The sequence below is a fragment of the Notothenia rossii genome (assembly GCF_949606895.1).
Source record: "Notothenia rossii genome assembly, chromosome: 5".
In the NCBI taxonomy this organism is placed as follows: Eukaryota; Metazoa; Chordata; class Actinopteri; order Perciformes; family Nototheniidae; genus Notothenia; species Notothenia rossii.
The window spans coordinates 31456055-31600233 of NC_136903.1; the positions used below are offsets into that span (position 1 = coordinate 31456055).

Genomic DNA, 144179 nt, shown 5'->3' on the forward strand with positions numbered 1-144179 from the left:
GGACTGAGAAAAAAATGTATAGAATAATGTAGTTTATATGTACCAAAAGGGTCAAACTAATTTAAAAACATTATACCGTTTTATCTAAAAATATTTATATTCCACATTATGCCAAAACACACACAATGAAAGGGATCTGTTGGGGATCACAAAAATGTTACATCAATTCTCTGTCGTAACAAATATTGGATTGAATGAGTAAGATTTATACTATGTTTTCTCTTATATAACGGCATAAATAATCTCAACGCATTTCCTCCTTCTGTCATGATGTATTGGGGGAAAGTCTTGGGATTTATGCGACACTGACCATTTTTGGTAGGACGTCTGGGTAAACCTAAAGCTGCATCACCTTCATGATTTTGGATTTGTATTGTTTCTCTCTGGAACGTTTGGTATTCTTGCGACTATGACTTACCAAAACCATCCTGGGAATCAGAATGGGGCAGGAAGCATGGAAAGTTGGAACTCAAGTTGGGCTGAAACCAGATCTGGACATCCTGTAGGCTCCTGGAAACACACAAATTCACTCAGTTCAGTCCTAGTCCTCATATACATGCATGGGCACATTCATACCCAGGGTTGTATCCTGCTTTCTCAAAACAAAATCTAAACAAGTATTGACTTGGGACGGTTGGGAAAAACGTACTTGGTGTGAACACAGTAAAGTTTAATTTGGATCCCAGACTTGGACTCTGTTGATCCTTGAATTCCCTCTGGAAGAAAAAACATACCCACACAAAGCATTTGCAGAGTTAGTAAGGATCAATGCTGCTACATATTTACCACGCCTTTCAGTTGAATAAAAGGCAATATAGATTGTGTGGTAACCTCTTTGACCTCTAAAATGACAACAAACAATGTGTTTATGGCAAAAAAACTAAGGTAAGAGGAATGACCAGGATTGCAGGTTAGGTGGTTTTGTGGTGCAAGGGTACGTATTTGTTTTAACATGATTGTGTTTGAGTCAAGCCCCCGGGAAGTTAGCTGGGCGTTAAAGCACATTTTCATAGTGGCCTAATGTTGGTACTACAACTGCAGTGGCATAAACACACCTGTTGTGAGACTCTCGCTCTCCTCCTCAGCAGGGAGGACCTCAGTGTGTCGCAGTCGGCTGTGTGCGACGTCCCGGACCCCGAAGCTGAGCACAGGGTGGGTCAGGAGGAACTCTGACACAGCTGTGAAGGTGGCCATGCCTTTGTCCAGATCCTGCCGCAGCTCCATCACATACAGAACCTGGTAAAGAGCGACAACAACAAAGATGAGGCCATATGTATGTCGTGGTAAATGGTAATGCAATGTCAGCTTTTTAGTGTTTCTCAAAAGGGACACCAACACGCTTGAATTGTAAATCTCCACTAAGTCATTAAAAGTTGATATATCGTATTTGTAAACATCATTTTGCTGACCTTCCTCTGGACGTCAGTAAGGATGAGAAACTCTGAGGAGAGGTCCAGGCTCGCCTTCAGACTTGGCAGAACTGATGAGTTAAACATATCTGGAGAAAACCTTTAAACAAAGGAAAACCACCAGCATTAGCATCTTTCAACATGCTGCTTTCATACAACAGTACTAATAGGACGAGCTTCAGATTAGAGGAATAATTATCAACAAGTCTTTTGAACAGTGAATCAAATTCAGACTAGTCTTAATCACCAACAGTATGTGATGGGGCACTACCAGACAAACATATTTAACTACATCATTGCACTTTAATGAGTCATGCATGCAAGCCTTGCACTTCTTTGAACTATATTCTGCGGCCGATCGATCGGAGCATCCCTACAGAATACAGTTCAAAGAAGGATTTGAACTTTAAATGATGGAGTAAAGCATTAACCTGATGGTCTGTAAACAGGTCCAGGACACAGTGCACCACAGCTTCAACTCCTGGTTCTGATCCGCTCCAGTTATAAGGAACCGCCAGAAAGGAACCCTACAAAGAGTGAACGTTAAGAGAACAGCAACAGCCTCAGATGAATATATGAATTCTGTGACAATCCTCCCTGAAAGCTGCGTGCACCGGTGTCTACTAACTCGGGGTCCTGTCTTTTGTGGTTGTCGCAGAAAAGAAGGCAGGAAAGGGGGCGTCCTCCATGAGGCCGCAATTCATGAAGACATCTGGATACAAATCAAAAGTGGGAAGAATTTGGTTACAATAAACCCAAAGCCAGAGAGTAGGTGAGAGCTAAAACAAATATTTATATATTTCATTAAAAAATATAAATGTGCATTTTAAAACTCCCTTTGCTTACCTGGGCTGGTCCTGCCCCCCCTCTATGTAAATCTGCCAGAACTTGATGTATCCATCATGGCTGGCTGTGGCTAACACGGTTCCATCTGGAGACAGGGCCCCTTCACTGACCCGCTGGAGAGGCAGACGTAAAACAACAAACACATTCAGAACTGCACGGGATATGTGTTCAACTAATCCAAAATTGTGCAGTACACCACTATAGTACACTGATGCAAACACAGGTATGGTGAAAAAAGAGAGAACTATTCGAAGCAGAAAAAAAACAGCGTAATATACCATCTGACAATGGCCTGTGCTATAATGCTTCAATTAACTGGCTGTTCTTTATAATTTACTCAGATCAATAGGAGACAGAGATGTTAAGTTATAAATCAAGGGTTTTTATTATTATTTACAGCAGGGGTGGGGAACCTTTTTCCTTTCAATTTGTACAACATCCTCCGAGGGCCGTACAAATTATTGAACTCAACCTCTGCTTAAAAATACTAAAATCACAGCCCATTCATTTGGCCTTTCTTTCATGCTGTGCAAAGAAAAAGCAACCTCTTAATCCAGATATCTCACCATGAATCATGTTTGACGCATGCATGCATTCACGTGCACGGTTGTGGCATGACTACCAAAACAGAAAGATAAGGACACAAGATGTGTGCAAATGTATTTACGGTAGTATCCTATCCTTGTGAACATGATTTAAGTGGGGGGGACCTAACCCCCTCTTGGGGTGTCCGGGGGCATGCTCCCCCGGGAAGATTTTTTTTTTAATATTGAAGTTAAAAGTATAAATCTGGTGCACTTTGAGAGCAACATGAGGAGATTTTTGGATACATCTTTCAACACCCATATGAAACAGAACTGTAAGTAGATTTTTCTTTTTGGATATTTTACAAATCGCTCCCCTTTCAAACTCTATTCTTGTTATTTTTAACAACTTTTTGTTACTGTCATATAGTATTTTATACCTAATAATCTAGTCTCTAATGTCTCATTAATAATTATAATGATCATATCAAGGTGTGCCTTAACCTCACTGAGCTGAGGTTATTTGAGCCTCTCAGGAGAGCTCTCTTCCACCTGGTTGTAGAAAAGCTCTTTAAATTCGTTAGCTAGCTAGCTAACCAGATGCTAATAACAACAGATCGCCACTGTGCTTACAACTAAAGACACAGCCTCGCAAACACTGCGGCATGTGTACGGCTCCTTATGGGTACTGCAATATTTGAAGAGCTGGAGGGGCATTCCAATGCTCTCCGTTACTCCTTTCAGACGAGACATAACCACGTGAAGACACGTTACGCTCGTGTTGTGTTCAATGAACCTGTCCTTGGCCAGGAAAAACAGGCCCCCTCTTGTTTAATTATTTTGCGATCTAGATTTCTTCTTCTTTTTTGAAGTGAGAAGTTGCAACTAATTTGCATCACTGATAGTACTTCTCTGTCTTTGTTTGTAGTTGAAATGTACTGCATTTGATACATTTTTTACTTAAGCCCTGTGTATGCTAAAAAAGATGCTGGTGCTCAGAAAAAGGCGCCATTTGAAGGCCCTTAGTTGAGCAATATTCAACATTATACAATCATTCTTTACACTACTGGTTTATCCTGACTGGTACCTGTGTGTGTCCCTTGACTGTGATGAGGCCATCTTTCACGTCGGCAGCATCGACGGGCCAACTGCTGTAGGTGGCCCTCAAGACCTCCAGGTCCCACACCTCAGCCTAGACAAAGAGGGGGATACAATAATGGATGCAAAGCCTACTTTTTTTTCCCTCTAGTGATCTGATTCTGAAACTCAAACATCATGTTACCAAGTCTTCGTGCAAAAGAGCTAAAGTCTGGCTGGGGTCGTCCTGGTTCTCCTCGTTGTCTTCCTGGATGAACGGGCACCATATGAGGCGGCGGTGGGAGTTCAGCGGGGAGTCTTCTGGCCGTCGGATATGAACCACCACCTGATCACTGCAGGGAGCGAGGGTTAGGGAAAATGGAACCAAAGGCGTGTGATGGGTACGGCACTCTTTTAACACTAGACCGCCAAGAGAATCATTTCTACCCCCTGATCTCTGTTAAATACTTTTTCTAAGGTAGGTTTTTTTTAATATTTTTTAAATGATTTAGTGAATTAAAGGGGATATGGGATGAAAAGGAAAAAGATAGGACTATTAAACCAAGAACCACCAAAGGGGTCATTTTTACCTCTAATGCATTAACTTTACTGAATATAAATATGTATATTATTTACTGTCATGTCAATCAGGAAGAGCGAGTGCACATTTTATTATTTATGAAAATGTTAATGACCTTTTTGGTCTGTTAAAAAAATGAAGCAATTTTAAAATCCATCAACACTAAAAACAGTTTTAAATCGTTTTTTTGTTAAAGAGGACATATTCTGTTCATTTGCAAATTTGTATGTATTTCTGGGACATGTCTCCATGCTTTAATGTTCAAAAAGCTCTTTATTTTTCTCATACTGCCTGTGCTGCAGCACCTCTTTTCACCCTCGGTCTGAAACCAGAGCACAGTCTGCTCTGATTGGTTAGTTGGCCAGCGCTAAGAGATTTCACGCCCCTTTCGGCACAAGTCACACCTGCACATCCTGCTACACACTTCTTTTCTATTCCTCCCACATGTCAAGATACAGTATCTTGCTTGCTGTGCAGGTGAGCTGCCAGACCATCAGGTTGCCCGCCTCGTCCACACAGCCCAACAGGGACGAGTCGAGGTGAGCGAAAGCCAGATCTGTGACGGCTCCGGTGAAGCCCTTCAGGAGGGAGCGCTCCGTCGAGCCAACGCTCAGGACACGGATCATAGCGTGGTTGTTGGCTCCTGAGGGAAGAGATTTTTCGATTAAAGAAAGAGATCAAAAAGGTATCCACAGCACTGAAGCCTATGCAACCACATACTCAGAGAATACAGAAAATTGCAGCTGTAATTCAAATACTGGAAAAAAAACTTGAAGGCAACATAAAACAAAATCAAAGCATTGTACAATTACCGCCACATACAATATCATTGCCCTAATTCTCTGAAGAATGGTTTTAGTTTCAGATCTCTGCATGTGATGACTGCAGGACTCACCTCTGATGGCGTAGGCAACGAAGGAGTTGGACACCGCGATCAGTCTGCCGTAATAATACTTGTGTTCCCAGTCGTACTTGGCAACGGGTTGAATCTTCACCTGAATGAAAAACAAATTCAAATTTCAAAATTCATTAATTTGATCAGGATTTTTATTTTTAACCATTAGGCAGTTGCCTCCAAGAGCGAAAGCTCGGCCATTTCAAGACAGAGGGGATTGACACACGCCAGCATATGGGCTCCCAGCTCTACTAGACGAGCTATATGGAACACCTACGATTCACAAGTTGGTATCATGGTGAAGAAAGTTGGCAAGCTTTTTATCACACCACAGATGACAAGAATTAGCTAGCTAGGGCAGTCACCTCGCAGCTCCATAGAGGACCATCATTAGTGGCCGTGGCAACACCAATTCCACAAGGGTACACTGACATACCTGAGGTCACAGCAGCCTCTGTATAACTTATGTTACATAAGCAATAGAAATGTTGGAAATCAGACAAAGAATCTGACTTTCTGAGGTTCTGACCTCCAGCAATGGGTCTTGCACTGGCCTAATAGGAGATTATACAGCTGCTACTGCCCATATTACAGAAACAGAGCATGTGAGGACTCTGTGTTGTGCTAGGTGCCAGACGTTTGTTGCCTTTAGCAGGGTCCATTTAAAGCTACGCTTTAGCTAGTATTGAACATTGTTGGCACTAAAAAAAGGCAAGGAGTTAGCTAGGGAGCATGAATTACAACTCATCCTTTGATTTTAGAGGAAAAACCAGCACGAGTCATTTACATAGAAACACTGCTGTTTTTCCCATTCAAAAGTTGATGAATGTCAAATAAGACATGTCAAATGTTCCACACAGAATGTTGAATGGACAGTGATACTACGTTTCTGACAATTTTGGCTTATTACCTTGTTGCTGCCCCGAGCCTTGCTGTTGATGCTGGAATCTTGACTCGCCACAATCTCCACGTTATTGGAGGTGATGGGGAGAGAAGTGGAACCATTATCCCCAGAAAGGCAGCTGAAATTGACGCACAAACATTCAAGTTCAGCATGTTTTTTTAAATAAACATTAAGCAATGATCAAACTCAATTGGAAGAGAGACCTCTCATGTGACAGACAACAAGCCTTCAAAGGTGTCCAAGTGCTTAACTCTAAGAATAAACTCACATTATCTGACACTCCTGAGTGCTGCAGAGGTCTGTGGAGATTGGTCTGGTAGAATCTGACATGGTGGACCGATCAGTGTTTCCCAAAAGGCCTGCTGCTCCCAATAAACCGTTCAGCTCTCCATTAAAAGACGGCATTCTCGGACCATCACTCGATGGTGCATCTGAGGACAGACATTAAATGCAGTGGTTAGGTTAGGATACATCGTAAAAATATGTTAGTTGTGAATTCAAAGCATGCAATGAGGTAATGTTTATTCTGGAGGTGTCTTATTGTATCACTGCTCACATCACAGTGAGGCTAGGTAGCCGGCTAATTACTAGCTTAGGTAACGGCTGGATATGGTTAGAATGCCCCTGCTTTGCATTGCTCTTGGCTAGGTAGTATAACAAAATCATAAGTTTAATACCCTTGCACTATTAATGATTGACATTTATTTGAATTCAAAATTCAACAACATTTATCATAATACACAAGTTGGTATCATGGTGAAGTATTTCAGCAAGCTTTTTACTAACAAAAACCTCTCTACCTCCATTTTAAATAATCAAATTAAAATGAGACACATCTGTGATTATGCTTCACGTGACAGTCAGTATTAAAGTTGACCAAGTGGACGATAATAACAAATAAACTCACCTTAAACGGATTCATAAAACGTTATTCAAGTAATTTTAAAAGCAATAAAATTGAACTTTTGGAGTTTAAAGAAATGTGCATTTGGACTATACTGTAGTTGTGCTCGTTAAAAAGTCAGAATTTTAAACTTCATTTTATTTGTAAAGTATGATACAGATTATATAAATATTCCAGGGAAATGTACTTAATAAAAAATGTGCCCATGTCATCTGTATCATAATTACATAACTTCATAATGTGTGTTTAGCACATTTTTATTGAATATATTTACACGTACGAGGTAAGTTTGAGAAACCGGCTCGAGATACACTTTTTGTTGTATTCCATGGAATGCTCTTAACATCCCGATAGAATCTGAATATCTTAAGTGCTTTGACAAAAAATCCATTAAAAAATGTCATCTTTGGAAGCTGTATACTGTAAAAAGCACGACCAATCATTTTAACCGGCCCGGCTAAAATAACTGGATGGCCTACCTGCCTGTCAGCCTTCCATCTGTGCACAAGTTTATCTCGTGCTTCATTGGTCATGTGCGCGTTCGTGTGTGTTGGAGGAGGGGCTCTGTAAGGAAGTGGCAGATTTGTTCCGGCTGTGTATTTTCAAATTCTAGCGCACTCGAGCGGATTTTTCCAAAATTACCTACCCCACCTTTAATGGCATGGTGCATACATAACATTTAAAACAAAAATGTAAAAAAGTACACAAATACCGAACTATATTAAGAGCACCTTAGCCGTCTTTATGTAGCACAATTATTTTTTCATACATATTTTAAAACTTTAGATCAGGAAAACTGCAGGGGGATTTTACCATTAATATAATAATAAGCCCTGCTAATGTAATGCATGCTGGCTCACAGCCATTACTTTCTGGGCTACAATGCAGTTAAACAGCCATGATTACTGTAATCAATTTCAACTGTAATGACAAATCAAAGTGTCTGCTGTGAAACAGATATATAGGCATCCAGAAATAGACATTTGCTGTCTGACTAAAACATCTGCATAACAGCCAAACAGGTATAACGTTAGTAGACCCGCAGAATACTGTTTACACCTTAGCAAACCTGTTTATTTGCTATTCACCCTCCAAAAATCAAGTAGTGTCTTCAGACAGGAGTGAGCTTCTAAACAACCAAATATTACTGGGCCGCGGGTACCACAAACAAACCTTAAATCAACGAGTGTATTACAATTGGCCAAATAAACCGACCTTCTACGCAGTTGAAGCTTAAGCTAATTCTTGATTACGTTAGCAGTGAAATAATTCTGGCTAAACAGTGCGTTCTTAAATATAACGTTACACCTCCGTTTACGGCTTTTCAGTCACAAATTGATAAAGTTCAACACATATATTTTCGATTAAATAAAGATATTTTACTTTTTCGTCACTTGGAAAGCAAAGGAGACAGCTCCTACACCAGAAAATAGAAAGAGACATAAGCTAGCTCGGTACAAAGCTAATACTTGGGAGGATAAAATACTTGGGACATTTCCGCCGCAGTTAGCGCTCTAACATTACGCAGAAAGCCTCGGCATATTATTTTCTCTGCGGAAATTTAATAATACAATGCATGTGTTATTTTATTTACACCAAAATGCAGATTTCACATGATGGGGTTGCTTTCGTTACCGGGTAGTGAAACTGCTGCTTGGCTAACTTTACTCCATAGTAGCGCGCTAAACTCAACTCACGCTAGCTAAGTGCCAATTTAGCTCTTAGCTAGCTAGCTAGCTAGCTAGCTAGCTGTTTAGCATTCCATTAGCTTCTGCGGCCTAAACCAGCGCAGCCGCTTTTCATTCCCGGTGCCACTTACCGGTGCTGTTCCCCGGACGGTCGAGCTTTAGAATGTCCCGGAGATGCTGGGTTGCACCCTCAATATCTATATTAGAATTGGACGCCATGTGTAAGGGAAAGGGGAAACTGTGTTAATTTAGGGAGAGATGATAATTTCGTTTTTGATACGATGCTGTCAGTGTTCCTTTCGTTCACCCAGAGCAACCGTCTAAACTTCCGTTATGTCCGCGCCTTACGCTCCGACTCGGGTCTGCGTCAGGTCATTGGTTCCTACCTCAACTTCTTTATGTTTATTGTTCACAAGAGGGCACTGGCTTTCTTCCAAAAATCTGTCACACTCTGACTCTTTCGACGTGAATTTTGTATTCATTCATTTTTAACTATATGAGAGACTGATTGGATGTGGTTTGACTTACCAGAATGACCAACCATATAGCAGACAGGGGTCCTCAAAGTCAATGCATAATAGATAACCATCCCTCCCAAAGAAACTAATACCTCTTAAAAAAATAAACACTGTATGGTTTTCTGTTCATTGGAAAACCAGCAAACGTAAAAGCAACCAATGCAGAAAAACGTAATAATATTAAGTTGAACGTAATATTTTGTATTCAAATGTAATAGTATTACTTTAAACTAACCTAATAGTTCAAGGAAATCTGTTGACATAATACATAATTAAAGTCTTCTCCACTGGATGATGCTTCAGATCAACAGACAGCAACACAACAAGCCACCATTCCTAAACTGTGACATACTCTTAGATTTCTTCAAAGATCTAGACATTCTCTTCAACTTTGATAGCTTCTTCTCTTGACCTGTTCAGGAGAGTTATGCATTGTTATTTAATACATTTATTATATGGTGTTTCATACATTTGTATATAATGGTCAGGGTTGAGAAGGAGACTTTAAAATTGATATATGTCACAATTACTAGTTACGCGTAATCCAAAACATTTAACAGCAATCTGATTACATTATTTAATGTAACTGTAAGGGAATACAGTTACCTTTTTTTGGTGTCCTGATTACATTATACAGTGGAGGAAATAAGTATTGATCCCTTGCAGATTTAGTACATTTGCCCACTTTTAAATGAACAGTCTATAATTGTAATGGTAGGTTTATTTTAACAGTGAGAATAAAAAATCCAGAAATAGACATGATATAAAAGATAAAAATTGATTTGCATTTAACTGTGGGAAATTTGATCCCCTTGCAAAGCATGTCATGTGTTAGTACTTGGTGGAGAAACCCTTGTTGGACAGCACAGTGGTCAGACGCTGAACATTTCAGGAGGGATTGTGGTCCACTCCTCTGAAGATCCTCTCCAAATCCTGAAGGTTTTGAGGCAGCTAATAAAACACTGGCTTTTCTCCCTTTTAAAGGTTCCAGTTAATAAGATATTGTGTGCTTTGATTGCTGGTATTAACAGTATTTTAATTTATATTCGGAGTTCCTTCTTGGAAAATAGTTGTACGCCGTTTAGTTGTTACAAAATTGTACGTCAAATGTCGAGCAGTTTTGACCTGAATCAGTTGTCAACTCAACACAGCACGTAGACCCATTTCTAACATTACTGTTCACAGAGCTACACCTTGGCGGCCACGTGTAATTCTCCTATTGACTAGTTTGGATATTAAGCTGATTACATAAGACTGTGAAACATGAGAGGATACAGTGAGGACACTTGTGCCCAACCCTATTGTCTTCTTATGTGCTGGTTTCGCAATGGGCTGGCACCAAATATATATCAGGTCAAGCTGTCACTATGGCAACAGTTGAGATACATGCTTCTCTTCCTGGAACATCTGCAATCCTATCTTGACACCAGAGGTGGGAAGTACATTTACTTTACTGTACTTAACATGTTGAGTTACTTGTACTTTACTTGAGTATTTCCATGCTCATCATTGCTTGACGCTTTCTTCACATATCAAATGAATTTGCTTTCGTATTGGCTGTACGGTATCAACCGCTGTAGGGGATAAACCCTAGTAGCACCTTTTAGAATATTGGGTTACAGCTACCCTTGACTGGGATTAACCATCCAGTGTTTTTTCTAGGTCTGCGATTTCACAGATGCCGCAATATGGGCTAGTGCAATATCATAATTGCAGGAAGCGCAATATTGGTTAAAGCAAGATATACCATTTCTGTATTATTCTGAGTATTGAAGTGGTGCATCTCATTCTGTAAACTTAGTTTTATTCTTGAGACTTTCGCAAGGAAAATTAGAATAATGGTACAATAATGATCATTTCCTCAAACTTTATGTATCGCATATGCAATATCAGTCAGAATGATCGCAATTAGATCTTTTTAACAAATCATGCAGCCAGTTATTTTTGCCTGAAACGGTGACTCATGGCATCTTATGATACTGAGCACAGATCTATAATTAAAGCTATTTTATTCTCAAGTTTAAAATCTGTGTACTTCACTCTATGAAACTCATTTGTTTCATTTCCATGTAAGGCAACACGGAGTCATGACTATGAATGCAACTCATGCATGGGTAATAGAGTGACTTTTATAACAGCGTTGACAAATTGTAGTTAGGTGGCCTGGTCACATCTGTCCGACACACGGTCCACTTAATAAGGTCAGTATCTACATAATTACGATTTGGCATTTATTTGAACATTTCAGTCAATTGGATCAAAATAGATATAAATGAGAAATTGTCAATTGTCCAGCTGATCCTCTGGAGTAAGGTGACTCATTTGCAAAAAGCCAAAATCAGATGCACTCAAAGCTGGGGGAGGCAGTTTATTTGTGATTCTTTGATTGGCTAAATTCTCTTGTTACGATTTGCTAAAGTCTCCTTTTCTCTCTGGCAAACTACTCAATACTTGAATTACAATATTCCAAAAGGTCATTTTGCAATTCTTGCCCAGTGAGGCATAAATATACTGCCTTCTCCAGCTTTAAATACTTTCAATAAGACTTGCTGTGGAGGGGTAAGTGAACAATTTGGAAATCAATCAGCTGTAGAGAATGATATGAAGAGACACCGTTAAGAAAAAAGTCCAGGTTTTATTGTCTATGGCGGCTGTTGTCCATGTTAAATGCCAGACGTGTGAGAGACAGAGAGAGCAAGAGGGATGGAGAAAAAGAGGGAAAATGCAGGAGCCAATCACACAGCATGGTGAGACTTTATGTCCTCCATGTTTCTTTGGTTTGCAAGAGCAAAACCTGGCATGTCAGCGACTCATGGCAAAGTTAATAATTGGAAGTTAAACACAATGAGGCAACATACAAGTAGGATCTAAAAACAACTTAAAACACAAGAACTGATGAACCTGAACACGGATTTCCAACCCGGTCAATGACAGTGCTAACAGAACTGAGTGCAGTCAACAGTAGAGTTGGGAAGGATTTAGTAAAGAAGGGTGGAGAGCAGGGCATGAATGGAGGTCATCTGTGGATGTGTGGATATTGTAATGGGGGGAGAGGGGGGGGGGGGGGTGGGGGGTGCTCCCAGGGCCATGCAGATCAGCGGAGTGGCAGACAGGGGCATCTGATTGGTTCGCCGGCTCTGAGCAAAGAAACGCGTCGCAGTTCTACTGGCTGTGGTGGTCTGAAAAAGAAACCACCTGGATGAGGTTCAGTGATTGACATCTAGAATCCGGTGTTTGCTTGTTTTGTCAAGCAGGCGTAAATGAGAGAGCAGGAGGGAGGGACGAGTGTTCCCTCTTCCTCTCTCCCTTCCCCTCCCTCCGTACTTCATCACGTGATGCCCTTCACTATGGCCGCCCCTGCCCACCAGAGTGGAGAAGGGGGAGTTATCCAAAGTTGTGAATGGCCAGCCTGAACATGTCATTGGTGCACACCCACGCGTCGTTAATGTTCTTCAGGATGAAACTCTGGTGGAAACCCATGATGGGGTCGTCATCTGCCTGCAAACACACACACAAACAGAAATAGTCGGGGTTCAGAACAAAGTCAGCAATACAGTGATTGTATTTAGCAGCAGATCGTGTTAAAGGGGCCCTATAATGCTCATTTTCAGGTTCATATTTGTATTTTGTGCCTCTACTGTCTACTGCTGCAGCACCTCTTTTCACCCTCTGTCTGAAACCAGAGCCCAGTCTGGCTCGTTAGCAGCCCGGCTCTGTTGTGATTGGTCAACCACTTAGAGATAAACAAAAAGTTATTTCTAAATACAAGATGTTTACAAAGTCAATGAGTCATTATGGTAAATATTGTCAATTATCATAATTAGGATTTTTGCAACGATTGAGCAGCCCTAATGGTTATCCTGTGCATTCGTCTTGTAGGCAAACACATTGTGAGCATCCTTGAGGACAAGCATGTTATCGCATCAGCTTTCGAGTCTTTCCATTACGAAGAGGATTTTTAGTAACTTGAGTGTGTATTTTTGTGTGTGTGTGTGTATTTTTGTGTGTGTGTGTGTGTGTGTGTGTGTGTGTGTGTGTGTGTGTGTGTGTGTGTGTGTGTGTGTGTGTGTGTGTGTGTGTGTGTGTGTGTATTTTCACACACACAAAACACACATCGCCTGTTATAATGACTCTGCCTCTAAGGCCCTGTCCACATGAGGACGATAACGGTCGTATCTGCTACATTTCGCTATCATATAGACGGTTCGGCCACACGAAGCCGACATGGAAACGCAGAAAACGATAACGATAACGATAACAGGTCCCAAGGTGGGTAGATCTATAAACGAACTGCTCTGGGGGGGGGCAAACGGCTCCGTGTTTACGCCAGGGTTTCCGTTAGCCGGTAATTACCGGTTTTTGGCTGGTAAAATTGAATAAAAACCGGTAAATTCAAAACCTGCCGGTCAAAATGTCCGATTCTCCGATCGATTGGCCGCCAATCATTATCGGCCGATATTCACTCTTAATAGTTTGATCTGTGTTCTCTATAAAGGCCGATCAGGAGAGCTGGATCGGATCGATATGCACATAAACGCGAGTGAAGTGTAACCGGACGCGAGACAGAGATCGGATCAGCTGCTGCATGATCACCTGCGCACTGTATGAGAAACTGACGGGCTATCAGGAGAGAGAGGGAGGGAGAGGGGAAAAGAGAGGATCCGTTTCTCCCGTATTATTATTCAAAGTGAATGTAAACTTTTGAATAATGTACTTCATCTACTACAAGTAGTTTCTTTGAATGTAATAATTATGTTGTTTGTTGTTTGTGGAATCATTTATTGAAAAATGAATCTGAAAGCACTTAAGATATTTATTGCTATCGGGATGTTAAGAGCATTCCATGGAATATAACAAAAAGTGTATCTCGAGCCGGTTTCTGAAACGTACCTACCCCCACCTTTAACTGAGTTTTAAACATCAGCATATCCGGTCATAGTCCGGTAATTACCTGCTAACGGAAACTCTGCTACACAATTATTATTATTATTATTGAAACATGAACGGTAAGTTTCAAATTTGTCCGTTAAAATAAATTCTGTTCGGACATTTGACCGGCGAGAAAAAATCCTAGCAGAAACCCTGGTTTACGTCTATACGATCATGTCCTGATAACGTTGAAGCAATCAGCAAGCCTCTCCCCACCTCTCCTGCTCAGAGATCAGCTGCTGGGCTGTCAGAAGAGGGGGAGGAAAAGAGAGGCTCCGTTTTTTATTATTATATACAGTCGTTATTCATTTGTTTTAAAGCTCAATAAATAACAAAGAAGACCTCTGACCGGCACTTTTTTAATTTTGTCCGGAAGATTTAAACTTTAACGGACATGTTGACCGGCGAAAAAAATTCTAGCTGAAACTGCCGCACGGCCCCCTCGTCCCTTGGAAGAGGCGGAGAGGTGGTTGTTTGTCATCTGCTGGTGGACTACCGGAGAGAATTACAGCAGGAGCAAACGCTTGCCTCGGGGAGGGTGAAAAAGAGCCAGAGCGTCCACAGCGGAGAATAAACAGAAGGGCAACCATGGCAACCATTCGTGGGAAACCTTCTTCGCTGCTTTTGTGGCAGGAATACAGCGCCACTTTCAGGCGTGGCATATGTATTACAGCGTCTCCAGCGTTTTCGAGCAGTCTCGTGTGAACGGACACGTTTCTGGTGCCTGTTGCGTGTGGACGGAAGACTTTTTTACAACGATTTCGGTCCGTTTGCGTTATCGTCCTCGTGTGGCTCCAGCCTAAGATGCCCCGTTCAGCGCTCGTTATTGTATCTTCACAAGCTTCAACTCATTTTTTATATTCTTAAGGCCAATAGCCACTGTCCTGGGCCCTGTCGTGTTACTATCAGCCTGTCCTTCCTTACTTCAGGGTGACGTAGGGGGAAGAGGTAGAGAGGGAGGGAAGCGGTGCTGATCAGACTGAGAGGAGATGTGATCCTTGACAAGTTGACAAATCTTAACAAGCCTCAAAACTATATATTTATTTTTATGAATATTACAATACAAATGTGATATTCTGAAAGCCAAGACTTTGTTTGTTTAGAATCAACCACATCCTAAACTGATCAAAATGAGTTTTTCTCATAAATCTCGAAGGATTTCAATAGCACGGGTCACATATTCAAATTGTGCAAAGGGGTTGGGGAGTACTACCCAATATGTGGACAAAGGTGGGTATTCTCTTAAAGGAACCTTCATAGTTTGTCTGTTTGATAGTATGGTAACAGAAATAATTGGAACACAGGTACAAAAATGAAACATACATTCCCTAGCATTCAATGTGTGATTATTAAATTGCGAAACAAATGACATGCTTAACATGCTTTAAAATAAGGTACAAAGGATAGTGCTACTTACTTTTAGCTGTCCTACAACCATACTCAAGATGCAGCAGTCTGGAGTTGGCTGGTGGTCCTGCGCTGTTATACTATGCGCTATTTTTGTGAAGGGTAGACCCTGGCACACACAGGAAAAGCACACAAAAATATAGGAGTCAAAACATTTACTTAAGATCTTTGGCTATTTTCACCTAAATGTATTTATAAAATATAAGAAAAACAAGTATTATCCTCAATAAAATTGTACTTAGGGGTTTTACAACCCTAAATAGGTTGGGGAGGAATCGGTTTGCCATTACTTGGCTCCTGTATGTTTACATGGTAATTATAATAATAATAATAGGTTTATTTATTATAGCACCTTTCACAGGTACTTACAGTAATCAGGTTACAACAGTGCATGTAAATCAACACACTCACTCCATAATCGTCCAGGAGCGACGTTTGGTCAGGGTCCCGTGGCGTGCAGTTGTGACGCTCCTAGGATCTTTCAGCTTCATAAAGGGACGCAAATAGCTTTCAACTGATTGCAATGTATTCCCATCTGCGGCGGGATTTGACGCTCATGGAAGCACGGTATTTGTTTGTGTCGGCTGCCCTTAAAGGCCATGTGAGCGTCCATTCCCATTGGATAACGGAGAATTGTACACCCGGAAGTAAGTATTCCCCTTACTGTCGATTGATTTTACAGTGATATCTGCACTACTCATCGACTAAAAAACACCAGATTATCCTTGTTAATTACACAACATTGATTGGTTTAAATTGTGTGCAATGCTTTTGTATTTTTCCCCTTCGATTCGGAGAAACAAATGTTTTTTCGGAGTAAAGGTTGGCAGAAGACACTACACTACCCAGAATCCCCAGCTATCGTTTAGGACTACACCATGTGCTCTGTTTGACAAACCCCGTGATTAGTTCTCAAGCTCTGTGACTGGTTGACCTCCAACTTCATTCCATATGAAAAAAAACGTTTCGTAAAAGATAAAATCATACTTTATTCAGCAGTGCTTGCTTTACTCTTTGAAAGTCATCACATGAATGCATTGTAATAAATGGTTCGGCTGCATTAAATATATTACACATCTGTCGTAGTTCTTTATTTTTATTTATCTAAAGAGATCGGGCTCAGAATAGACCGGAAGCTATTCTTTTACCGTTCAGTTTGAATTTCACAATAAAGTTAGTAGTAATATTTTGTTTTGATATTATTGTTTTTTATTAACTACTAGATCCCTGGGTCATGTTAAGACCATCTTTTCTGTGTTGCTGTGGGTTTTTTCCATCGCTTTTGTGTTACAAATATCAAAACAATAACTAAATATATCCGTCGTAAACTAAACCAGAAAAAGCAGTATATTTTATTTTGTTAACACTGTAAACTTGACAGCTTTTTAACCCAAACCACCTACTGGTTAAAGCACGTTATTACACGTTTAGAGTAATGCAATGCAGGTAGATTGCGTTGCTTTTTAATGACTGTTTAAAATGCCTTTTTCTTAATGTCTTTTATTATTATTAACTACTTGTTGCTAGGGACGCTGCTATCGATATTATTTCTGTTATGTTGTGTAACTGTTTAATGGTGTTATCTTTATTGCTACCCCCTTCCCCGTCAATGTATAGTGTTGGTCCACAGCGCAAACGTATTAGTTTAACAAAATCCGCATCTAAAATCTTGGCATAGATCGCCTACATTATTTTCCCCTGTGCAATTCTCCATTTACTAAAAAATAACACATAATTATCCTTGTGTTTATTTATTTGTTTGATTAATAAACACAAGTTGGAGTCCGTCAGGACCGAGGGTCGGAGCAGCTCATTTGCTTTAGAGAATATTACACCCGGAAGTAAGTATTCTCTCTGCTTCGCTTGACAAACCCATGGATGTATAATAAGAACTGGATACAGCGTGGGAGGCGGGGCCTCATTCATTCCTATTAGAGTTGCTCATTGGCGCATGATGATAAAATGGCCCAACTTTTGAGAGAGCGAAACGTCACAGATTACCCGGCATGCCTGAGAAGTACCCGTATGTGCGCTCATAGCGCACGCGCAACTTTAACCAAAATGCTCGTTCACATCAAGCACGTCAATTTGCGTACACGTAACAGCACCGCGCGTTCATGACAGCATGGTAATGGCTTGTTATTATGATGGATTTGATATGAACGAGGCGGCAGTTAGCAGCTAGCGGCTAGCTAGTAATTATGCTAATGTACACATCAATTGTTATGTACTTATATTACGCTGTAACAGGATCTAGTGATATCCAAGCAACAGAGCTTCATTTAGCATGAAATAATGATTGCACTCTATGTGTATGTATATATATATATATATATATATATATATATATATATATATATATATATATATATATATATATATATATATATATATATATATATATAGTGCAATACGCTTCTTAGTGCAATAAGAAGCTACAGGGACGTTAATCTAACGTCGGTAATATTAACTTTATTTAATACAACATTTACGGTACAAGATTTAATCATACAGCCCATGTAGTATGATAATGAATTACAGCAAACATGTGCAATATATCCATTATTACAGCTCCGTGGAATGGCAGTAAGACGATATGGGTCCGTTCTTATTGTGCATCCATGGGTAAAGATAAACGCAACTCAAATTGGTTTCTCAAACAGCATCTCTGTAAACTACGTGTATTCACTGAATTTCACTCTCTGCCTTTAACGACTCGTTGTAGCTCCAATAGCTCCAGCCCCCACCCTCCCTGTGAGCACAGGGTGCTCTGATTGGTCGGGACACGTAACATGAACGTGCCGGGCGGCGCGGTCCCGTGGGTTAGATGCGCGTTCATAATGCAGAGGGAAATAACTCTCAGAATAACGTTATTAGCAGATTATTACAACTTGAGGAACTAATGTTTTTAATAAGGGCTATACAAGTGTTCATACTGGGTAGTTTATTTAGTTTAAAAAAAATTATCCAATGATTTACAGACCACTCTTTCCTCATGTAAGTCAATGGGAAAAAGTGTTTCCGGGCCTGGCAACCAAACGGAAGTGTAGTACAGCCGTTTGGCCAGCACAAATATTTTCATCTGAGTCCGGCGCACTTCCTGGGGGCTTGGACAAACCCCGTGATAGTCCTCAAGCTCTGTGATTGGAGTGTGCTCCGAGGGTTACGCCGAGCGTCAAACAGCACTTGAAATGGGATGGAACCACGGCAGACTGTCCAAAACTGGATTTGAACGGGTCCCCCCCCTCCCCCACCCCGTCCTCAGAACTAAACATGCTGGCTATTGTGTTTCGCGACATGTTCTATGGCACGTCTCTACTGGGAGTTGTAGTTTTAAAATGACGTTTTCGTATTTCCCATAATAAGAAGTTGCCAGTATTAAACTGTGTACATCCCTGGAGGTTTAGGGGATAGGAAACCTCACAATATAATCACACAAATTCTGTGTTTTATATTTAATAATTCTGTGTTCTTTATTTATTTATTGATTGTTCAATACCTGACAAGGCCGGAGATGAAATATCTACATACATCTTATAAGAGTATAATATGTATAATATGAGTTAAAATAAGTGCTTCAACATAGTTAACAAGGCTGGAGGTATGCACAAATATTGATATATGTCTTGTAATGCACTATTGAGGAACCTGGGACCCAAGTTTTTCATTCATTGCATAACTACACCGTTTGTGAATATGATATGTCAATAAACCTTAGAAAATCTTGAAATCTTGAAAGGGATGTGCAAAATAGTCATTATATACAGTCTTTAATTAACTATTAGTAGAGAATAACGAGTAATGAATATACTTTATAGGGATCCTATTCATATCTAATAATAAAAATAATGAAATTCAATAACATACTTTAACCACTAGGTGTCCCTTTATATCAGCTGTGCACTTTTATGGTGTAAATACAGCCTATCTACCAATTGGATCAAATATAAAAGTCAGCCGAATTAGTGTTGATACTGCAAGGAGACGTATTGTGTAAATAGAGAACTAAGGCAGATATGTAATATTTAATGCAGCCGAACCGTGTATTACAATGCCGTTATGTGATGACTTTCAAAGAGAAAAGCAAGCACACTCGGAATAAAGTATTATTTTATTTTTTTTAAATGTTTTCGGTCTGTTTCCAGTATTTGTTAATGAGGATGTGATGTGAGATGTGAGACTGGAATTGCACAGGGGAAAATAACGTATCTATGCCACCATTTTAGATGCGGATTTTGTTAAACTAATACGTTTGCGCTGTGGACCAACACTATACATTGACGGGGAAGGGGGTAGCAATAAAGATAACACCATTAAACAGTTACACAACATAACAGAAATAATATCGATAGCAGCGTCCCTAGCAACCACCTTGGTAACAATGAAAACGTTCTATGGACACAATTTCCTGAAGTAATCTTCGTAATAACTAGCAAACTAAAGATCATGTACGTCCACTGCACACATAATCTGAAATAACAACTCATATTTCTCGCATCAAATGACATCAAAACGTATTTTAATGCGCAAACTAACTTTAAAATATGCATTTTCCACCGAGAATAAAACGAAGTTCGGCCATGTTTTTTTTTTCTGCAGGGAGAAATTTGAAGATCACGTGACATAGACGCCAGCCATTGGAATGAATGGTGAAAAAAAATGGGGTTTGTCAAACAGAACACATGGTGTAGTCCTAAACGATAGCTGGGGATTCTGTGTAGTGTCGTGTCTTCTGCCATCCTTTACTCCGAAAAAATATTTGTTTCTCCGAATCGAAGGGGAAAAATACAAAAGCATTGCACACAATTTAAACCAATCAATGTTGTGTAATTAACAAGAATAATCTGGTGTTTTTTAGTTGATGAGTAGAGCAAATATCACTGTAAAATCAATCGACAGTAAAGGGAATACTTACTTCCGGGTGTACAATTCTCCTTATCCAATGGGAATGGACGCTCACATTGCCTTTAAGGGCAGCCGACACAAACGAATACCGTGCTTCCATGAGCGTCAAATCCCGCCGCAGATGGGAATACATTGCCATCAGTTGAAAGCTATTTGCGTCCCTTTATGAAGCTGAAGGAGCCTACGAGCGTCACAACTGCAGGCCACGGGAACCTGACCAAACGTCGCTCCTGGACGATTATGGAGTGAGAGTGTGTTGTGTAAATAGGTTCCGGTTACCTACAACCAGCTTTCTGTGTGCATGTAAAGTTAGCGGCTGACCAGGGGTGGATCTACGGGGGGGAAAGGGGGGGCAGCTCCCCACTGTAGACCATTGCCCCCCCAGCTGCCCCCCTAACTTTTGTGTCCCTAGAACTGTACTTGTAGAAACAAACCTACACTATGTCCACAAGCTTCTCAAGCAACAAAACAATCAGTACATTCATTAAAAGTTAATTATTTTAAATATCATCTTAGGCCCGTTAAAAACGCAGCTACAGCCCTGCATTAAACTGCGGAGCGGCATTCAAAGACCGCTGCTCACACAGCTGCGGAGAGACCGAGCTTTCCCAGCACCTGAAGGTGGATCAGCTTCCCCTTGGAGCATTTCCCCGTCCACTGGTTTTGTTTTTACTAAGGACGAGAGCTTGAAACAAAATATTAATAAAACGCTGGCGTTTGAATCGATAGCGTTTAACAGACGGTCGCTGTTTGGGACGTTACGTTACAAAATACTACGCAGACAACGCTAGCTGGGAGATCGATCACTTTATTTGCTAAACTATGCGTACTATTAAATCCACGTATATTACACATCACAGCAATGAGGCTGATAAATGAAACCAGGATACATCCGTTACCGTCAAACTGGGTCTAAATACAGCTGCCTGTGTGCGTTTGATAAATACTTTCTGATTTTATATTTATCATATGCTACTTATTAGCTACTTGGCCCTAACGTGTAAAGTTATACAAGCATTTGTACCAGTGCTTTTCACAAGTAGACTCTTGCAGGCCAGAGAAGCTGGAGTGAGTCAACAACAACACAAAGACATATCTGAGAAGTGATCAGGATGAACAGAAAGAGGAAAAGGAAATTAGAGTACACTGAAGAGACCAGGAGGGTCTGAACAGGAGAAAGCCAGGAGGAGATGAAGACAATAGTGAAGAAGAAGATGGGTGATGTCATTTGTGTACTTAACCTCTTAACCCCGAGGGTCCCCCAATTGGACCCCCCCCCACCGTTTTTTTTACGAGACTATGTCTCAGGGCTTCTTAACATTTATGAAACTATTAATGTTCCATACCCTTTTAACGATAAGAAACTCAGCTAACTAACAATATGAACCATTTTTAGCTAAAAGAAACACAAGAGTAATACCAAGCCTTTGAATTAGCATGGAGCGAAAAAATGCTAACTAATGCTAACGGACTTTTGCACAGCACTCACGGTAGCAATGCGCTTATTACTTATCGTCACTGCATAAACAAGATATCCGATTAAAGCTGAGACTCCACAGATTCCACACATGTAATGTCATCACTGTAGGACCCCAAATTGCGGAGCTATCAGCCAGAAAAGAGAAAGTAAACATCCGGTTTCAAAAATATTACAATAATTACGTCTTACCTTTTTTTTAAATTTGTGATCAAAAGTTGTGTTCACTGGAATAAAAACGTCACTCAAAGTTAATCCAATGTCTTTGTGTCACGTAGAATTTTTTACTGATAATCCACCATCATATTTATGGCAATATACTGGGTATAAAGTTTTGCCGTCCAGGCTTGTACTTTCAGATGTGCTTTGTTTGCTTCTCTATTATATGGTTCTATGGTAATGTTTACGTGGATTTGGGAACTGCCCCTCGATTCTATTGGATATTTTGGTTAGGAAAAAGGTGTAAATCACCCAAATCGACCAATGGGTTCCAGAGATATGGTCCTGCGTAAAGTATGAAGAATGCCAGCCAGCGTAAGAACATTACGCAGCTGACTTCATTTATTGTTTACTACCGTAAGGAAGCAGGAATTGCAGGACCCAGAGTGCACGGAGCACAGAGCGGACAGCAGATAACGGAATTGCAGTTTTATTGCTTATAGATTATCAGAACATTTCAAAGGGGACACAGCCACATTGGATATTAACCCTATGGATTAACTACATCATCGTTGTTATCGTTTTAATGCCATTGAAGACCAGTTTAGACCAGACAAAGACAAAGGTAAGCCATGTTAGCATTGTGTAGCTATCTAGCGCCACTTCTTTTGATTTACGTTTTTGTTGATAACGTTGCAAGTTTGTATCTTTCAGTGTTGAGGTGGGCACCGTTAGATTCTGTGTCTTTAAGATCATAAACTATGTGTTGGATGTGCAGTTGGGATAAGTAATAAGGGAGCTAGGAGTGACTTCCGGTGCAGTAATAGGTTAGCATTTTTCGCTCGGGGCTAATCCAGAGGCTCACTGTTAGCATTGTGGGGCCTAAGAGGATAACAGAGTATGTTTTTTTTATTTTTACACAACGGTTGTATTTGGATGGAATGAATACCTATAGTGATAATTCAAAGTAATACAATTATTTTTACAGTGAAAAAGGTCAAATGGAACCGATGGTTCCCAAATTACCCAGAGGTGAGTCCGCCTGGATTTTATTTTTCTAAACCTCTCTAAAAAGATCAAATTTCACTTGTTTTGCACCAATCTTGATACAGGGTACTTATTATATGTTATTGTTTGGATTCCTAAAGCTTTTAGTCTACTAACCCATCATTCAAGGGTGGTTTTCATTATAAGTAATGTTTTTTTTTTAGGCGGACATTATAATTTACATGTTTTTACTATGTTCCATCTGAATTGACTTTAAAATAAAAACATCTATATTGATTCTGACACTTCTACATCCAACTCACAGATGTAACCTTGCTTTGAGAGAAAAGATGATTAATTTACCCCTTTTAGAAGTGAAGATATAGTCTTTGCTTTGTTAGTGGCATTTTGGAGCCTGAAACCTGGAAAAACAGGCTCAGGGCTTAAGAGGTTAAGGGGACGGGTAATAACCAGAAAAGCATGACATGGGACCTTTAACACCTATTGTATACATGTTGGAAGCTTAAAAGTAGAAGTAAAAAGCTAGGCTATATAGGAACTGCATCACAGTCATATGGCTTTGCATCACCGACGCTAAGCTAAAGGCGGCTAATGTTTAGCGTGATGACGTTTAGTTGTGTCATTTGTTAGCAGCCTCTGTTTTAATGACACATACTCTAGAAGCTTCGGACATTCACAAGTAGTGTATTTACTGACAGATTGTATGTCGTAGAACAAAATTGAAAATCCCTTATGCTTTTGTTAACCACAGATCTTATTTCCGGGGTCAAACTAAAAATAGTTTTGGCTTTGAGACGAGGAAAGCAGAAGTGGTAAAATGCTAACCCTTTTCCAGCTTTAAGGACTCATTCGTGCACCACTCATTCACCAGTGTGTTTCGTACGTAGGCCAAACACCACCCGTTACACATCAACTCTGTATATAGCCTAAGTTATAGACTCACAGTGAGCTTTTCAACAATCGCTCTTTTTCCTTGGAACTGCTGTCCTTCCCATGTAAGGCATGATGCATCAATCTGTGTGAAGAGACAAAGATAAATAGATCAAGAAAGAAATGGGTAAAATATGAGTTGCACACAATTCTATTTACAGATGAAAGGGCCTCCAAAAAAGTCACATAACACAACTCTAATGATATTAGCTTAGCTCAAAGTTCCATCTGTTTGAAATTAAGTTGTCGTTTTGGGAGTCAGAAGGATTTTTTGATGGGACTTATGACACTCAATGACTACATTGTGTCATTTTCCTTAGTTACACTGTAGCTAACATATCTAATTGATTATGATGATTATTTGATGCGTAAAACTGAGTTAAAATACAGAAAGTATAGTTTCCTGGTGTAACCTACAACCTACTTATACACAAGTAAAGCTAAAAAAACATTGTTCTAAAATGGATTCAATACTAACTGTATGCTGAAGGCAACAGGTGTTAAGGTTAGCACAGAAAGCTGTCTGGGCTGTGAGTAAATTACACTAGTGTACACAATTCGTGGTCAGCAAGAACAACGACGCAGAGAGAGTTGTGTTCAAGTCAAGTTTTAGTTTGTATTTTCCGTGTCATAGCATAAGAGATGTTTTTCAGTGTCCTAGTCCAGTGTGACCTGTGGCCTTCTGCTGAAGTGTTTATTCACTGTTCGCACAGAGTAATAAAGAAGTGTTTTAAATGTTCCTTATTTTTATAATTTAAAACATTTCTCTTTTACCAAAGTTGTCGGTCGTCAAAATGCAGACTCAGTCCCCAGAAAGAGAATTGTTTCTGTATGTGATACATGCATTACAGTCTGTTTTTTTAGTAAATGAAAATAAACATATCCTTACAAATGTGTGTTTTTGCCCGGTTTGCAAAACCGTGAGTCCTTAACCGGACCGTGACTTACAGTGGGGCAAAAAAGTATTTAGTCAGCCACCAATTGTGCAAGTTCTCCCACTTAAAAAGATGAAAGAGGCCTGTAATTTTCATCCCAGGTATACCTCAACTATGAGAGACAAAATGAGAAAAAAATAATCCAGAAAATCACATTGTCTGATTTTTAAAGACTTTGTTTGCAAATTATGGTGGAAAATAAGTATTTGGTCAAAAACAAAAGTTCATCTCAATACTTTGTTTTATAAAACGGACAAGTCAAATCAAGCAATCTGATTGGTTCTTAGCCGTGATATACTGAGCGTATACCACGGGTAGAATTGTAAGTTACTTTTCGCAACAAGTCAGTATCCCTCCGCATCTGAGAAAAACAGTATACAGTTGGGCTGAAAAGCAAACTGCCTGAAGTTTGCTTTTCAAACTGGAACAAGAAAATAGCGGAGAAGTAACGGGGCAGAAACCCTCCTTTTTACGCAGCGGTCCAGACATAGACATCAAACTGCAAAACATATTCAGTGTGCAATTCCTTTGGCATTAGGGCAGGGGTATCTAGATACTTTCCAAGGTTTGACATAATGAATTGTGCTACTTTTAAAAGCAAACAACGATGTTTTCAAATCTGTAATCAAAGTGGTCCGCGAAAACGCTATCGACCAATCAGATTGCTTGATTTGACTTGTCAGTTTTATAAATATATTTACATTTCTTCCGTTACAAAACAAACTTACAAAGCATAAGATGGAAACATTTAAGATTAACTTCGACTTCAGCGGGGTCATACTATGGAGGAGTGGATTGAGGAGTGCCTATCTCCAGAAAAAAAAAGCACCTAAACGACGACATGCAGAGCTACGTGAAGAGCAGGTAGACCAACTGGAAAAGTACCACCATTCAAAAGCTTTCTTATGCGGGTCTTGAAACAAAGCAGAGAAATTATGACCGTTAGTGGCCACAGGTGCGAAAGCTCTCTCCAGAGCTACTGGAAGCCCAATCTCGGGAACCGGAGAAAATGGAGCAATATACTGGAGACTTGCTAGGCCACTCCAGGACCTTGAAATGCTTCTTATGAAGCCACTCCTTCGTTGCCCGGGCGAGGTGTTTGGGATCATTGTCATGCTGAAAGACCCAGCCACGTTTCATCTTCAATGCCCTTGCTGATGGAAGGAGGTTGTCACTCAAAATCTCACGATACATGGCCCCATTCATTCTTTCCTTTACACGGATCAGTCGTCCTGGTCCCTTTGCAGAAAAACAGCCCCAAAGCATGATGTTTCCACCCCCATGTTTCACAGTAGGTATGGTGTTCTTTGGATGCAACTCAGCATTCTTTCTCCTCCAAACACATCTCGTTGAGTTTTTACCAAAAAGTTCTATTTTGGTTTCATCTGACCATATGACATTCCCCCAATCCTCTTCTGGATCATCTAAATGCTCTCTAGCAAACTTCAGACGGGCCAGGACATGTACTGGCTTAAGCAGGGGGACACGTATGGCACTGCAGGATTTGAGTCCCTGGCGGCGTAGTGTGTTACTGATGGTAGCCTTTGTTACTTTGGTCCCAGCTCTCTGCAGGTCATTGACTAGGTCCCCCCGTGTGGTTCTGGGATTTTTGCTCACCGTTCTTGTGATCATTTTGACCCCACGGGGTGAGATCTTGCGTGGAGCCCCAGATCGAGGGAGATTATCAGTGGTCTTGTATGTCTTCCATTTTCCAATAATTGCTCCCATAGTTGATTTCTTCACACCAAACTGCTTATCTATTGCAGATTCAGTCTTCCCAGCCTGGTGCAGGTCTACAATTTTGTTTCTGGTGTCCTTTGACAGCTTTGGTCTTGAACATAGTGGAGTTTGGAGTGTGACTGTTTGAGGTTGTGGTGAGGTGTCTTTTATACTGATAACAAGTTCAAACAGGTTCCATTAATACAGTTAACAAGTGGAGGACAGAGGAGGCTCTTAAAGAATAAGTTACAGGTCTGTGAGAGCCAGAAATCTTGTTTGTTTGTAGGTGACCAAATACTTATTTTACACCATAATTTGCAAATAAATTCTTTAAAAATCAGACAATGTGATTTTCTGGATTTTCTTTTCTCATTTTGTCTCTCATAGTTGAGGTATACCTAGGATGAAAATTACAGGCCTCTCTCCTTTTTAAGTGGGAGAACTTGCACAATTGGTGGCTGACTAAATACTTTTTTTCCCCCACTGTATGTGTACCGTTACACCCCTGTGACTAATTCATTGCCTTTAAATGGTTTTATTTGTACATGACTTGTGCTCCTGCCCAAACTAACTCCTCTAAAGTAGTAGGTCTATGTATTTATTTAGGCATCAGCCAAATAAAGAAAAAAAGTCAATAAGTAGACACAATTTAATGTATGCATAAATCATACGAGAGCATGATTCCAAATGTGTTCCCTTTAGGGCCAACAATCTAACAATTACCATCATAAACAAAAGATTGGAAGTTTCAATTATAAGGTCTAAAATCAGTGTTTTTTTACGTTATAATAATCCAATAATTTCAAATGCCCATTACAATGATCCAGGCTAGACCGCTGAGATTAAGTTTACTTTACAGATTAAAAGACCTGCCATTATGTATCTGTGATTGTACAATATGATACACAACACTGATTAATCCAATGAAAGTAGCAATACTGTGGGAACACACAGCAACCCACCCCCAAGAAAACAATTGAAAACAAAATAACATTCTTAGATTTTGTGTCAGATATATTGTTAATGATGATTCATTATTGATCAAGCGAGTCCAAACAGACCACACTCCCATGTAAGCAGACGCTGCCTTCAACTAGATATGTGCAACTAGTAAAGGAGGGAGATACCAGCAATCTTATCAAGGTATTTGTTGAATTTAGAAATCGAAAAAGTTGAATCATGAGACGTCTTGTAACTGAATGAAAGCAAGGTTCTGTGACACTCACATATATGGATCCGAGTTGTGATCTGTCAGAGTCAAACATCTGGTAGTAGTGCTGCACAAAGCTGGATCCTATCTGCTCCCAAAGAGGCTGGTCCACCATCCTGAATCACCCTGCAACACACACTGGGAACATGGAGAGGCAGCTGGTCAGAGAGCCTCCTTATTCTTTCAAGACAGTATTCAAAATGATTTGGTTCATGCGCTACAGCTAATTTCCTTGAATCTTGTGTTTTCTTTTATCCCTCTATGCATGTTTGTGGTATGTTTGTATGAAATGTATTCATGTAAGTCTATTTGAGTAATTAAAAAGGCACAATGCAAAATACATATATTTTGATTACAACTTTTATTGTTATTCAAAGCTAGTGGAAGTGTGACAGTTTATTTTAATTTTATATTTTGTCTACCCCAATTATAAAAAATAAAGATTCTATTAAAGGGACAGTTTGAAGGATTTGGAAGCATCTAGCGTAATGGCTGCTGATTTCAACCAACTGAATACCATTCTGCTCACGCCCTGCTCGATCCATTCTTACTATAACACTACTTTAGGAGGAAAGAAATACAGCGACGACTGGCTTCGCCTCGGCGTGTCAGAGAACTACATTGGGCTTAATGTGAAATATAAAGAAGATGAACTACCATACTATGACTTTTTTTCCCAACTTACTATACTTAGATTTTTTCTTTACGAAGACATTTTTAGATATACTAAACCATTACTTTTTTGAAGTACTAAGATGACTATTTTTCCACACACTCAACTAACAATTTTTTGTATTATGCATACCATTATATGACTTTTTCAGATGATTATACACAAGATAGCTATGGATTGTAGATTCAATTTCTGCAATAGATACCTCTTAATATCATAGCCTTCTATGATTAGAAACACTTATAGAAACCTTTTTTACTTAAATACGATGTTAATAGAGTTACATGACAACACATTAAATTCAAAGCAAGTCATTTACATGAAGCCATGTTGATATTAATGCAGACTGAAATCACATACATTTATCTCAGCTTGAAAGAAAACTTGATTTAGTTGTTTTCTGTAAGAAGTCACTGCTTCCTTCATGCCACAGTTTAAAACAAGAAACAAACAAACAACAAAACACGTTCACAATCAAATTCTCCACACCACACTGCAAAACATAAACCTGTAAACTACATTAACCAGCGGAGTTTTGCCAGACAAGCCGCACTGGTTTGTGGGCTTGGGTGACACTGACAGCAGTCATATGCTTCAACATAACGATACACTGTTGTCAGGAACACTCTGAGAGCTCTGAAAATTAGTCAAAACAACATACCATGCATACCAACGGGTCATACATCCTTATAGGTATGCTTAAAAATACCCAAGGCTAGTGTAAATCAGCCTATTTAAAATGTTTACTAATGGAAAAGCTCTTGTAGCGTTATGGCTAGTTAAGCTAACTAGCTTCAACTGGCTTGTGGGCAGTTTTGTTTCCTAACATTGACTAAGCCTGTGCTAGCGAGGACAGTTCATATCCTTAGCATGTCCGCTAATGTTTGACGTCAGATACATTATATATCCAGGCGTTAGATTATTGGTTGGCTGTCTTTGGCCTCTTCCCCTGGTGCTAAAAATACCCGTCTCCTTCACTGCTCCGGGCCCGCGCACACAACTCTGGAACCCCGAAGCAGCTACCCTACATAGGCGTGCCCGACGCTAGCCCTTAACCGGGTAGCACCAGCCAATTGAACAACTTATACCTCCTCATATTTGTTCAAATGTCAGACTTAACTAGCGCGTTTTGTTTGCGCACATGTTTCCATTCACTATACCACAAGACTGTTTATTAAAATTAAGTAATAAAAACTTACCTCTAACCAACACCGAGGCCGGCTTCTCGATAGCACAGTGCAGTGTCTGCTCCCCTACGAGGGCACGCACGTAGAGCCGTAACCAGCCCGTTGGTTTCTGGGTATCGTAGTCTAAACATCACTTTTTGGCATTTGATTGAGGGCTAGTACATTTAAAAAAAAGAAAGGAACAAAAAAGTGGTCGTAGCTTTTGTAAATAAAGCATGACAGAGAAACGATCATTGTATTCAACCTATGATTGGTTACGGTTCATTCTGCATATTAGCATATTTAAGTTACTCAAATCATGTTTGAAGGTGATGATCCTCAAATGTTGCCATGACAACATGTTTCTGCTGCCCCTAAATGGCCACAAAAGTCAGTTACTATAGGTATGCAAAATTAGAAGTTGAATAAATAACCAATAAAGCAAAAACAATTGTATTATACTGAACAATTAGGTAGGCAACAATAAACCTTTATTTTTTTTTAAGAGCAACATGACTTGTTAAAATCTTTTCATATTCAGATAATAGCATGTATATGATGAGTTTGTAGTGTAAGCAGGTTTTAAAATAATGTACTCCGGACGACCATAACTCCTTTAGTTTGCATTACTTTTTCAGTTAAGTCCGTCTAATACAATTATGTTTCTGATCAAACCCTATAATATAAAGTTATACATGAAACATTTTCATTGTGTACACATTAAAATGTTGAAATCTTCTCAATGTCTTTTACATTGTGGCCATTAAGACAAAAATGTTCAGTAAATGTGATTCGTCTCTGGCAAATTGACAGAACATTTCGGTAAATTGAAGGGAGGACATTTTTTCAAAAATGATGTCAACACGAACACTATATAACTGGCATTCACAGATTACTGTCCATGAAAGGAGTTTATCTGGGGCGTCCACTTAATCATTCACAGCACATGTATTAATCTCTGTCTCCAGACCATATACTACAAGTGCTTTTGAGGTTGGCTGGTTCCTTCCCTTCCTTTATCCAGATGCAGTCCTATTTACCATCTGCATTGCTATTTGCTGTCAAGCTGTAAGAATGTTTACAAAACACAATTATTTTTCACATGCAACAGAAGGAATAGTGTGGCCTGTTAGCTTTCACATGCATGCTCTGGATTAGGATTGACATAAAAGGGACCTGTATTCCTTTACAGTTAGATTGAAAAGAAGGCGTAATGTCATTACTGGTACATTTTTGGAAAAATGGGGATTGCTATAGCAGGATGTCAATGTGACAATGTATTTTAAAAGCACATGCATACAAACACATTAATAGTATTCTTTTGTCCAATACTTGGCATAGGCTGGCATATTGCCTACGTTTCTTTATATCTTCTTATATGCACCTGATTTATTAAACAAAAAAACTGTGTTTGCTTATAATTCATGCCCTAAACTAAAACAGCATTTGTAAAAGATGCATTGGCATTGCATTTGATATTGAGGTGATCCAAAAGTAACAGAAAGTTATTAGGTAACATTACTTTTTTATAGTTACATTTGTATTAGATTACTATAATATAAGTAATTAGAATAACATACATTTTTAAAGTCACCCGCCTCCCATCCCTGTCCACATTTTCTTGGAAAGGTAGGTAAGCATGTAAACAAGAATATACACATTGTGAATTTTATAAAGTATATCTAAAACCAAATGCTATATTTGTAGAATTCTGTTGGGCTGTGCTTTGTCTGAAACTCCGGCCTCCATTGACTTGTTTCTTGATCCCTTGTTCCATTACAGAGACCAGGCAAACAGTGCATCCATGAGCCATTATCTAATTCAGATAAATTGGGGTGAGGCTCTAAGAGTGGTTTCTGCCATATTCAGGAAATCAGGTTTTTCTTTTTAAGTTTGCTTTTTTTTGTTAACTGGGACAGGCATTTAAGACTGCACCAGGTAAAGAGTAATGAAAAGTTGGCTTTCTTGAGTATTAGCAAACACAGGGGAGTAGAAGATAGTTAGCAAACGTAAGCTGGTGATAACACTACAACAGCTCAAGCAAGTTTACAGTAGTTTAAAATACATTCTATTTTTCTTAACCAATAATATAAAGTTCAACAATGATTGTTGGCAACTTGACGATTTGTTGATCAACAAGTCAAGTTCATGCAAGTTTGGCAACAAATGCAAATTTCCGCCTCTCAAATAAGGAGATTCCCTGCTTTTTGTGTTTTATATCATATACAAAAATATATATGTTGAGGTTATTTGTATATTCGCTGATATTAAAAAGACTTAACATTGAATGTTATCAATTTATCGACAGAAAAGTTGTAATCAATCAAATTAGGGAGCAGGAAATAAATTGAATAACAAGCTAAATAAAGAATCCTTATACATTTATATTTGGTTTTATTTATATTTAGATAAATTGCATTTGGCAGAATATTAACCCATTCTACACACATGGTAATAATAACAAAATATTTAAATCACAACATTTCTTGTAACATAATATTTCTAGATTTTGAGATCTCTACAATGGCAACAATTTCATTGTTTTCTTAAGTCAGTATATTTATTTAGAAATCAGGAATTGTAGAAAAAAGGGTTTTGGGGAAAATCAATAATCTGTGAAAATGATCTAATGTCCTAAATCAGGCAAGCCGGGACACTTTCTTGAATACCAAAAAATCAAATTAATAATTCTATAAAACTTGAAATCAGTCGGTGGCTTGAACGGGATTTTCTGCAGCTTGTCCTTCTGATTCTTCGAGAGCTGGAGGTCCGCCTTCCACACTTTCTGCTAGCTGTTGGAGCAATAAAGTAAAGAGAGCAATACCTTAGAAAGTGAGAAGCTTTTATGTGACCTTAAAAAGACATGTGAGGGTCAAAGATAGATGGGTGGCACCTGAGCTAAATATAAGCTTCATAGCAAATGGTAGAAATACCTACAGTATGTCAATGTGACATTTAAAAAAAAGTATGAATTTTAGATCAAATAAAAAATAATCCTACATTTTCTTTTTTCGAACAACCAACCGATTCCTCTCATTGCGTTTATATATGCACTATTTTACACCAAAGGAAATTATTTGGTAAATGATATGATTCTGAAAACTTGATTCTGATGTTTTTGCCAAATACGGGCACAAAGGTGTTATAATGGCGGCAGATTCAATCCAATCCAATCCACTTTATTTCTATAGCACATTTTAAAAACAGAGGGTTTGCCAAAGTGCTTTACAACGAACATAATATCATAACAAAATACAATATTACAAGAATAGATAAAAGGCACACATAAGAATAGATATAAGGCACACATAAAGGCTATGGACAGACAATAAAAGCCTAAATATAGGTATAGAGCATAGCTCAGACTGACTCGAAAGCGAGGGAAAAGAAGTGGGTCTTTAGGCGGGACTTAAAAGTTTGAAGAGTGGGCGACAATTTGACTTGGGGGGGCAGTTTCGTTCCAGAACCTGGGGGCTACCGCTGAGAAGGCTCGGTCTCCCCTAGTCTTTTTCTTTGTTTTAGGGACTACCAGCAGCAGCTGATCAGCCGAGCTCAAAGCCCTTGAGGGGGTGTAAACTTGTAGGAGGTCGGAGATGTACTGAGGGGCCAGCCCATTAAGCGATTTTAAAACAAACAATAGAATCTTAAAATGAGCTCTAAAATGGACAGGAAGCCAGTGGAGGGAAGCCAGAATTGGTATAATGTGCTCGTGCTTGCGGGTTCCTGTAAGCAGCCGAGTAGCAGCGTTTTGTACAAGCTGCAGGCGTGCCAGCGAGGTCTGATTTAGGCCGGCATAAAGTGCATTACAGTAATCTAAACGAGTCGAAACAAAGGCTTGAATTACACGCTCAAAGTCTAAAAAGGATAAAACCGTTTAATTTAATTTTGGACAGGAGCCTCAAGTGATAAAAACTCAACCACAGAGTTTATCTGTTTATCTAATTTAAAAGCACTGTCGATTTTGACGCCAAAATGTGTGACCATGGGTTTTGCATACGGTTGCAGGGAACCCAGGTCAATTGAAGGGACATCACGATTTGGTCCAAACACAATGACCTCTGTTTTGCTCTCATTTATATTTAAAAAGTTAAGCGCCATCCAGGCCTTTATTTCGTTAAGACAGTGAACCAGGGGCATCAGAGAGCTGGTGTTTGTTTTTAAGGGTAGATATATTTGGGAGTCGTCCGCATAAAGGTGGTAGGAGACGCCATGTTTTCTTAAAATTAGTCCAAGGGGGAGAAGGTATAAAGAAAAGAAAATGGGCACCAAAATAGAACCTTGGGGAACTCCACAGGATAAGGGGACAGAAGACGATGCAAAGTAACCAGGCCTAACAGAGAAGGATCTCTGGGACAAATAGGAACTGAACCACTCTAAGGCAGTGCCCCTGATGCCTACACAGTGCTCTAGTCTAGACGAGAGATGAGAATGGAGTGGTCAATCGTATCGAAGGCAGCTTTGAGGCCTAAGAGCTTAAGAATTGCAGAGTCACCAGAGTCTGTAGTGACCAGGAGGTCATTGAATACTCTTAGAAGGGCAGACTCAGTACTGTGAAGCGCTTTAAAACCGGACTGAAAAATATCAAAAATATTGTGTGCATGTATAAAAGACTGCAGCTTTAAGAGTACGGTTTTCTCCAAGATTTTTGAAATAAAAGGAAGCTTCGAGATGGGTCTGTAATTAGAGAAGACAGAAGTGTCCAGATTAGGTTTTTTCAGGGGCGCCACAACCGCTTGTTTAAAATAAACTGGCACAGAACCGGGGTGGTGAGATACAGGCTCTAATAGTGGAGATCTTGTCTATAAAATAGCGGAGAAATGTTTCACACACTTCAGTTGAAGCTTCAATACAAGTGGATAAAGGATAGTTTAACATAGCATCAATGGTTTTAAAAAAAACATGAGGTTTGTTTAAATTACTAAAAATAATATCAGAAAAATAACTAATCTTTTCAGCTTTTACAATGCTCTGACACTTTCTCCGACTCTCCTTTAAAATGTCATGAGTTACATGAAGCTTGTCCTTCTTCCACCTGCGCTCAGCCTGCCGGCACTCACGCCTGGCAGCACGAGTGACGTCATTGAGCCAGGGTTCAGATTTAGCTCTGAGGTGCATGAATTTCAGGGGAGCAACAATGTCAAGAGCTCCAATGCCGGTAGAGAGAAAGGCTGAGGTTAATTGCTCAGATTCAAGATATGGAACACATTCTTTGAATAAACTCAAATGATTGTGAAAAAACAGTGAGCCCTCTGCTGGCACGTACCAGGCTATGGAGTCTCTGAGAGGAGATGGAGTCATCGCTGCTATCTGGATCGCTCTGAGCCGAGGTCACAAGTCCATTTATTTCCTCATCTGACTTCAGAGGGAACGCTGTCCTCAGGGCCATCCTTGTTGTTATGGGATATTTTATCATTCTTAGTGAGCATCGAAAGTTTACCATGTGTTCTTCTTGTCAAGATATTTCTAATAAAATGGCTTAAAGGTAACAGTACATATGTCCTAACCTACATGAGTCGTAAATAATGTTTGCTCTATTTATTATTGTCAGGTTGGTGGCCTTCTCCTTTTAGGGAATGTTGACATGATGTCTCTCCTGTTGCTAGCAGATGTGGTAAAAAAAAGACTGGTATGTTTTCTTGTTTTTCTTAACAATCTATTCTTTGTCTGAAAATGTGAATATAAGACCCTTTGCAGACCTCCTTATTTTTGTACTGCTCAACATTCTGTAACATTTTTACCATCTTGCAAGAATAAACTCCTTAAAAGACTGTTGTATTTGAAGAATCTTCATTTCAGTATAACAGGAAGGTTTCCTCACCATTTTAAAATTACGTGTTAGTTTCTATTGGTTAAATTCCACCACACTGTACATACATGCATATAAACAAACATTCTCTTTTATCAGAGAAAAAATGAATTCTGCTAAAGAGTTGATTTTGCAACGTTTTTTGTTTTTTTTAATCGCAATTGTGGCTGGCATACATTGTACAGAGTAATGCCCTTTAGGCTCTATATTGTAAATGAAAATGATTGAATTATATTTGCATGTGCTTCAGTGTGCATCTATTTATTTTACCTAAACTCCTGGACAGTGAGCGTGCTCTTCTCAGGGGACTCAGAGTCGATCAGGTCGCTCAGGTGGTCGGACTCAACCTGGTTTTGCTCTTGAGATACACTCTCATCCTTCTGAAAAACAAAAAATAGCAACTCGTCAACATTTTGGGATTATTTTTGAGAACATCAATACTCGTGCCTGTTTGTCGGTTCAACATGAAACTGGAGCCAGGTTATGGTTAGCTTAGTTTAGCTTAGCCTAAGTTGTGATACAGAAGAGGTTTCTCAATACTCAAATTTCCCTCCTCGACTCCTCTCCTCGAGACTTGGTGCCGCCCACAGGAGATGCGAGCGGAGGACTGACAAGGGGAACCGAGGAGAGAGGAGTGGAAGCAGCAGGCGGTTAGAGAAATGAGAACTCCTCTCCTCTGAGCAGTCATTTTAAAGAGACGTCCATTAATGATGACAGGAGGCAAAGCAGCCCTCTGATGGACAGATGTGTTCATGACGACTTATATATATTTACTTTAAATTCATTGACAGTGCGGTATAATGAGACAATAACAGGCTACAGATGTTGACATATACACACACGTAACACAATCAGAGACTGGATATATCCCCCTCCCCCCCCCTTCTCTCTGGTCGCTGAAATGGGGAATTGAAATTACGGGCCAAAAGTTGTACAAGTATTAAAAGTAAGCATAGGACACCAAACCAACTGAGACCCGTCTGTCCGCCGCATCTACGCACTGTACAACACATACCTACACACTGTACCACACACACACACCTACACACTGTACCACACACACCTACTGCTCCTAAAGCATAATCAGGCTACAGCCGTTGTGTATTTTATTATGTGAAGCACTAAATGGTCTTAGAAAAATGTTGACTCTTTGTTTGTAGATATCTACTAAACTACAGCATACAAATACAGAAAGTAATGTAGGCCTGTTATACTGAGTGATATATATTGTACACACTACTCTGCTTTCTGCACAGACCTCACAGCTGTTCTCACTGTAAACATCGCGTCGCGATGAAAGCAGTTACTAAAATAATATCCAGGGGATGCATGCAGAGCTGTCATTGGCTAAGATAAGTCCGGCCGTGCGTCACGCCTTCACCGTTCCCGGAAATGCATCCGTGGAGGAGCCGTAGAGGATGCATCAGTGTCTCCTCGGTTAGAGCTCCTCCAGAGAGCCTCCTCGATGCTCGGTCCTCGAAGTGCATTTAGAGAAATTAGATGTCCTTCAAAATGGCGCGCTGAAATTCATTTCCGGGTCACTACCCGAGGACCGAGGAGTCGAGGAGTCGAGGAGTCGAGGAGGGGAAATTTGAGTATTGAGAAACCTCTAGGGAGACACAGCTTGGCTCCATCCAAAGTTTTATAAATGAAATAAATATTTTTCAAAAACAGTTTAAAAATACAAGAACACTGAAAAAACTGAAACGTTGACTTTAATTATATGTATTATGACAAACAAACTTCACATAGCTGTATTAGGTTAGTTGAAAGCAATAATATTAAGTTGAACCTGATATTTTGTATTTGTAATTCATAGTATTGCTTTCAACTAACCTGATACAGTTATGGGACATCTGTTAACATAATATATTTAATTAAAGTCAATGATTCCGTTTTTTCAGTGTACAAAGACATAATAATAATAATTCAAAACGGAGTTATGTAAAATGGGACCTTGATAAATCTGAAGCTTTAGATTAGGGGCCAAGTATTTGCGTTATAAATTATGTACAAATCTAAAATATGAGAGTTTATATATTATACAGCTATGTTACAAGCTAAAAAAACAAAACACCTACCAATAATCTAAAATTAATCAAACCCTAACTACTAATTGGTTCCAAAAAATTGCTTTCATCAGTCCAAAGTTATATATGTTTAAAAATAAATCTTTGGTTCCCCTTTGGACAGAATCAGGCTGGAGTTGTTCCTTAAAGCTAACTGTCTCCGTTCATTAAGTGTAAACAAATGTTTTGGCTCTTTTGGGGTCTTTAGGGATTGCCAACTATTCTTTTGTTTTGTTTATCTATTTATTTATCCGTACAACTTGATAACAACGTTATGTGCTCTATTTTGATCTAACAGGTATTAGACTGTAGTCCGGGGAAAAAAACAGTAAAGGAACAAAAAAAAGAAGAAACACTTCTTGAATGCAATTTACCATATATCCCTCAACAAAACAAGACAACACAATTGGTTCCAGTATCCTAATTATAAAGTTCTGTATGTGAATGTGGTCAACAGAAAATATCACTCCCAGGCTCACCCCCCCTCTCTGTAATGGCCAAAAAGTGATAACTGGTGAAAGCAATCGGCTATTTCAACTACCATCACCACCCCAGCTCCAGTGAACACAAATAATAAGTGCAAAATATTCAATGAAAACATAAAATACATAAACCTTACATGTGGCCCCTACAGGTATTATAAAGTACCTGCTGGGTGCTGAGCTCATTAGTCTTGTTCTGTATGCTGCCTTCTTTGTGGAGCTCCAGCAGGATGTCATGCTCTCTCTTCAGCTGATCAAAGTCACTCTGCAACATTTGCATCTGGACACAAATAAAACAAGAACAAGGTGAAAACATTTGAAATCAAGCATTCTGTGCCCATGCGGGTGTGTAGTGTGTGTGTATAGTAAAGTGTGTGTCTTTATGGGTTACCTTTGAGAGGTTCTGTTGGTGTGTTTGTTCCAGGGCGTCCCAGTTGCGCCTCGGCACCACGTCCCAGTACTCTGCCTTCATCCTGGTGAGCTCCTCCTGAGCTGTGGTCAGGTCTCTCCGGCACACCTTCAGAGAGAGCTGCAGCTGCACTGGGTCCCTAGCATCTGCTTCCACAATAGGATTTAAAATTCAGAACAAAATATTCTTAACTTTTAAAATGTTATACTAAAGGTATTTGGTATATTTAGAAATTCCCAACATAAATGGTCAATAGGTTTTTTGGAATTTGCTTTCTTGCCAAGAGAAACAAAGAAAGGTTTGTATAGCTTTTAATAGTGAAATCTAAACACTTTGTCATCGTCTTTTAAGGTACCTAAACAAAACATATCCAACTCTCAAAGCCTCTTATAACACTTCTTTATTTTACCAACTGTTCATATTAACTTTGATTGTAACATATTTTAATTCAAAAAGTGTAGTGCTCATTCAGTTCTTTCACTCTTATTTAAGGTTAGGGACAACTCCTCTGGTGTAAGACTCCCGGAGACAACAGACAAATAGATTAACAGATTGTTTATCTACATTTCTGGCTGATTTTGTAGATTTAGATACCACATTTTGGGAATTTAAGCCAATAACAAAATGATTTTTCTTATTGATTAATTTGTCTGATATTTCTTTGTTTAATCAGTTAATAATTTGGTCAGTCCAATGTCAAAAGATGGTTGCACATTATGTTTGTCACGTAACTAGGGTAACTACCAGAAGTAGGTGTACACCGCTCGGCGATTTGTAACGTTCCGGAAGTGTGACATAGGCCTATACATTACATCCCAAGGCCTAGGGACATGTCTTTTTTTGTGTGCCTCTAAAACCCAGACATATTTAGTTTTCAATTGCAAAGGACTAATGAAACAGGAAATAGTAGATTAGCAATAGGATAAGGATAGAAAACCTGCAACCAGAGAGATCTTAAAAGAAGAAATGAACTTCAAATTATTTTCCCAAATCATTTTTGTGATGTATCGATTATTTGAGTGGGAATCAATCAATCAATCCATGTTTATTTATACAGCCCAATATCACAAATGTTACATTTGTCTCAGTGGACTTCACAGTTTGTACAGAATATCAGTATGACAATACGACACCCTCTGTCCTTTGACCCTCACATCGTACAAGGAAAAACTTCTTTAAACCCACAGTTTAAAGGGAAACATGGGAGAAACCTCAGGGAGAGCAACAGAGGAGGGATCCCTCTCCCAGGACGGACAGACGTGCTATAGATGCTGTTACAGCCGCAGGCGTCCCGCCCTCGCTGCATCCGAAGAGGTGATTGGATGAGACGTTATCCAATCCCCGCCCTTTCCGGCACATTCCCCGGGGGGGGGAGGAGTACAAAGGCTGGGAACGGAGATCATTCGGGAGGCTCTGTGTTGGGAGACAGACGCCTCTAGCATTGCGATACTTCTTGTGTGTGTTATACTGTTAGCTCCCCCTGTAATCCGCAGATACTTAGCCGAGTGCAAGCAGAGTGTTGTAGCTTCATATTGTGTAATATTGTGATCTGTTTAACCCGTATTAGCTTAGACCCAAGTGAGTAGCACCTGTTGACCAGCTGTTGTGATCTGTTTAACCCGTATTAGCTTAGACCCAGGTGAGTAGCACCTGTTGACCAGCTGTTGTGATCTGTTTAACAAGTAGCTTAGACCCAGGTGAGTAGCACCTGTAGACCAGCTACAACTGTGTGTGTGTGCAGCTTCTTGAGTCACCATTTGTACCCCGTGTAACGGGAAGGTTTTGTTGTGTTTATAAACTTCCTTGTTGAAGTTCTCTCTTGGTGTAATAAAACCACTTATAATTATTACCAATACCACTCTGGTCGTGTTATTTCCCCTTTGGCTCCCCTAGCCCAATAGGGAACGTAACACTTGGGGGCTCGTCCTGGATACTTTGAATAGAATCCCTGGGGTTATAGGTGGTTTTGTTATAGCAACAAACACTTTTGTAAATACGGGTGGGCAGTACACCCGAGAATGGCGGCCTTCGCCTTAGAGTCGTTCTTAGTTTGGCCGTCCTATGAGGAGCTGGACCGGTGTAAAAAGGACGACTTGATAGAAATAGCGCGGCACTTCAGTCTTGTGGTGAGTCGGCAGATGTTAAAGGAAGAATTGAAGGCATTGGTGGGGGATGAGATGGTGAGAAGGGAATTACTAGTACTGGCTGTGCCCGCTGAGTTCCCAGGGTCTAACGCCTTAACTGAAGACCCGTTAAATCAGAGGCAGGCGGCAGAGTTTACATTTAGCCAAGAAAAGAGTGATGGCAGCGAGGGGGGCGAGCCGTGTGAAGCACTGCTCAGGCCGCCTCGTAAATGTCCACCCTCTCCGGTTGGTAGTACAGATTCCCGGGAAGGGAGTAAACTTAAAGTCCGCCTCGCCCGACTTCAGTTAGAAGCAAAAGACAGGCAACTTCAGTTAGAGGCAAAAGACAGGGAGCAAGACAGGCAGTATCTTTTTCAGTTGGAGGTAAAGAAAATCGAAGCCGATAAGGAAATGAAAAGAATCGAAGCAGATAAGGAAGTCCGGATACGGCAGATGGAGCTAGACTCCGAACTGCGCGCATCTGGTGTTATTTGCAATCCTAGAGAAAGCTTTCCACTTCCTTCTCATCCACCTGCCTTCAATGTAGGGAAAAATGTAGCATTAGTGCCGGTTTTCCTCGAGACTGAAGTGGATGCGTATTTTTGTGCGTTTGAACACCTTGCAGCGGCACTACAGTGGCCCGCTGAAGCCTGGGCGCTGTTAGTGCGGTGTAGGCTTCACGGGAGAGCTCAAGAGGCAGTTTCTGCTTTTTCGTTAGAGGACAGCTTAAGTTACGACCTGGTGAAGCGTGCCATACTTAGGGTGTACGAGCTAGTTCCCGAAGCCTACCGGCAGAAGTTCAGGAACCATAGAAAGGGTTCTAATCAAACCCATGTTGAGTTTGCCAGGGAAAAAAGGATGTTATTTACGAAGTGGATTGACTCGTGTAACGCTGCAGAGTACTCTGTTCTGAAAGAATTAATTCTCATGGAAGAATTTAAAAGGGGGTTGCCTGACCGCATTGTGGGATACATAAATGAACAGAGAGTACAGTCGCTCTCCGCAGCTGCTGTACTGGCTGACGAATATGTGTTGATGCATAAAACTGTGTTTTCCCCTGTCGCTACTGAGAGGGCACCCAGCGCGTCTGCTGCACCCTCTGAACCGGGGAATGTGCCGGAAAGGGCGGGTGAATACCTGACCCAATATCTGCATGTGCATCTCCCAGGTGGGAGTGTACACAATGAGATCATCTAAATAGACATTACAGTTATTTATTCCTGATAATACAGTATTCACCAGTATCTGAAAGGTGGCAGGAGCGTTACACATACCGAAACAGCTGAACATGTATGTGTGTTGATTAAGAGGAAAAGGTGCTTGGTATTTTTATTGTTGTTACTATCAGGAAATGTACAGCCAAATCCGGGTCCACCTGGTAGTTTTAGTCAAATAGCTACTCCTGCTGATTTTAGTTCTAGATCGGGGTTAGGTTTAATTCATTTAAATGTGCGCAGTCTGTTACCTAAATTAGATTTTGTCCGTATTTGGGCGAGTTCAACTGATGCTGATGTCATTGTCTTATCAGAAACGTGGCTAGACAAATCGATCTTGGCCTCTGACATTTACATAAATGGTTACAATGTATATCGCACTGACCGTCCTAAAAAAGGTGGTGGCGTTGCCATTTATGTCAAAAATAAGTTTTGTGTAACAAAAATGGTTTCCAAATCTGTTAGTAAACAACTAGAATTTTTAGCTGTGAATGTCGAAGTAACAAAGGGTCAACAGGTCATGGTGGTGGGTTGCTACAGGGCCCCCTCGGCTGTCAAGGACTCCTTATCTTCATTGGCAAAACTGTTATCTCAACTTTCCTACAAGGAAATAGTGCTGCTTGGTGATTTTAATTGGGATTGGTTAACTTCTGTGTCAGAGGATTTTAAAAACCTGTGTACCTCTTTGAACATTACTCAGATTATAGACAGTCCTACTCGCCCAAATATTAAGTCCCCAAATAAATCCTCCTTAATTGATCTAATTTTAACAAATGTTCCATATAAATACTCATCTGTGGGAGTATTTGCTAATGATGTGAGTGACCACTGTGTTGTAGCCACAATTAGGGACACTAAGGTCCAAAAAGTTAAACCACGCATCATCACAAAGAGAGATAAAAAACACTTAGTGGAGCAGGGTTTTTTACATGATCTGTTTGATTTTGATTGGGGAAAAATCGATCTGTGTGCTGATGTAGAAACTGCATGGTCTTATTTTTATCTTGGTTTTATAAAAATTATAGATAAACATGCACCTCTGCGTAAATTTAGAGTGAAGGGACGAAACAATCCCTGGTTTTCTGCTGAAATGTCCAGTCTCCTTCATGAGAGAAACAATGCCTGGGCAAAGGCTAGGAAATCAGGCTCAGAGGTAGAATGGCTACGCTTTAGGCAGCTAAGGAATAGCTTTACTTCAAATGTCAAAAGTGCTAAGTCAAAGTACTATTTGTCAGTTACCACAGAAAACCTGAATAATCCTAGTAAATTTTGGAAAGCCATAAAATCGATTTCCACTGGTGATATCCCAAATGAGCTACCTCCGTACCTCACCACAGCATCTGGCATTATATCAGACAGGGCCACCATGCTAAATTGCTTTAATAAGCATTTTGTCTCTTGTGGCTCTCTGTTTGATTCTGTCACTGACTGTGCTTCTGCTTCTGTGAACGCTCCAGTCCTTGACTCTGAACAATGTGGTCTGGAAAACCCTTTCAGTTTTACTCCTTTAACTGTTGGTATTGTCCATGAAGCTTTATCCAAGTTAGATCCTAAGAAACCGGCTGGCCCGGACAACGTAGAACCTTTCTTTTTAAAGATAGCTGCAGATTTTATTGCTCCACCTCTTACTTCTCTTTTTAACCTCTCCCTCAGCACAAATACAATTCCTAAAGTATGGAAGTCTGCTTATGTCCTGCCTCTACTGAAAGGAGGGGAGGCAACTATTTTAAATAACTATAGGCCAATCTCTAAATTGTCAGTTTTGGCTAAGGTGCTCGAACGACTTGTGAGTGAACAAGTAAAGGAGTTTTTATGTATAAATGATATCCTGTCTAAACATCAGTCAGGCTTCAGGAAGAAACATAGCACCATCACTGCAACAATGAAAGTGGTAAATGATATTACTAGTATGCTAGATAATAAACAGAGTTGTGCAGCTCTGTTTATTGACCTTTCCAAAGCGTTTGACACCGTTGATCATCGTGTCTTAAAACAGAGGCTACTCAGTACTGGCATATCCAGCCATGCAGTGGGGTGGTTTGTGAACTACCTCTCTGAAAGGTCCCAATGTGTTCACTTTGATGGGCTGTCTTCTGAGTGGTTAAACATTGCTAATGGTGTTCCTCAAGGTTCTGTTTTAGGTCCACTTTTATTCTCCATATATATCAACAGTTTAGGTGAAAATGTGGATGAAGCTACTTTACATTTTTATGCGGACGATACCGTGATGTATTGTGCAGGTCCCTCCATTCAGGAGGCGGTTGTTAAATTACAGGCTGTTTTTAACATTATTCAGACTCAGCTCTCTGAACTAAAGCTTCTTTTAAATGTGGATAAAACCAAGATAATGCTCTTTTCAAAAGCTAAAAAGTCACCAGAGCCTGTTTTAGATATTGTATCAACGCAAGGAACAAAACTTGAAGTTGTTGCCTGTTACAAATACCTTGGTATCTTGCTTGATGACTGTCTCTCTTTTAAACTTCATGTCAATAACCTGCTTAAAAAACTGAGGGTTAGGCTAGGTTTCTTTTTCAGGAATAAGTCCTGTTTCTCGCTTGAGGCCAGGAAAAGGCTAGTCACTGTGACCTTTTTACCTGTGCTGGACTATGGTGATCTGCTGTATATGAATGCACCTGCCAACTACCTAAGCAAACTAGATGCTGCGTATCATAGTGCTCTGAGATTTGTCACTAACTGTAAAGCACTTACTCATCACTGTACATTGTATACCAAGGCAGGTTTACCATCACTCACTGTACGGAGGCTCAGTCACTGGTACACTTTTATCTATAAAGCTATGTTGGGCAAACTCCCGTATTATATCTGTTCATTGATAAAGCAGAAAGTTGCAAGCAGCTATTGTCTGCGATCACAGGATATAGTCTTGTTAGATGTGCCAAGAGTAAGGACTGTCTTAGGTAAGACAGCTTTTATGTGCGCAGCTCCACTTGCTTGGAACAGTCTACAGGCAAAATTGAAATTGAGCATTTTTATTTCTTTGAATGTATTTAAGGCATGTCTAAATGAAATGCTTTCTGACACTCTGGGTATTTGTAAATGTTGAATATGTAAATATGATATCCTCTGTTGTTTGTATGTTGTTTTTATGTTTCATGTGGAACTAAATGATGCAGGTCTCCCTTGTAAATGAGATCGATGATCTCAAGGGACTAATCTGTCTAAATAAAGGTTTGAAATGAAATGAAATGAAATGAAAGCCATGACGGTGTACTGTAGGAAACAGTCAGGCGTAGCGAAGGCGGAGATTTTCGACGCACGGTCTGTTAAAGGTACCTGCCAATAACCTTTAAGCAAATCCAATTTACTGACGTATTTGGCGGAACCTAAATTGTCGATGCAGTCCTCCATTCTCGGCAATGGATAGCCATCGGGCACCGTAACAGCGTTCACTTTACGGTAGTCCGTGATAAAGCGCGGAGAACCGTCAAATTTAGCCTCTACTAGGCACGGGGAGCACCATGGACTAGAGCTCTGTGTAGCTAAGCCATTAGCTACCAGATATTCCGCCTCCTGTTTCATAAGGGCGCGCTTAGTCGGATTTACACGGTACGGGTGCTGCTTAATCGGCCTCGCGCCTTTTACATCGATGTCATGCGTTATCACATTAGTTTGTGTCGGGACATCCTGAAAAAGGCACGAGAATTGAGCCACTAACTGGGTTATGTCATGCTGCTGCTCCGCCTGCAAATGACTTAACGTAGTGGGCAGCGTCTCTATCATCTCCGAGTTACATAACCGGGCACCCGGCTGGTGATGGGAACGCATCACCAAACCGTCATCAGATGGGCCGGAACCATCTGTAACAATTAATGCGGAAGCAGCTACTCTTTGATTACCCAACCCCCCAGACTGGCTGTCAGCAGCGATGCGCGAATGATAACGTTTCAACATGTTAACATGGCAAACGCGCGTTTTACGTCGTCCCTCCGGAGTGCAAATAACATAATCGGTGTCACTAAGACAGTCACGGATTTCGTACGGCCCGAGGAATTTAGCGGAGAGCGCAGCGCCAGGGATAGGCAATAATGCAAGAACCTTTTCCCCTATCTCAAAATGCCTAGGAACAGCGGCACGGTCATAGTTACGCTTCATGACAGCCTGTGAAGCGGAGAGCGACTCTCTAGCGAGTGAATTTGCCCGGTGCAGGCGCTCACGAAACTGACTAACGTAGCTTCATATTGTGTAATATTGTGATCTGTTTAACCCGTATTAGCTTAGACCCAGGTGAGTAGCACCTGTTGACCAGCTGTTGTGTATTGTGTAATATTGTGATCTGTTTAACCCGTATTAGCTTAGACCCAGGTGAGTAGCACCTGTTGACCAGCTGTTGTGATCTGTTTAACCCGTATTAGCTTAGACCCAGGTGAGTAGCACCTGTTGACCAGCTGTTGTGATCTGTTTAACAAGTAGCTTAGACCCAGGTGAGTAGCACCTGTAGACCAGCTACAACTGTGTGTGTGTGCAGCTTCTTGAGTCACCATTTGTACCCCGTGTAACGGGAAGGTTTTGTTGTGTTTATAAACTTCCTTGTTGAAGTTCTCTCTTGGTGTAATAAAACCACTTATAATTATTACCAATACCACTCTGGTCGTGTTATTTCCCCTTTGGCTCCCCTAGCCCAATAGGGAACGTAACAATGCCGTGTGTAAATCGAAGAGATAATACATTTTACAGCATAGGTAGAACGAATGTTTGGAAATGCATGTGTCTATAATAAGAAGATGAATCCACGAGGATGTCAACAATCCTGTGGGAGCCATCAGGGAAGTAGTATGGTGAGAGTCTGGCAGGACCGCAGAGACAGGTTCAGCCACGACTCGAAGTCCAGGACTCAGATCCAGAACTCAGGATAGAGGATCCAGGACACAGGACTAAGGATCCAGGACTCCGGATCCAGGACTCAGGATGCAGGATCCAGGACACATGATTCAGGAACCAGGAAACAGGAACGCAGAAACAGGATTAACCTCGACTCAGGATCCCGACGTAGATTGACACCAAAAATTGATTTGGGGGAAGCTGGGTTATTTAGAACATGAGAGTACACAGGTACAGACAGACAGAAGGAAGAAGTAAGGTGTCCCCCGACAGTCTAAGCCTATAGCAGCAAAACTAACGTGTCTACGTACATGCGCTCCCTTAGGATAGGCAGGGTGAGGGAAAAGAGTAGGAATTAAGATGTATGCGCCACATCTATACCATGAGCGCATTGCTCCTAAAAAGTGTTTCTGGCTACGACACCAATCAACAGTTGTGCGTCGACTCGGCAGGGATCAAGGCACGTATATGCCTCTCCCTGCTTCCACCGTCCACACACACAACCAAATGACAAACCATCAGTAAGGAAAAAGAGTAAGAACTAAGATGTTTAGGTGAAGAGGCACAACGTGTCTACGTCAATGCACTCTTATTAGATTATTTTATCAACTATAAGCTTTATCAAAAAGGAAGGTCTTAAGCGCACTCTTAAAAACGGATAGGCTGTCTGCCGTCCGAACACAAACTGGAAGCTGATTCCACAAATGTGGAGCTTGATAAGAAAAGGCTCTGGCTCCCATTGTACTTTTAGAGACTCTAGGAACAACCAACAACCCTGCATTCTTGGAATGCAATGCCCTAGTTGGACACTAGGGTATAATGAGTTCTTTAAGGTAAGATGGCGCCTGCCATCACATTATCATTATGTCAATAGAGTGGAATGGAATGGTTGCAGCTCCACCTGAGTTTCCATCTGCTGGATGCTCCTCCTCCACAGAGCCTCTTGTGAGATCGTTGATCTGCCAGATCAGCAGCTGGCGGGCATCACGCTGCTCCCGGTACTGCAGATACTGAGCTGAGAGATCAGACTGCAGACGCTCCACCTGGGAAAGAGCAGAAGAAAGTGGAGTGACTGAGACAATGTCATGATAATAAACCACTGAACGCTTGTGTAAATTAAATAGCAGTCAACACTTATTTTTTTGAAAAAGGGATCTCCGCATTTTGGCATAAATAGCTTTGACTTACATGTGTAAAAGGCTTTTATTTGATTTTACTTTATTTGCTTTAAATTCACATTATCATTATGTTAATAGAGTTGTCTATGTTGTAATTTTGTATTTAGTTCATCCATACTGTCATCCATAGTTGTACAAATTTTAAAGCCCCTTATCTAATGTGTTTTGCAGTTTTGAGCTATACAAATGACATTTGATTTGATTTAATTGACCAAGACAGCACATCAAACTAATATTGACGATACTATTTAGAGAAGGAATTGATGTGAAAATGTGTCCCACAAGTCCTTAAAAGGTCACATGAATAATGAATGGTCAGAACACCAGGTAAGTCATGTACCACTGCCTGTGTGGCTGTTTCCTTCTCCGTCATGGCCTCTATGACCCTCTGAAGTTGATGCTTCTCCGTTTTCAGAGCTCTGATCTCACACCGCTCCTCTTCCCAGCGAGCTTGGATCTTCCTCTCACACTCCTCTGTCACCAACCTCACATGGGACCGCAGCGGCTCCAGTTCTCTGATTTGATCCTGCTGATATGCTGAACAGATATCAAATGCAACAAATGATTTATCATGAAACAGAAGGGCTGGATACTTTTTTTAGATAAAAAAATGACTACATTATTGAGATTTTGAATAACTATCTGCGGAGATGTGATGGGCATTTGTTAATATTTTAAACATTTTAAAGGCTAAACGGATACACAAAATAAATAACTGATCGATTATTCAACAACAAAAATATATTAGAGCTACAGATCTGATTTCACATTTCCAACTGGTGCAGACATATTTGTAATCAACCTGCCAAATTAAAAGCACAACTTTACCTGAATGTGCGCTTAGCTAAGTTGTTATATTTTAGTCAACTTATTTGAAGCACAATAGGCTTTATATTGCTTTATTTTTATGCAACTTTCACTGAACACTGAAAATATAGGATGTTTTATGCTCATTGTGTTGCAAAGTTGAATTTTGGGTTCCTACAAAAACCTGTTTACAGACTTGCTTCATATTCTGTCTGAATATACCTTTATTCACCCTCTTTCACAGTCACAGTTTGCTTTGATTGGTTTGTGAGAAAAAGATGGTGCACCTTAACAAATGTAGTTCTTAAGCTATGCCTGGAGATACTTAGATGGGAAGATATGATATATTTTAGACAGCCTACGTGTATCATAGGAAATAAGAAACGTTTTTTAAATCCCATGTTTTCTGACAGAGGGAACCCACAGAAACAGTCCGGTTCGTCTTGTTTCACAGTTAATGGGTTGTTAGGAACTCCAAATAAATAAATGTACATACACAAGCAGTGAAAGGGTACGTTGTTCATAGCATGTCCCCTTTCAATGTAGCTTAGATGCACTTCATTATAAACTGTCTACAACTTTATAAAACAGATAAAGGGCATTTATTTAAGTCTGCGAACAATTATTTGTAGCCACTAACTATTTATTCCCATAGCCCTTCGGTCATTAACCCAGATTGCCACTTAAAAAATGCTGGCTAAAGTGGATGCAGCAGTTACAATGTAAACCAAATCAACCAGCTCTGTCCTTGTGGTAGTTTTCCTTTTTTCAAAGAACAGATTCTTTGTTTCCTCGTTTATCAAAGGCTGCTGCTTTGTTCCTTTTATTCTATTGCACTAAAGGACACCATTCAGAAAAGTGCTATACTATGATGAGCAGATACTGACCTAAAGTGTTTTCATATTCCCTCTTGATGGCAGAAAGAAGGGGTTGGTAGGTTTTGAACTCTTTGATTAAACAACCAAAGGCATCTCGGTAGACCTGTGGTCAGATTAAGATAATGGGATTACTCTCCTGGACTAAATTGTGTGTACAGTATTTCCTCTGGTTTTAATGTAGCCAACCTTCCTAGTACAAAACAGCAAAACAAAGCACCTGTAGTCTCTGTTCCTGAAACTGAGGCTCAGACGAGCTGATCATCTGCAGCTCCTTGTGAACGTAGCTCTCCAGCTGCTTCAGGAGCTGAGGCTTCCTCCCTGGGCCGGCATACATGTAGCGGCTACCTGTCCAGCACAACTACATTTAACACACACAAACACACACACACAAATGCGCACAGCCGCACAACACACACACACACACACACACACACACACACACACACACACACACACACACACACACACACACACACACACACACACACACACACACGCACACACGCACGCACGCATGCACGCATGCACAGCTTTAGTGAGTCAATCAAACTTTAAAATACTTGTTCTCCCCCCATTAGTCATGTTACTTCTATGCATATAACTGTCCATACGTCTCATATCTTAATCTACAGTGTACCAATATGTATCCGTATTTTCTATAAAAAAGTGTCAATACTGGTCTAAAGTGTATTTATATTTGCTCTACTGTCAATAGTGTCTTTCTATATTAATACTGTCCATTTCTACCCCCTCTACAGTGTATTCAATATGTATGCTACATTTCAGTGTTTAATACCTATTTAAACTGTTCATAATATATAATATAGTTATATCTGTTATATTTATATACTTATATTATACAGATACATTACACTGCACTTTACTGGTTCCCTTGTACTTCTGGTTAAATTGCATAGTTGACTAATGGTTGATTGATTGACAAGGAAACCAATATGGACTATTTTTATATAATTAGTAAAGTAATACAAATATGTTAGAAAATGCTATTCTCTGCCTCTCTAATGAGGAGGTTTTTCAGATTTTTCTCTGTTTTATATCATAATAAAATGACTGTCTTTCAGTATTTGATAATCATAATTATATTTAATTGCAGTAGGTTTTTAATGAGGAAAAGGATTGATGGTTTGATTAAGCTGTTTGCTCCCTGCTTTATTTCTCGTTACCCTTCTCACAGCAGGTTGGACAGAAACAGCTCCAGCCTTTTCTTCTTGTCCTTCCTCTGATGTCTGGATAACGTCATGTTGTAGTCTCCGCTGGTCAAATGTCAGTCTATAATAGAAAACCACAGAGCTAAGCAATGGTGATGGAACTACATTTACCCAAGTACTTTATTATACATTTTGAGATAATTGCACTTTATTTGAGTATATATATATATATTTATTTTTTCTGCCACTGTATATTTCTACTACACTACTTTATTCACTTACACTTAGTTACTTTTGACCTTAAAAACATGTTGTGTTATATACTACTTATCTACTCAGTAGTCCACAAGGTATCCAAACGTTTCCCTACATTGCAAAATAACAACATAAAAAGCTTTTATATGCATTTGTTAGTGATACAAATATAACTTTATAGTATTCAAAAACAAAACAACACTTAAAAAAAAAGCCGTTCAGCATCATAAGTACTTTTAAGTACAATTTGCTTATAACATTTGACTACTTTTACTTAGGTAACATTTTGAACTCATGAGCTTTACCTATAATGTAACTTACAATAATTAGAGGAAATATATATGAATATTATCCATATTAATAGTAGCCTTTAATATTGTTGCTGTAGGCCAATCTTTAAAATCACTTGCCTTTGTGTTTTTGACGGCGTTAAAGGTGGAAATGTAATATCTTTAAGTGGCAACATCTCTAGCGACTGTATGAAGTCGAAATAACTATTTTTAAAGTTTCTGTCCTTTTGAAATGTCTATATTTGGTCCGTTTAGCTAAGCTAGGGCCTTTAGCGCGAGGTTGGCTCTAGTACCACAGCTCACAACGTTGTAACAAGGTTTCCATGGTAACGACGACGAGGCACCCAGCAGGACCCACATAGTAGACCGCAGCGTGCCTGGCTGAATTTCAAACTGTGTAAAAATAAAGATTTTCCTCTTAAATAGAGACGAAAGAAACACTTTCAAACCAAAGGAAACTGCAGCTTTCAAATATAAATGTGAGTCGTACAAACCATCAGTCCTGACTTGTTCCAATAGCATGCATGATTAAAACAGCCAAACCTACTTTGTAAATATCACACACAAACAACAATCTCCAATGTGTATAGGCCTAATACGTATTGTAATTTAGAGGTTATGGCATAGAATAATATAAAATCACCATGATTGAAAACAAACGTGTCTTTTAAAGTAGGCATATTTTGCAAACAATATAAACTTTGTTTTCGTTCTGGAAAGTGCTACCAATGCTATCCTCTAGTTCACAAATATATACACCTATGTTCCACTTTCTCAAACACACGTGCCACATAAGGATACAATTGGGGATTAAGAATTATATCATATAATGTTCTAAAAGCGGACTATATTTCCTAGCTCCCTGTCTCTGTGGAAGGTCTGAACCAGGATAACAGCAATGGGGCTGTGTAGTCATTTCTAGAGACAGTATCATACAAGGGAGCATGCAGCTAAACTACAGTACCCAGACGGCACTGCTCCAGCCTACAGTACACTCTGCTGCTTATCCGGGGATGTCACACCGCTGCTATTTTCTCCCCTCAGTCTCTCTCACTCAGCCTACAGCTCAAGCGGACTGACACGGGGCTTTGGATAGAAAGACACGAACAATAAGATACAAAACAGAGGCCAAAATGGCAGAGCTTGGAGCGGGAAGCCTGCCGTTAGGGGATCCTGCTTTTAATTACCAGGAACACGAGCTAAACGAGAGGCTGAAGCGGCTCTACCCGGCTGTGAACGAGGAAGAGACCCCTTTACCCCGATCCTGGAGCCCCAAGGATAAATACAGCTACATTGGGCTGTCACAGAACAACCTGCGGGTCCATTACAAAGGTTAGAGAGCTGGCTCAGCCCCGATGGCATGAACAAGTTGTGACAACAGCAGAGGGTCTCAAATCTGTCACTGTGTTGTTGCGGAGGGGGGTCTCTATCTCACTCACTCTCACGCACACGCACACAGTATGCGATTATGTTGATTGTGTATGTGTGCGCAATCCTGGTAAATCTAGTCTGAGCTGCCTCTCCTGTCCCGTAACCTTGCTTTGTTTCACAAATGAGCAGAGGAATGTCCAAATGGGTGACAGTGAACTCGCTAACCCTGACAGTTGGTCTTATTACCACCACACTGAAATACACATTTCACCACACGACCCTCCTTTGTTTATATACCGTTTATGACGTTATTTGTTTGCAGTAAACTAACTGTCACTGACGTTTCTCATAGTTGTGCTGATGGGGGACATTGGCATCAGTAACGACGCATAGACCTTAGCTAACTAGTGGTATTTAACACACTGGAGTTAGCTAACAGCAAGCTATATGTTGAGCAAATACAGTAGTTAGCTTTGTGGCTAACCAGCTAACGTTAGCTCACCTAGCTGTTGTATTTAACTAAACAGTAGGATAAGCTGGCTACCAGCTATGGCTAAAAGATGGGCACGAGCCAAACTTGTTCTTAGCAAATTACAATGTAGCTAGTATTGATGGGTAATGCTGCATTTGTTAAGCTTTTGTCAACAACAAGCACCAAAATAGAATAAAAATGGCATTGTTGTGTTTCTCGCGTGATTTCATTGTCAGTGTTCTAGCAGTGTTTTCCAGAATTCGTAAATAATTTTTTCCAGACTGGAAGCAACCGGTTCATGTGCCTTGAGCTCAACAACGTTCTCATGTCCAACCTCCAGCTCGTTTCCAACAGCTGCTGTGAGGAGGAGGCCTCTGCGCATTGCATTAGAACAAATGTGCCGATGTTGTAATAAATCCTTGGTATCGGTTCATTTTGACATTTTTACTATAACAGACACTTTACTAGGCAGACGATGCAGGCAATCACTTAGTCGGATGGCTACAAACCGTCAGTATGGACTGTCAGGCCTGTTAACTGGATCCTTCTATATATCCAACATCAAAACAAAGTGACCCTTTGTGATGCCCCTCTTCTCAGTCTTTTCCTTGCTTTGCTATTTTACATCAGGCGACATCAGGGCATTCCCTACCCAGTAGCAGGGAAGCTAGCCCTGCATTTCAAGCTGTGAAAGGTCCACAGAGGCATTGCAAGGCCACTTTTGGGCCCTGTTGCCTGTTTACATCAGTGAAACATGCAGAGGATGAGAGGATGCAGACAGGCTGTGTAACCCATTTTGCAAAGCTTATTTGTTTGGCTCGTAATGGCCCTGCTGTTTGTGAAAAGCATGGAAGACCTCTTATTTGGTAAAAACCAAGACTCTCAGGCAAAGAGCCAAATATATCCCACCGATTATTTGATGCATAATGGATCAGTCCCTGCTGTTGATATTAAGTTGAATCCAAGCCTACATTCTGTCAGTGGTGTAGCTTGCATATTTTTTGTGAATGCTGTTGCTCCATGTGCATTTCTGTTAAAAAAGGAGATCCTAACATTCTGTCTACAGTGATTGACTTGTCACAGCTGTGGCACAGTGATGTATGTCTGAAGATGTATGTCATGTTTGAGTTTTCTATGTAGGGCATGTAGTCTTTATGTCTATAAAAGGTGCACAGATTTAGTGACACTGCACAATTGTTCAGGAATTATATATAAATAGGTATATTCTGGAGTGAGCAGGATATTTATTTTCCTCCTGGTCGTTCTAGCTCCTGCTCTGTTCCTTCACCCTTGTGGTTTGAATGCTATTTTGACCAGTGTGCTAATTTTCTCTGTTTAATGCCACACAGTGTCTACCTAGTCCTGCTGTGCATGACACATTTATCCACACAGTCTCAAGTTCAACCGATAGATACATAAACAAACACATTGATTTAGTGCCTATCCATACACTAATAATTAAATGATTGATTATTTTTTATCTTACAAAGACTTCAGTATTCCATGCTGGATTTTCTTTTTGGCTTTATACTGATATTGTAAACATTTCATTATTCTTTTAAAGGACTTAAAGGGACAATACGTGGAAAGAAATATGTACATATATATATATATATATATATATATATATATATATATACAGGACTGTCTCAGAAAATTAGAATATTGTGATAAAGTTCTTTATTTTCTGTAATGCAATTTAAAAAAACAAAAATGTCATACATTCTGGATTCATTACAAATCAACTGAAATATTGCAAGCCTTTTATTATTTTAATATTGCTGATTATGGCATACAGCTTAAGAAAACTCAAATATCCTATCTCTAAATATTAGAATATCATGAAAAAGTATACTAGTAGGGTGTTCAACGAATCACTTGAATCGTCTAATTAACTCGAAACATCTGCAAGGGTTTCCTGAGCCTTGAAAAACACTCAGCTTGGTTCAGTAAACTAAATCACAAGTATGGGGAAGACTGCTGATCTGACTGCTGTCCAGAGGACCGTCATTGACACCCTCCATCAGGAGGGTAAGACACAAAAAGAAATTTCTCAAAGAGCAAGCTGTTCACAGAGTGCAGTTTCAAAGCACATCCACAAAAAGTCTGTTGGAAGGGGGAAATGTGGCAGGAAACGCTGCACAACCAAGAGAGATGACCGCAGCCTTAACAGCATTGTGAAGAAGAGTCGCTTCCAGAATTTGGGGGAGCTTCAAAGACAGTGGACTGAAGCTGGAGTCCAGGTATCAAAAGTCACTGTTCACAGACGTGTCCGGGAAATGGGCTACAATAGCCGTATTCCCATGGTCAAGCCACTTCTGAACTCAAGACAACGGAAGAGGCGTCGGACTTGGGCTAAGGAAAAGAAGCACTGGACAGTTGCACAGTGGTCCAAAGTCCTCTTTTCAGACGAAAGCAAGTTTTGTATTTCATTTGGAAGTCAAGGCGCCAGAGTCTGGAGAACGGCTGGAGAGGAGCAAAATCCAAGTTGCTTGAAATCCAGTGTGAAGTTCCCACAGTCAGCGATGGTTTGGGGAGCCATGTCAGCTGCTGGTGTTGGTCCACTGTGTTTCATCAAGCCCAGAGTAAATGCAGCTGTGTACCAAGAGATTTTAGAGCACTACATGCTTCCGTCTGCTGAAAAGCTCTATGGAGATGAGGAATTCATTTTCCAGCATGATCTGGCACCTGCCCACAGTGCCAAAACCACCAGTAACTGGTGTACTGACCATGGCATTACTGTCCTCGATTGGCCTGCAAATTCCCCTGACCTGAACCCCATAGAGAATATGTGGGGTATTGTGAAGAAGAAGCTGAAAGACACCAGACCCAACAATGCTAATGAGCTAAAGGCCGCTATTGAAGCATCCTGGGCATCCATAACACCTCAGCAATGCCACAGGCTGATTGCCTCCATGCCACGCCGCATTGATGCAGTAATCCGTGCAAAAGGATTCCCAACCAAGTACTGAGTGCATTAATGGACATTTTCAAATGTTTGATTGTGTTTTGCTGTTATAAATCTTTTTTTTTTACTTGGTCTGAGGAACTATTCTAATTTTTTGAGATAGGATTTTTGAGTTTTCTTAAGCTGTATGCCATAATCAGCAATATTAAAATAATAAAAGGCTTGCAATATTTCAGTTGATTTGTAATGAATCCAGAATGTATGACATTTTTGTTTTTTTAATTGCATTACAGAAAATAAAGAACTTTATCACAATATTCTAATTTTCTGAGACAGTCCTGTATATACACCTAAAGTACTGTAGCATAGTTTTGTCTTTACTTCTCGTTATTGTAAATTAATACACAGCTGATTACAAATATTATTGCTAGCATTCAATCCTTCTTTAAGTTCCTCAAGTATAATTATTAATTAAGATGTTTAAGTACTTTAGGAGAATGAAAAACCTACTATTTTATGAATATGCTGTTTACTGTCAGCTATGGAAAAGTACTCGGGTCTTTTACTGAAGTAAAAGTACACACCATATGTTTTAAATACTCCGTTACAAGTAAATGTCCTACATACGAAATCTTAGTTATGTAAAAGTACAAAAGTATTATCATCCAAATGTACTTAAACTACTTGTTATGGAAAATGGCCCATCATATATCATACATGACTGCAATATGATTATGCATGTGTTCATCACAGCTGGTAAAGCTGGAGCTAGTCTTACCTTCTCTATATACTGTAATGCTCCTGGATATTTTAACCAATCATTATATGACAATGTTTATTCATTAATGGTTTTTATTTTATTTTATTATCTAATAATCTGTATCTGTAAAGTAACGAGTAACTAAGGCTGTACAATAAGTGTAGAGCAGTAAAAGTACTATTTTGTCTTCTAAAATGTAGTGGAGTAAAAGTGTAAAGTAGCATCATTTGAAAATACTCAAGGAAAGTACAAGTCTCTCAAAATGGTGCTGAATTTCAGTGCTTGAGTAAATGTTCTTTAATAGTAAGCATAAAGTTATCCATCATTAAATACTATATAAATACATAATTCAATATTTTTCTATACAGCACTTTTCAAATAAAGCCTTGTTGTTCACAGAAAAGCAGTAAGGGACCTTAAATGCTTCTTTAACAACTTATTCTCCCTGTTCTCTGGTCAATCTTTCTGTTAGTAAATTAAATATCTGATTCATTTGTGCCTGACTGAATCATATTGATAAAACAGTGATTGTGAATGACTATCATTAGGCTGAAGTGTCATTAAAACAACACTTTTTGGGACATTCACTTTCTAAGCTAGCTACTGCCTCTTACTTTGCAGAGAGACTGGAAACAGAAAAACCGCTTCAATCAGTAAAAAAGACACTTTGTGGTTTAACAGGGGTTTATGTTGCCTTGGCCTGACACAGTAACTTCCTCAAGTCTCTGCTGGTTGCCTGCATACCAAGCAAGAACATGCTAATGCTGCTGTTTCCATTCTTTCAAGATAGATACGTTAGCCACCACAACAACACCTAGCTAGGTTGCAACACCAATGAGAGATAGGGCGACTACCAAGGAAAACGCTTAGTTTTGCGACTCTTCTTTCCAAGGTGTTGGTTGAATTTTTTTAACTTGGCAAGATAAGCACGACTTGTGGTTTGACCATGGAAACCAGAGGAAACATAAAGGGAAATATTTAAAAAATGTTCTAGTCTGAATTCCCTGAGATCAACAACATGAGACAGAATTGGTCTTCGGACAAAGTCAACGTTTTGAATCTAGTCTAGGCAAAAATATAGTTTAGCTAACCTTACCAAACATGTCATGTTGGTTGACTGTTTCATCTAGTTTAGGCTAGCAACCTTCGTTATATTTCCTGATTCCCAGAGCTCATGTTTTATTGCCAATGTTCAAATGTGTGTTGACGCATTCAGTATGACGTTCATTCACTCACATTCATGCATTTTGTGATGTACAAGGACGCTACGCATGCACCTTTGTTAACATTGACAGATGATGACATTTGTGTCACACTGACTCTTGAGCCGATGCCAGTGTAGAAAGTATGATACTTGTTAGCCTTTGAACTGCTTTAATTAACAATCAATGCTCTGGCATACTGTATCCTACCTGGCCAGCAGGAAATGGATGACAGACTAGCTGGTAAACATAGGATAGGAACATGTTGCAGCTAAAGAGCCAGATATTTCCATCACCCCAAAAAATAGCTAAGGTGAGAAATGACTTAAACTGTATCAGTGAATTTGCTGTTTCCGCTCAATATGGTAATAGAAAAATGGTCTGCTATCACATTTGCCATATAACCTTTTAGGTCATTATTTGCAAATGTTGAGATTACAACTTGTTGCACTTTCCTTATTTGGCCAAATATCAATTAACCCTCCTTTTTTGACTTCTGCATTCGTGGAAGCGCTATTAATGCACTAGGGGATTATTCACTTTCTGACATTTACCATGAGATGCTGACCCTCCACTTCACACTCGGAGGCAAACCCCCCCGAGTGATGTAGGTCACAGACTGACGAAGAACAGAACTTCATCATCAGGGAAAAATCTGACATGCAATCCTGAGGTCAACGAAGAACTCTGGACATCCTCCAATCGTTGGCTGGGCCTTAAAATGATGTCCTTGAAAATCAGAAACAGAATGACATAGCACAATGGAGTGATCAATTGAGGAAGTGTTGACAAAGTGACAAGGATGAAGACAAAGCTTATGGTCCAGTTACACAAGGACCTAATGGCTCGAGGTAACTGACCCATAGCTGACCTTCAGGACACCTTGAATTAGTACAAGTTCATTGAACACACTGTTACTTTCTCACTGAGGGAAAAGAAAGACAGAAAGGCACTACAGCTTCAATAAGAAATCTTAGCTGTGTGCTCATCAAAGTTTTGGCTTAGGTAGTTTTTGCATGCTACTGTGGTGAATAACTGGAACAGGTCTTGGACCACTGTATTTAGCTCAGGTAGCATATTAAGTTTCAATGGCTCATGTCATTGTTCAACATTGTCACCTAAACTTCCTGTCCAAACTTCGTACTTATGTCCGTAAAGAGGGTTATGATTTAAGTTTGATTTGTTGGTTTGTTTGTCGGCAGTATTACCAGAACACTACTGAACTGGTTTTCATGAAACTTAGTGGAATAACAAAGTTTCTATTTCGGAGACAATCTAATCAAGGGATCGGCACAAGCATTGTTTTTCACTTATAAAAACGCTCTCCAAGTGCTATTCTTTTTTATTTATGTTTAAATTGTGTAACAGTACTAACATTTGGTTGATAATTCTTCAAGACACTTTTTTTTTTTTACAGTTTTAAAAGGACCCACGACAAAGGCTTGTGTTAAGGCTTAAGTTTGTTTGATATTGAATGTGAATACTATATGGTAAATCCACATACACTATTACTTTATGGAGGGCATTAGTAGTTCAGCAGTGGGTTGTATATTAATCTCTGAATGAATGGCTCAATCCTGTTCCACTTGTCCCAGCATCCTAGCTGAGCCCCGATAGCTCCCAGGAAGGAGGCCAGCACCTTGAATATTAACTCCAACACCATCAGTGATAAATAAATGCAGTTCATTTCAGTTTAACTACAGATTTTAAAGGCGGCAAAAGTTGTTTTGCTGCAATAACATTCAAAAGGGTTAAGGAAATATAAATAAATCACAGTTTGTAAACGCCCATGTGTCGATGTTCCATGGATGTGAAGGGTTTTTAAAGAGTAATTCCAGTTTCTTATGTTCACGGTCTTGGCCTTTGATATCTTTTTGAAACAAAAATATCTCTTTGTAAGTTAAATGTTGACCATATTTACATGCCACCAGTGTGACTTATTTGAGTCTGTGTTTCCAGAGGCGGCACACATAAACCAACCAGTAAAAAAAAATACTTGTGAGCTTAAAGCAATATCAGCTTTATATTTGATCAACTTTTTTCATATTGCAAGCAGTCATGTTGTTGTAATAAAATACAGTGCTCAGTTTTACTTTTATCTTTCAAGTTTTCTGAGGTTAGGAAAACATTTTAAAGAAAAAGGTCTTGGCCTTAGCCTTAGCCTGAAGCTGAATTCATGCAATGTGTGCTGAATGATAAGAACATGAAAAAGAAAAACCCTCTCATATCCAGACTTGAGAACCTTAGATAGATTGTAATCTCAAATGCTAGCCCTGCAGTTTTTCCATTGAAATTACTTGATTATCTATTATTGCTATGTTTAGTATTTGTACTTGTTAACATAATAAATCAGACACAAACAAACTGTGCATGTCTTCTTAAATCTGCTGATGTGTTAATTTCAGATTGTGTTTAGATGCAACTGTTATGGAGGCATTGCAGCCATTTTGCTATTGGTCGGTTGACACTTTTCAGTAAGTGTGAGATATAGCAGCTGTTAGAAATGACCAATATCAGCAACAATGACAGGAAAGTTGAACAAAAAACAGCTTAACTTTAAATCGTCTTTCAGGGCCGTGGGAAGTAGGGGTGCTGAGGGTGCTGCAGCACCCCCTGGTGGAGGACAGGGGATCTGCACTTCCACAAGATATAATACCAAAAAAAAACGAATTTTCAGCCTTGATGTAACAACATTCATAATTAAGTAAAGATAACACCCTTTTTTCAACCCGGTTACATTTTCCATTTGCCCTGTACGATGGGCGCTGTAGTGATGAAAGTGAGGGATGTTGGCTTAGCAGGCGCCCGCAACTCACAGCCAAAGTGAGAGAGATAGAGAGAGGGGATACCGCGGGGATACGTTATCTCAGTGAGTCTATCTCAGTGAGTCTCAAACGTTTTGATCACATTTTATGTAAACAAATATTTCCAAGGTACACCTTTATAATTATTAGGATAAATCAAAACAGGTTTGAAATCATTCCAATGTATACTATAGGACAGTAAACCAAAAATATCGTTTAAAACTGGAGAGATTTAAAAATATGCATAAATAAATAAATGTTAACTGGTAAAATAAGATATGAATGAACAATACAAATAAAATAAGTTACATTTATTTGTTATTGGCTATGGTAGGTTATTGGAAATGTTCACATACTTATTTGATTAATAAAATGCAAACCGATCTGTTGTACCCTCTAGATCAGTCTAGTAATTGGGCGCTCAAAGTGCACCAGATTGAAGCATTTGACTTTAAAATGTTAAAGAAATCTTCCCGGGGGAAAACCCCCGGACCCCCCTAGAGGATGTGAAGTTCACCCCTCCAATTAAAACATGTTATAACACTAAATAAATTTGAAGCCTTGTTATATAAGCTGTCCAACATGTCAATATGTTTCTCTTTTTGTAGTGTATTGGTCTTTTGTAGAGGTTTTTCATTGCCAGCTAAAATCTTGCCTATAGGGCAGCACATTGGTCAGAACCAGCCCTGGTGTCATCCCCACAGCACCCCCCATTTGAAACATGTTCCCACGGCTATGTCGTCTTTTGAGGCCCTTGCAGGCGAGCTTAAAGGGATCATTTTGACAGCAATGGATTTTTTTGAATTCTATACTTTGCTCGTCACTTCAGGCCACCTTACTTAACAGAAATCAGCTTTGGAACGATTTTAAGTGCACTTCCAAACAAGGCATCGAAATGTTGGTGGTACCGATGGATATGTTGGACCTCTTCGTTTCATACTATATGTATATCTCCGCACTAGGTTAAGAAATTAACAGTCTGATCAACATGGTGTGAATTAGGGATGGGAATTTGAAAGCAAATGTATATTCGAATATTCGAACCCCCAAAAAACGGTTAACCGGTTAACCGAAATGTACATATCATATAAAAAAAAAATTGGGTAAAAAAAAAAAAACAAGTCGAATTTGTCAAATGTATTGAACTGGTGATCACAGTTTGACAGATAGGTCTACAGCTTTCATGTGCGATTCACAATCAGCCCAGCTGTAGAGAAGACCCTCTCAGCTGGAACGGAGGTTGCGGGTATAGCAAGGTATAGCATGTACTGTATATATGTTTAATTTGGCATAGTTTGACCTCTACACCGCACTCACTAACCTCGTCGAAATATTTCCACACATTACTCCTTTTTGATGCCATGTCTGTTGTGTAGGACTCTTCTTAGAGTGTAAATAATTACCGGACTATGACTGGTCAAATATGTTGAATACCGGCAAAACTAAATCTCTCCAGTCAAAATGTGTATGTACTTTGCCGCCACACACGGTTGCCAAGCAGCGCTTATTGTTGTTTAGGCTGGCCATTCATGTGTCGCGAGTGTTGACAGGGGGCGGGGGAGTACTCTCATGAACTGTTAGCGCCGGAACCTCGCAACGGCTGCAGAGCGCATTTGCGCCACATTTAGGCCTAAGATGAGGTTTGAGTCTGCGTGATCTGCGTGTAGGGAGGGGCAGCAGCCATATCATTGGCTAGAACTAGCTAGATCTGATGGATTTGGACATAAACACGAATGAAGTATAACCGGACGCGAGAGAGAGAGAAAGACCAGCACCTGCAGCTCTGCCCGCTGTGAGGGACCGGTGAGCGGAGCAAAACACACCTTTAGACGTCAACTAACACATTTAGCTATGGCACTGCTAAATGTGTATATATATATATATATATATATATATATATATATATATATATATATATATATATATATATACTGTATATAACCGGAAAAATAATAATAATGAATATTTCAATGTATATAGATATATATATATATATATATATATATATATATATATATATCTATATACATTGAATTATTCAATTTGATAATATCTAATCAACTTAGGCATAACTCCCAAAAAAAAACCTCATATTCGAATACATGAATAATTTCGAATATTCGATTAATCATTCCCATCCCTAGTGTGAATGCAGCCTTTACAATTTCAAAAAGTTGCAAAGTATTCTAAAAGTTTACCACAGATCTTATTTTCCTCAATATTAAAGGTGACATGTCATGCTTTTCCGGTTATTACCCGTCCCCTTGTGTGTTATGAAGGTTTTTCTGCATGTAAACGGTGTGCAGAGTCAAAACCCTTAAAGTACACCCTGTAGCGAGTAAAACTCTAACACAAAAAATACCTCCCCAAAACGCCTCGTGGTGAAACGTCATCATCCATTTGATTCTTCCGGGTACGTGCTTACGAAAGCACGTACCCGGAACTAAATGGGCCAATCCGTGGAGCCAATCCGTGGAGCCGTTACGTCCGCGGAGCCGTTACGTTAATCCCCCGCTGATTGGTCCAAATTGACCAATCCACACACACACTCAGTGCAGGCAGCTCTGCTGATTTCTGCTCCCTGCTGCAGGCTGATAACAGATAGTTGGGATCGCGGCGAAATTCTCTCTGCAGACCCATTCTCACAGCGTTTATCAACCTATAAACCTTTTTCTTACTCAATATCAAGCCACACTTATTGTTTTTTATTTCGGCTGTGACTTTGTGTGTGTTCAGGTTGAGTTTGGCTGTGTATCGCTAAACAAGGAAATCACACCTCCACGGAGCTCAGCGCGATTCACAACGTACCGACCAATCAGAGCACACTGGGCTCACAGGGAGGGGGGGGGGAGCTGCAGCGAGCCGTTTACTGGAGAAAGTGAATACTACTGAATACACATACTTTACAGAGATGCTGTATGCGAAACCAATGTGAGTTTGGAAAATTGCACAGTATTTTTCTATTTTAGTATACCTCAACAATGGAATTATGATCAGTGGAAATGGCCATGACACCTCTCCTTTTAAAAAAAAAAATGGTGAGATTCCATTTCTTTAGTCGAGGGAGGCCTTGCGAGTCTGACTTCCGGGATGGCCTACAAAAATGCCTCATCACTACTTAACTAGGTTGTTACATTTGTAAGCGACCAACATGTTTGTCAGCCGCGGACTTCGCACGCCGCTACCCGGAATATTTCTCTCCAACGTGCGTTCCATAAGCAATAAACTGGACGAGCTTCAGCTACTGGTTAGTAGAAACAGAGAATTGTCTTCATCTTGTGTTTTGTGCTTCACTGAGACCTGGCTGTGTGGATCGATTCCGGACTTGGCGCTGCAGCTGGGAGGCTTCCATCGTGACACAGAGCTCTCTGGCAAATCAAAAGGTGGAGGAATATGTTTTTACACAAACATTGGCAGGTGCAACGATGTGACAGTGATTCTGCAGCACTCTTCTCCCACTCTGGACACTTTTATCATCAACTGCAAACCCTTTTATTCCCCCAGAGAGTTCTCCTCATTCTTACTGGTCCCACCGCATGCAAACGTGCAGGAGGCGCAACGCACACTCGCCAGATACTGTGTGTGAAGAGGACTTATCCAGACTGCCTAGTTATTGTTCTTGGTGACTTTAACAAAGGCAACCTCAGCCACGAACTCCCAAAATATAAACAGTTTATTAAATGCCCCACCAGAGAGGGGAATACTTTGGATCACTGTTACACCACCATCAAGGGAGCCTGCACGCCGTCCCCCGCGCTGCGCTGGGCCACTCTGACAACACCATGGTCCACCTGATTCCTGCATACAGGCAGAAACTCAAACCGTGTAAACCTGTAGTGAGGACATTCAGGCAGTGGAGCAGTAAAGCTATGGAGGAACTTCAGGCGTGTTTGGACTGTACTGAGTGGGACATGTTTAGGACTGCTACTCAAAGTCTGGATGAATATGCAGAGGCTGTGACGTCATACAGTTGCAAGAAAAAGTATGTGAACCCTTTGGAATTACCTGGATTTCTGCATAAGTTGGTCATAAAATGGAGGAAGCCACTGCTGTCCAGAAAAAACATTGCTGCACGTTTGAAGTTTGCAAAAGAGCACCTGTGCTGGCAAAAATATTCTGTGGACAGATGAAACCAAAGTTGAGTTGTTTGGAAGGAACACACAACGCTATGTGTGGAGAAAAAAAGGCACAGCACACCAACATCAAAACCTCATCCCAACTGTGAAGTATGGTGGAGGGAGCATCATGGTTTGGGGCTGCTTTGCTGCCTCAGGGCCTGGACAGATTGCCATCATCGACGGAAAAATGAATTCTCAAGTTTATCAAGACATTTTACTGGAGAACTTAAGGCCATCTGTCCACCAATTGAAGCTCAACAGAAGATGGGTGATGCAACAGGACAACGACCCAAAGCACAGAAGTAAATCAACAACAGAATGGCTTCAACAGAAGAAAATACGCCTTCTGGAGTGGCCCAGTCAGAGTCCTGACCTCAACCCAATTGAGATGCTGTGGCATGACCTCAAGAGAGCGATTCACACCAGACATCCCAAGAATATTGCTGATCTGAAACAGTTTTGTAAAGAGGAATGGTCCAAAATTCCTCCTGACCTTAAGCAGACTGTGTTTGTCTATTGTTGTGACTTAGATGAAGATCAGAGCACATTTTATGACCAATTTATGCAGAAATCCAGGTAGTTCCAAAGGGTTCACATACTTTTTCTTGCAACTGTACATCAGCTTCTGCAAGGACAGCTGTGTACCAACACGCACCAGGGTGAGTTTCAACAACAACAAGCCCTTGTTCACAGCTAAACTGAAACAGCTAAGATTGCAAAAGGAGGAGGCGTTTAGGAGTGGCGATAAGTCACGTTTTAGAGAGTCGAAGTACGTCTTTGGCAAGGCGGTGAGAGATGCTAAACGACAATTCTCTGAGAAACTCCAACACCAGCTCTCAGCAAACGACTCTGCTTCTGTCTGGCGTGGTCTAAAGGCCCGGACCCACCGGGTCGATTTTCGGCGTAGATAGATGTCTGGCCGTCGATGAGCGTCCTGTCGCCCTACTCAGATTGGTGTGTCCTGCACTGTCGTGTCATATCGGCCATGCCGACACCTTCCGCCGCCGATTCAACATCACTCTGATTGGCTGTTCAGCTTAGCGAATCAGTGCATGAGGAGCGAAACGGAAGTGAGCGACCCAAACAAACGATTAAGAAGGCAAATCTGAGATTTCATTTAACTCCAGGTCTCGACACAGGTTCGGGAAAGCCCCATGAGCTTCTCGCTGTAGAGTGAAAATGGAACGCACGTCGCACACGCTATTTGTTGTTTGTTTATATCACGCAGTCTGTTCTTCTTCTCTCGGTCTGTCTTTTGGTTGTTGCCTCTTTTTGAATGAAGAATATACACTACCGCCGCCTGCTAGTAAGGAGAGTTATTGCCACTCACGCATGCGCAGTGCGTTCGTAGTTCTGCACTTTCTCCTGGTAGGGGTCAAGGGTTAAACCTAGGAAGTACTAGTTATCATCAGGGCCGCACTTTGCTATGTTGTAAGAACAACACATTAACCTTTGATCCTTAACCTCCAGTCAAGAGGTTTAATGTCACATAACAGCTGAAAGGTGACAGCATGTTGTTCCAGAGCTTTTTACCAGATGACCCTTTGCTTCAGCTAAATAGTTGCATTCTTATGTTAATATTTCGGATAATGTGGAAAATCCTACATGATGTAAACCTTTTGCTTTTATAAACACATTTTTTGGATTACCCTTTGGCGGGCAGTAGATGTTTAAAGTAGTAGCCATTTCTCCTACCCATCTATGCAGTTGTAAAGAGACCTGTTGGCCTACTGACAAATCGTTTTCACAAGGAGCAGCTAAAAATAGACTTCACCAATGTTCCTGCCGCCATTGGACCGGACAATCACACACAAACACGCACGCAGTGATAACATAAATATAGATTTGAGCTATAGAATGTGAGGAAGTTAATTTTATGGTAATGATTTCTTTCTTAAACCATTTTAATTTGATGCCAATGATGGACAAGCATATATATATAAGTTTTGTGCATTAGCCTAACATTCCCCATCATTGTTTTAACATCTTAAGGCAAGGAATGCATGACATTTGTATTCTTTAAATATTGTTGGCACTTGTGTGATGATTTCATGAGCGTTAAAATCAAGTGTAAATGTTACATAAAATAAATAAAAGTTAAATATAGACCAAAACACTAAGCTCGGTTTCATTTACTAGCATTTGTAATCATCACTATATGTTCTGTATGTGTGCGTGCGAAGAGTCACGCACGCACGCACACACACACACACACACACACACACACACACACACACACACACACACACACACACACACACACACACACACACACCCACCAAGAGCAACAGCCTCAAGGTGTCTGCTGACAGCCAGCTGCTTCGTTTAAGGTTACAACCTATCTAGATTTCTTACACACACACACACACGTACACAACGAGCTCACAATGACTATCAGAACAGATTACATGTAACAGAGAAATGCACATGTTTACTGTAGAGCCTAGATGGCAGTTATACAACAACACACAACTGAACATGGTAGTCTCTCTCTCTCTCTCTCTATCCTCCTCTCATGACCCGAGGGATTGCATAAGCAGCCATCTGAATATAGAATAGCAGACAGTAATGACTGTTGTGCTTCAATTTCATTGGTTCAAAGACAATACCATGAGCCCTATGACCCCTTTGCTTACATCTTACACCACTAATTGTGGATAAAGTCTTCATCTTTACGCACAAAAAAAAAAAAAAAATCTGTTATTTACCATGGAATTGTCGAAGAGTCACCTCGACAAAAGTGTGGACTATAGAGTGGTGCAGTGATGAGGTATTTCCGTAGGCCAACCCGGAAGTCAGCATCGCAGGGGCTCCCTTGACTGGAGAAATTGCTTTTTTCCATTTGGATCTTGCAGAAAATAGGATCTGTGTTTGTTACTTGCAAGTTGTGTTCATATTAACACCATAGTCTATGCTTTTTTAAGCTTAAATGCAATTTCCAGAATTAACTAGCCAACGTTAGGCTATAAACAAATGTCATCATGGTTGCATGTCTGTGTGCTAATGTTGATGGCATTATGTAGTCTCGTTGAAGATTTAGACAGTCAACAGTGGTGTATTTACCAAAGTGTTGTAAGTCATAAAGCAAAACATGAATATCTCTAAAGCTTGTGTTTACCACAGACCTGATTTCAGGCATGTTACTACAAACGCGACTTCAAGACGAGGGAACAGGAAGTGGCAGAATGTTAACTAATTTAAGGGTTTTAGGACTCATTCTTGCATCACTCTCCGGTAGTGACTCAGTCAGTAGGGGCTTGGACTTTGAGCAGTAGGGCCGCTGGTTCAAGTCCCCGAACAGACCTAAATATGGAGTGTGGACTGCTACTTAGAGAGGTCCCACTTCACCTCCTGCCCTGCCGTGGTGCCCTGAGCAAGGCACCGGACAAAATCTTGATTGGTCATAAAATATGTTGAAAGTTTAAGATTATAGAATTAAAGAGATTTATGATTTTTACATTTTTATCACATTTTGCATAATAGAGTTGTAACATTTTAGAAATGCATACATTGTCCATGTAAAAAAGAATATGATTTATCTTCTTTTTTGACGTTGATATTCCAGTAACTTACTTTTTCCTTTTTGATTGTTCAAATGTTTTGACTTCGATAAGTTTGACTGTGTAAAGCTGGAGTTACATTTCTTAGATACTGGGCATTTAAGATGCTTAACACCCACCAGCTGGTGTAAACAAAATGCAGACGATGTGTGACAGCTCATGAGACAACAAAGGCAGTTGAGTGCACAAATGTAGAATTTTTATGAGCTGTCGACTTTCCCTCTTTTTTGGAATTAAATTTAGCAAACAACCAAACCAGTTTGGTGAATGTGTTTGTCTGCTCTACCAGTTTTGTCAGAAAACCAGCAATCAAAGCAAGCAATCTGTTCCAATGTTGTTTTAAATCTCCATTGTGTTAGTGAAATACAATTGGAAGTGGCTGCAAAATGTCACTGTCAACTGTCAGCTTAGTTCTCAATGCCAACTCAATTTAATTAAGAGAAGACTCTTTCAATGAAATGGAGCTACCAAATCCTTCTTGTAACACCTAGTATTTGTATTCTTGCAGGTCATGGTAAGAACCACAAGGACGCAGCATCAGTGCGAGCAACACAACCAATCCCTGCTGCCTGTGGGATCTACTACTTTGAAGTCAAGATTGTCAGCAAAGGTCGAGATGGGTAAGCAGATACAACACTATTGAAGCTTTAATGACTGTCATTTCCTCGGTGCCAAAACAAATTGGCACAACAATAAAAACTTCGCTAGTTCCTGCTATTAGTGTTTATTGTTCATACTCTGTTAAGTCTCAGGTTTTATGTTCATATCAATGCTCTGCATTCGCTGGATATGAACACAAGTGCCCTCTAGGAGAAAATATAGCTATTAGCAACAAACAATAAGTCATCATCATAAGCATTCATTGGTCATGAGTCTAATTTATCTTTGTATGTATGTGGTTGCTCTTGGGATAGCTTGGTTGGTTGGTCAGTCTTGAGAGTTATTGGAAGGATTGATGTGAAAATCGGTATGGAAATTCAGAGTTTGCTGAGGGATGCATGCCTAATAATACTTGCCCATAATGTCATTTATAGCAGGGTACTTCAAAGGCAAAACCCTTAATAAATGTAGGCATAAGATGTGCTACAAACACATTTGAACATAGAAGTCTTGCAAGGCAACGTTAGGTTTGACATACAATCTAGTCATAGCTTGCCAATATGCAAAAGCTAAATGATAGCCAAGTTTACATTTTTTAACATGCAAAACAGTACTGGAGAAGAGAAGACCTCATATTGGTGCACTTCATTTTTTGTGCTCTCTCAAAGTTAGAATTGTAAAATGCCTAAAAAAGTGCATGTTAAGCTCATATCCAACATTTTTGCATTATCATGCTGATGGTATGAACCCTCATATGCTAAAATGCTTGACATTAAACGTGCATTCTTATTGTGTTTAAAAGGCTCAATTTGCATTTTGAGATGCTAACAGTGGCGTGCTATCAACATTGATGGCATCATATATACGCACCTAGAATATATGACAATTGATAGATCCATCGCCAATGCTTGTTGTCTATGCATTACATCTTTATAACATTTTATCTCGGAAGTAAAGTATATGCTGGAATATTCTCAGCACCAGAGTACATATGATTTATTTGTATGTCTATTGTAAAGCGTTAGATGTATATCTAGTTCTGTGGTTGTATTTCCCTCCATAATGTGTCAAACATCACATGATCAGAGTGTGAGTTGTCTTTGCTTTGGTTGTTTTGAAAAGGTCACACATCCCTTGGTCACTGCTTATGAATTTGTGAAATTGCTTCTGCAGCATTTCACTCACCTTGAATCTGCATAAATAACAGTAATCTTCATATCACTGTTCCAAGTTCATTGCCAAATACTACACTGCCTCCAAAAATGTCACTTCTGACCTCTATCTCCTGTCTATAGTGGTGACAGTGTTGTTGCCAATACCTGCATCAGCTGTCTGTTAATAGTTTATTGCCACAAAAGTGAGAGTAACATCCACAGAAGTAGACATTTACACTCCAAAAACCTGACTGTCAAGGTTCTATGGAGCTGTAAAATCACATGAAGCATCCTTGCTGTTCCAGAATGATCTCAAGGTGACAATTCCCCCAACCGGAAATGGGACATTACAAAAAGAACATCCAGCAGAGAATAGCCTTTACACTTTTTAGTGGTTTGTAGCCAGATGGTAACACATTTATTCTGCAGGCACTAGTGCAAAATCGTGCTTCTTAACAGCTGGTTGCACAGTTTTCTCATGCTATTGTTTGAATGGAGTTTTTGACATAAGTACACTCAGTGCTAACCAAATGTTTCCCCAATGATTAAACCAATCTAGGCTTGGTTTGCGCCAAAATAGCAGCCAGAATAGGAGAAGTCATACACTTATACTAGTAGTAACTGAATCAACTAAATGTATTTATTTAATTATTTTACATTAAGCCTCTATTAGTCAGGTGGCTTCTTGCATCAGTGCGGATTGTTGTGGTTGTTTATCAGTACCAGCGATACTGCAATAACTCTGGCAAGTTTTCAGAATACTGGTTTTTAAAACTCAACTTTTGACCTGTAATCTCCATTGGAACTGGAACACTTGTCCATCCTCCCCAACACAAGCCTCAGGTTGCATAATGAACTGTTGACACTCCCTGGTTCTAGTTGAGCAGCTCAGGGCAAACATAACAAAGCCAAACAGTGGTGTGAAAGACAACTACAGTGTAGGAGTGTCTGTGTGTACCTACTACTACTGTACATAGGAAAGCCTTCCAAAACAATGTTGCAGCTTGAGTTATAACTTTATAACCCACCTCTTCTCCTTAGCGTATTGACATCTTTTAGATTGTTGCTTTTATTGCTTTTAAATTGTCTATTGTTTTTACTTGTACTTTACTTGTACTTGTGTGTTGTTTGTTATTTGACTGTACAGCACTTTGGTCTGGAGGTTTTAAAGTGCTTTATAAATAAAGCTGTATTGTATAACAGACAGCACCAGATTATTTGAAGGAATAGTCAGGTTCACTGGACCAGAAGCAGACCATGTTTGAGTTGCAACAAAAAATAATGAGCAATAATAATATAGTGCAGCACAAAGACTTCTGTATGAACATTCCTTTCATTCTTAAAGTGCAGATATAAGCAGTGTGTCAGGAATAACTGCATGAGTAATGTCATAACACACCACTACAATAACATGTATTTCCAGGTAAAGAACGTGCATATACAAACTAAACCAAAATACAATTGTATGTGATGGACTAAGGGGTGGGACATCTCTAAGAAGTTGACCAATCACAACAGAGCCGGCCAGCTAACCAATCAGAGGGTGAATGGATTGCAATAACTCTGGTGGTCCCTTAACTTAAATCTGCGTCTTGTTTTATACTGGATGAATGAATAATGAAACAGTCTCTGCGTCATGTTTCTTCTACTCTTAGTTCAACTTGTCGGACAACTTCCTTAAAAAACTTCTTCCAGTTTACTCATGTGACACCAGTGTCTTTTTCCCCCTTTTACATCCTACATGTCATTGAGGAAAAAGCAGGAAACTTGTGAGTAGGTCCATCCATTTGGCTAACACAAGAAGTAGTTTAATGCTGGGATTTGAGTGATGACATAAGCATGTGCCAAAGCGATGCTGAGTCTCTGCCAAACTCATTCAACTGACGATATTGATGACTCTTCTATTGAGTAAAAAGGGTTTTTGCTGTGCTTTCTTGAGCTTCCTAACATGAAAAGGGTGCAGGCCAAGTGCTTATCCAAGTGTGACAGACTTATGATGTCACGCTGACCCCTGAGCTTCATCTCTCGTTGTCACGTTTGATGTTACGACTCTCACTTTGAGGCCTCTCGCTCTGCCAGATCAAAGACAGCATGTTCAAAGTTACCTCTGCCTGACATCCATAAAAGGAGGGATCTGAATATTCTAAGTTGTCTGATAAAACACCTAAATCATTGATACTCTGGAATGATTGCCAGTATATTTAAATGTAAGTTCATGCTAAGTAATTGTTTGATTTTTGTTCGTGCAGGTATATGGGCATCGGCCTGTCGGCACAGGGAGTCAACATGAACAGACTGCCTGGTGAGTAACATGTGAATGATGCCTCCATAAAATAACCTGTATGGCAATGGGCATGTGACGTTTGGATACTACCGGTAGTTGGACCCCAAAGCAGAGACTGACAAAAATAAAGTTTCAAAGTGTTTAATAAACAAAGGTAGTCCAAGGCAGGTACGGACGACAGGGAGCTGGCTGGCCGTAGTAAATCCAAAAACGAAGCTGCGGGAAAAACGTTCCCGACAAGAACTCAAAAACAAAGAGCTCCTAAACAAACTGCGTAGTGAAACAAAAACAGACTCCAGGCTGCAGAAAGGCACTCTGGACCGCGGAACAGCATGAAATTCTCTGGCAGAGAAGTGAGGGGAGGGCCAGGCTCTTAAAGAGCAGGTTGATCATGTGAGTGAGGACAGGTGTGCCTCATCTGCAGCCAGGAGTAAACCAGCCACGCCCCCCTGTCACACACCAGCCCTGCAGAGACGGAAAGACAGAGTAGTGAGGGGTAAAAGGAGCAAACAACAAGTAAAACACAACAACAAAAAACCCCAAGCAAAACATAACAGGGCAGATAAACATTTTCAATCAATACTGATATTCATTAAAGGGTGTTACAATGGAAAGATGGTTCTCAGAATGAATTGATGACAGGTCGGTCAAATAACAAGTCGATATCTATTGCTAGAGCAATCACAAGATAGGGCGAAGTAAATATCCCAAAGGATACTCAATACGAACAGAGTGTGTGGCGAGTATATAATCAGGCCAAACGATAACATTGGTCTGCATAGCTTTAAAGTGTGATCAGATAAGTTCTTTGGCAGGATTAGAAGAAAAACAATGTTCTATTTCATGTTTAATTTTGGTTACACAATGGACTTTGCAGTTCTTTAGGGTCTGGCTATAACCTTGACATTGAACTTTTCCAATGACTTATGGGAACACCTTTTCAGCCATCTAGCCTGATTGACTCAGATTAGGGCTGCACGATTTGGGGAAAAAATCTAATTGCGATTTTTCTGACAGATATTGCGATTGCAATTTGATTTGCGATATTGTTGTTTTTAAGCGACCCAACAGAAGTTTATTGTAAAATGCGGCCATATTTCCGGCTAGGAAGGTCACATCAACATGCATAAGAAAATGAGTTAAAATCAGTACAGGTTTTTAAGTTCAACTGGAAGAGTATTCCAGTGCTTGATGGTCGTAAATGAAAATGCTGATTGTCCAAAGGCAGTGCGCCTCAGAGGGATGGTTAGATCTGCATTTAATGCAGATCTGGAGTTTCTGCAACTCTGCTCACGGCGAAGCTGAAAAAAGCCCCTCAACGGTGGTGTTGTAGAATTGTGAATGATTCTAAATACCAATCGAACTCGGGAAAGTAGAACAAGACTATCAAAACGGAAAAGTTTGTATTTGGACAGCATATTGCAATGATGGTGTTTTAATGACTTTCTATCCATAACTTTTAAGGCTTGTTTATAAAGAACCTCAAGTGGTCTCATAGCAGTCTTAATTGCTTGGGAGCAGCAGGTTATACAGTAGTGAAAATGTGATAGTATCATGGCATGCAAAAAGTTTTTCGTTGCTTCTATGGTTAATGAGTTCCTAATATGTTTACATTTGAACATTTTATATTTCAGCTTTCTAGTCATGCTTCTAATATGGCTTTCAAAAGTCAAATTGGCATCCAAGATCACTCCCAATCACGTTCTATCATGGGCCACTTCTGATTGGTTAACAATGGCTGGTACATGTGGAGCACAGCACTTCTGATTGGTGTGGATGACTGACACACAAGAAGAACAAAAAAAAAAATGTGTAAAAAAAAAAATGTTATAAAAAAATCGCAGGCTTTGCGATTTAATAATCGCATCATTTCAAATTGCGATTTCGATTTAAAATCAATTAATCGTTCAGCCCTAACTCAGATTACAATCTAGCATTGACAGTGCGGTGTTGATGGTTTACTTTAGCTTTTACTGAATACAGATGTCTTATAGAGCAGAACCTGAGCCTGGAAATGTGTAAGTGTCTTTGTTTTTGTGTTGGAAAGAGGTAATAAGTTCTGAAATAAGGTCTATTCGCAAGCCTGACAGATTTTAAAGTTTTGAACTACAATATATACAATATAATATATAGCAGGTTTTATGTGTTTTGAGCGGTGCAGGTATGAGTCCTAAACTGGGAAATGAGTTAACATTTTAGCAATTCAACACTCGCGACTCCCTCGAAGTCAATGTTTTTATTAATGAGTTTTTAGTTAGATTCCCAAAATAATGTCTGAAGTTAATACAAGTTGCACGTTTTATATCACATTATTATCTGCAACATAAAATAAATTACACACATGTAAATGTCTAAAGCTGTGTCCCTAACGAAGGTTGCTAGTGGAACATCTAAATGTCCTCACACTGAACACCTGTCCCCTTTTAACTAAGCAGTGATGGCGTCAGTAATGCCACTGAGTTGTATTTTGTTGATAGCCTAGCATACGTTTTCTTTACTACTGGTGATTGCATTCAGGCTTCAAAGTGATAAAAATGTTTTATTTTGTGGATACTATCTACTTAGCAAAACATGTACATTTCCTAAACGCTTGTTTGCCATTGAGCTTATTTGCTACAATAACCAGAAATCCAATGGAAAAATCCTTTTGACTTTTTGTCAAGGGAAACAATGGGATGCTGACTTGGGGTCAGCCTACACAGACACGTCATCCCTGCAGCAGTCTATTCAACGATGTAAACACTGGAAAAGGGCTGATTATTAGCACCCAGTCATTGTTTTCATTCAGGGTGTAGATGTTTTTGGTGCTGGAGTAGTGGGGAAGGATTGTGTGGAGGAAAGATATGAATTTAGATGAAAGAAATGAAGAAAGTGACAAGAAATAGATTTTGTGGATATGTGAAAGTAGCCAGAGTAGTGCCAACATTTATGAGATTTGAGGATGAAAGCAGACGGAAATGAGGATGTGTGGCCTTGCTAGAGTAATTGGATGTGGCTTGTGGATTCAGCCCGACAGCTGCAGAAAGAACATGTCCGGACATGTCGCCATACAGTCATATAGATCAGTGACGGATGATGTTGACTCAGGCTTGAAATCTGACCCCAGACTAATCCGACTGAAGAAAAAGCTTGCTTCTCGCTTTGTAATGATAGAATATTCAAATTATATTTTACATCAAAAAATATAAATGTTGGGCCTAAACATCCAATTATAAGGATTTCAAATGCATGTTTGGCTATAGGATATTTGTGTGAATCTGTTTCTAACCTATCTAAGGGTGCCCTAACTATAAAAATGTAGGGCAACAAATATATTGTTTGCAGTGCACATATTGTCAATGCAGACTTTCACATGATGCATTTCTGTGAGTTGAACATAGATTTGAATAAAGAGGCTTTTACTTTCCAGCTGTGAATATTCTTATTTTCTTCTGTTACGACATTATCTTTCTTTTTGTGTTTGAGTCTATATGAACATCTGTGACTAACACAAGCTAAAGAGATGTTCTTGTTTTGTTCTAGGACATAACATACCACTACTGTGACGTAGTTTGTTTATAGCCTAACCTTAGCTATATGCTTTGTTCAGCAGGATATCACATATTACCACCACTTTGTGCTTTTAAAGCATATATCCAATTACCACAAGTAAAACAGCTATAATACATGTGTGTTGATTGACTTAATAGTTCCTATTGTGAAATCCTAGTGGAACGTTTATGCTTGTGCCCTAAACACCCTACCCCCAATATTCCTATGTCCTCTGCACACACACACACACACACACACACACACACACACACACACACACACACACACACACACACACACACACACACACACACACACACACACACACACACACACACACACACACACACACACACACACACACACAGAGACTCACACACACACACACACACACACACACACACACACACACACACACACACACACAGAGACTCACACACACACACAGAGACTCATACACACACAGAGACACACACACACACAGAGACTCACACACACACAGAGACTCATACACACACAGAGACACACACACACACACACACACACACACACACGCGCGCGCGCGCAGAGACACACACGCAGAGACTCTCACACGCAGGGACTCTCACACGCAGGGACTCTCACACGCAGGGACTCTCACACGCAGGGACTCTCACACGCAGGGACTCACACACACATACAATGACAAACTGGCTCACTGATCTCTGGTGAAATGGGAGGTAGCACAATGGTCACATAGTAGCTTAGAACCTGAATATGGTCCCTAGCCTATCCCACCCAATCAGAATCACTTTTTCTCCGACCAATCACAACAACTCCTCTGCTCTGGACCAATCACATTGTGCGGCTGTGGCCATTTGACCTGCTTATTGACTAGTCAAGATGTGTCCGGTGGCTGAGGCCCGTGGAATGCTGTCGACAGCAGGCTAGGGCGGGCAGTTCAGCAGCCTCTAGATACACACACACACACACACACACACACACACACACACACACACACACACACACACACACACACACACACACACACACACACACACACACACACACACACACATCCCTCATTCTCCTCTCTTCTTGATTCACAAGTCAAAAGTCACACAAAGGGTGGAACGGCGTTGCGATGGATGCACATGTTTTCCAAATCTGTTCACACTTTAGTTATGAAAATATTTGTGGTTGCTAAGTTTCCTCTACAGATGCTCTATGCCCTGGCCGACAGATTACTGTTGATTGCCTTAGCTCTGAGCGACTCAAAGTGTTCGTGTGCCACCAGTGTTGTCCCAACTCTGTGGACTTATCTGTGTGTGTCCTGGATCGCGTCTCTCGAGTGTACTTGTTTATGTTTGCCGCCAATTGTCTGTGTTTGTGCACACTTTTCTGTCCATCTGCACATATGTTTTGGTGTACTCTTGCGGTAGTTCGTGTTTTTATATATATACTGTATATATATTTGTGAGTTTGTGTGTGTGTCCCTTTTTATAGTACAATGCTCTCCACTGCTGACCTCTGTGTCTGATCCTGCTGTGCCCATTTCATTAGCATGTTGGAGCAGTGAGCCTGGCTTTAGAGGCAATATCCCTGTCAGCAGATTAATCTAATACCTCACCACACACACACACACACACACACACACATACATACATACATACATACATACATACATACATACATACATACATACATACATACATACATACATACATACATACATACATACATACATACATACATACATACATACATACATACAGAGAGAGAGAGCTGGCCCAGTATGCACTCAAGTTAAAAGAAACACACCAGTGCACAGGGCGTATACAAATTTCACACATTTGGCTTAGGTTAATACTTTATTACATGCTCACATATACAAGTACGCATCTGGTATCTCACCCACGACCTACTTTCACTAACCCCGCTTTGCTTTTTGGCAACGACACACAAGCTGTGATTGAGGAGCGACACTGTCAAAGCAATGAGCTGAAGCAGAGCGCCGGTGGGTCAGATCTCATTCAGGAAGACAACTCCACCCAAACTGGACTAGTGTTAAACTAGAAGCGTAATAAGCTGGTCATCTAAATGACTGCAAGTGAATGTCTGATGTTCCCAAATGTAGTTGTTTCCCTTTGCCGAAGAGGATCCTGCCTTGTTGTCAGTTCTTTGTCGTACTGAAACCGATATTGTCTTTGTAGATCCATTCTGTGTGTTTGACTTGGCATTAGGGTGCTGGTTTAGATTCACAGGACCAATGTGTATTAGATCTAAAGAGGTTAGACATTCAAAGAAAGACAGAGTATCTTCTGCTCCTCTTATACATGTTCATTTTGTGGTTGTATTTCAGCTTTGGGAAGCAGACAGGAGGAACATTCTAATGTCAGTATTTTCTTTTTTAAATGCTGGACACATGTCACCCTGTAGAGATTGCTTTACAGCCGCTTAGAGTGCAGGGTGTGTATATATAGGACTATACATTAAGGTTTTTCGAGGTCAGACTACTGAGTGGCTATACTACTTGTTCATGTTGTAGTTACTTGCACTTCTTAATATCTTCCAAGGTTGATTGAAAATGGTTAAATCACATCAGTATAAAATTCAAACTGAGAACATACATTTGAGAGCCTACTCATCTTTGAAGGAAAAGACTAGTGTAGGAACCAGTCCAAAAACCCTGAAATGAATTAGCATGGTACCACTTCCGGTTCCGTCTTCTTGAGTCAATATTTTAAAAAGTTTTCTTGGGTAGATGTCTGAAATAAGATCTGTTGTTAACACAAGCTTAAAGGTCCTCATAATCATAACCCATAATCATAATTCCATTGTTGAGGTCTACTAGAATAGATTTATATTGTGCAATTTTCCAAACTCACATTGGTTTCTCATACAGCATCTCTGTAAACTACGTGTATTCACTGAAATTCACTCTCTGCCTTTAACGGCTCGTTGTAGCTCCAGTAGCTCCAGCCCCCACCCTCCATGTGAGCACAGTGTGCTCTGATTGGTCGGGACGTTGTGAATCGCGCTAAGCTCCGTGGAGGTGTTGTTTCCTTGTTAGCGATACACAGCGAAACACAGCCAAACTCACCCTGAGCACACTCAAAGTCACAGCCGAAGTAAAAACAATAAGTGTGGCTTGATATTGAGTAAGAAAAAGGTTGATAAATGCTGTGAGAATGGGTCTGCAGAGAGAATTTCGCCGCGATCCCAACTGTCTGTTACCAGCCTGCAGCCAGGGAGGAGAGATCAGCAGAGCTGCATGCACTGAGTGTGTGTGTGAGGGAGTCCGTGCATTGGTCAATTTGGACCAATCAGCGGGGGCTTAACGTAACGGCTCCACGGATTGGTCCATTTGGTTCCGGGTACGGTTGACATCATGCGCACCCGGAAGAATCAAATGGACAATGACGTATCTCCAACGAGTGTTAGAGTTTTACTCGCTACAGGGTTTACTTTGAGGGTTTTGACTCTGCACACCGTTTACATGCATAAAAACCTTCATAACACAGAAGGGGACAGGTAATAACCAGAAAAGGATGACATGGGACCTTTAATACATTTTTATGTTTTGTTCTATTACATTTTATATGTCAGTAAATACCCCACTGGTGAATGTCCGAAGCTTCTATTGGAAATAAAAATGGCCGTTGCTAACAAATTACTAATAGAGACTACTAAATGTCGTATTGCAAACAAGAGAACATTAGCCACCTTTAGCTTAGCGGTGTTGATGCAGCGCCATGTAGCGTGATGTAGTTAATTTATAGTCTAACCTTAGCTCTTTTTACATAACCATACTTATTAATGTATGGCAAAGATTTATTTTACTGAAATATTCCCGAAATCCCAATGGTTTTTGTCAACGTCCCTGTTACCATGCTAACTTCCAGTTTGGCCTACAAAAAAGACTTCGGCCCAATCCCAAACCACGCCCTAAACCCTACCCCTCCGTTTGCGCGTTCGTGCGGAGGGTCCGCCACATTAAGTGCTGTTCCAAAGCAACGAGTGTGGAGCGGTGTGGAGGGGGAGTGGGTTATCAAGCCCTCAAACAGCGAGTCTGCATCGGTGTTGACTTGAGACCGGTCTCTACCTGACCGGACTCAACGCTGTGTGTGTCCGTCAGGAAACACGCTGTTTACAAGTAGTTCCAGCAAACATCCACTGATAAATTGCGATGTTAACAACCTCATGATAACCTCATATGTTTTAACTTAGGATCATACCTGTGTTTAGTCTAGAAAAAGGTAAATGTGTGCATTTTATTTTAAAGTTGTGTATATTTACAGACTGTTGCAAAAACTAAGAAGCTTATAAACATCAGCTTTAAAACTAAAAGAGCTTTACAAAAAAGTATCACAATTAAAGATGTTTGGAGTTTTATTTGAGTTATTAATTTACATTTTTTGTCAAAGAGATGCTGATTTGAAACCGTTGTTACATACAGTTACGGCACTTCCTGTTTCTGCCGGAGAGAGGGGAGTCCGTCCCAAAGCTTGCCGCTGTATTTACTCCCTCCATCTGACAGGAGGGAGCCTCGTGGAGCTGCGATTGTCACTCACTCCGTCACGGAGGGTGTAGGGTGTAGGGCGTGGTTTGGGATCGGTCCTTCATCTGTGCACCACTCCATTGGGAACCCCACGTCATTTTCACATTTAAGCTTCATGCAGTAATCTTTTACAATGATTTGGTGGGATTGATGGCTTCTATTGGGAAATTCCAGATAATTGTTCAAATGAATGGTTCAATGGTGACTGTGGTTGTGAGGTAGTGCGGTTGTCTTTAATTTGTGAGGTTGTGGGTTGTGGGCCCCTATAGTCAACAAGACACTTAACCCTATGAGGCCCCAAATGGCCAGAGTGAATATGTGTCCATGTAGGGTCCTTGGCAGCCCCTGCCTCTGTATGAATGTGTGTGAATGGATGAACCCTGACTTGTTTATGTAAAAGTGCTCTGAGCGAGTTGTAAAGACTGGATAAAGTGCTATATAAATACATTTACCATTTATCATTTTAAAGCCAGTTTCCTCAAAATAATTGTGTAATGAAATTATAGGCAACCAAGTACATATTTTTGCAACATTCATTTATAAGTGGAAACTTAATTATCCATATATGTGTTGAAAATTATGTGCTTTTCTGTGCACATTGTTTTGAGGGATCATAACTTAACGAAAGGAATGTTTTTATACTTTTGGAAATGTATTTTATTTGCTTTCCTGTTGAGGGTTTGATGAGAATACTGCTCTCTCTACTGTCTTGTTTGGTCAGTCCAAACCCCCCAAATACTTACTATTAAGTGATAATAAACAGAGGAAAGCAGGATATGTACACATTTAAGGGGTTGTAAACTAAATGTTCTGACAGTTTTGCATGAAAAATTACTTTGTCAATTAACCATTGACGAAATAGTTGGTAATAATTGTTGCAGTTTAAAAATGGACCCATTTTTATTCGGTTTTTTGTATCATTTCAAGGACTGGTCAAAACATCTGTTGTGAAAGAAGTATATTGACATGTTTTCCTATTGAACCGACTGCGTTCTAGAAAAATCTCATTGGAAGTTATACGGAAAATATAGACTTGCAAAATAAAGCGTTTGCAAATGCGCTTACTGAGTGGTATACTGAAAAAACTCTACAGCTGCATAACTAACACACCTTAACCTACACATGCATCATTACCAGCAGGGACAAAACATTAAGGAGCTGCTGTTCCTGTTGTCAGGGACTCACCAGTTTCATAGCAGAGATCCTCCTGCTGGCCGCCCTCAGCACTGCACGCCATGCCAAAGACTCAGAAAGTGTGTCTGTTTGTGAACAGTGTGCATTCTCATGAAATGCCCGGCAGGCAGTGGTAGTCTGATGGGAAAATCTGAGCAGCAAAAGTCAATGACTAACTGTCTCTCCTGCTTCAGTGCGACGTAAGATTGACCTCGAGCAATTCACTTCACCTCAGATGCTCCGTTGTATTCAGGAACCTGAGCACTGCAGTATGACACTGACTAGGAAGCAGACTCATTTAACCTTGTTTCCCAACTTTTTTCTCGTAACTAATCCTAATCCTTTTCCTATTTTAGGATGGGACAAGCATTCATACGGTTACCACGGAGATGACGGCCACTCCTTTTGCTCCTCCGGGACCGGCCAACCGTACGGCCCGACTTTCACCACAGGGGACGTGATTGGCTGCTGCGTTAACCTCATCAACAACACATGCTTTTACACCAAAAACGGCATCAGTTTAGGTTTGTGAACTTGGATTTCAATTGTGTGATACAGTAATGCATTGTTTGTTATTTACCGCATAATTTATAACTGGAAATCATTGAATATTCTTTAACCTTTTGTCCTTTTTGTCCCTTAGGTGTAGCCTTCACAGACCTCCCTGTAAGTATCCCTAAATGTGCATCATTTTTAAATGCCTTCTTAAATCTACTAGGGCTCTCTTTTACTATCAAACTTCCTTTTGCTTTACTTTTATTGACATATTATATCAGTAAGCTCCGCCATTGCCTTGGGAGCCATTAAGATACTCTATTTTGTTTTGTTTTTGGAGAAAATGTTTTAGAAAAATATGCAGTCTTTGATTTTCATTCAACACATTACACTTACAGTATATGATGATGCCAAACCTATATGATCCTTGTCATACCACTCCTGTTACTGTAGTGACTTACAAACTGTAAAATATATAGTTTCAGCCAGGTTTGTCTGTAAATGCAGCCTACTGTATATTGGCAGTTGGGTTGGAAAACAACCTTTTTTTGTCCAGTGGCCGCACTAACTGGAACATTCCTCTGAAAAAAAACAACAACCCACAACCACTTGAACTGTTTTACCAGCCAAATAAGTTTTAAGAAAATAACTCAAAATCACAGTTGGCTCCTGGCCACATGTTGCTAGAGCAGATGGAGTTAGCAACCGCTGTCAGAACTAAACAGCATTCAAACAGATGATGGTGTTCATATCATTTGGTGGTTTTTTGATATGCCAAAAAGACAAAGTCCAACTGAACCCTATGACCTAATGATAGCCTGATATAAAGACAGCGTTGTTGGTCAGTTTACCCAATGAGAGTTTTCCATTACAGGAACAAGCCGTGACCTAAGGCTTAACACAATCAATGCTTACACTTGTGAGGCATAGGTGTAATGGCATCAAGGGTTTCCTCTTGCCACTATAGAGTGGGGTTGACGACACGCAATCCAAAACAATAAGCAGCCGAAGGTTTTCAGTCAAAAATATGTAATTTATTAACAAAAAAGTATTGACTTAAATAGTCTCAAAATAACAAATCTTTAAACAATATTTCAGCGGTATGCTTTCCTATATAAACTAAACTATACTTTGTTTGCAGTCCAATTTGCAACACTAATTTCTGTCTGCAATTTTCGGTCGAAAAACTGTTCCGCTCCCTGTCTCATCAGGTCTCCGAGCACGCCGGCTGTCCTCAATTACCTCACTTAAATACACACCGGAAGGTACACGGAAACAGATAATATTTACGATATAAAATTAAACAATCACTTCATCAAAACATATTCACCATGGCAATATAAATCATTTTCCATCATTAAATCATTTATCAAATTATGACTCGAAATAATAACCCTGACTTAATTGTGGCTCTAACAATAGGCATGAAGTATATTTTACAAACCAGGATGTTTCCAAAATCAATAAAAAGGTGACAGTGGACCTACTGTATTGTCTAGTATCCCAGTTGGAGCTGTAGGTAAACAAACAACTCTGCTGCCACCATGAACTGATGACTAAACACGTATTTGGCAGCTTAAAAATCCGGCTTTATCACTTAGACATTGGTACATTCACCTAGATATGTGGTGTGCCGTAGCCGTTATGGAGCACTGCAAAGAAATGTTCAATGGGCTCCCCAAAAATAAGTCAGATTTAAGTTGTATTTAGTTGGCGGTGTGTTTAGGGCTTTGTTTTGGCCACCAGGTGGTGCTTTAAGGTCATTCCCTTGAAATTACAACATTGGAAGTTTTAAACTTTATAACCTGAATTTGTGTTTATCTTTAATATCCCCTAGCCCAACCTGTACCCCACTGTGGGGCTCCAAACTCCGGGTGAGATCGTAGACGCAAACTTTGGCCAGCAGCCGTTTGTCTACGACATCGAGGACTACATGAGTGAATGGCGGGCGAAGATCCATGGCATGATCGCTCGCTTCCCCATAGGAGAGAGGCTTGGGGAGTGGCAGGCTGTCCTGCAGAAGTGAGATTACACACCTCCACAAATACAAGCTTCTATTGACTTTTGTTCCTATTTCTGCTACGTTCGGAGTACAAATCTATGTTATTAATTGTGTCTGTAATCCAACATCAAAACATGTGGATCAGACTTGAATTTTAACGTTTCAAATATTTCTTTTAGAAAATCTGCATTGCTGATTATTTGTTATCAACATTAAAGAAACATTTGTTTTATTAAGGACACACTGTTTTGAGTGATGCTACAGTAATACATTTGAAAGCAATAATTGTTATTTCAATAAAAAGCAGTAAAAGTTAACATTGTTGCATCTGAAAAGGGTTCATTTTACACAAAATACTTCTGAAACATTCCAACATTTTTCTTTACTTAAGCCTTAAATCTTATTCCTCTGTGCCGTAGAGCTAAATTGTTTTCCAAACACTAATCAAATCACATTGCGGTTTTATTGGGTGAAATGTTCCTTTTATTAACATAAACATGAAAAAGGCACCAACAAATGCATTACTGATGTTTGAGTAAGGTTTGTTAAAAACTTCAGCACCCAGCTGTTGGAAATAAGTGCTTTTTTTTTAATGAATAAACCATATTTGTACCTGTTCTTAGAGATGTGTCCTCAATTATCCTTTAAAAAAGGCAACCTTTAAATGATTTTCCCCTGACTTGCCTCCAGTATGGTGTCTAGTTACCTGGTGCATCATGGGTACTGTGCCACCGCAACAGCCTTTGCCAGGGCCACAGAGACCCTGATACAAGAGGACCAGACATCTATAAAGAACAGGCAGAGTGAGTTAACAAACCAAATACGCACATATTTTATATTTACATTTTTATACTTCTAGTGATCACATACAGTATTTATTACAGCACCTAACATTACAAAGAGTAGACTAAAATGCTAAGTCACTCATCATTTTGAAACAAACAACGTCCAGAATTAGACACTGTGTATTGATTGTCCACTTATGACCTCTATGAATGACACACTGACCTCTTTCAAAATGTTTGCTTGATCAATATACTGTAAATAGAGCCCTGTTTCTTTTATCTCATAGGAATACAGAAGCTGGTGCTGGCAGGACGGGTGGGCGAAGCCATAGAGGCTACTCAGCAACTTTATCCAGGCCTGTTAGAACACAACCCTAACCTACTCTTCATGTTGAAGTAAGTCAGAGCTGTTAAAAGATAAACATCCAATGTAGGTCAAAGATGCTGCGTCATGACTAATCTGTATAGGTGAACACTGATTGTCTACCTTCACCGATAGAGTGGTGCAGTGATGATGTATTTTTGTTGGCCAACACGCAAAGTTAGCATCGCAAGTGATCAGTAGACAGAAAGAAATGGGAGTTTTCCATTGGAATTCACAATATTGCAAAAAAAGAGCTATGGTAAACGGACAATTATCATACTTACATATTTTGTTCAGCAGGAACATATTAAAACCACTTTTATGATTTTTGAAGCTTAAATGCAAAAGTAGAAAACCTTACTTTTACAACCATAAACAAACCACACCATGGTCACATGGCTGCGCATCACCACCTCTAAGCTAAAGGCGGCGAAAGTCTGAGACGTTTAGTCGTCTCAATGAATCACTTGTTAGCAACCGCTATTTTTATGACACATAGAAGTTGAAGACACTCACCAGTGGGGTATTTATTGGCCCTTGTTTATATCATAGAAAAAAAATCTCTAAGCCAGTGGTAACCATGGATCTTTTTCAAGTGTCTAAAGAACAACTTGACTTACAGACAAGGGAAATTGCATGATAAAATGCTAACTCCCTTCCAGGTTTTGAGACTCCGTCCTGCACCACTCTATGCTGCTGTGGATGTATATTTCTGTTAAACGCTGTTGATAAAGAAGCATTCCCAGTAAATACAATTAACACCGGTCCACCTTCCTTTTTAGGTGTCGCCAGTTTGTGGAGATGGTGAACGGTACAGACGGCGAGGTCCGCTGCTTGCCCAGCCGCTCCCCAAAGTCCCAGGACAGTTACCCCAGCTCCCCCAGCCTCAGCCCCCGCCACGGAGCCAGCAACACACACCTAAACACAGGAGGTACACACACTTTTTATTCTTAACCGCTGTCCTCTCAGAGCAACACATAGAAACTTTACGTTTAGATATAAAGACAAAATAAGAAGAGTAGATAACTTTTTAGATAAATAGATAAGAAAGGCTTTTATTGACTAGGTTTGACCATACATGTCATTTTGTACAAAAACAAACTCATTCTTTAAGGCGGGTTTCTTTTTTGACAACAACAAAAACATGCCTTATTATTTCTTACATTTCAATAGCAGTTTTTTGTCTATGCATGTAATGAAAATAGTAAAGAAAGTAGAAACAAACCCATCTTTAAATTAAATTATAATAAAATACATACAAATAATATACATAATATCTTAAGAAGATAATTCCAATCGAAGAAGTACACATGCAGGGTACAAAAGATAAGTAAAACTGTATAAAAGTAAGTTGCTTTTTAAATATAAAAAAGGAGATCTTGCACAGTATTATTTCACTAAAGTGTAGCAGCCAGTAATACTATTGATCATCAATAGTATTATATTGCACATAAGTGTTAGATAGATGGAAATGCCAGTCCCAAATCCCAGTAGCTGAAGGAAATGAGATGTATGTCTTCATTTGACTGTCCCCTACAACACACAGGATCAGACAGCCCAACCTGCAGTAACGGAGTGACCCCCCCCAACAAGTCAAAGAGCCACAGTGGCACCGGCAACAGCAGCGTCAAATACCCTAGCGTGTCCTCCTCCAACTCCTCTTCCTCCTCCTCCTCCCCTTCCTCCGTCAACTACTCCGAGTCCAACTCCTCCGACTCCACCAAGAGCCAGCCGCACAGCGCCAACAGCACCCAGGAAACCAGGTAGGAAGCATTCAGAGCAGGGGTGGGGAACCTTTTTCCTCTCAAGGGCCATTTCAATTTTTTCAACGTCCTCCGAGGGCCGTACAAATTATTGACCTCTGCTTAAAAATACTAAAATCACAGTCCATTCATTTCGCCTTTCTTTCATGCCGTGCAAAGAAAAAGCAACCTCTTAATCCAGATATTTGACCATGACTCGCGCATGCATGCACGTGCACGGTTGTGACATGGCCACCAAAACAGAAAGATATTGGACACAAGACATGTGCAAATGTATTTAGTTTCCTATCCATGTGAACATGATTTAAGTGGGGGGGGAGGGGGGCCTTACATCCTCTATGGGGGTCCGGGGGTATGCTCCCCCGGGAAGATATTTTTTTAAATGTTGAAGTTAAAAGCATCAATCTGGTGCACTTTGAGAGCAACATTAGGAGATCTATGGATACATCTCTCAACATCCATATGAAACAGACCTGTAAGCAGATTTTTTTTTCTTTATGGATATTTTGCAAATCACTCCCCTTTCAAATTGTATGCTTCTTTATTAATAACAACTTTTTTTTACTGTCATACAGTATTTTATACCTGTTTACTTTATTCTCTTATTTTTTTTATAACTATAATGATCCTATAAAGATGTGCCTTTACCTCACTGGTTCTTATATTCGTTAGCATAGCTAGCTAACCAGATGCTAATAACAACAAAGTTATTATGATCAGTATGACAGATGACCAGATCACCACTGGGCTTTCAAATAAAGATACAGCCACGCAGAAACTACGGCATGTGTACGGCTCCTTATGGGTGCTGCAATTTCTGAAGTGCTGGAGCCGCGTTCTGGTGCTCTCCGTCAGAACTACACTCGTCAGACGAGACATATACCACGTGATGACACGTTAGGCTCTTGTTGTGTTCAAGGACCCTGACGTTGGCCAGGAAAAACAGGCACTCGTTTGTTTAATTATTTTGCGGTCTAGGCTTCTTCATTTTTTTTCTTTTTTGCGTGTGTTTATAAATTACCTCGAGGGCCGTACCAAATGGTCTCGCGGGCCGTATACGGCCGGGGGCCGGAGGTTCCCCACTCTTGATTTAGAGCATTACTGATGGCATCATTACTCAGTTTATGCTTACAAATAAATTCAGATGTAGGTTACAGGACAGTTTATCATCAATAAATCATTACCGCACTCATCTTAAGACATTAATATGTAATCACTGCAAGCTAATAAAAACGTTGGCACTCAGGAACATTGGCACCATCTATGACACTCACTCAGGGCTTTCCAAACTGATGGGGAAAAGTAGCCACAGCTGTGAGATGGCCCTGTTTCATTATATATACTAATCTCAATTATTTTGTATTTCAATCAGTTTGTCTACCAGATTTCATACATGAAATGATCCATTGTAAAGGCTTCTTGTGGGCTTTATTTATTTTAATTGACACCTTTTCCGTGAGGTTCCCGTTATCATGGTTGGTGTAGTCGATCATACATTAAGCCAATAAACGTTGTTTATGCCTTGTCAAGGCACTGCCACCGGTGTATTAGGAAGTAGCTGTATGGCGGCCGAAAGGTGCAAACGCACTGCCTCAGCCCAAACTCTTCCATTAGGTCAAACACGCTGCACCTTAAGAAATGACGCAAAATACAAAAAACATACACATGCAAATAAAGAATGATCTTCAAGACTTGACGAGACATGCGCAGCGAATGATAAGTGTAGAATAAACGAAACGCTGCAAACACACATTAAGAAGTGAGCTGGGACCTGAGCACTCATTCTTTTGTATTTCTGGTCATCATTTCAAGGTCTGATGTCATTTTACCCACTTAGTTGACTTTTGATTAACACACTCAGTTCATTAGAGACTTGATCAATGGTTTAGATGAAATTGTTAAAATGTCTCAAATCTCTGTATTTGTTGCCTTAGTGGACTACTGTTGGAAAGGGGACCTTTCTTCAGGTTTTAGCAATGTGATTGATTAATACATTGTTAGCATACCCTATAGGGAAATACATTACAAGTACAAGTTCTGAAACTTCTTAACAGGGGCTTCATTTAGACATGTTTTGATGAGGCATCTTGGTGCATAACATATCATTTAAATATTATTGTTCATGAACTTTCATCCTCTTAACGCTTCTGTGTGCCATCTTTTGTGTCTCTGTATTTGTGTGTCTGTGTGCCTGTTGTGTGTGTGTCTGTGTGTGTGTTTGTGAAGTGACAGCGAGATGGAGATTGAAGCAGAGCACTATACCAACGGAGTTGTTGAGGGCTCCTCAGCGCGGATCATGAATGGCACATACAAACACGAAGAGATCCTTCAGCCAGACGACAACAGCATTGGCAATGGGGTCACAGGTAAAAACACACACACACACACACACACACACACACACACACACACACACACACACACACACACACACACACACACACACACACACACACACCTCGTGTTTCATATACAGCTTTCTTCCCTTGTTTAAATCATCTTCATGTGCTTTGTCGTTTACCCCACCTCATATCATGTTTAAATTCACCTTCCATCAGGATGTGTTTTTATTTAACCCTGTGTGTACTTGTGTGTCTGTTGCCAGCAGATGATGGTTGCAGTAATGGCCGACAGCTCTGTGGAGGGAACCAGGCCGCCACAGAGAGGATGATCCAGTTTGGACGGGAGCTACAGTCGCTCAACGAACAGCTGTGTCGCGAGTATGGCAAGAACACCACACACAAGAAGATGTTACAGGTACACACACACACACACACACACACACACACACACACACACACACACACACACACACACACACACACACACACAAACTGCACATGCTCACACTTTCACAGAAGAGATTTCCTCTGTTGGCCCCAGCTAAAATCGTCAGTGCAGCATTCTGTACACGCTGCAGGAATTTGAGAGATGTTTGATTTAGGATGTGCTGTCGTAAAGCAGATAGAGTCCATCTGTAGCATCCCGTGGGTCGGTTCTCTGGAGGTGGAGGAGAGGGCTCGGATGACTTTGGACTGCAGGATGTGTCCTCTGATTCATAAGCAGCCACCCTGAGAACAATAGAGCCTCTGGAAAACACAAAAACTGCAGGGGAATGATAAAGGTTCTGCCAAGGGGACAGTCTGTAGTTATTTGTTAAACACAGACGTGATAGAGAAATGTTGTAGTTATTGCATTATAGCAAAAAATCTATCACAACAAACATGGCCCTGTTCTTGTTTCTGCTACTGTTGATTTAATTCCAGCTGCTGAACCCCAATTTAGAAAGACTTCATACCAAGTGACGAATTAAGAAAATACATGAAACTGGATTTTGTAATTAGATTAATGGTTACGAGTTCCTTTTCTTTATGGCGGTCATTTTTGACCGGGAACACCATGGTTGTTACAAAGTTTACTAAATCATCCAAAACGCAATGAAAGTGGTGATCAGCCATTTTATGTTCAAATGTCTACTGTGAATGATATCATAAAGCCTTAATGCAATCGAATGTAAAACAAAAAAGTTATGATTGATGAAAGTAGTAAATCGGTCAGATTTGACCCAAACACAACAGGAGGGTTAAAAACAATATTTGTATCACTGTGGCTTCTCTTAATCCATACAATGTAGAAAGAGCATGTTATGTTTCTTGTACAAATTTGCAGATTTTCATTCAGCTTTGTGAGCCATATTGTTTTGTTGTCCCATACTTACACCCACCGAATGAATTTGCTTAATGTTTTTCACTTTCTTTGGTGGATATTTTTCTTCTTTTGTTTTTCTTGATATTTAAAATATCGATAATCCTAAAGTAATGGAAAGTAATCATGTTACATGCTTGGATAAGTTAGTGATTACATTTGCTTTACAGCTCATTTGTTATTGAAACGGAATACATTTCCGTTGATATAAGTGATATAAGCTGCTGTCACGCCCACTGGGTGGCAGCGATGCTTCAAATAAAGCCAGGTTAAACCTTTTGAAAAATTGAAATTTCGGGCCGCCATATAGCTCACTTGGTAGAGGTAGCGGCGCATGTACTGGGCATGGCCCCCAAGCGGATTTGGGTTTGAATCCAGCTCGGGACCATTGTCATCTGCTCCGTCTCCACATTTCAAATCTATGTCTAATAATCTAGAAATGAAGTACAATTTAGGACACAAGATTCCTGCCTTTAATTTAAGCAGATATCTGTTTGCTGCCTCTTTTGCATTCCCCCAATCATTTACAAGATCGGGGTTTCTCACTGGCAAATGAATGTGTTGAACTTCAGGAGATATATTATAGATGGCACATTTGGGATTCTAGAAAACCAAAACAGTGAGCTTAAAGAGGCTCAAATATGCTGCTTCTTCTTCCAATGAATTTATTTTAGAAGTACCGAAAGTATTACACAAGAAATCTGGGGAGGCTGCTTTTTGTTTTTATGGCCCCAAACTGTGGAACAGCATCCCATTGGATCTTAGAACAGCAAACTCCAAGACCTATCTTTTTAATTTGGGGCCATTTCAGTTTTATCACTGTTCATGTTTTATTGTTTTATGGTTCTGTGATATAAATATTTGCTTGTTTATAAAGTTTTTCCTTATGTTCCCCCATCTTTATTTTGTATCTATAAAACATTTTGGGCTGCAACTTGCGTGCTATATAAATAACGTTTATAATTATAATTATAATAATGATGTCTGTCTGTAGGATGCATTCAGCCTGCTAGCGTACTCGGACCCCTGGAGCTGCCCGGTGGGCCAGCAGTTAGACCCCACCCAGAGAGAGACCCTCTGCTCCGCACTCAACAGCGCCATACTGGGTAAAAAGCCAACACTGATGCATAATGTAGGGTTTGTTCACTGTAAATGGACATCCAAACCAACAACAATAACTATACATATATTGTTTAAAAGATGTACTAACCAACTTGAGAACAATTAAAAACGTCCATTTGAATACACTACAGATACAACATTTATGAAGAACTTGATTTTGAATCTTATCGTTATTAATAAGAATAAGGAAACAGTTTAAAATAACTCAAGGAGAGAGAGATGCTGCTGAAGAACACTTTCTTGATTAATCAAAAATAACAACAATGCGCCTTCATAGAATTATTTAGTTACAAACATGAGTTATTATCATCTGAGGTTAAATCATTAATCAATTATTATCATCCTGTGATTATGATGTAAATACTGTAGCTGTATATGAGGGTCATTCAAATATCTATTAGTATCACCAACATGCTTACATGAACCAATGTTTAGCTTCTCAAGGTGACAGTGCTGAAAAAACAGCTGGTGCATGCATCATTTGCTTGTTGCCACTCTTGAAAGAATGTTATTGTACATACTTGTGGATGCTCACATCACTATATTGTTATCTTTAAAGTTATTCTTCTTCTTGTGGATTGCCTCTTACACTGTGACATTGTTATAGCCATGTGGCAAAAAGAGAGCAACCCCTTGACATTATCTCTGCCTTTTAATATGGAGTTTCTAATACCCAGCCCACACAATTGATGCATTATTGTGACTTATGTGCTGCACCTTTTTCTGCCTGACTGTGTTTTTCTGCTCTAGAGTCCCAAAACCTGCCTAAGCAGCCTCCACTGATGTTAGCGCTCGGCCAGGCTACAGAGTGTGTTCAGCTCATGGCCCGAGTCCGCTCTGGCTCCTGCTCATTCGCCAGAGTAGACAACTTTTTGCACTAGCCCAGGTCCAGGTGAGCAAGTTTATGTGAGATAAGACCACAGACAATACATATTTCTGACACAATACCTTATTTTCTCAAAGTTGGAGTTTTTCTGATGGGTCATGCTAGCTTTGCATTCCCCATCCCCAAGACAACCAGTTTTTTGTAAAGAGGCACAAGAAACCTAAAACCTTCGAGTTGGACCTACATTTGACAAAAAAACGTTCCAAACACTAAACAGTCCAACTGAAAGTAAACTCATAAATAAGCTCCTCGATTAGCTATTGTAGCTAACTGCTGAGCGATTAACCCCCTGAAACTAACCAGCTTACCAAACTAGTTATTCTTTTACAGGAAAGTCAGCTGGCTAATGCTAATTTAAACAGCTAGTGTTTGCCCATAGTTTAAGCTAACCTTAGCTCAATGGCTTTATGGAAGTTAAATGACTGAATAACTGTGTCCACATGCCACTGTTAAGATGGTGTAACATTAAATACAAATGTTGTGTTTATACTTACACTTCCACTAATACAGTGGAAGTATAATTCTATTCTGGTGATAAGAGGCTTTGCTAATAATCCTAATTCATTTGCTGAATCACAGCGACACTGCCTCGCAAATTGTAAACCGGTACAGAACAGATAGCTTGGTTAGCTAGCTTGGTTAGCCCTGAAGTGGATCTGGAAATGGATAGCCATCATAGCTAATCCATGGTTTGTTATCCATTCTCTGGTACACCTTTTTACTCCCAGGATTACATTTCCTGTATCTCTGCAAGAGAGGTGGCAAGTGCAAAGTTAACATGATCCATAGAAAGGGTTGCCAAAATTAAGATAATAAGATCCAATTAAAAGATATCGTACTTTTGTGTTGTATTTTCTGAGGGACATACTGTATGACCTTTGGCATTTTGAGCATCCTGTATCGAAGCATTTGGAAAAGTATTCAAATGATGTGAAGGTACAGGGTGTAACAGTCCCCGTTTATTATTTTTCTACGGAAACATTTGTCAATGCAAGAATTGAAAACATTTAAATAACTTAAACATTGGTCATATCATATGTCAATATCTTCAAAATGAAATACAAATACCAAAACCCCACATCTATGCTGAGCATGAAAATGAACTCAAGCTGTTTTAATCATGTTACATCATTCATTACCCTGCTTAGATGATTGCCCGTCTCTCCACAGGTTAATGTTAAGTAGCACTGAGAGAAGGCATGTCCTGCAGGTAGTTGTCATGGCGACGGAGGAGAGAGCATGCGTGTGATTGGTTTGTTTGGCTGTCCATCAGACCAAGCCAGCGGCACCAACAGAGGAGAGGCGAACGGGAGAGAAGAAGGCTTCCTTTTAATTTAGTATTATCAAATAAAGAAATGTGTGACACTATTTAAAGATAATTCATTATTATTCTGTTTATCTAGCCATTTTTATAGTTCTTTTTTGTCAGATTGTTGTGCTCATCCTCGACAAAACAAATTGTTAATCCCCTTTTTAATTTTTCTTCTGTTTTATCGCGTGGATTTTGATTTCCTACGGTCAGTATTTTATTCAATTTTGTGTTGTTCACCATATCACAAACCACAATACACACATCTCGTTACTGCGGTAACCCCCATAATTGTAGGTCAACAGTTCCTGAGGCATATTAACCTCATCTTTGATACAGAAGACAGATGCTGAACCCTTTATCCTTCCAAAATACTTGAAGTAATTATGTCTTGTATTACATCCAGCAGTGGCCAGCATGAAAACACATTTGATTGTGTGGAGATGCTGAAAGAAAAAAAAAATAGACTGATGCAAGACACACGTGGGCCCCTCAATTATTCCAGAGGTTCAAAAAGAATGGCTTGCATCCTGTGTAAAAAAACTGAATTGAAGGACCTCTGTAGAGAAGAACACTGCCAGTATCAAGGGGGACCATTTTAAGGACGGGATTACATTGGAATATTAGAGGTGTTGAAGCCTTAATTTTACTGTAACGACCAGAGCATTGACCAATCAGTGATGTGGTTGAAGGTGGCAGAGCTCAGCATCAGCTGCAGCTACAACACCTGCTCAAGATCCAATGTAACACTATTATCAGGGTCGCCTTCATGCCAGCAGAAAGAAAATCAGGTTCAAAAGTAGACTAACAAGCACAGGGTGTGGACGGCTAAAAGTCAAGCCCCCCCCCAAGGATTTTCATTACAATATTCTTATTTTCTTTCTATTTTATTTGGTTGGCCTCCACCTGACCTGTTCTGTACATGTGCTGTAGCAATTATAGTTTAAAACGAAGAGGAAAAATAATTTGCCAAATTCATTTTAGGGGGATAATTGGGATAATTAAGTAATTTCATTTATTTAATTAGGGTGATGGAGTGGAAACCTCTGAAAGGTTGTTTAATGTGTTGAACCAATCGTTTTTTTCACACAGAAACCTCCATTTCTCTATCAACCATAAACTTAAAGTGATTATGTCTTGCCTATTACTGGACAGGCGGTAAGTTCATTTATGAAGCCCAAAGGTGTGTCCAAGAGTGCCTCCCAGTACATTAACTTGATAAAAAGATGATGAAGAAAGATCCAGATTGTTACAATATCCTCCTGTTTTGGAGTCAGTTCAGTTATAAAAAAAAAAAAAAAAAAACCTTTTGATTTAGCCCCCAACAACAGCTTTCAGCAAATGTGTTTAGTGCCCAAACGTTTTTGATATTATATGATACAAGACATTGTGAAATAACTGAGTCAACTGTAATTGAAACAATAAATTGTGAAATAATTTAGTTTTTCATGCTTTTCCATAAAAAATGCCCTCTTTTAAGAGTCCCCCTCAAGTTTCCAAAATGTAGCCAGCTAGCTCCAATTAGCTACTGTAAAACTATGTGGCTGTTTGCTAACTCCAAAGCCAGAAACTCTTTTTGGTTCAACCAACTCTTTGTTACTGCTTATGAACACAATCCACAGTAACACAGCTGCCTTTCTTTCTTTTGAGCTTCAACAGGGCAACTTAAGCTACCTAGCTGGGCTGGTTTTTGGGCTTTGAATGACCTCGTATGATTATTTATAAAAGCAAATATTAGCGACAGCAGCTAATTCTGACTTAAGTAGTTAATTGATTCTGGAAATGTTTCTCTGAGAAAGGAGCACCACTGTTATGTGCAAAAACACACATTATTTGCTGTTGCTAGCTAGCTCCTGTTGGGCCTGAGATTGGGCTTTTTCGGGAGTGGAAGGCGCTTAAATGCATCAATTCAGAAGGAAGCTGAAAACGGGTACATTCAGACTGACAGTAAGAGATACATACACACATATTTTGAGCATTTTTGTGAAAATAAAAGCAGGTAAACTTGTTTAAGTAGTAACCCAAATTACAAGTGTAAACCTTTTTAATGATCTCCCAGCTTATCGGCTCTTGTATATTTGGTCACAAGATTGTTTATTTCACTGTGTCTTGTTTACTTATCCAATATTGAAGTTTAATATTATTCATTTTCAAATGTTATCATTATCATCAGTTTCTGTCTCTGTATCCGAAAAGATGATTGTGTATTGCACAATGAAACAAATTTGACTCAACTACACCTTAATTCCAGTCCAATAACTGGGCTTTGATAACAAAGCTTTTGTTTCACCCCTCAGCTTTATTTGAAACATTTTCATTCTATTGTTTTTACATCAGACTATTTTCTACCAAATAGAAATTATTTAATGTTTTGTCTGACTAGTGGCAAACTGTCACTTTGGCTGCTTTGTTGTGACCTCCCAAATGGCTTGTGGGTCCACCCTGAAGTGTATATTTCCATTTATAAGAGAATAGAGAAATATGGAATAATATAATACTGGAGATGTGTGTATGCAATGTGGGGTTTACAACAGGGTATGTGGTTATCTTTTTTCCGAGCTGGTTTTTATTAAGACCTTCAGATATAATAGGAACTATTCTAATAGCCTCACATGCAGTACTCACAATATCTACAGCTGTAAAGGACTTATGTTACACACACACACACACACACACACACACACACACACACACACACACACACACACACACACACACACACACACACACACACACACACACACACACACACACACACACACACACACACACACACACACACACACACACACACACACACACACACACACACACACACACACACACACACACACACACACACACACACACACACACACACACGTGAAAGACAAACCTCTGTTGCATACCTGTAGGGAACAAGTCTCCCAGTTGTCCTTTGTGTTTGAGCCTGGGCTGCGTCTCAGCACTGTTACCATGCACCCTTCCTCTTATCCCTGCATAGACATAGCCACTGATGTGATCAGTGATTGTTTTTAAGAAATGGAGGAATGTGAACAGTTTTGGAAACGGGCCTGAGGCCTCTGAAGCCACATGGACTTCTTCAGGAGAGGCCGGAGAAATGGATTTAGGCATTGCAGGCGAGCTGTGCACAATTGACTTCTATCAAGATTTAAATTACATATTTTGACTTTGAGTTTTAGCAACAAAAAAAAACAAAAAAAACAATTGTGAAATGAGTTACCCTCTACTTAGCATGACTTTTAAAATGATATAAAAAAAGGAAAAATGATAATTTGAAAAAAAACCTATGTACTGGAAACATCTTAAAAAAGAAATATTGTATTCTGTTTAATTTTGACAGAATTATTTTTATTAAAATACATCCATAAGCATATGATTGATCTCGTGTGTTTTTTTTCCCATGCTTCCTAATTTGTATTGTATTATGCATCTCAGATACATCACCTTTACAGATACATAATCAAGGATCAATGGCTCTATAACAAAACAACACTGACTTTATAAAAGCAAGCTCAAAACATTGGCCAGTTTGCCACAAAATGTGACCTCAAATGTAAAAGCTATGGCACAATTGGTGACCTGAGGAAGGAGTTGATGAATGACGGCTATAACAAACTTATCAAAGCTTCAAAGGTATCATAATAATGTAAGTGCTATGATAAGACGATGTTTGAGCTTTTAAAGACACCCATTGAAGCGCTATGATCAGGCTTCTTTAATTAGACGTATGTCTAAATGTTCAGGTTGTTAAATAAAACACTAACCTTGCCCCCGTCACACACCACTGGGTGTAAGACGTATGCTGTTCATGATGTAATTAACACACACTTTGGCAGTGTTGATAACTCGTACTGTGGAATAGCATTCGTGTGATAATGTTTCTATTACCTGTTAAATTTCCTCTTCACAAATTGAAACTGTGGAAACATTTTCCCAACAAACTGAAACAATTGCCACCGGGACAAGCTTCTGTGTGTGTTTACTGTACATTACAACCACGATTTTGAATCACTTCAACGACTGTACTTATTTGCGCATCCTGCTTTATACTATATGTCATCTATTATTTCTAGTGTTCAATATGTTTCTGTATTATAGTAATTGAACAGCAGAGGGCAGAATGAGATTGGGAATACATAACCATCACTAAGAGGCGTGTTGTGCGTTGGTGTTCGGATCAGGGGGTCACAGGTTCAAACCCCACTGCAGTCAGCATGTCGTTGTGTCCCTGGGACACTTCACCCCAAATTGCTCCTGTGGGGATTGCCCACAGTATTGAGTATGTAAGTCGCTTTGGATGAAAGCGTCTAACAAGTAACATGTAATGTAAGAGAAATCCTTAGAGGAGAACCAAAACAAATTGCTAAGTATGTAAAGGTTATTAATAACACTAAGTAAAAAACGAAATTGCAGGTATATGTACACATATGGTAATAAACATGAAATTGCAGGGGGTTATATTGCACTCGTATTTCTATTGCACAAAGTTTAATATGTTCAGACGTGAAATGTGTGGGGGGGTCTACTAGGGTGGTTGTACAGCCTGACCGCTGAAGGAGCTGCACAGTGCGTACATGGTGTCCTGGAGGGGGTGGGATAAATGGTCCAATAGTGATTACAGCTTTGCCATCACCCCCATGTCCCCCAACACCTCTTCAGTGTCCAGAGGACTCCCCAGGACAGAGCTTGCCTTCTAACCCTAAACTCTTCCATAAGTTGGTCAAAAGGTCCCGTATTAGAAAAATGTGTTTTTATGCCATTTTTGTCATTTTGGTTAAGAAAAATCACTGGAATAATATTTAGTATTATAATTTGGTTCATAGTAGAAATATTTTATATTTAATTTTTCACAATTTATAATTTTAGATTTTTTTTTTACATTTTGAAAAAAAACGTTTTGAACATATTGTCCCAAAGATCTCCGCTATTCTGAGACCCTCACAGTATTCCAGTTCCTTTTCAAAACTCATCTCTTCTCCTCTTGTCTACCCATAGCCCCCCCCCCCCCCCATCAATCCATGCCGGTTGATCAAGTTTTATAGTCCTATACACCCCATCCTAACCTTCCCTTATATTGCAAAGCGATTTTGAGTCCTTGGAAAGCCCTATACAAATATAATGTATTATTATTAGGGCCCGAGCACAATGTGCTAGGACCCGACGGCGTCCTAGCACGAAGTGCGAGGAAACCTATTGTTCTCTGTGGTATTATTATTTTTCTGCTGGTGTTTCCTGTTTTTGAGGCCTTTAGGACGCTGACAAAGTTGTATAATTTTGCACGGATGCCAGGACTGGTGAAAACTACATCATTCTGGAGTCAATGGGTTCAAATTGTCCAACTTGCTCGCTAGCGCCACCTATGAAAAACCCATTTCGGAAATAAATTTAGAAAGTAGCAGCGTAACTCCAAATGACCTGGAATTTTGCACACATATCCGGGTGGACCTACTCTACAAATAATCCTCTTGGAACCCTAAGCTCCGCCTATATTTTAGTTTAATTTAGTTTAGTTTTAGACTTTAATTTAAATTAGCATAATGTTCAAAACATAATTAGCATAGCATAATGTTCAAAACAGTTAAATATTCACTTAAATTTCAATTTTCAGTTTTTCAACACCAAACTTCGTATACAGCATCGGTGGAGGGTCAGACACATTAACGTAGAAAATGAGTATGTTAGGACGATAAATATTGCCGGCGTCAATCAAAACGTACTCGCAAAAAGGCGGGCCTTAGAAAGAAAAGGCTCATAACTCATCAACAATGTATCCAAACATCACAGATTTTGGTAGATAGGTTCAATCTGTCTTGGGGAATAGGCACACCAAATAATTTTTATTTTGGACCATAGGGGGCGCCAAAAACACCACCAATTTATAACTCAAGAGCGGATAGACTAATCTTTTTTTTATTTTTTTTACACATACTCTTGGGGTGACTATGAACTCAGATTTAAAGTGTCACAACAAATTCAGAATGTGGGCGTGGCCTATAATTTTTTTTTAAATTGCAATAGCATAAAATGAGCTTCGGACGCGAAACTTGGGACACACGTCAGAGCCCACGACCTTTTCGAGAATGTAAAAAAAAAACGTAATTTTTCAAAAAAAGTACTCACTAGCGCCCCCTATTGTGTGGTAGTCACATATAGTTTCTCAGAACTTCACGAATTTTGGCACAGACATTCCTCATGGAATTGCGGACATATTTGTATATAGATTCCATTAGCCCCGCACCCCAGGAAGTTGGCCATTTTTAAATATGTGCGTTTTTCATGCATTTTAAGCACATTCTTGCGAACTCCTCCTAGGGGAATGATCGGAAAAATTCCAACCCAGGACACGTTCAGCCCCTATCCAATATCATGCTAAATTGAGAAAAACATTTTTGAAAGCTCAATCGTGGAGGTCGTAAGCGAACGGAGAATGTTCCATTTTTGACGATTTACATGTCGCAAATTACTCCAAATTACTCGTATATAGTTTTTCCGATATTCACGAAAAGCTGTATACACATTGGTCTTATGATTGCGGACATATTTCAAATTGCCTTCCATTAGCCCTGCCCCCGAGAAAGTTGGCCATTTTGAAAGATGTGCGTTTTTCGTGCATTTTAAGGACATTTCTGCGGACTCCTCCTAGGGGAATGATCGGAAAAATTCCAGTCCAGGACAAGTTCAGCCTATTTCCAATGTGATGCTAAATTGCGAAGGAATAATTGATCGCTCAAACGATGAGCTCGAAAACGAACGGAGAATGTTCCATTTTTGACGATTTACATGTCACAAATTACTACAAACTGCTCGCATATATTTTTTCCGATATTTACGAAACGCTGTATACACATTGCTATTATAATTGCACACATATTTCAAATTGCCTTCCATTAGCCCGGCCCCCAGAAAGTTGGCATTTTGAAAGATGGGCGTTTTTCAGCCATTTTCAGCACATTCTTGCAAATCCTCCTCGGGGAATAATCGGAAAAATTCCAATGCAGGACAAGTTCAGCCCCTATCCAATATGATACTTAATTGTGGAGCACATTTTTGAAAAATCACTCTTGGAGGTCGTACGCTAACAGCGAATACACAGTTTTTGACGATTTACATGGCGCAAATTGCTCCAAACTGCTCGCATATAGTTTTTCCGATATTCACGAAACGCTGTATACACATTACTATTATGATTGCACACATATTTCAAATTGCCTTCCATAAGCCCTGCCCCCCAGGAAGTCGGCCATTTTGAAAAATGTGCGTTTTTCAGCCATTTTAAGCACATTTGTGCTAATTCGTCATAGGGAAATGATCGGAAAAATTCCAATCTAGAGCAACTTAAGCGCATATCCAATGTGATGCTACATTGCGAAGGAATAGTCGATCGCTTGAACATGGAGCTCGTAAGCTAATGGAGAATGTACCATTTTTGACCATTTATGTCACATACTACATTAAGCTACTGAGACCCCCCTGTCTGCCTGCACCATCAACTCTCACTCACACACTCACACACACACACACACACACAGACACACACACACACACACACACACACACACACACACACACACACACACACACACACACCTACACATTGTACAACAAACATAAACAGCTCCAAAAGCATAACTAAATATCAGGCTACTGCCCTTGTATATTTTTATTATGTGAAGCAATAGTGCTTCACATAAGTCTGATGCACATTTGATCATCTTGAATAACTTATAATCACAACGGGAACAGTTTGCAGAGCTGTGCTTCGTTGACATCCAGCCATGCGTCACGCCTCTTTTAAACATCACTGTTGGCTGAAATCGTCTCCGGAGAATACTTCAGTGTACCCTCGGTTATAGCTCCTCCAGAGACACTCTTCTCTCCTCTAAATCAGTGTATCCTCGGTCACGGTTCCTCCAGACAGCCTCCTCGACAATCGATCCTCGACGAGCCTTTAGAGAAATTAGTTTTCCTTCCAGACGGCGCGCCAACATCCGTTTCCGGGTTGCTGCCGGAGGACCTGGGAGTCTGGGACGCGAAATTAGAGAAATGACAAACGGCTCATTTCCGAGGACTCGCGCGCGTCTACTTGACGCCGGGACGACCAGCCGCCCTCCCCGACAGGCGCACGGACGCGAGGGCCCGCTCATCACTGCGCGCACAAGTGCGACCGCAGTTTTAATTATTATTATTATTATTATTATTATTATTATTATACTGACATGTATCAGATCGTGCTGTGTGAAATAATCTTCCTGAGAAGTGTCACTTGTGATGTAGTCTGTGTGGTCTACAGTGAATGTGTTCCTGACAGCCACAGGTGATAAGAATCAAAGGTTCCCATAGAAAATGCATGCGGGTCATTTTTGACCCACTTATGGAAGCTTGGGGTAGTAATACAAAAACTACAATTTCTTAAAATGTAAATAAAAAATTTGAATGGCATGATATCCAAAACATGTTTTTTGAAGAATAGATGGAATATGAAATGATAAAAAAATGTCATTACAAAGATACTTCAAGAAAATCACTTCACCGGGTCAAAAAAGACCCACTTCTGCATCTAAGGGTTTTAACCAATCTGTTAAGTCTCTTCCTGTCATCAAAGCATATTGTGATATACTTGATCTTGTAATATACTCTTATTTTCTCTTAAAAATGTAATTCCCTATAATTGCATTTTCTAACATTTAACATTTTGACAAGCTGTTACTCATCTCCCTCAGTTAAAAATTATACATGTGTAAGCGTGACTTGGACATTGGTGAGAAGAGTGCACAAACCTCCACCAAGGCGGATGGTGTATTGTTTGGACTTCTATGTGTTCATGAGCTTTTAATGAAGACCACATGTAGGTTACAAAGAACATGTGTTCTTGTATTCAGTGGTTCAGAACGTTAAATAACATATTAATATATGTTTATTAGTTGCTCCCTCTTGAAGGTGCTTTACATTTTTCTATTTGGGATCTCATTTTTTAAACTATCCCAACACCAAATTATGCACAACAAATGCCCACATTTTGAAAATGTGACTTTAAAATGGACCTATCATGCTATATTTGAATAATATAGCGTAGGACTATACCTATATAAGCCATATTTATACTTTTTTAATTTTTCAAAATACCAAACAGATCATGCATTTTAGCCATTCCTCATTTCGCTCAATTTAACACTGTCTTTGCATGGGCTGTTTCTGCGAGAACCGTCCCATCTACAGCCCTGGCATATGTACTACAGCGTCTCCAGCGCTTTCGAACGTCAATGTCCTTGGCTGTCTCCTCCTGATTGGTGGAGTTGACCCAATAGCCGTAGCGCCACTTCTGTGATGTCATAGAAGTGTTCAAATCTGGATCAGTCTGTATCAGATCCGTTGCAGCCCCTTTTTAAGAGATTTGGGTATGGAGGGAAATAGAGAGGGTTGTGTTTTCTGACACTTGGTGAGTTCCCTGGAACACCGGGGACACATATTCATGTATAAAAGACGTACAAAAGTGCATCTTGCATGATAGGTCACCTTTAAGTAAAACCTCATCTTTGTATTTGCCCCGTGTTTTGGATCAGGTCTGAAATGTAATCGGTTCTTCCTTCACCCAAGAAACATCCCTTCCACTACTAAGTTTTTATGAAAATTGAGTTTGTAATTTTGCACAGACAAACAGACAATCTAAGGCTAAAACAAAATCGCGTTTGCAGGAGTTATAATAGAGGACCAGGAATGGAGCCCTGCGAGACGCCAAATGATATTCATTAAAGTTGTTCCCGCCAGGAAGAACGTCCCAAATGTTTTCCTTGAAGTAATTAAATACATTTTTTAAAAAGCACCTAAGGACTTAGATGTAAAGACCCAAAACCCCAACTGTGATTTTTCCCTAGAGTGCTTAAACCTAGGCAACCCTTATAATGAAATAATATGATCCATTTTTTTTGCCACACTGATTGGTTACTGTTTTGTAGAGCACAGACAAAGAATGTTGCCCTGTATACGAATAGGGATGCCAGATTCTAATTATTCATTTAGAAATTATTCATTTTATAGGGCATGGCAAGAATTTGTCGTTGAATTTATCTGACTTTTGGTTGATCCGGTGTCAATGTATTTCCAGTGACCTTTTGTTGTGTATCAAGTGTGTGTTGTAATTGTGGTATAGCAGAGTAGTTCACAGAAGAAAACAAACAAATTATAGAGAAATCTTCCATAAAAATTGATTTTAACACTAAGTTGTTGATAGAACATTATATATCTGAAACCATATCTTAATACATGCTTATAACTTAAACCATAATTGCTAATATGTCTATTGCTTTGCAATAAATGCGCCATAGAAAAATGATATCCATGTCAAGCAGTATTTACATTTTATAGCAATTGTCACTGATTCTTAGGCTGACTGTTTTCCAAAAAAACTTCTATTGACATCCCGATCAAGAGATTTGGCTTTCTATCCTTAAACTGATGTGTTGTTCCAGCAATCTTGGACAACTTACTCCATGTTTATTATAACACATGCCAGTCTTCAAATATTTAAATGAGCTTGAAAACCAAACTGACAGTGACAGAGTGAAAAATAAAATGTTGTCATCGTCAAATAATTCAAGTGGCATTTGATAACAAAAGCTTTCTTTATTCCCAAAACATGCCATAAGACAATGTTATTCATTTACAGTAGAACCTTTCATCATGAGTCAAATCAATGGGCATTTATTCAATACAAAAACACATGCTAGGGGTGTAGAGGCTAACAAATATGCAATAATTTCATACAGCAATTAAATGTGTTTGTCGCTGGACCTCAGGCTATTTGTGATCAAAACCAGTTAACGAGGAGAGTGGGTGCTTGATGGAGTACAGGGCTGTGTCCTTGTAGCCCTTGCAAAAAGAATGGAATAGAAATGTGTAAACAAGTACAATCTGCTCTGGTTCATTCAACCTCTTTGACCCTCACCGACCTGCAGCCAAACACAACAATGTGCCTCAATCACCAACCCTTCTTAAGGCAAAAAATATTATTATAAAATCAACTTACTGTATGTTTTTTTTTTTACACATTTCTTGTCATTTGGGATTCTATTATGAGTTAAGAGCAGAATCTATGATTCATTTGAGGGCTGCCATGTGTGTGCCCTAAAATTGGATATTGCTTTTTCTTCAATTCTACATTTCTATAATATAGGGTTTGATTTACAATAATACATCTATAATATATTTTCAAAATGTTACAAAGCATTATTATCTTTTAATAGGATGTCATTAACACTTCAATGGGAACCATGCCATACAATAATTCATGATGGATCATTTATAAGCACACTGACGCTACAGATATCAAACCTTTTAATGTTAATAATAGTACCTGCACTTCAGATTTTGTTTTTGTTTTGAGTCTGGTGCTCCACCTCCGTTTGTTAGGGCATTCTTTTTTTAATTCCCTACATTTTAATTTTTAAATTTCGGTCTACACATCCCTGCAATCTTATACCCTTTTATGTAGATTGGCGGAGAAATAGGGGATGAAATGCAGCCAATGGTCCCAGGCCGAGTTTGAAACCCTGGTCCTCTGAATGGGGACTGAGCCGCCATTTCTACCATGTGAGCTATACAGTAAGAACAATTGTTATAATCATTATAAGATCACAGGTATGAAAAACAAATGCCATGTCCAGAACCCGACGTAGTCTTTTCTTAAGACCTTTCTCAAGAACAAATGTAAGAATAAGGAAGATATTGAATGAGGCCAAGACAAACAATTTGGCTGCTGGTTTGAGATTCAGAATTTTGTGGAAATTCATGTAAAAGATACAATGACAATGACATCTAATGACTTAGAACAATATCATCCAATATGTATATATGTATTATAGTGATAGCCCTGTCATATGGTGAATGATATTTTCCAACCTTAAAGCAACAAAAACGGAAATAAAATGCAAAAAAATTGATTTTGTGTGGTTTATGAATAAGTATTTATCATCGATATTAAGGCCTAGGATCATTTGGATTATTTGACAAGACGTGTACCTTTCCTACAAACAAGCACACACACAACCTTACAGCGCCAGTAGGCCTATACGCCAGGCGTCAGTGGTCCAACAATGCATGAAGGTTTCACATGAGCATTGTTAAAATCCCTTTCTTCTGCAGACGAAGCCTATAATTCTGCTCGAGGTGAGGGTGGAGGACCAACTCTGCCGAGGTTGATGCCAACAACTTTCCTTTATCGTATTTTATGCTCTCGAGGCCCCGTATAAGTCCTCGAAGCGCCGCGAGACCTCTGGCCTTCGGAACTGGGATAGGGATTGAACATTCACCTTGGTTGCTATGACACACGTTAGTCCCCATGGCAACTTGCTACAGCGTTCTCGGATGAGTGGGGGTAAGGAGTAAATAACACAACACCCACTCCTATTGCCCAATTGCTGTAATGCATATTCATAGTCACATGCGAGTCATTAGGGATATGTTTTATTAGTCCATCCATCCATTTATCCATCTACGCTTTTTAGCTTGACTAAATAGTAATTACTCTGAGGCCAGTTGAAGGATGCGGCCCCCGCCTGCTCTCAGCTAGATTGTAATGGGTTCATAAGCACTGCTGATTGAATTGATTGCCACAGTTGGAGTCTGGCTGAGATGTACAATGGGGTGAATATGCAGAGCGCGGAACATTAATCAGCTCACACGGACCAGCTACATGCTCTCAATTTTATTGCAGGTACAGTTGGAAATGTATACAGTACAAGTCATATGCAAGCAAGGACAGCAATAAAACAGACAATATTTATTTTTCTTTCTTTCTCCGTTTGATTTGACAGTGTTGACTCGCAGTCCTGTTGGATCCATTTGAAACTATTTGTTCATCTGGCACCTGGTAGCTCAAGTGTTACTAGGGTATTTGCTTCTTTTTCTCATAAATATTCTCTTTCACAATAACAGTAAGTGGTATATGGTTTAAAGGAATTAGCTTTACAAGAAACTGTTGCAGGGCCGTAAGCCAGTTGTTCAGGATAATCCTTAACATTTTACGATTTTGTTGGCTAGATTTGTTCTGCTATACCCATTCAATGTATTCATTTTGCTTGGTTTGTGATAATATTCAGTCTCCAGGAGCAAAACGATATCCACAGGAACTGATTATAATTGTAAGTCACAGCCATGTGGACACTTGAGGTGAAAAAACTCAGAAGAAACAAAGAGGAAGGCTGAAGAAGACGTGGTGGCGCGACTCGCTGAGGGAGACTGGGACTTGTTGTCAAGAACAAGAATGTACAACAACAAAATCACTAGTCTTCCACAACGCGTCACGCCGTTTCAACAGACTTAAAGTGCTGCTGCCTGATTCTCTGAAACAGCCATGTAAACACATGAGATGTGATTTTCCTGGGAAAAAAAGTGTATTACCTGGTCTTCAGTGCGGGAAAGTCAGAAGACGAAACTACCTGCGAAAAAGGGGAATTATTAGCGTCAAATTGAATTTAAATACATATCCTCAATAAACTTCAAGCATCATATGTCTAAAGGCTTATCGCATAAACTTCACAGCATTTCCTTGCATCATGGCGTTTCGGTAAGTCAATGTTTTCATCTGGCTTTACCTCTAAATGTTCGTCTTAAAATCCACAAATCCACTGAAAAGGCCAATATCAGCAAGTAGTTTTGAGAAAGTTATAGTGAAAGGGATATATCTAATTCCTTTTGATATATTAATCCATGCTAAAAACAAATAGTCCCCCAAAAATATTGACAACACACTCAACGCTCGATAATGACCAATGTAAATGGGATGGTGAATCATTACCTTCTTTATTTATCATATATTATGTAAATGTCGGGGGACATTAAGGCTGTCATGTGTTAGGAAATAACATAAAGTGGTAGACACGGAGCAACCATTATAAATTAATTTTCCAGGGCTGTAATAATGCTCTGATAACTACAACTCTCACCATACCTACTTCAATGTGTGTACACACACACACACACACACACACACACACACACACACACACACACACACACACACACACACACACACACACACACACACACACACACGACTAAGCAGTATGTTGCTACAGAGCATCTGTTTTAATAACAGAAGAGTAAAAAGACACTTGTTTAATCGCCTGGTATTGGTTCTGTAAAGCATTGCCAATAAAGTTGGATGAGGAGAGCAGAGTAGAGGAAAAGAAAGGTAAAGTGAGAGGGAAAGAGAAGAGAAAAAGGAAAGGTAAGAAAGTTAAAGGAGTGGCAAAAGTAGAAACGAAATGGAAGGGGAAAAGAAATACGAAGAAAAATAAGTGGGAAAGAAAGGCTAAGAAAAAAAGGAGAGAAAGGAAATAAGAGGCAATAAAGGGAAAGTAAATTAATGAAAGCAAGGGACAGAAGAGAAAATATATGTAAAAAAAGGCAAGATAGGAAAGGAAAGGAAAGGAAAGCAAATGAAAGGGGAAAGAGGAATAGGGATAAATATGAGACCATAGGAAAGGAAAAAAAGGTTAGGAAGGAATAGGAACAGGAAGGAAGAAGACATTTTTTTTAGAAGAAAAGGAAATTAAAAAAAGGAAGGGAAAAAGGAAGGAACCGAAGACAATACAATAGGAAAGCAAAAACAAATAAGTGGGGAAGGAAAAGGAAACCAAAAAGGAAGGGAAAAAAAGGATTATAGGAAGGAAGATAGCAAAAGAAAGAAAGGGAGATAAAGGGAAGGAAGAAGGAAACAGGTGGAGAGGAAAATAAAGAGATGAGAGAAGCAGAGAATAAAGAAAGCAGAGTGCAAATGATTGAGAATGAAGCAGCGGGGGAACTGTTGTCTGTTATTTAAGTCAAACATCACAACACCATTTGTGGGCTGCAGGTTGTGTTGTGAATGACAAATTTCCTGTAAATGAATGATAATGGCTTGTTTAGCTGTAGCCCGCCTACAGCGTCTCTGCTCCATCCTATTTCCTGTTAATATCGCTGGCTTCAGCCTCGCTGACCTCTCCGCCGTTCTTCTATTTCTATTAATGTTTAATGGCGGGTAAACGGCCCCGCGCCACACACTGACCCACATAGGTTTCCCACCTCATTACTGTCCTGCGGGAGGAAAAGGCACAACGACAAAAACACTTATTTGCCTAAAATGTATTGAGGATGTTTACTTTGTATGATGTTTATAACATTTCTCTATCATTTGTTTTGTCTGCGCCATGTTGTTTCAAACCTGGATGAATTCACGCTTTTTAATTGTGCTACTTCTTTTCTAATGGCGGCATTTTTCCCCCGTCTGATGGTTTTACTGATTGTTTTGATCAAAGCCAGCGCACCAATTCAGTTACCTATTTAACATTTTTGGGGTCTTTTTATCTCCTCTATTTACCTTGTTTGTCAGGTCAATCATGTGTAGCCTTAAGCATTGGCTCTCAAAGAAATTTCAATAAAGAACACCATTGAAAACATTTTTGGGAGATAAAAAAGGTACAACCTTGTAACAGAAAACCCGTAAATGCTACATTTAAAATGTTTCACTGCATTCACTGTGGACCAATTTGTCTTCAACATGCACTGACCCTGAGACAACATTGTAATCTTTTTAGAGTTGTTTTTAAAAAATTTATGAGAAACATGGGCTTCCTTTTCCCCTTTTTTTTGCCTAAACTACAGGCTAAAATCCCAAAGTTCCCTTCAGATTAAGTTTCTCTCCCACACACCTTTGTCTAATTCTGGGACATGGTGACATCACTAAGTAAAACTCAGGCTTCTATTGGCTAGTGCTCCAACACATTATACTTGATAGCCTATGGGGCGGGACATCACTAAGTAGTTGACCTATTATAACAGAGCCAGTCAGCTAACCAATCAGAGCAGACTGGGCTCTGGTTTCAGACAGAGGGTGAAAAGAGGTGCTGCAGCACAGGCAGTATGAGAAAGATAAAGAGCTTTTGAACATTAAAGTATGTAAACATGTCACAGTAGAGGCACTACATACAAATAAGAGCCTGGAAATGAGCAGAATAGGGCCCCTTTAAATCAACATACAGTATGTTCTACATAACAACAGGTGCCTCCTGCAGTACTCCAATAGGATCTCAATTAGAGAAACACATTCTGCTGTATCCACACACACACACACACACATACACACACACACACACACACACACACACACACACACACACACACACACACACACACACACACACACACACACACACACACACACACACACACACACACACACACACACACACACACACACACACACACACTGCCCTGCTTGCTGATCTCAACAAAGGTCTTTGACATGGTGACATTTGGAAGTAGATTAAATGACCGGCAGGGTCACGGAGTGCTGCTACATGTTTTACTGCATGCGACAAGAGCTCTTAACCTGTTAAACCCTGAGCCTGTTTTTCAGGTTTCAGGCTCGAAAATGACATTCCCTGAACAAATGACCATATCTTCCCTTCTAAAAGGGTTAAATTAATAATCTTTTTTCTCAAAGTAATGATAAACCTGTCAGTTGGATGTAGAAAAGTCAGATTCAATATAGATGTTTTCTATTTTAAAGAAAATTCAGATTGAACATGGTAAAAAACTGTAAATTATAGTGTCCGTCCAAAATATATTTTGTACTTATAGTGAAAACTAACCTTGGATGATGGGTTAGTACACTAAAAGCTTTAGGAATCCAAAGTACAACATATAATAAGTACCCTGTATTAAGATTGATGCAAAACAAGTGATATTTGACATTTTTAGACAGATTTAGCAAAAGAAAACCTCTTCTGGGGCCATTTGGGTGGATTTTTAATATCTCCGGCTCCCCCTGCTGGATTTTGACATGTGCCATCTCTTTCTAACCGTCAGAGCCAATGGAATCGAGGGGAACTCCCACATAGTCCTTATTTGGTCATGTGTGTGTATTATACTGCCGCATAGCCAAGACCGAAAGCAGCAGCCACTCTGGTGGCTACCATTAGCAGCTAACTTTTGCTCTGCAATTTTTACATAAAAATGGAATTATGGATTATAAATAATTCCAATTATTGCTCAGGAACTTTATCAACCTATGGATTAACCGATTCAGCCGCGTTTTTTCTCGTTTTAATGCCATTGAACACGTCTTTTGATCAGATTAACAGCTACGGTGAGACGATCTCCCTAGAAGCTACGTAAAGGTACATGTTGTGATGTCTGTCTTTGCTTCCCCTGTCGCAAGTTCGGATCACTCAGTGATGATACTATATACCTAAATAATCTGTGCAACCTCAGCTTTAATCGGATATCTTGTATGTGCTGCTACGATAAGTAATAAGGGTAATTTTATTTTGAGTTCTGTGCAAATGTCCGTTAGCATTTTTCGCTAAGGGGTAATTTAGATGCTTCTTATTTGACTTGTGTTTTGTTTTGGTACGAATGGTTTATATTGTCAGTTAGCTGAGATTATTTCCGTTAATCTGGTATAACACATTAATAGGTTCTTAAATATTAAGATCCCCTGAGACACAGCGTCCTGAAAAAAAAAAACAGGGTCCCCGCCGGGCTTAACAGGAAAGGAACACACACACACAGACACACACAGAAACACACAGACACACAGAGATTTGGGACCTCAATACCTGCTTCAATAACTTTCCTTTCATATCCCTGCTCTGTGGGTGCTTTGCGGAGCCTTTCAGCCATTGGTGAGGGGTCGAGACACTACGGGACCCAATCACATCTCAAACTGAAGCCCATTAACGCGATATAATATAAGAAAACTTTATTATTACTACTATATTAGAAGTAAACAGTGAATCTTTGTCTGGAAACAATGGTATAGAGCAGCATGCCATTTTAAACTATTTTACGGAAAGGTATAAAAGGATCAAATTAACCTGTTAAGCCCGGGGTTTTTTTCCACAAAACTATGTCTCAGGGCTTCTAACATTTATGAAACCATTAATGTTCCATACCCACTTACGGGAAGCAACTCAGCTAACTGACGATACGAACCATTTTTACCTAAACAAAACACAAGTCTCACAAGAAGCATCTAATGGCGCATTTCCACTATAGCGCGGTTTAAGCGTGCCGTGCAGTTCCCGGCCCGTTTTTGGTTGCGTTTCCACTAGGCGTAGTTCCGGCTGGTGGGTACTTTTTCACAGTTTTTCTGGCTCTCTAAAATCCAGGTTCTTTCCGGGCCAACAACCGGGCTGAGTATGCTAAACTAGTGAGAGAATCGCTGGCAACTACAACAAAATGAACATATTATACCGTGATTTAATTGTAATACAGGTTTCAAAATGATGCCGAAGTAACAACATACTGATACCGGTTAGTAAAAACCATGAATTAATGCTTTGACAAGTCTGCAGACAGACGGCAGGCGAAAAACCTTTTAAAATGCGTGTTTTCTGAATGGAGATCGGCTAAACTAACGTTGTATATGCTCCGACCGTCCACACTCACAACAACGGCCTACAGACATAAATAAACCAAGAACAGAAATATAAGTATCATCGTTGAGCGATCAGAACTCGCGACAGGGGATGCGAAAACAGACATCACACTACGTAGCATTACGGAGCATTCACGTGAAATCGTCTTACCTTAGCTGTTGTTCTGATCAAAAGTTGTGTTCAATGGCATTAAAACGATAAATACGCTGCTGAAGGTTAATCCAATGTGTCTGTGTCACTTTGAAATGATTACTGATAATCCATCCTTCCATTTTTATGTCAATAACGGAGTTTTCTTATTAGCTGCTACGATAGCCACCAGTGTATCGCAGCTTCCGGTTCCGGGGCTACGCATCACTCATCACCAATGGGTAATGTTTGGATGGATTTTAGGAACTTCCCCTCAATTCTATTGGCTCTAACGGTTAAAAAGAGATGTCAATCATCAACATCGAACAAGGGGGGCCAGAGATACTGAAAATCCACCCAAATGACCCCAGAAGTGGGTTTTTTCTTCTTCTAAATCTCTCTAAAAAGGTCACATTTCACTTGTTTTGCATCAATCTTGATACAGGGTACTTATTATATGTTATAGTTTGGATTCCTAAAGCTTTTAGTCTACCATCCCATCATTCAAGGGTGGTTTTCACTATAAGTCATGTTTTTTTTTTGGACGGACACTATAATTTAAAAATGTTTTACTATGTTCAATCTGAACTTCAAATTCTATATTGATTCTGACTTTTCTACATCCAACTCACAGGTTTATCATTGCTTTGAGAAAAAAGATTATTAATGTACCCCTTTTAGAAGGGAACATATGGTCATTTGTTCTGGGAATGTCATTTTAGAGCCTGAGACCTGAAAAACAGGCTCAAGACTTAATAGGTTAAAGGCCACCACATAGAAACCCCAAACTACCCCCCAAAAGAAAACGTTCTGCTCCTCCCTTCCTCAAATAATTTGTGTACAGTCCCTAACTGAACTGTTCTTTTAGCTGCCGCAGCTTCAAATGTAAAAATCCCTATCATCGGGTGTTGAACTTGAACAGCCTCCACGTTGTCGTGTCTCTGAGTTTTTCTCTCCACAATGCCCTCATCAGAAGCTGCTGTCAGAGGCAACAATACTCAGAATGACAGCTGCCTTCGCTGGCCCCGCGCCGCCACAAAGTGTAAGTTACAGGAGCCATTGATTCTCTATCTATTGCTGGCTGCCTGGGTTAGAACCATAGGGTTAGAACACAATGCCGCGGCAACAATGCCGCGGCAACAATGCGGCTGTATTGTTCAGGTCACAGCGCTGAGCAGGAGAGTGACAGCGTACGGCAAGCTATGAGTTCATTAGACCTCCACTGCCTTTCTGTCTCTCTCCTTCTCTCTCTTGGCAAAGAGTGCCCTTCTCAGTACTCATTAACGTCCAGTTTGAGCCACTGAGTTACAGGTATTAGCTGAGGAACATTGGAGATCGCCACATAAGGACATGCTGCCTGGTTAAACCACCCATGAACCCCCACACAGAGAATGACACATTAGAAATGAGCTCCACGTCCAGCCAGCTTCTAATTCTCACATTATAAAAAGCATATTAAGAAATAATGGGCTCCCCATAGTTCGCATAACTTACTGGATCTAGTTATCTCAGTCTCTCTGGAGGACTTAGGTCAATGCATGCACTCAGACTTGAGCGGAAGAAAAAGCTTGGAGGGTGAGAGTTTTAGACTATTATTCTCCCATCCCGGCTCTAACAATTATGGGCAGCCTGCTGGATAGTTCTATGTCATTAGAGCAGGCTAAATGATGCTCTTCACTTTGGGATGAAGGTCCTTTTACTCGGAGCCGAAGAGAAAAATAACTGGCAGAAGGCAGTAGTCTTCACAATGAAGCTGACTGAGTGTTCAGGGACAGCAGGCTTTCAATTTGCTTCTGGTAATGTTCTATATAAAAATAATGTTCAATTAGGTTGTCAAGGCCAGTTATCGAAATGTAATTTTTATACAAGGGAGAGAGAAATCACTTTTTTTTTATCATATTCCATCATATCCAACATGAATAATTTTCCTGTATGGAAAGCTAATCAACTCATTAGACGTTGGTTCGTGAAGATGAAAATTCATTCTGTACTTCATATGATAGAGCTCTTAATGTGGTGATGATGCAGAAGGGCCCTGTATTGGGTTTTAAAATTATGCAATACAGACATTTAGTTGATGGATGGAACCATAATGGCAGACAAATTTGATAATCGATAAATCATTTCCATGCAGAAATGTCAGAAAATGAAATGTTTTGCCTCTCAAATAGCGACAGTTTTTGGACAGACAAAAAATAACATTTAGAGACATAACCTTGGACTTTGAGAAACTGGGATTGACATTTTATAAGCTCAATACAAAAATACAAATACAAATACAATAGAAAAATAGCACGCAAAACATTTAATTTTGTTATAAAAGAAAAATCTGACAGCAGCCTTATGAAAATCATAATTTGTATAAGTCTTTTTGTCAATGTTCATATTGAAGCATGTAGTGTGAACAGCTGGTGATTCTTTAACAATGGTGCTCTGATTCAAAAATTCAACTGTGTTTTGGGGTTTGACATTTGATTGTGCGACCTAAACATTTAAAAGGATGGATTGTTGCTTTAACACAGTATTATGTCTGCCTTGCAGAGCTTTGATGCTGGTTTTTACGTGATATCTCCCCCCTGACCGCTGTCTCCTGGGACTCGTAAACCAAAATGCCACGAGGGCAAACATGACAGGCTCAGAATACGAGGGGTCATGAAGGTGGGCTGGAGAAGTAAAACAACACAGCGACTGGACCAAACCATTGACTGGCGAACAAACCAATTCCTGAGTGTCTCTTTGCCTAAAGCTTGTTTAGGCTTAAGGCTTTTCTTTTTATAAAGCTTATAATTAGCGCTGGCTCAAGCTTACTTTGAACATCATATTATTATTTCTGTGTTGATTTGATTCCTTTTTTTATACTGTCATTCATTTTGAGATCTTTACAAAGTGTAAAGTCCGATGAGAACATGTGTTTGAGATAGTGGGCTCTATAAATACAACTTCATTTGATTTTTTAAATGTTATAATTATATAAATAATATGGAAAATAGATGTTTACCCTATTACCTGGATTTTATAACCATTGGATTCCATACTCTGCTTTTCTTCCTCCATGAGCTCATATCTCTTCTTGTTAATGTTCCATTGCCTCTTTTTACTATGTTTCAATATTCCTCCTCTTTTCTTTGTTTTGTTTTCTGTCCTTTGATTTGCTACTCTTTGTTCCTTCACTGCCATTTAATTGTACTCCCTTTTCTTTCCTTCATCTCTCCTATCATTTAATTACCCTCCCTTTTTCCACTTTTGAATCTCTTTCTCTGGTTTCTATCCTCTGGTCAATTGTTCATTTTCTAACCTTTCCACTCTTCTTCTATCCTTTCATTTCTCTCCTATTTCCTTCCACTCTGTTTCCTCCTCTCGCCTCCTTCCCCTTCACACTCCTCCCCTCACTATAACCCCCCTTCCCTCTCCTCCCCCTCCCCTCTCACCTCATCCACAGTTCCTGTCCTCCCACCTTTTGCTCCACCTGCTCGTATCGATTCTCTGTAAGTGAATTTGGAGCCGCGGGAAGCTCTAGGCGGGGGGGCATAATGACCACTGAGCGGAAGTGAGCAGAGCCGGACGTGGCTACTTCCTGCACAGCATGGCGGTCATTTCATCACCTGGGTCATTTGTCTAACACCCCCACCACTCCTCCCCACCTCCTTTCCCCTACCTCTTTATTTTTTTTATTTTTTCTACCTCCCCTCATTTTCTCTCAGGCGCTGTGTAAATACCACACAGCGCAGCAGACAGAGAGATGACAGACCATCAAGGGTCGCAGTAGGCTGATCATTAGCAGTGCCCTGTGGTTGACTTCAATTAGCCTGCAGAGAAGCTGTGCTGCAGCCAGAGCTCAGTCAGGTGGGCTTCACAGCTCTCACATTTACAGCTAGAATCAAGCTCTGCCACACTTAAGATTCACACAGAGTGGATATTAATCCTACAGGAGATTCAAACTTTTATACTGCTGACTTTAAAGGAATTATTATGGATATTTTTTGTCGGCTTCTGTAAGATTGTCTGTTAATATGACATCTATTACCCTGTCGGTTTCCCCAAGGTTTCTTCCCCCTGTCACTTGTGGGTTCGGTGCCTTGCTCAAGGGCATCACGGCAGGGCAGGAGGTGAACTGGGACCTCTCCAAGTAGCAGTCTACACTCCATATTTAGGTCTGGTCTGGGACTTGAACCAGCGACCCTACGGCTCAAAGTCCCAGCCCCTACTGACTGAGCCACTGTCGTACGTTTTTATGCTTAAAACATCATAAAAGTGGCGTTAGTATCTAGAGATTGTCCTGTTAACAAAACGTGTAAGTATCTGAGCATATTTTCAGCAATTTTCCAATATCCAATGGAAAAATCACATGCTTTTGTAAGTTAACATCAGCGAGCAGGAAGTTAGCATCAGCCTAAAGAATATGTCCTTAATGCACCACCCTATAGAAGGATTTTCTCTTTCAAGATTTCATTAAGCTTTATAAAACTGGTGCAATTCCCAGATATGATAATAGTTATGATTTAATATAATAGCAACATTCATTTAATCACATTAAAAGCTGGCAAATTCCACTTCTAAGAGGCAGTCAGTCATTGTCTTTCTTTTGGATGTTGAGAGGCTGCAAACAATCCTGATTGACCCGACAGACTCTTTCTACATATTTTGACTGCTATTATTGTAACAACGAAGTCAGTGAAAATGTCACTGAGCATGGTGACAGTTGATGAGGAGGAGGAGGAGGAGGAGGAGGAGGAGGAGGAGGAGGAGGAGGGAAAATCTTTGGAGTGGATCAAATGGCACGATGGAGAAATGGAGACAAGAAATGGAGGGCGAGACAAAAAAAAAAGAGCGAATGCGAGAACGGAGAGACAATCTGCTGCAAAACTGAACAGACAACTCTCGGGTTATCAACAACGGTGACAGCAGAACATGATTGTTGGTAGTGTGTGTGTGTGTGTGTGTGTGTGTGTGTGTGTGTGTGTGTGTGTGTGTGTGTGTGTGTGTGTGTGTGTGTGTGTGTGTGTGTGTGTGTGTGTGTGTGTGTGTGTGTGTGTGTGTGTGTGTGTGTGTGTGTGTGTGTGAAGGGGGGGGGGCAATTATGTACAACTCCCCCTTCTCTCGCTACATTCTCCTCTCTCTCTACCCCCTACGGTGGCCCTGATGGGACACAACCTTTCATTTGCTCATTGCGGTAATTGGTGTATGTGAGGGGGAGGTACATGTGTTCTGCTCCCCCTCTGCGTCTGTCAGAGAATTAGAAAATGGAATTCTCTGAAGAGCAGCGTGCATCTGCCTCCCTTGTCCAAGATGACACATTTTCATTATTCGCTGTGTGACAGAACAGATTTCTCCGTCCTCCGGCCACCGGCATACATTATGATTTGCCATTCGGAAAAAAATAATTTCCATTGTGATTAATTTCGCAAAAGTGCGTTTAAACAAATGGGTGTTAAATTAAATGGTTCTGCAATTAGGTCATTTTTTTTGCCACAGGTCTTTCTCAACTGGCATTTAAAAAATATATAAATGATAACGTCTCTTCGCAACGGAAACAGTGTTCAAATTGGTTCGCAAATTAATTAGCTCTATAGGATGAACAAAAAATAATATGTTCGCCTGAAGTGTCATCAATTGATGCCTCTTCACTGTTACATTAAATCCCAATGTAAACCAAATCACATGGTGACAATATTCGTAACAATTATTTTAAAGCTTTTTGCTAATGTGTAATGCAAAAAAGGTACATTAAAGTCAACTAATGTGTGATAACCTTCCGTTTTATGAAGCGTCTTTTCTGTCTCACTTGTTTTGTGCGTAAATGCTTTTGTAAAGCACTTACAAATGCATTTGTGTCTGAAATGTGCTACATAAATTAATTAACCTTAACATACCATAACCTACACCGCCTTATAACACGAAATGTGCTGCTGAAATGATGACTCTATTCATCGATAACTTGGTTAATAGTGCCTTACAAAAAAGCATTCACTTCGGAAACAATTAAGTATTCCAAAAAAAATTGAGTCTTATAGAAATCATAATTTGATCCCTTGGCGGATTTAACATCATTGACATGTACATTTATATACAGGGCTCTCAAGTTTTGAACAGAGTTCAGAGTGAGATTTTGGCAGCGGTGTTTGGTACTCCAACTTCTGGCTCCCCTCAAGTTCCCATGAAGCCCTCTGTACCGCGTATGTCAACGGGAGGGGGGGTGCTAGTGGAGTATGAAGCCCTCTGTTTCGCGAATGTCAACGGGGTGGGGGGTGCTAGTGGTGCACGCGTCTCAAAGAAGCCTAGTTTGTTTACAAAATTGCGGCGCAACTTGAAAGAAATCTCTGCGTGAGAAATACAAGGTGTGGCGTGTGAGCGTGTGAATGGAGTGAAATGCGTGAGAGCTCTGTATGTATAAAAAAAAATCAAATAGTTAATATTTAAAGGGCATATATCGTGTCATATTTCCTCCAAACATGCAGAGATTACTAGTTTTTTTTTCAATTTGATACAATAATAACTATTTTAAAAGTTATTATTACGGAGAAAATAAGAGACACAAAGATAGGAACACTTGCAGGGTCGCACAGATTCTGTGGAAGTAACTTTTTATAAATGTATTTAATGTGCTGGAGCCTGCACTACTTTTTAAATATTTGCCTGTTGTCTGTGTCGTTTGAAACCCGATGGACACCTTGTCTTTTTACTGCAAACCAAATCTACCTCGGGTAGGGATTAATAAACTGAACCTGATCGTTTCGGTAACGGCACCACATTCAGTGGAAAAAATGTCCTTTTTATGAGGAATAACCAAACTAACAGTGGCATAGTCGTTGTGTAGTCGGCAATTTCCCGGGTTCACAGTTAACATGAAAAGCCTGTGTTTAAAAAATGCTATCCATGTGAGGTTGTCTTTAAAACCTCGAGAGGGATCAAAGACGGAGCCAGAGCGAAACTGTCTAACATAATCCGAGGGTTAAAACGTATCTGATAAACAATAGTGGGACATATAAATACATATTTAACCCTTTGGCAGGTTGTTCTAGAATGAATCAAAGACTCTGTGATCTCCAGTCATGGTTGGAGAATCGCTATGGGGGGAACAGAGAGAATCAGCCAGGCCACTGACCTCTCACAGGGGGTACACGCCTGTACACGGCGGTCTTCGACGAGGCCTCGCCGTCGGGGGGAGACGAGCCCGAGACGGGGGGTGGCGGGTAAGAGGGGGGGGGGGGCGCTGTAGCCAGCAGGGAAGGTGAGGTGGAGAGGCGATGGTGGAGCTCTGGAGAGCCAGGGTTATTAGGTTAGGGGGGAAAGAGCGCGAGTGGAAAGAACATAGGAGAAGCAAGGGGGGAGGGGGGGGGCAGGGACTTGTTGCGGGAGGAGAGGTGAGGGAAATGGTGTGAGAGAGGTGCGAGGTGGAGGGGAGTGAGAGCGAGAGAAAGGGAAGGTGCTATGGAGCTGAAACGAGCGAAAAATGGAGAAGCTGAAATCTAGACGGATATGAAAAACATTTCGTACCTCACTTTCTCTTACGACCCCCGTGGGCACCTGGCCCCGCACTAATTCAATCCCAATAAGAAGGAACACAATCAGATCAACCACAGGTGCAAATGTGTCCAGACTCCGTGTAGTAATCGCGTACCCAGAAATAAACTGGCAAACAGGTGGAAGGCAGCCCAATTGTCAATATGGATTTACCAGGATACGTGTGGCATGACTGAACAAGACCTCCTTGTCAATATTAATCATCCTGTAAATATTATTATCTTAAGTGATGTGCAAAGAGGGGGGAAGGGCCTCATTTTGCACAGCTGTTTTAATGTCAGATGTAGCTCTTTTTTCCGAGGAGGGTTTAAGACGTAAGGGCATTTTTTGGGGGAGCTTATGTTTGTCCTTTCTGGTTTATTAGATATGGTGGAGGAGAGGGAGCTTCATCAACAGAGATGTGCAGGAGGAGAACCGTTAGTGCCGGGGGAGGGTGGTGGAGAGGGAAGGAGCTGGGAAGGGGCCTTGGGGGGTGAGCACACAGTTGCAGGAGGGAGGGAGGGAAAGTCAAAGGACCCTCACTAGGTTCACAATTTGATTTCTTTTCTGGCACTCTGGCCAGGCCTCAAGTACTTTTCTCAAATGTTCCCTGTCCTTTCATTTCCTTTTTTCTCTTCCTATTGATTACCTCCTTTGCCCTAACCCTGAACCCACATCTTTAAAGCTGGGGAAAATGCAGCTTCACGAGGAATTTGTATCAAGTGGGGCAGAGGTGAGAAAATAGCCCTGCGTAGTAGAGTCCATCCTTCACCAGACCGGAAGCTTTTCATTATACTGATACATTTGGATTGGACAAGTTGTTCAGCAAAATCAAACTGACTCACGATTTTTTATCAAGACCCTGAGGTAATAATATATACAGTGAATATATATATATACAACGTGATGACGAAGAAAAGTGTTACAATTTACAATTACACAGTATCACGTTGTGTTGGTACCACACAATGTGTTGAAATAATATGATGCTTTTCTGTACCAAATTTCAGTCAAGGCAATGAGCTACTATGTTTAGTAAAGAAAGGATAGTTTGGGTTCAAATAAGTTTTGTAAAAGCTATAAAATATTTTTGTGGTAATAGAGATAAGAGCTCAAATGTCTGAAATAATAACCCTTATGTTCTAATGAAAGGGCATTGAATTCTTACATAAATAAGTTAAATGAGATGTTAACACAGTATCACGTCATGATGGTGGCAAATAATGTGTTACAGTTTAGGTTAAGGCAGCTAAATTACTTGAATAGGTTGAGCAAACAAAGGATCATGGTTTGGGCTAAAATAATATTTTTTTCATATAGGAAACAAGAATCGGAAGTGTTTCCCATGGTGCTAAAACATTATGCGGTGTTAAGAGGTTGGGTCATTTGACATATTTCTATGATATAAGGATTGAATTGCTAATGAGTTGCATTATGGGAATTGTAGGAACCGACCTATTATAAGCTAGAATTAGAAAATACACAACCGGAAGAAATCTGCCACTTCCTTACAGAGCCCCTCCTCCAACACACACGAAAGCGCACATGACCAATGAGGGCACGAGATAAGTTTGTGCACGGATGGAAGGCTGACAGGCAGGTAGGCCATCCAGTTATTTTAGCCGGTTTGGCTAAAATGATTGGTCGTGCTTTTTACAGTATTACGGCTTCCACAGATGACATTTTTTATGTATTTATTGTCAAAGCATTTAATGTATTCATTTCTATCGGGATGTTAAGAGCATTCCATGGAATATCAATAAATTACATACCCCACCTTTAAGTAGCTTACTCAAAGACTTTAATCGTTTTTATTTACTTTTTTTTCTGTTCTTTTTTTAACGTTCGTCTACTCTTTCTGTTTTGCCTTTTATCTCTACTTTACCTTTGCTGTTGTAACGCTGTGGGACAAATAAAGGATTTCTGATTCTGAATTAAAGGCATTTTAACTGATTTCTTTTTTTTAACTCTTCCTCATGCAAGTCCTCCAACTTTATGGAACTGCAATATTTACAAGCTTTAATGCCCATTTAATGTTATAAATAAACCTAGATATTTGAATAGCCCTCTCGGGGGCTTTACACTTTAACCCCAAATCCATTCTGAAACCAAACTGTAGCTCCAGGTCCAAGTAACACCTTGATGAAGTGGAGGGAAATAGTGAAAGAACATCCTCTCTCATATTTTCAGAACACACACACCAGTTCAGATTGGGACGTGGTGTGTATGCGCTCCTGCTGGTTTTCACTGGCGGCAACAAACACCTGTGCGTTGTGTACAACAAAGGCTCCTAGCAACAGTTGTCCGGGAGAGACATCGTCAGGATGCACACCTGTTTGATCTGCCAGGGACCCTCTGAGATAAGTAGCCCCGGTAACCATGGCGACCGGGATATGGGATGGATCCATGTGGAGCTATTGAATGGCCTTGGATTATCAACGGAGACACACAAGGACACACACACACTCTCACACAAGAACTTGGGAAATGCAAGTAGTCATGCTTGACAAAGTAAGACACACACACACACACACACACACACACACACACACACACACACACACACACACACAAATATAGACAAAAATGAATGCTCTGCGAGAACTGTAAATTAAGAAATCACACAAACAGAAGTAGATGACTTCGGAGCACTTCCGCTCTCACACCTGAATGCAGAATCGTAACAGAGTTCACACGTGGAGGAACGTGCAAAAAAAGGTTGAAGACACAAATAAAAGCGAAACAAACATGCAATGAAAATCAGAGAAAGCAGCACAATGAAGTGTGTAGAGAAGGAACGAGGCGGCAGATGGCCGATCCGCTGACAACTACTCACAGCGTGCAGGTGGACGAGGAAGCGCTTTGCCTCTCGCTGAAGAACTCTGCCTCGACCTTGGAGAGAAAAAATGTGAGTCGTTAACCGCAGCAGTCATTGACACAAAAATAGACGCACAAATCTGCACACAGAAATACATAATTGTCTGCGCTTGTGGGTTTTTCTATAGACTGAAAGGCCTGATAGAAATGAGAGAACAATGCTACTCGCTGTAGGATGGATGGCTATGTGAATAGTTACCAATTAAGACGTGTGAAATTGTAAGTGCTGTTCTGTACGTGCTCACGTGCAGTGTGCCAGGTCTGACACATTGAAATGTAAGTGAAGCAACAATCGGTGTTGTTCGTGTTTAAATCGACATCATCCATCTGCACTCATGAACCTGCTCTGGATTGTAATAAAGATGCATGTGGACCAATTCGTAGGCCTCCTGCTTAATGGGTATGTATTTTTATCTCCTGTCAAAATTGCCTTTCATAAGAAATTTTTTCCCAGCACAAGGAAACATCAAGAAGGTTTATACTCAGTCAACACCAGTGTTTCATTTACGAAAAGGAGATGAACAGAACATATGCCACAGCTGGGATCAAATGTCAGAGAAAATAAGGAGAGTCTTCCATGCATTTACCCCGAATTCAATCAAGTTTTCTGCTCGTTATTCTCGTTAGTCTTGTTTTCACTGCTGTTTTCTTCTCCACTAATCATAATTAATATATACTACCATCTGGCAGTGCAGGGATGTGTTTAATATATTCACCTTTCCGATAAGTTCAGTGGAAACCAGATTTCTAAAAAAATATAACCTGAAAAATAAACTGCCAATTTGCCTGTGTTCAATTTGAGAAACAACAATGTACAATGTAGTCATCAATCATTTACAGATTGCGGCCACACAATAGGTTTTTTGGTTATGGACAAGTTCTGTTCTCTCTCTAATTGGCTATATAATGTAACCTAATAAAAACCTATGTCATTGTTCAAAAAAAAAATATTTGTTAGGTTATGAATGTGTTCTTTATTTCTTCTCTTTCTTTTCGACACCTGTGGTCACTAATTTAAACTTCTTCTGCTTTGTTTCTCATAGTTTGTGCACTAGAAGATTCTTTTCAATCAAGCTAACTTAAGCTATGGAGCCACCATGATGTAAACAAATAAAAAGTAAGAAAATTGCCCTTAAAAAGTTGAAATCCAACTGCAATCACACAAAATAGTTAATTGATAGTTAATCGTTTTTTATGATCAAAGGGAGTGGATTAGTGATCTTTGTCTTAGTGTTTATCTGCACTGATATTGCCCAGATCAAAAAGATGTACTAACAGCATTTCTACTGCGAATACAAAGACAGAAAACATACTTTTATATCGAAATATGAATTCTCCCTTTTGAGTACAAGGCATTGAGTTCATGGAGCAGGTGATACTATGGTGTGGCTAAATAAAACATGCAATTACAGTATGCTTCAAAATGAAATACAAATAAAAAGACAGTAATGGGAATCTGCAGGAAACATCAGTTTTGTCAATATTTGCGATTTGACTTCCTCTTCAAAACTAACTAAAAAAGATACGATCTGACCTTGCTTTGACTGCGTCAGTTAATCACTGTGAGGCAGCTCCACAAACATTGGCAAGCCTGTTGCTCCAGGACTCCCACCCACCTTCTCCTTTCTCTCCCATCCTCAAGTGAACAACCCCCCCCCCCCCCCCCCCTCACCTCTCTATCCCTGCCCCCTCTACTCTACTCCATCGAATGAGGCCACATCAAACAATGGATTTAGCCGGCTCCCTAAGTAGATGAAGGGAAGGGAAACAACAGAAGAAGAGGAGGCTGGGATACCAGAGGGTGGGGGGTGGGGTGTGAGTGGGGGGTGTAGGAGAAGGTGAAAGATTGGAGGAGGGGACATGAGGACCAGGTGTAGAAACACAGGGTGGTGCAATATGGAAAGAGCGGTGCCATATAGAAAATCTGACATAAGATATTTGACACCAAACTACATTGAGAACATTTGACATTTAAGAACGGCAGGAAAATTATGTTTTTAAGCTTCAGATTTCTATATTTGACAACATCCTGATTACTTAAGATGTACCGTTTCATATATAGATATAACTACATTTACTTTGCCATCGTGTCATTTCATAACATTTTATATCATTTTACATTTTCCTTAAAATTGTACACATTTGTAATAGTTGCTTGGTCTATAACAGTGTATTCTGACTACTCGGTATATATATATATTTTGTATTTTTTAATATACATGTAAAGATTAACTGCTATGATATGTTTTATTTGATTATATTTGTAACTCCTGCAATATCAAGAAAACATGCTGTTGTAACAAACCAATTAAACTAAATCAATACAAATCCAATCTATATATAACAAATGCTAATTGTGTTGCTTGTCTGAACTGATAACATTATTACCGTTGGCCATTTATTATAATTAAGTTTGAATTAATTATTCATCTTTTTATCTTAATCACACTATGTTGTGCACACCTTCATTTACTAATTTAGTTTATGTTTTTAAATGAGTTGGGGTGTGGAAAATAGGTTTAAAAGTTTCATTATAGAATTAAGAACAATTATTGGAAAGAAATATTTAAATATAAATTTAAAAACCTGCAGTAAACATGAGAGACAATTTTGGTGGTTTTTCGACCACACTGGGCGTATTCTTCCCTAATGTTATTTTCCGTATCTCATTTTTGGTTGCAGAAACCGTCAATTTTCCCTAATTGAAATACAGTCAAATGATTTGCACATCATGTCACTGCAATACCAAATAGCAAAGCAGTACAGACATTTTCCTCCACGCCATATTTAAAGGAGTTGCTATACAAGACCCCACGACAAACACCTTGTGTTCACGGCTCTAAACAGGCTTTTTCAAGTTGGAATTGAAAGAGATCTGACGCTGAGAGAATAATCTATCATGACTCGACTGTGGCTAAACGTTGGTGACTTTTCCTAATGGTAAGTGAAGAAGGAGGCAGACAGGAAGTGAGGGGAGGTTTTAGCAGGAGTGGGAGGAGGGGCAGAAGGTGCAGGGTGGAGATTGGGGCGACAGCGCTGTCACTAGCACACGCTCGGCTGCTGCTGCTGCTGCTGCTGATTGTGATTGCTGTTCAAACAAGGCCGACAGCTGCCACAAACATCTCCTGCTTAATATGACACGCTCACCTATGGACACACACACACACACACACACACACACACACACACACACACACACACACACACACACACACACACACAAGCGCGCGCGTGCGAGTTGATATTGCTCAGATGTCACTCTTTATGGCACCCTGTTATCTTTCCTTCTTGTCCTGGCTCCGTGATAAGACAGTGATTGCCCTCTGCTCTCTGTAAAGCATGACAGCTCAATCACTCGTCAAATCACAATGTTCTCTCGTCATGATGGAATACCTGAATCCTCCATCACACTTTTCCCCCACCTCATTGTCTGCAGTATGGAGGATCTTTATATGTTTTCCCCCTCAACTAAAGAATAACATAATCAGATCTGGGGCTGCGACTAAAACATTTGATCGATTGAGCCGCAGGTTCTTTTGAAAATGTTTATCCCTGATGTGATGTCTACCCAAATATATTAACTTTATTATAAAATAAAACAGAGAAAAACTTGCTTTAAAATGTTGAAAACTGCATTTTGTGCCATTCTTTCATGACACAATGACTATACTGTACAACAGCTCGTTTATCATCATGGGTGTTTTTGATATGTAAGGTGATGTATTTAAATGTCTATTTGTTGTTGTTGTTGTTGCTAGTCACCCACAGACATTAACATTACCATGAAATAAAACTGAGCAATTCTAAAGGTTTAGGAGGCTATGGCCTTTCTTTTTTACATGACTATAATATCTTAGCAAAAAGTTGATTATTATCATGAATTATTTCATGATTGTTGAATCATTCCAAGGTTGCTTTGTCAGTCTGCGCAAAGATATTTACTGTATTATGATATCAAAGAAAAAAAGCAAGGCTAAAAACGGCTTTTTTTCCTCTTTTTGCATAATGAAATTACTACATGAATGGGTTGAACATCATAAAAGCTTATTTCCTACAACGTGATGACTTTAAAGTCAAAGTCAGCTTTATTATCAAAATGTCTACATGTGTTATACATCCAGAAATCTCAAGATACCGTTTCCCTCAGTCCCACAGTGTGACATATATACATAAAACAAAAAAGGGCCTAGATAAACGGGGTATACAACTAAGTAATAGTTTTAATAAGTGCTGGTTAATAATATACTTAAAAACACAACGCACAGAACATAAATTGACATTAATGAAAGTATTTTTTGTGCAAAATAGAAAAATGTTCAAAGTACAGTTTCAGTGCAGTAGCAGCGGAGATGGGTAGAAAAGTGACTGGTGCTGGGTGAGAGAAGGGTGTGTGTGTCTTGTTTTTAAGTCTACACAAAGATATTTTCTTTTTAATGATATAAAAAGAGAAAAGCAGGAAATCACCAGATTTGAGAGGCTAAAACCAGATTTCTTATCCCATTTCTGCGTGAAGGTCATTTATCATCTTTTATATGATCATCAGTTTTTTTTACAAACCAAGGTGATTTCTCTAAATGTCTTTTTCAACCAGTCAAATATATGAGCTTTAATATGATATCAAACAGAAGGGCAGAACATCTCCTGATTGAAAAGGTAAAAAACTTAAACGTTTGCCATTTTTTCATTACCAAACGATTTTTCAATAGATTTTATTGTATCATCTAATCGATAAGGCAAATAATCGTTACAGCTTGAACCATTATCACCTTTATATAAACGCGTAAAATCTCAATCTTATCTAAATCACAATCTGAACACTGCTATTTTCTGTTTCTCCAAAGAGAAATGTTTTCCCCAAAATTATGGCTTTAATGTGAAAACAACAGACACCTATTTGTCACTAATAGAGGTACAACAATTACAAATATGTTTGATTAAGTCATCTTTCTTTTTTAAATATGAGAATGTTCTGATTTTCTGGGTTTCATTGAATTGAAACTGCATCTCTTTGGGTTTCTGATTATTGGTCGGAACTCCTATTTTACCAAAGCAAGCTCTGCTTCCTCACAACTGCTTCTCTTTCCAGCCGAGGCCCACAACAGACAACCAGTAATAAGCCTGAGTTTATCTAAAATGCACCGATCACTCGACTGTACTGAGGGAGTGTGCTTTTAAAAAAACGTGAAATCAAACACTGTTGTTTTCACCGGAGGCGAAAAGCCTGCAGTTTCTAGACAATCTGCCAAAGCTGATAATGGGCAGAAAGAGATTAGTTATGCATTCACAGCACGTTCACTCAATAGTATATCATTCACTCTGATTGTTTTCCCCGTGCTTTTTCTCCACAGATAGCAACAATTGCAACATCACCACAAATGCACTCTCTGTCTCTCCCCCTCTCTATACACACACACACACACACACACACACACACACACACACACACACACACACACACACACACACACACACACACACACACACACACACACACACACACACACACACACACACACACACACACACACACACACACACACACACACACACACACACACACACACACACACACACACACACACACACACACACACTCTCCTCCACAGCAGTTGTACATTATGGAGTGGTAACCAGGCAGCATCTAATTGCAATAATTGGAAGAATGTACCGAGCGGCCTGTTTGAACACCTGTTAGCACTGAATTTATCTCATGGCTACAGATTGTATGTGCTGTGTCACACCATTTGGTGAGTGTGTGCGCATGTGGGTGTATGTATGTATCTCTGTGGGAGCCTAAGTTTGCCCCATACCGGCTCATGTAAAAGGGGGGGTTATGTAAATGGTAAATCCTGGCTGTGCCCCAGTTCCCATTTTGACACCTCGGACCCTGCCAGAAGGAGGCTGCCTGTCGCTGACACATCCCAAAGCGATTCACCCGGAATAATTTGGGACTCCGACCAAAAGTGAATAATATGCATGATACATCTCGGCCTTCACACTTGTCATGCTGTCATCTCTGTACTCCTGGAACCAACTCATTTCACTAGCATCCTGAAATAAAGCCAGATTTCAGGTGGTTTGCGAAGATTAGACAAAGTATTTGAAATTCAGCCAGTGTTACTGAAAGTTCTTCCTCTCCCTGTCATGTCCTCGCTGGGGGCCACAGACCAGATGTGTGTAGCTGTCCGCCGCTCTGGTGCTGAAATTTCAATTCTGCCTCACATTCGCTTCCCTTTTCACGCTTTTAAAGACTGTAATTTCACCACAGCATTAAGGGAAACAAATTGTATTTTCAAGGACAAGGCTGCGCACTGGAAAAAAACCTATTAAAAATCCTTTACGTGTCTTGTAAGGATGCCCCTGGGTAATTTTTTTCTGCCCTTCATGTTCATACCTTTCAAAAAGAAGCGTCTCTATATTTTTCTCTTTCATGTGTCCAACCTACAGGAGGCCGGCTATTGATTCAGTCGCAGGGTTTCAACATTGAGCTGTTGTCATTTGACCCCAGGAGGGGGGCGGGGCTGATAATCCATCGGGAGGTAACGACATTGTTCTGTATGCAGTGGACCCGAGAAAAAGCACTTTTCTTTAATGTGATTAAACATTATTGTCAATTGGGGCACTTTTGCCTTTAGATCGATACAACTCGGACTACTTTTTTAGGTGTTTTCGAAATGGGCGGTCACCTGTTCGATACTTTAAATAAGATCGGTAGGTTCACATACCTGTTGATGTCCCACCGTACATACTGCCTCATCTTCATTATTTCACCTAAATTAGGAAGAAAAGCAGAGGATTAGGCAGGAAAATGAGCACCATCCGTTATTCTCGTGCTTAAATTCTCGGTTTCGGGTTGTTTCTATTTCCCTTGAAATATCTCTATTTTAACAGCTGTTCTCCTACAACACATCCCGTCCTCACCTCAAGTGTTTCAGGGTTTATTGGACTGTTTCCGCGCTCACCTGGTGCCGCCGGTACCTCCGCTGCTGCTGCGTGCTGCTGTCGGGGTGGAGAGAGATGGAGAGGTGCGGCGCGTCTGGAGCGGAGAAGAAGTCTCCGGTGCTCTGCTGCCTGCTCCTTTAAAAAGCCTCCACTGGACCAATAGGAGGTCTGTCAGCCCGATGGGGCCTGACGTCACCCCCCCACCCCACTCAATTTGATTGAACTATCGGAGAAATTATATCAGCATGATGTGCTCGACATAGAAGAAAAGCAACATTTTGGTGAAGATCTTACTGTGAGTCTTTCTGTGAGCTTCTTCATTTTTGGGGGAGAATTTTCATATTAAAGACAAAAAGTGTTGCGTGATTCTCATATTTGAGAATATAAATTGCAAAAACGTAAGCTGGAAAACACACATTACGGAATAGCAGCCCTTCATATCTGCGTGATGTTCACTGACGAAGTGACTCCAGGTGAAAAAAACACATTTGTATACCCACTTTTATGTAGACATACAAAGAGACACAGGGAGGCAGGTGAGTCCAACTACAAAACAGGCTGCAGCTCAACATCTGAATAATTTCATTAAGTGTGGATTAATTTATATGATTTGTTTTCATATTTTGTATTTGATCTTTTAACAATAATTCTACTATTTGAAAGGAACGTGTGCTTTACTTCAGCATTTCTATTTGTATGCTTCCTTATAAAACATTCCATGATGACTTTGTACGGTGGCCGACAAGTGCAAACACGATACAATAACCCATGCACACAGCTGGGACCATAGCACCTTTTGACGGAAACATGAGGTGCATCTCACGTCGGTTAAATGGATTCCTTGCAACCCTCACTTGTGTCGTTTCCCTGCGTTTAGTTCCTCCCACCAGGGAAGCATGGAGAGACGCTTGACCAGAATGCGTGACTCCACCACGACTCCTTAACACCACATTGCGTGGTGGAGTCAGTCACGAACTTTGTTACATTTACGTTGGGGTACCACGCAAACAACCCCTATGTAAAGTGAATGAGGCTCCTTTGTCGTGGTGCACACAGAAGCCCCTCACTGCATTGCGCAGTACCTCAAAATGGGCGGGAGCTCAACATGGGCGGAGCCTCAACGCCCCTCCTTCTCAACCTTTGAGGCACGTGACGGGACGGCCCCTCCTTCTCAACCTTTGAGGCACGTGACGAGCTTCACTGATGATGCGTTGCATCCTGTTTCCGGGGTAGCAGTTCTCTTCCCTCCCTTCAATCTAACCCTTCCCTTCCCCCCATCCTAATCCTAACCACTCCCTACCTTTTTACCTAATCCTAATCTTCCTTCCTCCCTCCCAAACCTAAACCCCAAAACCTCTCCTACTGCAAGAAATTAAAATCAATGTTGATATGACGTAATTTAAATTAAATACAGGGTTTTAATATAAAGCAGTTTTATTCTGAAAAAAACGGAAGTTCACATAACTATTAAAGAGCCTGTGACACGATTTCCCCCCATCAGCCAAACCCATCAATTTGAGTAAATATTGTCCCCTTGAAACCGTTACTGAACTGATTTTGGATATTTGTACTTTGATAACCATTAATCTGCCCTTCAATGTTGACCATTTCCTGGATCTTCTCGGGGATTCTTCAAGTCCCGCCAAATTATGGGTGACGTCAATGCGGGCACAGCGCTCCAGCTGCACCTTACAGGATCCCAGCATCTTAATGTAAACGCACGATGGCGCACACAGCAGCAAGCTCAGACAGCGATGACAGTTTAATTTTGAACGTGTCTGAGAGCTAATATGAGGCTGAAGGATCGGTTTATTTTGTATCTGTTAGAAGTTTAGGAATTAGGTGCGTCAATATCCATATTGACGCACCTAATTCCTTTTTGGGCGATCATACGGTCATGTAGCCAGTGGTGGACTGGGACTACAAATCAGCCCGGGACTCTCGACCGGCCCACTTCGGTACAACTAGTAAATTGTCAACGGGGGGAGTGGGGGATGTGCTAGTGACTTATCCGACCGGCCCACTTCGGTACCGGCCCATCGGGACGCCAGTCCGCCACTGCGCCCAGCCCAGCCCACGTAAACTGTCAACGGGGGGAGCCTCGCTGCGGGGAAACGGTGGACCTAGTGTCCCGATCGGAGTGGGAATAATAATAATAATAATAATAACAATAATAATAATAATAATAATAATAATAATAATCCGTGCATTTTATCCATTAATTTCCCCAACATTGTGGTAAAAAAAAACACACGTTTAATCCATGTTGGTGTACTACTACAACCAGTGGTGTAGTGGGGATGTTTAACTGGATGGACGGGGTGGTGGGTGGACGGGAGACACTATGGACGCGCTCGTGAACTGTCAACGGGGGGGGGGCTTGGGGACCTCTGTGTCGCCTGTCAGCGCAACTTACATGATGCCGTTTAGACAATAATAAAGGGCGGTGCCGGCTGTCAGCGAACCGATCCGGCCTTTCTGCGCGACTATCACTCAAATGCGGGACACAGTCTCAATGTGTGGGACGCGGGACAAATAATAAAAATGCTGTGTGTGCAGTCCGGCACAGTGCGGGACACCTGGTCACCCTAAACACACAGTTCTGCCCCTCACACACACACGCTTCAAATCAAGTTGCATAAATGCTTGAGCTACGTTTTTATTATAATTACTGTGAAATCTGCCTATTATGTTTTCGTCATTATTACAACAAACACACACTTGCAACTGATAACACTGGCAATGATTTTAGATGTATTAGACTATTAAAAAAAGAAATCATGCTTCAAATAAGTGGGGGTACGGCGTACCCCCGCGTCCAACGCCCACTACACCACTGAACTACAAAAAGCTAAGGTTTGTTTTCTCATCAAGAAATGCAGACCGGCTCAAACACAAGATTTTTAAATCATCATCCTCACGATCATTTAATGTATCATATGTTCGCCGAATTAACATGAAAGCACTAATAAATGTAGTTTCATCCACTTGAGTTTACAAAAATAATCGATTTGTTTTTATATCACATCCGACGGGAGGAAATTCAGCAGCTCTCACTAACGATTTTTAATCCTAATTTAATCATCATCTTCACCACGATCATTTATGTTTATGTTCGCCGAATTGACATGAAAGCACTGACAAATATGAATATACTGTAGTCAACTTCATTAAAACGTTATTAACGTGCCTAAACTCAGTAATTCACCATTTCTACGCATGACAACACACTTTGTCCGTGTTTGGCTCTCTCGCCGCACAGTGAAGCGTTCCCGCATTGACGTCACTTCCGGCTTCCCCCAAAACCTCAAAATGAGTCGAAGGAATTTTCCCGCGATGTTCGAAATTATTGATATTTATCGGAACGGTATCGCTTTTTCTTTTTTAAACTGACGGTTCGAGATTACTAGTAGCCCACTATTTCATTGCACAACAGTTGTTGGATTCGTGTCACAGGCTCTTTAACTTAACACTTTTATCCTGAAAATTTCCGGTTAGCATTAGCATGTGGCTAACGTTTTGAAAACCGTGAATTGAAGGTGAAATGACATGTGATGTTGCACACTAAACACACTGGGATTAACACTCATTTATTGACGCTGAAATAACGTTTATCAGGGAATGTTTAAATAACCACAGACATCAGAATTATATATTAATAATATAAGATATAATATGTTACTTTTGTGACTGGGTAAATACCATAGACTGTATATATAAATGTATATGTTGTGGTGACCACCTATTTAACCACTGGGACACAATTCAAACTAGGAACTACAGTTGCGGTTATTGTTCCCACACGGACATGTTATGGGTTACCTATATATAGTGTGTGCCCTCTTGGCTCTCTCTCTTGTCGACCCGGGCTGCGACCCGACAACATGTCCCTTGCAGCTTGTTAATAAATTACTATTTCTGCACCTTCCTTGCACCGCCTCTGACTCCATATCCTCGGCACTACACTGGTGACCCCGATACGTCTTGGGAAGTTTCCTGGACGGAGCCGAACACGGCAAAAGGAACCCGTTTTCCTTTCTCGAAATGCCGGGGTTTGATTGGAGACGTCCATGGCTGCCACCGGCACTGAGGCTCGGTGCGCGCTCCGCAGAAGGCTGGGGACGTTGCTCGCCGTTCCCGCATCGGCTTTCTATACAACAGGGGGACGATGCACGACCTGCTGGGTCGACCAGCAACCCCATTGCTACCTCGTGGGTTTGTTCTTCGGGGCGTGCGACTGCACATCCCGGCTGCTAACCACGTGGGGCTAACGACGGCTAGCAGCTACCCAAGGCTGCTAGCTAGCGGCTAACGGCTAGTGCTAACGGCTAGTGCTAACGGCTATCGGCCCTTCTAAGTTTTCTGGTGCCGGAGAGGAGGTTCGACCAGCCGGTTGACCTCATGTGGACACTCTCACCTTTTTCACCACATCGACGGTGGTTCCAGACGCCACTCAGGTTTTCATCGATGCCTGGGTGGTGCACTCCTGGACCCCGTCTCGCCTTAACAGTTCCGGACGTCGCCCATGCTCCATCGACCCATGGGTGGCACGCTCCGGGACCCTGTCTGGCCTGTCCTGCTTCCCGGGGATTTCATGCCCGCCGCCGCGGCACGTCTGCCTGCGGCCGGGTTCCTCTCCTGCTTCCCGGGGACGCCTCAGCGCCTGCTGAGGACTTCATGCCCGCCGCCGCGGCACGTCTGCCTGCGGCCGGGTTGCTCTCCTGCTTCCCGGGGACGCCTCAGCGCCTGCTGAGGACTTCATGCCCGCCGCCGCGGCACGTCTGCCTGCGGCCGGGTTGCTCTCCTGCTTCCCGGGGACGCCTCAGCACCTGCTGAGGACTTCATGCCCGCCGCCGTGGCACGTCTGCCTGCGGCCGGGTTGCTCTCCTGCTTCCCGGGGACGCCTCGGCGCCTGCTGAGGACTTCATGCCCGTTGCCGCGGCACGTCTGCCTGCGGCCGGGTTGCTCTCCTGCTTTCCGGGGACGCCTCAGCTCCTGCTGCGGCCCGCCCCCGGTGGGGGTGCCCTCGTTAGGACCCCTACCCGCTCCTGCGGCCCCCTTTCGTGGCCCGTTTCATGGCCCGGTCCTCACCTGCGACCACACCCTCGTAGGCCCCTATGGTGCTTCCTCCACCGGCGCGAGGATTTATTTTGCCCTGTTTGAATTCTGGGGGGGCTTGTGTGGTGACCACCTATTTAACCACTGGGACACAATTCAAACTAGGAACTACAGTTGCGGTTATTGTTCCCACACGGACATGTTATGGGTTACCTATATATAGTGTGTGCCCTCTTGGCTCTCTCTCTTGTCGACCCGGGCTGCGACCCGACAACATGTCCCTTGCAGCTTGTTAATAAATTACTATTTCTGCACCTTCCTTGCACCGCCTCTGACTCCATATCCTCGGCACTACAATGTGTATATATATATATATATATATGGTAAGTATATATACGATACGATATTACTTTTTTTGTCAGATCAAGTCTGAAATTTGACTTGCGTCACAGCAGCTCCATGTCCAACATCAACAGACAAGTATCCAGACACAATACATGAAACACAAACAACAAACATTTAACATAACAGCACAATCAGTGAGAGAAAAGCTGCTCAAAGAGCCTTCAGCGTGCATTTGATCTGGAATTTAGCTCTGTATTTACTGTGAGGATTGACTGATGCACGAAGGAGTGCTTCAGTCTGACTTTATTGAATCGTGGGACCCTGTATCTCCGATTAGATGGTAGCAGTTCATATTCACTGTTCAGAACATGGTTTGGGTTAGAGATGATGTTGTTGGGTAGTGTAGTGTCTTCTGCCATCCAAAACCTCCGAAAAAATATTTGTTTCTCCGACTCGAAGGGGAAAAATACAAAAGCATTGTACACAATTCAAACCAATCAATGTTGTGTAATTAACAAGGATAATCTGGTGTTTTTGAGTAGTGCAGATATCACTGTAAAATAAATTGACAGTAAGGATCATACTTACTTCCGGGTGTAAAATTCTCCGTTATCCAATGGGAATGGACGCTCGTAATACAATAAAGTGGACATGATCATATTCTTTTAAATAACGTTAACTAAAGGGAACAATGTATTTGACACAGCTGAAGCTCTTGCCTTCCTTAAAAAATAACTAATTTAATAAAAATCACAGTTGTATTACAGACAATGCACTGTTTTTTGACTAATGTAACTAATGTAATTTTTACATTCTGACGAAAAATAAAAATTATTATGAATACAAATAAAATAAAAGAAGCCTCCCGTGAGTTACTACAAGCTATAAAGTAGATTTTAAAAACGTTTTATAGAATAAAAGTTCACTCTGGGACGTTGTAGAAATGTGTGTGTGCACCACGACAAAGGAGCCTCATTCACTTTACATAGGGGTTGTTTGCGTGGTGCTGACACGTAAATGTAACAAAGTTCGTGACTCCACCACGCAATGTGGTGTAAAGGCCCAGATACACCGGCCAGTCACCTGAGAAGTCGCCAACGCTGACACCGACTGTTTCGTCGCCGAACTCTCCTGCGTATTTGCCGACTTTGAGCACTGGAACACACCGCAAATCCAAGCCGAGCACGTATGAACTGTGCATGCGTGAGTGGCAATAACTCCCCTTACCAGCAGGCGGCGGTAGTGTGTATTCATCATTCAAAATAGGCAACAACCGGAACAACCGGAAGACAGAGAAGAAGAACAGACTCAGATAAACAAACAACAAATAGAGTTTTTCTTTCCATTTTCACTCTCGTCCATTGGAAACATGAACGAACAGGAGCAGGACGAACGGGAGATACTGGAGCTAGCAGCCCTTGGACTCACGCTTGTGTTAAATAATTTGTTTACCTCCCTCACTTCCGTTAACGCTTCTCATGCACTGATTCGCTAGCTGAACAGCCAATCAGTGTTATCCCTTTGTCCGACTTCCGGTGGTGTTCTCGACGCCGATTCAACATGTTGAATCGGGAAGAAAAGGCGTCAGGTCGGCAGAAAAGACCCGACGGTGCGGCGCACACCACTCCGAATAGGACGTGCCCACGCTCATGTTCGGCCTGACTCCCATTTACTGCCAATTTCGGGCCGGTGTATCTGGGCCTTTAAAGGAGTCATGCTGGAGTCACGCATTCTGGTGAGATCAGGTTGCAAGAGACGCAAGGAAACCAGGGTTGCGGCCGGATAATCCAAAAATCAGCTCCTAACGTCTAACCCTATCGTCTATCCCTTGACCTCTGAGTGAAACGTCACGGGGTTAAGTGATAGTGGATAGGAGAATTCAAAAGGATTTAGGAGAAGAGACTGCGGTACTTTAGAGAATCCGACTGCACTTTCACTATCCGACGTGTTTATGATGCACCACCGGACGTCATAAATGTGCATCTGCTGCTGTGGGGAAACTATGGAAACTACAGTTTTCTATACAGCGGACTACAACATGGATGTATAATAAGAACGACGGACCACTATAAACTCATCTAGAGACTCTGCACCGTGCTCTGATGCTGTTGCTTTATGCTTTATTAATGTGGACAACAGAGAAACATATTCTTCATGACCAAAGTCGGAATTGAAATAAAAAAGGAAAGTGAAACTTATGCTCGTCAGTCACCCTTCCCAGTCAACGTTGATATTTCTCTTTTTGATTATAATACTGATGAACGTTCAAAACAAAGCACTTTGGCAACTTGCCTTTTTAAAAAGCTCAATAAGCACGGTAACTTTCATGATATAATTTCTCGGTCATAATCGGTTGTTTCCTTGAACGGCCGACTGTTGCGGGATAGTAAATGCTGCGGCCGCAAGGCATTGTGGGGCAGCATTTTCTCCTCTCCTTTCGTCAAGGGAGGTCCAGTGGTCCCTAAGCTAAAGGAGGTTATAAAGGAAGTTTGAAACCTCCTTTCCTATACACAAGTTATTGAGCCGTTTCCGCTCTACATCCTGAACTCCTCCCTTCGATGCAATGCACTTCCGTTTTGGCGGACTGGGTTTGTTTTGCTAGCTAGCTCCGTTGTGCCGACAAAGCACTGATATCGCAGAGACAAAGAGGATATAACAATTACAACATGAAGAAAAGTGGTTCGGGAACTACGTGTGCGGTAGTTGGTTGCAATCACTCGAGAAAGCACCTGAACGAGTGGTTAGATAGAGTGCTACGACCACAAACCAGCACCCAGCCATGTTGTTCATTAAATACAGATAAACACAACAAATACTGCATGCATTGTATTTTTTTATATTATATATGAATATTTTCATAGTGATGTAATTGTGTGGGCTGCTTTTATATTTTAATTTGTAATACCTGTTAGGATTAAACATGTGATCTTTCTTGTTGAAGCCATTTCTTTAGTTTCCTCTCAACAATTAATTAATTCAGTGTTATTTATGTACAGTATGAGCTTAATATGAATGATGAACTGTGTTAAAAGAAATTGTAGCACTCTAAGGAACATATGAAATGCAATAATGCAATAACAGTGCAATAATGAAATTAAATTACATCAAACTTTATTTTCACTCAAACAGTACAGGCACATATGATATATTGCACAGCATAAAGAGATCATGTAAATTGTGCATTATGTAAACAACAGACAACTGTTGGCTCCTGTGGGCATGACCTAAATAAGGCAGTTTATTTTGGTTTTAAAATGCTGAGATATTTACTGCAGAACTGTAACCTTCCCTCAACAAAATCGTCAACAATTTTCGGGAGCATGTGGGCAAAGTAGAATGTGCGCAGCCTTATGATATGCCTTCAGACTGTCCATTGCTTTTCCATCTATTGCCATGGATTGAACGAAGTAGGAGCAAATTTTGCTGTACGTTATGCTGGGCCACGTCGTCATGTTATCCTCCCAGTTTTGCACTGAATTCGGGTGGGGGAGAGTAACGCCATCTCCAGTCAAAGAAGTAGAATCGTGTTCCCAAGCTAGCATCACTGTTAGCATCGAAATCGCTGTGTTTACACCAGTGCCCGTCTGACTGTTTACACCGGTTTACACCGACAGACGCTGTGCAAAAGACTTCCGGCGGAAATGAAGTGCATTTGTGTAGGGTTATGGCGCTACCCGTGGTTTGGCGCGTAAACTTGTCTATTGTCACTGTCACTACCCGATCTGCAGTGCGCATGTGCGAGATGGTCCGCCATATTTGACAACTCTGTACGGCAACCCAGGTAGGACACTTGACACAGTGGCTTTTGGCAAAGCACAAAAAGAAAACTCGAGAGAGATGAGTTATTGTTATTACAACGTGACTTCACTATTATTTAATAACTCTTTTTATTGGGTTCTTTTATTTGGAGTTAAGTACATTGTCAGAATAAGTGAGAAATGGATGTAACTTCTGTTAGACAGCTATATACAATGCCATACATTGTTGCATACATTCACAGTCAATATTTATTCTAATCACTAGCCACTTTCAGGTTAAGATTTTACACGTAGTACACGTGAAAATCATTTTCACTTATAATTATTACATTTACATATATTCAAATGTTTGTACAACTTGTATCCGTAAGTGATTTTATTACAAATATATATATGAAACATTTTTACACTTATTTTGCAGTAAATGCTGTTAAAGTGTGCAAGGGGCTGCTGCTTCTCTCATCGAAAATAACCTGTTGATCCATTATGGCTGCTAGATTATGGACTGCTTGTCATTGAGTTTTTTGTATTGAGTGGCAACTTTTCTTTTATTTATTTATTTTCGAAACTTCATATAGACAGGGATTTACAATATTTACTTTCGGTTATACCTTTCCAATCATATTCTTCTGGCAGGGCTGTGTCAGTTGCTTAGTGTAGAAAGAGCAGACATATATCTTCATCTCTTGAAATTCCAACATAAACAAGCCTGCAGTAAAACTACAAACAAACAACAAAGCTAAGTATGAAATGAACATAAAGAAGGAAAGCCTGTTGATACAGACACAGAAAAGAAAAATAATCGCTGTATATCAAAGACATATCTATGATAGAATTTAGAAAAAAAATAGCACCTCTTACCTTTAATTATTTTGCAAATGTTTCATAATTGATATAAATAAAAGACACAATGAGTAATTGCTGGCTATATGTTTTTGTTTAGATGTGTTCAGGACATTCCTGGGCGTCAACCTCCTTAAAACCTATCGATCGTAAGCTGGCATCAAACAAGAGTCTCTGATCCTAGCATAAAACTGTGGAACACAAAGTATATAAAGCAAAAAATGAAGAAGCTGGGGATGGTTCAAATGTGTTTACAAAACCGCAATGCACAAATTCGACCTACCATGGTGCAGTGATGACATATTTTTGTTGGCCGACCCGGAAGGTAGCATCACAATGGCTTCCTTCACAAAAGGCAATGGGATTTTTTAATTGGATTCCTTAATATTTCACAATAAAACCTTAGTGGCAAACACATGTTTAAGATTCTTAAGCGGAAATGCAATCACCAGAAGTAAAAGCTAACGTTAGGATATAAACAAACTAAGATCACGTTCCCATCACATCAACACCGCTATGCTAAAGGGTGACTTGTGTTCCCCGTAATAAATTTTTCCCTTATTTCTGCACCAGTCTATTGTGCCGTTAATGTAAAGAAAAGAGACAGACAAGCCTGTAAAACTGTAGCCACTGAACCAATGAATTGACATGTTTTCCTTTGACACCAGTGACATGGCAACATTTCAATTTACGGTACTGCAGTGAATAATGTACAAGGACACATTGTGTTGTCTGTCATGAAAACCCACAACATCCCACTCTCTTCAAAAACATATTTTTATGACAAACAAGGTAAGCAAGCATACACATTTTTACCCAGCTTTACCAGGTTTCATTAACCTCCAAGGCTAAATCATATTGTGACAAAGCCTTGAATGTCAAGTTCTTTAAAAATAAAGAATTCACCCCTCAACCTGTACCTTTTTCACAGGTAGGGAGACCTTTCTAAAACATTTTTTCCATTTATAGCCAGGATAAAGCTGTATCCAAATTGAATTAGTGTGTTAATGTTTCTTGATGCTGTGATTTTTCAAATGCATGCTTTAAATGTAGGAGTTTCATGCAGTATGTGTAACCTTTACCACTGACTGTCCCCTTGTTGTTCACAAGCTGTATGCAGCAGTGCTTCAACAGTATTTAGAGCCAAAAAACAAATTGAAAAATCATGTTACTTTTCATATGAACTCTACTCGCTCAGCAGATGACAGCTACGCATAATCTGTCACAGTGCGTATCCCTGGTGGAGTGATGGCAGAATCGCTAGAAAAGAGGTGTATTTTCTAACACAAATGAGCAATTTGTAAGGCCATTGTGTGCAGTGTGCATCATTGTACTTTCTAATTTCCCAGACTCAGAATCCATTGTGGAAAATGCAATTGTGTTGTCGAGTGTGGTTTCTTTTTTTGTTTTCAGTTTTTTTTGTGTCCGGCTTTTGAAACGAGTCTGACACACACATATTTTTTCAATTTATTTGTAACCTGTGTTTGTCTGTGTTCCCTTTCTCATACATCTAGGCCAAGTCAGGGCCCTTTCATGCGAGACTGTAGTAGTTTGACAAAGGCAGTGATGACAGTTAACAGTGGGGGTGTCGAGGACCACTGTACCACTCTTCCAGAATGAAGTGAACGCAACACAATGTACTCTAAGCTTGTTTTAGCATAAAGATTTTGTATAACGGAAAACAGCTATAGCCTTACTGTGCCTATCCTTTTTCCAACCCATTTTAGATTCAACTACGCCTACATCGGTAGGATTTTGCGAAGCATCAGCGGCTAGTTTACCATGGAAACCTCACTCTCCGCTGCAAGGAGACTAATTCACCGGGGAGGAGTGGTCTGTAGCTCAGTATTCTCGTAGCCACGGGAAGTTCGGGATCGTTAAGACCTAGAGTTACTGGCCATTAGTCCACTTTTCATCTAATTCCCTATAGGCTAACCAGTGCAGCCTGAAGGTTAGCAAGCTAGCTAGCAAACTAGCTAGCTAACTTGCGAGCCCCTTAACGAGTAAAGTATAACAACCTAATGCGTCATACTTGTCACAGAGTAGTTAAGCTGCCAGAGGTCAGTCCTCCAAACTAGCAAAAAGTATTTAGGCTTTACTGTAAAACCAAAACTTTATGTTTTTCTACACATTAAACATACGACAGCACGTGTTATTTAGCAGGATTTACAGGTGTACATTTTGTTACCCTAGAGCCATGCTAGCTGTTTGCATCTGTTTCAAGCACGTGTGCTAGGCTAAGCTAACAGGAGCTGGCTGAAACTTCATATTTAGTGTACACATAATGCGAATGGTAATAATCTTCTCATCTAACGTTAAAGGGGACCTATCATGCAAAATGCACTTTTATACGTCTTTTATACATGAATATGTGTCCCCGGTGTTCCAGGGAACTCACCAAGTGTCAGAAAATACAATCCTCTCTCTTTTCCTCAATACCCAAATCTCTAAAAACAGGGCTGCAAAGGATTTGATACATGTGGATTCTGATTTGCGCCTCTATGATGTCACAGAGGTGCACTCCGCCTGTATGGTCAACTCTCCACCTATCAGGGGAATGAGAGGTTGCTGTGGCATGGCAACAGCATAGCAACAGCATGGCAACAGCATAGTAACATGACGCTTGTGCCTCGCCCCCTCCTTTGCAGGGGGGTGGGGGGTCAGCTCCAGCTAATGCAAAGACAGAGCTGGAGTGAGGCAAAATGAGACATGGCTAAAATGCATGATCTGTTTGGTATTTTGAAAAATAAAACGTATAAATATACCTTATATAGGTATGGCCCTACAATATATTATTCAAATATAGCATGATATGTCCCCTTTAAGCAAGGAAGCATTTTTTTTCAAAGATGTCTAACTATTTCTAACTAATTCGCTTTTGTATATAATAATAACAATTCCAATACAATTGGAAATGACCTGTGTATACAGTATGAACACCCTTGTACCAATCGAAGTCAAACTCTCACTCCTCATTGGATATACTATTATTAAGCAAACAGACCAAAAAAGACAACTGTATCAACACTTTTAGGTTTAAATGTAACTGTCCTCTTAAATCCATTCAACAACATGTTTATTGCATTCAACAAATATTTACAGCACACTCAACAAGGAATCCAAAAATGATGTGACATTTGTTGGATGAAATAATAGATTAATGCTCTCCCATGGGGACATTTGGGTAATGTTTTCATGTAATATGATGATTTTTCAGATGTTTTGCACGACCTGCTGTTATATTCCATTTTGATAAACAATACAGTGCTCCGGCAACATGAAATATAATCAAACCTGTAATTCAGTGGTTCCATGGGTGGATACATACACTCTGCAGAGCTGTCAGTAATTGTCAGGCGTTCTGATTTCCTTTGCCTGTTCAACTCCACCTTCACGTCTCTCATTGCTCACACATTGACATTGCCATACTTAGATTTCAATAGCTTGCAGGTAAAACGTAATCAGTTTTAATATCTTGATTTTAAAAAAAAAAGTTTGCCTTGTAGCTAAATATATTAAAGGTCACATGTCATGGCCATTTCCACTGATCATAATTCAATTGTTGAGGTATACTAAAATAGAAAAATACTGTGCAATTTTCCAAACTCACATTGGTTTCGCATACAGCATCTCTGTAAAGTATGTGTATTCAGCAGCATTCACTTTCTCCACTAAACGGCTCGCTGCAGCTCCTCCCCCCCCCCCCTCCGTGATTTCCTTGTTTAGCGATACACAGCCAAACACAGCCAAACTCAACCTGAACACACACAAAGTCACAGCCGAAGTAAAAACAATAAGTGTGGCTTGATATTGAGTAAGAAAAAGGTTTACAGGTTGATAAACGCTGTGAGAATGGGTCTGCAGAGAGAATTTCGCGCAATCCCAACTGTCTGTTATCAGCCTGCAGCAGGGAGCAGAAATCAGCAGGGCTGCCTGCACTGAGTGTGTGTGTGTGTGTGTGTGTGTGTGTGTGTGTGTGTGTGTGTGTGTGTGTGTGTGTGGATTGGTCAATTTG

At 40.3% G+C, this 144179-nt stretch overlaps 4 protein-coding genes across 12 annotated transcripts in view; 1 reads left to right on the forward strand and 3 right to left on the reverse strand.

Annotated features, from left to right (window-relative positions):
• Positions 1–9185, reverse strand: part of edc4 (enhancer of mRNA decapping 4) — a 47550-nt gene extending 38365 nt beyond the window's left edge. For 2 of the 4 annotated variants that reach the window (XM_079680333.1, XM_079680332.1), the window contains exons 1-14: positions 8959–9185; positions 6504–6666; positions 6242–6353; positions 5332–5431; positions 4893–5079; positions 4062–4209; positions 3867–3971; positions 2256–2368; positions 2038–2121; positions 1841–1936; positions 1410–1509; positions 1056–1236; positions 650–716; positions 419–510 (exon numbers count right to left, since the gene is read on the reverse strand). In XM_079680333.1, the coding sequence (XP_079536459.1) occupies positions 419–510; positions 650–716; positions 1056–1236; positions 1410–1509; positions 1841–1936; positions 2038–2121; positions 2256–2368; positions 3867–3971; positions 4062–4209; positions 4893–5079; positions 5332–5431; positions 6242–6353; positions 6504–6666; positions 8959–9046 (1636 nt within the window). In that variant the 5' untranslated portion in view covers positions 9047–9185. Of the gene's footprint in view, positions 1–418; positions 511–649; positions 717–1055; positions 1237–1409; positions 1510–1840; positions 1937–2037; positions 2134–2255; positions 2369–3866; positions 3972–4061; positions 4210–4892; positions 5080–5331; positions 5432–6241; positions 6354–6503; positions 6667–8958 lie in introns of all 4 variants that reach the window. The other 2 variants (XM_079680330.1, XM_079680331.1) reach the window with 2 other exon arrangements.
• Positions 9186–11960: 2775 nt separating this feature from the next.
• Positions 11961–30016, reverse strand: nutf2 (nuclear transport factor 2). Its single transcript, XM_079682035.1, has 5 exons — positions 29897–30016; positions 28041–28162; positions 24174–24245; positions 15692–15790; positions 11961–12843 (listed from the first exon to the last, which is right to left on the reverse strand). Exons 2-5 carry the CDS (start codon positions 28137–28139, stop codon positions 12730–12732), a joined length of 384 nt encoding a protein of 127 aa, XP_079538161.1. The 5' UTR covers positions 28140–28162; positions 29897–30016; the 3' UTR covers positions 11961–12729.
• Positions 30017–30121: 105 nt separating this feature from the next.
• On the reverse strand, positions 30122–51690 carry tsnaxip1 (translin-associated factor X interacting protein 1). Of its 3 annotated transcripts, XM_079682033.1 has the most exons (12): positions 51503–51627; positions 51120–51203; positions 50853–50958; positions 49886–50026; positions 49678–49771; positions 48324–48520; positions 47707–47848; positions 38612–38775; positions 38387–38500; positions 35940–36049; positions 35127–35250; positions 30122–32655 (listed from the first exon to the last, which is right to left on the reverse strand). In XM_079682033.1, the coding sequence occupies exons 4-12, from the start codon at positions 50000–50002 to the stop codon at positions 32569–32571; spliced, it is 1149 nt and encodes a 382-aa protein (XP_079538159.1). In that variant the 5' UTR covers positions 50003–50026; positions 50853–50958; positions 51120–51203; positions 51503–51627; the 3' UTR covers positions 30122–32568. The 3 variants fall into 3 exon arrangements, with proteins under 3 accessions (XP_079538159.1, XP_079538158.1, XP_079538160.1); XM_079682032.1 differs by lacking the exon at positions 51120–51203 and having other exon boundaries at positions 51503–51690; XM_079682034.1 differs by lacking the exons at positions 35127–35250; positions 51120–51203 and having other exon boundaries at positions 51503–51690.
• A 650-nt stretch (positions 51691–52340) lies between these two features.
• ranbp10 (RAN binding protein 10) lies at positions 52341–97666 on the forward strand. Of its 4 annotated transcripts, none has more exons than XM_079683633.1 (15): positions 52341–52714; positions 69086–69197; positions 72581–72633; positions 82216–82383; positions 82503–82525; positions 84192–84376; positions 85047–85159; positions 85429–85537; positions 86288–86436; positions 87052–87268; positions 89495–89634; positions 89877–90025; positions 91968–92079; positions 92846–92987; positions 94152–97666. In XM_079683633.1, the coding sequence occupies exons 1-14, from the start codon at positions 52516–52518 to the stop codon at positions 92974–92976; spliced, it is 1860 nt and encodes a 619-aa protein (XP_079539759.1). In that variant the 5' UTR covers positions 52341–52515; the 3' UTR covers positions 92977–92987; positions 94152–97666. The 4 variants fall into 4 exon arrangements, with proteins under 4 accessions (XP_079539759.1, XP_079539760.1, XP_079539758.1 ...); XM_079683634.1 differs by having other exon boundaries at positions 89501–89634; positions 89874–90025; XM_079683632.1 differs by having other exon boundaries at positions 52342–52714; positions 89874–90025; positions 94255–97666.
• Positions 97667–144179: the final 46513 nt, after the last annotated feature.

Excerpts from the sequence above, each read along its gene's own strand:
- ranbp10 (XM_079683632.1), top strand. The coding sequence starts at position 52,516 with ATGGCAGAGCTTGGAGCGGGAAGCCTGCCGTTAGGGGATCCTGCTTTT. Across the intron at positions 85,538-86,287 it reads AACCTACTCTTCATGTTGAA|GTGTCGCCAGTTTGTGGAGA; the intron begins GTAAGTCAGAGC and ends CTTCCTTTTTAG. Across the intron at positions 92,080-92,845 it reads ACTCAACAGCGCCATACTGG|AGTCCCAAAACCTGCCTAAG; the intron begins GTAAAAAGCCAA and ends TTTCTGCTCTAG.
- nutf2 (XM_079682035.1), bottom strand. The coding sequence starts at position 28,139 with ATGGTGGACCAGCCTCTTTGGGAGCAGATAGGATCCAGCTTTGTGCAG. Across the intron at positions 24,246-28,040 it reads CACAACTCGGATCCATATAT|ATTGATGCATCATGCCTTAC; the intron begins GTGAGTGTCACA and ends CTCTTCACACAG. Across the intron at positions 15,791-24,173 it reads CGATTGTTGAAAAGCTCACT|GGTCTACCCTTCACAAAAAT; the intron begins GTGAGTCTATAA and ends TGTGTGTGCCAG.
- tsnaxip1 (XM_079682032.1), bottom strand. The coding sequence starts at position 51,558 with ATGTTGCCACTTAAAGATATTACATTTCCACCTTTAACGCCGTCAAAA. Across the intron at positions 50,027-50,852 it reads TCCAACCTGCTGTGAGAAGG|TTGTGCTGGACAGGTAGCCG; the intron begins GTAACGAGAAAT and ends TGTTAAATGTAG. Across the intron at positions 48,521-49,677 it reads GGAATATGAAAACACTTTAG|CATATCAGCAGGATCAAATC; the intron begins GTCAGTATCTGC and ends ATATCTGTTCAG.